The following is a 111,845-nucleotide window of genomic DNA, read 5'->3' on the forward strand; positions in this document are numbered from 1 at the left end:
GAAAACAAACTATTTAGTTAAACATTCAAGCACTCTAGTGTGATAAATAGTACAGAAAGTTTTCATATTTTATTTAATATTGCCAAAATTATCTTCAAATAATAATTTTTTCCTTCTTTAAAAAAAAATAAATAAAATAAAAATAGGTTAATAAGCTCAGGTCAGTGTGGCCTACGATCAGTAATTTCCAAATAGAAATACAAAACCTGTGCTAATTAAACAAAAGCAAGTTGACAAAAAGATCTAATCCAATATTTGGTAATAATATAGCAAAATGAGGGGGGGGGGGGGGGGGGGAAACAAAATGTTATACCATGTGTTTTAGTCCAATTGGATAACATTAACTAGCATTTTCAGGCTAAAGAAAATCCTCTTTGGGTAAAAATGACCGGGAGACAAAATGAGGGTTAATGGAATGTTATGCAGAAAATATTTCTTCTACCTGAAAGATATCACTGCAATAAGTGTCTTGAGATATCTCACCGGTCTCCATGACGGAACTAGACTGTAATTAGCAAACAAATATGTGACTTTAATGCGCTTTCTGCCTGTCAATCATCATTGTGTATTAGTTGTAGCGGTTCATTTAGTTTAACGCCATATTCAGATTCATAACACTCGTCAGTTGAGGGCGCCATTTTTCTACTTCTGTGTTTGAAAACCCAAAGAAGATGCACCGCTGGTCTCAACCAGATACACAGATCAGCCACAACATTAACCACCTTCTTAATATCGGGTCGGTCCCCCTCGTGCCGCCAAATAAGCTCTGACCCGTCGAGGCATGGACTCCACAAGACCTCTGAAGGTGTCCAGTGGAATCTGGCACCAAGACATTAGTAGCAGATCCTTCAAGTCCTGTAAATTGCAAGGTGGGGCCTCCATGGATTGGACTTGTTGGTCCAGCACATCTCATGGTGCTCAATTGAGATCTGGGGAATGTGGAGGCCAAGTCAACACTCATTGTTATGTTTCTCAAACCATTCCTGAATTTTTTTTTCCAGGTAAACAACGTACATGCAACTGGCTGTCCACACGATCTAAAAGAAAATGTGATTCATTAGACTAGGCCACCTTTTCCATTGATCCATGGCCCAGTTCTGATGCTCACATGCTCATTGTAGGCGCTTTCGGTGGTGGACAGAGGTCAGCATGGGCACTCTGACCGGTCTGTGGCTACGCAGCCCCATACGCAGCAGGGTGTGATGTACAGTGTTGTAACACATACATGTAACATCATTTAAAATTTAAAAAACACACACTGGCTTCAAAATTCACATTTGAGGTATGAAAGTGTGTAATTTATGTTGTAGAACAAAACATTCACATATCAAGTAATAAGTGAAAAAAAAAAAAAAAAAAAAAGCATTCTAAAAACCCAGAAAATCGCGAGGGAACCCATGGCGAATTAGCTTTCCGTGTTTGCATACAAATTGACGGGGGGCCCTACATTATTCATGTGTGTACATGCTGGACGGAGCCAAGCCACGATTGCATTATCTAGGTCTGTTCAATTTCGCAAAAACCTCCTAATGCCCTTACATAAATCAAGAGTTCATGGCAAATTTGCCACAAATTCGCCACTTTTACATGTAAATGAGCTTTGCGGCAAATTGTCCATTGTTCCCAAAGGTTTGCCGGAAGTTTACCTCTACCGGCAAAGAGCTGTAAACTGCTGGCGAACGTTTGTGTGAATCAAAGCTAATTTGCATGTGAAAATAATGAGCGGCAAATTAGGTTTAGGTTTTTTGTAAGAGTGGTGCGATTTCAGTATGACTAATGCATTTTCATGACATTTTATAAAGACAAATTATTGCTTTATATGACTGAAATAAAACTTTTAATGTGCATTTAAACGCACTCAGTGAGGTGCTTACAACGTAAGTGAATTGTGGGCCATTTTGTAAATGTTAAAATACTTATTGTTTTAAAAGTAATGCAACAAGACGTGAACAATATGTGTGTTGACATGTTTTACATTTACATTTATGCATTTGGCAGACGCTTTTATCCAAAGCGACTTACAGTGCACAATTACAGGGAGCAACCTGGAGTTAAGTGCCTTGCTCAAGGACACAATGGTGGTGGCCGTGGGGATCGAACCAGAAACCTTCTGATTAACAGTTATGTGCTTTATCCCACTACTCCTCCACTCCAGTTTTAGTGTGATAAAATCGCTTAACAACTGTTTTGTTTAAAGTTATATCCAGTTTTATAACTTTGTTGCCATGACAATGTAACTCTGTAAACCCCTATGATTTAAAGGAATATTCCAGGTTTAATACACGTTAAGCTCAACTGACAGCATGTGGAACAATGTTGATTACCACAAAAAGTCATTTCAACTTCGAGAGCAAAAACCTGGGTTACATTGAGGCACTTACAATGGAAGTGAATGGGGCCAATCCATAAACATTCAAATACTTGCTGTTTTAAAAATTGCCACAAAATATAAACAATATGTTTTTTAACATGATTTTAGTGCTCGCTAATCTTCTCTGTACTTCTTTGCCGCGTCAACATAATACTAAAATGACCATAAAAACAATTTAAACAACTTTACATCTTAAATAATACACACGTATTAACAGGAGAATTGATGTAAGTTCTTTCATAAAATAATCATCACATTTATGTGTAAACTCTCCAAAAATAGGCCCCATACACTTCCATTGTAAATGCCTCACTGTAACCTTGATTTTTGCTTCTTTTTTTAAATGAAAAGGAGAAACAAGTCGCAATTTTTTTGGCTATCAACATTATACCACATATGCTGTCGATTGACTTGTATTGAACCCAGAATTTTCCTTTAAACAACTTTACATCTCAAATAATACATGAGTTGTAACAGAAGAACAGGGCTAGGGTATAGATTGCAATATATCATTGCATCTGTATAAAACCATTACGTCTTTGAGATGTCCTTACTAATATAGTGAAACCAATATGTCTGTGTGTTCACAGAAGAGCTGATTCATCCAGGCCTTGGAGAATGATCTCATGCATCCTCTCACTGTGTCCTCCCCTCTGTCTAGCTCTCTTAAAGAAACAACTGCCGCTTTTCAAATCAAAACAAGGGCCTCCCTTTGGCTGCTGTTGGAATAATCACACTGCAGTAGTCTGGGCTGGCTGACTGAAGTTAAACAAGAGTAGTAACAAAAGAAAAAAAAGATTCAATTCCATTTATGTTCTTTACTGGTGAAAACCAGTATATGCAGCTCAGAATACAAGATGAGAAAATCTGAAGAAAATCTTCCCACTACACATAATTAGTGTCTTTTATGTATGCTGTTATATTTAGAGAAAAGTGGGAGTGATTTAAATCAGCAGTTGGCCAGTTTGCTGTTGAATGGCTGAAATATGCAAAGCAAAAGTGAGCCTTAAAATAGGACAACACTTGGAGGGAGAAGTTGGACACTTGGGTGTTCCTCATAAGTGATCAAATCTCATACCTGGTCTACCCTGCATGTTTAGTGGGTAAGTATTAACAAAACTTACATTACATTAAGAAGATCCCGATTTCAGGCTTTAATCCTAGTAGACACTTTTATTTTGCCTTTTAATTCATAGCCTGTGTGTATCTTTGACCTAAGTTTGCTAATTTGAGTTTCTGAAGACAGGCTTTCAGTTGTCCTGCAATCATTGAACTGATTGTTAAAAGGAGAGGAATGAATGCTGATTAACATCATGATGATGTTTTCTTGTCTGTCTTTTGTCTGCCTTTTCGGAATGGTCCTTTTCATTTGCTGATGACCAAGAGACCGTTGGCAGAGGACAGCGAGTTTGACTGACTAAAAAGTTTGGAGCATCGTGGATAGCCAAATTAATTATATTTGGCGGGCTTGGTTAAAATTAAAGCATTTAGGAACGTGGATCAAAGAATGCCTTAAATGCCTTTCTCCTTGAGTTGATTTATAAACCTTAAAGTTCGACACCATAGTTTAAATGAGGAGAGCAAGAGAAGGTATGTTGTACTTGTCTTTAAGACACTTGCTTTACCCATTTTGAAGTAAACAACAATTAAAATCAAGCTACACGTCTCCAGTCTGCCAACCATTGTAACACCTTCAAAATTGTAAAACCTTCATAACACACATAGTGGTAAAGTTAATTATTACAGGAAATCAAATCTGCACTTAATTACATCACTAGTTAATTGCCCTTCGCTTGCGTTCACATGCACTCTTAATTAAGTGCATGGACTAATCCGAACAGACAGTGCGTGTAGATATTACATTAACAAATTTGTCCTTATTGACCCTGATTTACTCTTTACAAGCATTAATGTTTACTGTTTCCGTCAAGGCACATGCAAATTCCAGATCAATGATAAGCAAAGTAAAGAAATAGTTCACACAAAAATGAAAATTCTCATCATTTCCTCACCCTCATGCCATCCCAGATGTGTATGAATTAATTTTTTCCGCAAAACACAAAGATTTTTTGAAAACATACTCTGCTCTTTAGGTCCATACAATGCAAGAGAAAGGTATCCAGAACTTTTAAGCTCCAAAAAGCACATAAACACAGCATAAAAGTAATTAATATGATTCCAGTGGTTAAATCCACATCTTTTGAAACGATCTTATCAGTTTTGGGTGAGAACAGACCAAACTCCTTTTTCACTGTAGGGGAGAGCAGGCCACAAACTACCATGAGGCTAGTTGTCACACACATGGTTTAAATGCATCCACACACACACTGGAAAGACAAAACTTAATTTGTTTAATTTTTGCCGTATCAACACTTTAAAATTATGTCAAAATTAAAATTTGGAATTTTCAGTAGCAAAAGTACAAATTCACACAGAAGTTAATTTTCATCTCTGTTGTTACTGTTTATTCAAAACTATACTGCCTGGACAAAAAATATAAAACGTTGCCATTTGGATTTAAATAAGTAGATACTTAGCTTATGACTGAATCATTATTGCAGTGATTAATAACCCTAACTGATGCAGTGTGTCTCATTTCTTAAATCACCATGTCAGAAGATGTATACCGTAGTCGTGGAAAAGATGTAGGCATACTATGTTTTAGAAGAGGAACATTATTAACTGACTGTTAGCAAAACAGTAACTGGATTTGAATAAAAATTATCGTTATTATCAACTGAATGTCAGATGCAAATATAAACGTTTTGGCCGTTGGCATAGCTAGCTCAAGCGATTTAAATAAAAAAGATGGTCAGGGATAAAGTTGCCTTTGATCCTGTAATGAGATGTAAGTTAGTGTATAAGCTACTGCAACTCCACGTGTTGGGCAGGAGGCGGCGCCGAGTACAATAATTTCCACTGAATGAAGATTAATATTACAGTGCCCCAGTAGACCGGGCCCGACTCGGCCATTTGGCCTCTCTCAGCTCCGATAACCTGCTAACGAATGAAGAAACGAGGCTTTGTTGAACGTTGTTAGCCACTGTGGATGCTCCTCAGATTCGCGAGAGCCCTTCCTGTGGGAAAATAATGTGCTCGAGCTGAATCTATTGATTATTGTCAAGTTTCTGTCTGCTCTTCCATAGGATAATGAGTAATCGCTATGCGGTCATTGAAGGAGGCGGGTATCTCACAGACATCCGGAATCCGTCGCGGAATCCAACAGCTGTATCGCGAATCATTGCGCGGCGCTGAGAGTCAAAGCGGCCCGCTGTAGGACCTCGCACCTACCGCATATCGTTGTGTGATGGCCGGGCGGACACGGATATTTCGCCACCCGCAGCACTGTTTATGGAGGATTACTGTATGAGACAATCGTACATCATTTACGTGCCTTGATTGAGACTAATATTTCCCATAATATGGCTGATCAGAGCAACATTCAGTCCGCCGCCCTCAAAAGCATCCGGCCGTTTAAATCCAGTGAGGAATACCTGTACGCCATGAAGGAGGATCTGGCTGAATGGCTGAAAACGCTGTACGAATTGGACATCACGGCGGACACTTTTATGGAGTGTCTGGAGACCGGCTGCGCGCTCTGCCGGCATGCCAATAACGTTAACCGCGCCGCCCACGAATTTAAGGCAAATTATCCAGATGCGGCGCAGTCGCTACGGATACCCAGCAAGGATGTGGTCTTCCAGTCGAGGAACGTCATACCTGGATCTTTTTTGGCCAGGGACAACGTGTCAAACTTCATCGGCTGGTGCAGACAGGAGCTCTGGATCAAAGATGTGCTCATGTTCGAGACCAACGACCTGGTGGAGAGATGTAACGAGAAGAACTTCGTGCTGTGCCTGCTGGAGGTGGCTCGCCGGGGGGCCAAATTCGGCATGCTCGCACCCATGTTGATTCAACTCGAGGAGGAGATCGAGGAAGAGATACGGGATCAGGAAAACCTGACGGAGGCTCTTGGGGAGTCGAGCCCGCCGAACAGGACGTTTGGCCGAAAAGAGAGCATTGGCGAGCCCGACCCAGAACTGTTGGCCCGCTGGCAACAACAGCAGAAGAGAGTCCTTTTGGATATGCGCAACCTGGACGAACTGGTGAGTTTACATTTGACACCTGTCAGCACAATCTGGCTGATCTTGTGTTAGGACAGTGTATGCTATCAATTAATGTATGATATATTAAATCTGGGCGGCCAAGCAAAAGATTAGTCTCATTAGAACCTTTTGCAATTTAATACTTAAACACATCTTGCATATTCAAAACACTAGACATGGGTGTGATGTGTTTTGATGATTTCTGGTGTCAGTGGTTTAATTAGTTGTGTTGCTGTTTAGAAATCTAGATCAGAATTACTCATAGGGTACAAAGCGCCTAAAGGCCCCTGAGGTAAAAGTCATTCTTGATTTTATTTTCTCCCAAAACACTAAACAGCAACAAAAAGTAACTGCATTTTCTTTAACACCTGTTTGTCACTATACACTGCTATATATATATATATATATATATATATATATATATATATATATATATATATATATATATATATATAATTTTGAGGTAAGTTGATCTAATATTTTATAATTTTTTAAATGTTGCAAATTTGTGTAGCTAATGAGAATCCCTGAAATCATCACATTTATTTTTAAACAAAATACATATAATTTTCAGATTTTTTATAAGACGTTATATATTCATATATACACGGATGAGCCAAAAGCAGTGTGGCAGAAGCAGTGTTGGGTGTAATGCATTTCTAAGTAATTAATTACTGTAATTCAATTATTTTTTCATTGAAAAAGTAAAGGGATTACTCTTCATTTTTCAGAAATTTCATTAGTTACTTCTGATTAATTGCATTAAATACTGTATAGACTATAGAACAATTCTATTTAAAACAATAGTGAATTTAAAATCGAAATATAACATCTAATTTTCTAATTTATGCTTCCCCCTTAAATTCTTTGACCAGTTCATGAGTAATATATTTGATTTTATATGATTTATTTGAAAGAATTAAAAGAACAGTTTCAAGTCTATCCTTGTATTTTTCATCTGGTCAAGGTTGATAACGGTTTTAGAAAGTAATTAAAGCTTTAAATAAGTAATGCAATTACTTTTTAGACAGAATAATTAGTACAGCAATCTAATTACACCATAGAAGATGTAATTTGTAGTTAGTAATTAATGACTTTTTTAGAGTAACTTACCATATACTGGGCACAAGTCTCAGAAAATGTAAATGATGGTTATGGGACGTATGCATCACAACATACAGTGCATCGCAAACGTAGCCACAGAACGGTCAGAGTGCCCATGATGAACACTGTTCGCCATCGAAAGCGCCTAATGGGCATGCAAGAGTCGGAACTGGACCTTGGAGTAGTGGAAGAAGGTTGTCTGGTACGATGAGTCCCATTTTCTTTTACATCACGTGGATGGCCGTGTATGTGTGCGCCATTTACCTAGGTAAATGATGGTACCAGGATGTACTTTGGGAAGACGACAAGCCAGTGAGGGGAGTGTGATGTTCTGGGCAATGTTCTGCTGGGAAACCCTGGGACTGGCCATTCATGTGGAAGTCAATTTGACATGTGCCACCCTAAACATCATTGCAGGCCAGGTACACCACTTCATGGAAATGGTATTCCCTGATGGCAGTGGCATTTTTTAGCAGGATAATGTACCCTGCCACACTGCAGACCTTGTTCGGGAATGGCTTGAGGAACATGAGTTCAAGGTGTTGCCCTGTCCTCCAAATTACCCAGATCTCAATACGATTGAGCATCTGTGGGATGTGCTGGACCAACAAATCCGATCCACGGCAGCTCCACCATGCAACTTACAGGACTTGAAGGATCTGCTGCTAAAGTCTTGGTTCCAGATACCACAGGACACCTTCAGGGGTCTTGTTGAGTTCATGCCTTGATGGGTCAGCGCTGTTTTGGCAGCAGGCAGAGGACCAACAGCATATTAGGCAGGTGGTCATAATTTTTTGGCTCATCACTATGTGTATGTTTTATATATATATATATATATATATATATATATATATATATATATATATATATATATATATATATATATAAACTATATATGTACACTTATGTTCAATATGTCCCCCACACTGTCTTTCTTAAGTGGGGAGAATAGATTTGTTATTTACTAAATGAATGTAATGAAAAGTTGCATCAATAGCATTTTGTTTTTATTATTACTTAATTTTAAGGTGGGCAAAATCAAAGGTCATTATGGGCCATTACTGGCCCTAGTTTGGGCATCTATGATCTAAGCATATATAAGCATATATCTTGCTCTCTCAAAATAACTTGCCTAAGTTGACATTTAACCATTGTCCCTATATTTACAAGGTATCACTTTAACCAGCCTTGGGGCATTTTATCACAAATGTGCGGGCCTTTTACTCCAATTTTGGTGTAAAAGGCTCCCTTGCCATGTTTAAAAACAAAAAAACGAAACAATTGTAATCAAAACAACCTTCCATTTTTATTTGTTTTCACACAAAGTATGTTGCTCCATCAATATTCAATCATTTTGTTTTTTGTTTTTCAAAATTGTGACCAGAAAAAAAACATTTTCCTTAAGACGTGCCTTAAGCCCCATTATACCCTGCAGTATACTCAAACTCAATTTGCCCTTCTATTGTTTCCAGTTGTAGCAGATATAAGTTGATTTTCTGTGAAATTCTGACTTGCACTGAATGAGATTTTTACCTAGGTTGCTCTATAAAACGTGATTCGAAGCAGAACTGCCTAGTGTGGGGAAAGAGCTCTCCCAAGGGAATTTCTTATTGACATTTGGTCGTGTGTGTGTGTGTGTGTTCAGGATGAAAGGTCAGAAAGTGCGTGATAGGTAGCATATGATTCAACATATTTTCCATCATGGACCATCAGCATGTAGAATGCCGATAGTCATTGATGTATCTCACTTATGTGTTTTCCTGAGGGTGAAAAGTTGTTCCTTTTGGATCAGAGCTATTGAATTTTGGTCTGGTCTGTGCGAATGAGCTCAAACGGTTTACTACACACAAATACAAAGTCCACTCAGTTATGCTGTTCTCATTAAGAATAACGCAAGGCCACCACCAGGAGAGCTATGTGCTATCCATTTACATTTATGCATTTGGTAGATGCTTTTATCCAAAGCGACTTACAGTGCATTCAAGGTATACATTTGATCAGATTGTGTATTCCCTGGGAATCCTTAACATTTAAATCAGATCCTAATTTGTAACCGGTTTAGTCCCCTTTTTACTTACGTAACTTTCAGATATTTATGGGTTTAAAAGATTGATGCCAATGCAGAGATTTGACTGATGACCTCAGGCTTGTTATTGCATTTCTCTGCTGTGCTGCAGCAAGAGGAGAAAATATTGTTGTGTGTTAGAAAGATGCTCCATCAGTTGCATTGTGCTTCTGTCAGTTCTGATAATCTGCTCTCATCAAATGATCTAGTCATCAAAATACTTTGGGGGAACAACAGGGGAAAGTTCGCAATCTCCCGTAAGCATTGCGCACTGGGATGTTATTTGACTGATCATTTTACTGTGTCCCAGTCCCAGTTACTGTGTGCCAAACGACAGTGTGTTTATTGCCTGACTAGAATTTCCCTCAAAGTCCCTCTCTTCAATCCATTATGGCTCTTATCAACAATAGCAATTTCATCACTTAAAACCGTCTAATCGGCTACAGATATATCAAACTTTACTGTACGTGCTTTCATATATGAGCATGTAAACACCTTTTCCCTAAGCTAGAACTCAAGCATCAGCATGAGTTCAGGGAGGGTGAAGTAAACAGTAGACTTAAGGTGCTGTTACATTAGGAATTTGTTCCGTTTGTAATTTTACAATACAAGTTGTTGGCATTTTTACTGAAAGCATTGCATTCCTACTGTATACAGTCTGTACAGCCTTTTTCGGGTGACCTTGTCGAGATCCTTGCACACAGCTGCTAGTCATCATATCTCACGAGCCATGTGGCCGAATAGAGAAACTGGTTTTGCCCTGCTGTGACAGGGCGGATTCAAAAACGGGCAGCAAGTCCAAACATTGCATCACCCTGAACCTTCAGGACACACTGGAGCACTCAGCAGAATTCAGCTGTCCAATCCAATTCTTTCTTTCTTGTCTTCTTTGATATAATGCATTGTGAGATTACTAGCCCTATTACAAGATTTCTCACAGCCTTTGGTCTATGAAATGCGAGTGTGTACAAAACCTTTTGCTTTTATTTGCGTACAGGTGACCTTGTTGCCACAGTCGAGAAATCTGACATGCAACCACTTGGATGAATAAATATATGTAAACACCTCTACTTATACATTCAGACTTCCTCATATATATTAAGTTGCTTGTTGTTTAATAGTTTCAAGCAATTTGAGAATGTGGAAGTTCTTTTTTTACAGTTTTTTTCCCTTTTCATCACGACACTTGCTTTATCATTTTTGAATGAAACCGTTGTAAACACTTTGATTCAGTGTTACGTCGCAATGCTGGAAAACGACTCGGTTACTAACGTAACCTCGGTTCCCTGAGAGGAGGGAATGAGTATTGCGTAAGTACGCTATGGGAAAACTCAGTTTCTCGAGAAATATTGAAGTCTTTATGTCAAACGCATTGAAGCTGCACAGCAGACAGTAATGAGCGAGGCAGCTCGGTCATTGGCTGTGCTGCGGCAACTGCTCGAACCAATGACGGGGCGACTCTGAACGCGCGAAATTAGCATAGCCAGGCTATATAATGGGCACCCCGTCATGCGAGTTCCTTTAGGTTCAATCGACTGAAGCGAACTGACCAAGCACAAGCACGGCAGCTTACGCAATACTCGTTCCCTCCTCTCAGGGAACCGAGGTTATGTTAGTAACCGAGTCGTTCCCTATCGAGAGGTCTCTCCTATTGCGTAAGTAGCTTACGCTATGGGAACACCCTGCAAAATGCCGTGCGTGCTGACTTCGCTCTATAAAGCCAGAGGCAGATGCCTGAGCCTTAAAGCAAAGTGATTATTCCACGAGCCAGCCAACGGCGAGCTATATAACGGGATAACACAGAGCGCCTTTGCCCCAAGGTGGGGCGCTCATTGTACAAACACAAGCACATATCTTATGTACTGAGTTTTCTATGTACTGATATGCATAAAAAATCCTTTAAGTCGGTCAGAGACGGACCTTGTAAGGGAGGAGATAATGCTCAGCATATACATACTCCAGTCCATTCTACAGTCAGGCTGATTGAATGTTGGAATGCAATGGGACCTGTAGGTTATAAAACCTGATAAATGTCGAAGGCGAGGCCCAGCCCGCCGCCACACAAATATCTTCAATGGGTATCCCACTCGACCAAGCCCACGAGGAGGCCATGCTCCTCGTAGAGTGAGCTCTGACGCCTAAGGGGCATTGAAGGCCCTTGGCTTCATAAGCTAGCGCTATAGCATCCACTATCCAGCGCGATATTCTTTGCTTTGAGACTGCGAGACCTTTAGTGTGGCCGCCAAAGCATACGAATAATTGTTCCGTCTGTCTGAACAGGGCAGAACGTTCCAAATATACTCTGAGCGCCCTGACCGGGCAGAGTAAATTAGCGTCGCTTTCGTCTGCTGGGGACGATAGCGCTGCCAGAGATATCACCTGTGCTCTGAAGGGTGTGGAGAGCACTTTAGGAATATACCCGTGCTTTGGCCTAAGGACAACTCTGCAGTCGTTAGGTCCAAATTCCAGGCAAGCAGCGCTTGATGACAGCGCGTGCAGGTCCTCGCTCTCCTCAGTGGACGGCGCAAGAGAAAGAGGCTACGAGGGAACTCTGCCCCTCGAGGAGGCTGTGGCCAACCATCTGTGCCCACCCTCCACCGCCGGATGGAAAGCCAAAGCTTCTCATCCCTCGAAGCCCTGCAGATCCACCTCAGCTCTCGCCGGTCGCGCATACGCCGCTGCCGGCTAAGCTGCGTCAGCGCTTCATTCAATGGCGGTTTTACAAGTTTACCAGGCCAAACTTCTCCACACCATGGACGAGTCTGGACCTGAACCCGAAGCTTTCAAGGGCCGGCGTGACGTCACCGAAGTCTACGTGCTCTGGCAGCCTCTGTGAGCGGCGCTTTTTCTTGCGCGGCTCGAACGGAGGGGGCGGCAGCACGGTGGAAGCAGGCTCGATTGCGGCGAAAGCGGTAAAGCGAGCGCGCAGCTCGGCGAGGCCCAGGGAGTCACATTCGGGGCATCCACCCTGAATGAGAGCAGCTTCTGCGTGGTCCGGTCCCAGGCAGCGAGTGCAAATGATGTGACGATCCCCATCAGGAAGAGGGCCTCTGCACGAGGCGCAGGCTGAAGGCATTTGCAACAACGCCTTGAAAAAATTGCTCTTTTACTAATCAAAAGCGTTGCAGGGGCGAGCGCTTGCAGTAAAGGATATAGCGTTGCGCGCCGGATGGTGTAGCAGAAGGCTTCGAAGGCGTCTGAAGATGCCGGCGTCCTCTTAGCGGTCCTGCTGTAGGCTTTTCGACGGCGGGCGAAAGACTCCAACAATCCGGAGAATCCAGCGAAGAGAAGGTCTTTGCTGAAGGAGATTAAATCTAAAGGAACTCGCATGACGGGGTGCCCATTATATAGCCTGGCTATGCTAATTTCGGCGGGCTCTGAGCGCGCGAACGCGAGGCGCGCGTTCAGAGTCGCCCCGTCATTGGTTCGAGCAGTTGCCGCAGCACAGCCAATGACCGAGCTGCCTCGCTCATTACTGTCTGCTGTGCAGCTGCAATGCGTTTTACATAAAGACTTCAATATTTCTCGAGAAACGGAGTTTTCCCATAGCGTAAGCTACCGCAATAGGAGAGACCTCTCGATAGGGAACTGGCAGTACTAGCCCACACTGTGGTCCTTATATTTGAATTTGGCAAACATTTATAGTGTTATTACTTCAATTGTCGTCTCCTCTATTCTGACAGAAATTGGCACTTGAACATTTGCCAGATCCCTGTTATTTTTTTCCATAGTCGTGGTGTTCACCATGTGAAAGATGAATGTATGTTGTAATCTAGGGAGCAAGACTGATCTCTGGACATCAATTTTGTTGTATCGGATTTAGTTTGTAGATTTTAGCTTAGTCGTGAATGATTAATAGATTTTTACACTGATACATACAAATATCAAAGTGACAGTTGAAATTAAATATTCATAAGTATAAAGTAAAATTATGACCGTGATATATTTTCTCTCTTTGATCATATATTTCTTAGAGATTTCCATGGAAACCGGGGAAGGATTTTGTGGATGTTGCTGGATTTAGTGTTGTGAATTCTGTTCATCCATGACAAATATAGAAGGTAGTTTTCTTGACCCTTCTCATCTTTCATTAGTGCCTCACACACACACACACACACACACACACACACACACACACACACACACACACACACACACACACACACACACACACACACACAGACAGACATTGTACTTCCCCAGATGGTTTAATAATCTGAAACCTCATTCATGCTGTATCATGAAAAGCAGAAGCATCTCAGGTATTAGTGTATTTTTATTACACAGCTATAGTTCCTCTCTTGATTTTCTTAGTTAGAGAAAAACTGACATAAATACACTCCTCTGTATTTCTCTCTTTAATACCTACTCATCATAAATGGGTTTGGATGCGATTTTCCAGTTGGACAGCGTAGGGGGAGACAGTGAGACTGCTACCCCCCAGCAATATTATTTAGTACAACCTATTACTGCTCTCAATAAAAATGTGTGGTTGCAAAAATGCAAGAGCAGCTTTGCACAATTACGTACTGTAAATCATACAGTCAGACAAACACTCATATGTTCCTTCTTAACCTCTCCTAACAAGCTATGTAATCCAAGTCAAGGGAGTGACTGTTTTTTGCGTTGTCTGCTTACTGAGTCCTGTTGCCATTTGTTTGTGTAGCTTCTGTAGGTGACATGCTCATCGTGTTCATCGTGTCACTCATCATATAGCTGTATTACACACACTCTACACAAACATGAAATCCAAATAGACCCTATTTACTTTCTTGATGCATGTCCTGGTCTTATTGTGCTTGATTCATCGGTGCATGTTATTCCAAAGAAAAAAAGGTTTGTCTTCATAATCTTTCATCAAAATATAATAACTTGTAATAACTTTTCAACCACTCTCCTCCAAACACCTGTCATATAAAGACTACACATTAACCCATTCCTAATGGATAAAGTACTTCTCTAAAAAACATTTATTTGTTCCAAGACCTGTTCATTAGGAAATCCATCACATCATGGAAGTCAAATGGTTTGCGAACATCATTTAATGATTGATATAAATATAAATCCCCTATTACGTTAAAAACAACAGGGTTGCCAAGCTTGTCTTTGTCATGTTTTTGTTTAGTTGTCAGGTAATTGTCACTGGATTTCGAATTAAGTGAAAAGTCACATCATGCGTGATCACTATCGATCATCGTTTTCGTGATCGATCGTTGCTGCCACATCCGAGAACCCAAGTCCTCGAGTACTCGTGCCCATCCCTAATAGACAGCCTCATCAACGTCTGCTGGTATGATTGCTAAACACATTTTCCTGGAATGAATGAATCAACAACCGATAAATTGATCAAATTATTAACAACAATTAATCATTAAAATCCCTAGATTTGACATACTGTATATTATCTTATACACATAGACAAACAGACCAAATTTTTTGAGAAATGCACAACGAAATGACTTCTAAGCACATGACCAGAAGAATGCCCTGACCTTTTCTAAGACATCAGTACATTTCCATCCAACAGACTCTCTTTTCTCTCTCGCTCTATACACCCTGAGGCCTTGACATTCTGCTTCACTGTTTTGTCAATAATGCGCAACCCCAATTCTCTCTGTCTCTCCTTTTCCTTCACACACACAGCCTCTCTCCTAACTACCACCATGCCACACACAAAAAAGACACATTTACATGTTCAAATACACACACTCTCTGCCCTGAGCTAAGAAGAAAAGAACATGCTGTTTTGTTAGCAGCCAGGGCGGATGCACAGTACACACTGTGTATCCACTCAGAATATCATAGCAACTGCATAGCAATGCCTTGACAACCACGCAGAGCAGCATTTTGGTGTTGAGTTGAACACCCTGTGTACACTGTACTGGTCAGTTAAGGCAACGTTCCGCATTTTTGGTGTCGAGTTTTGCATAATTGCACAATATTTTCAATGGAAATGAATTTTTATAAAATATATTTGTTACTTAATTATTGATATAATTCTATTATTGCAATATCTAAATAAAGATAAAGTTAGATGATTTAAATTAGTAGATCAGAGATCAAAAACATCACAAGCTGGCTTTGATGAGATGGTCAGAAGTTAGGCCTGTTTAAATATATAATGAACAAGCTTTCATGGCAAAAGAAATACGAGGCATCCATCCACTGTGACGCGGCGGACGCATCCAGTGTAGACGGCGTCACTGATTATAATGGTAGAAATTTGCTTTTATCTCATTGTGCCGCTTGTGTCCGGTGTGGACAGTTTGCAAGACAGTACTTTCATTCTATTTTCCTTCAGGAAATATGAAATTCTAGTTGTTGTCTTTTATCTCGCTGGATATTATAACAGTGTTTTGACCACACGTGTGCAGTTCCACATTGCATATTTTGTTCAAGGGCCAAGAAAGAGACATTTATGGAGGCAACTGTGATCTCCAAAAGTTTGAAAGGGCTATTGAGAGGACAGAAAGAGAGGGAGGAAGGGACAACTATATTGCCTTAAGGTAGAGGTGAATCGAAGGACAACGATAGTAGGAGAGAGGCTGAAATCAGAGAGAGGTTGGATAACAACAAAATGCTTTGCAGGAAGAGATAAGAAAAAAAAGAAAAATGCAAAGTTCCTTGAAGAGAGAAGCAATCAGAGATGTGTGGGCGAGAGGAAAAGGAAAGAAGGAATAAGAACAGACAGAGAAAAGGGGTAAAATATTGAGGGGAACAGAGGACAGAGTAACAAAATCAAGATGGAGAATGTAGGGAGCAACAGAAAAAGTGAGGGCAGCTGGGGTGATGTGTTGCTCAGTGAACCTCATAGTTCAGTGCATGTAAGAGCAGGAGACAGTATGCCAGAGTTGCCTGTACTGTACGCGCTAGACCTGCCTCTAATGGATTTTACACCAGAGAGAGAGACGAAGAGAGAGAGACAGGAAAAGTAGGTCATTGCAGTTAGTGCTGGGTCAGGCTCATACAAGCTTGCTGCAGGAGAATATCTCAGTTTCTCTCTCTATATGTGTGTATGAATATTTCCCATGTGAGCTCAGCTTTACTCATTCTTTTCTCTTTTTATGGTCATGCTGATTTATGCCTTTGATTATGTTGCCATAGGACATATATTTTTATCTTTGGGGGCTACAGTGTTCATTTGTTAACTGAACTAGTAGAGAGGGCTGTATGTGTCATTTCAAATAGCACCTGTTTATGCTCATTCTTTTGTTTGTGTGCACGCATGTGTATACATGAATGTGTAACTGAGCGTGTGTAGATGAAAACTTGTGCATGCGGGTCTGTATCTGCTCAGCATGGAAGCTAACTGATATCTGTATCTCTGTGGCTAATTGAATCACAGCATGAATGTGATTAGTATGTGTCTGAATGGCATGCAAACATAGTAACATTAGCACATTGTACCACTGTGTTTTGTGGACATGGTACAAAAGTAATACCATGGTATACTTTGAGGCACCTTAGAGTACCACCTAAATACTGTGGTAAATTGGTAGTCTTTCAGTACCTTGGTATTACCCTCTGATACCATCACTGTTCCATGGTTCCACCACAAGGTGTTTTGGACATGAACTGTGCTAGCACCATGGTATTCTTCAAGGTATACTGTACATTGTAGTAGGATGTAAATGGAATATAAATATGGTAATAATTTTGTACTAAGATATTTATAAGTACTGTGGTATTACACCATTTGTGACATGTTTCCATGATAGTACCATGGTGTTCTTTGAAGTACCTTGGAGTACCATGTATATACCATGATGTATGTGTATAATAATCATTCAATACTATGTTATATATCAAAGTGAGATGGTATTACCATCTGATACCATCACTGGACAGTGTCAATAAGTCCCTGTCAAGGCAAGTCAGTCTACTCGGCGGCCATCTTGGGGATGCTCCTGGGCAGCTATTTTCTATCAATACAAGTGGCTTACAAATTGCACTCTTATGTACTTGAATGGGGCCCCAATAAGGCTAATCAGCAGAGGAGTGGGATAAGGCCGAGCCGGAAGTGGCAGTTAGAAAGAGAAAGCCACACGCAGCTGCCGTGTGTGTTTATGTTTATGTCTTTTTAAGTTTTCATTAAACATTATTTTGACTGTTCAGCCGGTTCCCGCCTCCTCCTTGCCCATTTTAAACCCCTGTTTCAATAGTGTTGATGAAATATGTCAATGTTTACTTTTATTTGTTTATATTGTGATACATTGTAGATTAATTTAGTAGTGCACATTTTATTTTATTTTCCTTATCTGTTTGATTGCTCAAGAAAGCTGATTTAACATTTAAACATTTGTTTAAATTTATTTATTTTTGGCAATTTTTTCAGTGGTGCTAGTGTAGCAGAAATGACGTAGCCGAAGTTTTAAATGACAGATAATGTCTAAATCTGAAAGGTGATTTGGCTCTTTACATGGAAGGCTGGACTTCCTTTTTTACACCCTCTCTATTGGGTGTTTCAATCTCTCCCATTCATTTTAATAGAAGTGGTTCATTTCAGGCTATATAGTCTCAGACCATGGTTCCACCACAGTGCTTTTTTTTTTTAAGGGACCTAAATGAAAATGTTCTGTATAATAATATCCTTAATAATAATAATAATAATAATAATAATAATAATATGCTGCCTGTCCTCCAAAATGTGAACCAAGGCTGTGAACTCTAACTTATACATAGGAATACTTATACATGCAGCGTTATAATATAAAGAATAAATGCAGATTTTGGCTTGGTGTAGTATTTCCTTGACCATATTTTACACAGGCTAAAATATGAAAGTGTGCCAAATATGCATTGGACTATGGAAAAACAAATGGAAAACAATAACTCCAAAAATTCAAGTTCATATAGTTGGAATTATACCATATTGTTACCAAGGGGTTACTTGGTATTAACATAAGTGCATAGCTCAGTGTATCTCCCTGTAGCTGTTTTCCCATGTCTTAGCTTTGGTGTCATCATAATAAGGCCAGGCGTGTGACAGTCTTGTGATGTTGAGGAGAGCTTTTGTTCTTTGATAGAACACACATTTTGCTCTACCCTTAAGCACAAACCACAACTAGCCTTTATAGTGTGTTTACTGGAGTGTAACTTTTCAGATTCGACAGTCACTGACAGTTCACAAAATGGCTATAAGGAAATTATTCTGTCATGTTAGTTGAGTTGCAATTGAGCTGTCATTTACAGATTTAAAGATAACATTCATCTTAAATGTATCCTAAGCCCTATTTCCTAATTACCTGGTTTGTCTGGTTAGTTCTCTGTGTTTATGTGCATGTGTCTAAGTAATGGAAATTTCAGTGGTGTTGTTGTGAAGGATGACAAATTAGATAAGAGTCTTTAGAGATCCATGAGAGTGTGTTGTCTGTATCCAGTGTACTAAGTAATGGAAAACTATGTTGACTCTCTGTAAAACTATGTTGACTTTTGTGCTTACACAATACATCTGTGCACAAAGTGAGGTCCATAAAATATTGGTCTGAGTCTGATGTGGAAGAACATGACTGATCTGCACAAGAACCCTTCTGAACACCTTTGGGATGAATTGGAATTCTGACTGCAAGTCAAGCCCCAATTGCCCAATATCACCACCTGACCTTACTGATTCACTTGTGTCTGAATAGGAGCAAATCTGCACAGCCATCTCATTGAAAGACTTCTCAGAAGAGTGGAAGCTATTATGCAGCAAAGGGATGGTTTAATGCCAAAGGTTTTGAAATTAAATGTTCAACAAGCACATATGAGTGCCATGTTTCAGGTGTGCACATACTTTTGGCAAAGTAGTGTATATATTTTATTGTTTGTTGTGCGTATAATGTTGATCTTAGGTGGGTTTCAGCTGGTGCAGCTCACTTCACCCCCTTCTGGAGGTGTAAAATAGTTTCTAAAGTACCAGACAGCACCTGTGGCCCAGAGAACACTGTCTCAGATTCAGGCCATGATTATGTTTAGGTTTGAATCCACCCAGTCGTGGATATCTCCTAGTGATATCAGATATAAACCTCTCACCTCTCAGATTTCTCATTCTTGCACAACTGAAACAACAAATGTTGTTCTGTGGGATAGAAGTTTTCAGACTTTGCTCAAACAGTATCATACTGTTTATATATTGTTATAAGTGCTCTCACATATTGTTTGTGTTGTAAAGAACACAGAGGAGCCAGCTTTGAGATGCCCCTGAGCACTATGGTAACAATAGTTACCTCTATAATTGCATAGTTATTAGGATTATTAGTTATTTTATTGCTAAGGCAAGCAACACTATTACTATTACTTACAGTTCGGGATTTAACCAAACTCCTAACCTTAAGAATATATATAAATGAATGTATAACTTGTCCGGCATAATTTGTAAAACAGACATACAGTAAATAATAACTCAAATCATGCAACTTGTTGAAGAGAGTTGTGCTATTACTTTTTTAAAGGAATGTTCTGGGTTCAATACAAGTTAAACTCAATCGACAGCATTTGTGGCATAATGTTGACTACCACAAAAAATTATTTAGACTTGTCTGTCCTTTTCTTAAAAAAAGCAAAATTCGAGGATACAGTGAGGCACTTAAAATAGAAGTGAATGAGGCCAAAGTTTGGAGGGATTAAATGCAGTAATGTGAGGAATATAATTATGTAAAAGCACTTAGATTAATTCTTCTGTTTAAACTTGTGCATTATTTGAGCTGTAAAGTTGTTTACGTCATCATTTTACAGTCATTTTAGAGTTTGTTGACATTACATTGTCATGGCAATGAAGTTGTAAAATTGGATATAACTTTAAACAGAAAAGGTTTGTTAGTGATTTCATCACAGTAAAATCATGTTAACACACATATTGTTTATGTCTTATGGTATACTTTTGAAACTGTGAGTATTTTAATGTTTACGGATTGGCCTCATTCACTTCCATTTTAAGTTCCTCACTGGAACCCAAATGTGTTCTTTTGTTTAAAGAAAAAGATGGACGAAATAATTATTTGTGATAATCAATTTTATGCCACAAATACTGTCAATTGAGTTTAACCTGGAATATTCCTTTAAGTGATCAGACTTAAATTTGGCTGATGAGATGGATGATAAAATGGGTGAAATATCCTGTAGACTTGCATTGAAGAAAGCATTTTCTCTAACAAAAAAAGCCTAGATCTATTTGTTAGTACAGTATAATCAGTAAAAACAATGAAAACTTTTTACACTGCTTGAATGAGATCCAGTAATCATGTATTATGGTTTTTCAGTAGCAGTTTGGATAAAACTATAGTTAAACATGATACAGATTTTAAAGGTGTAGACATGTATACTGCAGTACAACTCAAAATCCTTGTCCCAGTATGCATTACCTCATGCTTCATAAAGAATCAAACAGTTTTCTTATAGACTTTTTTAAGTTTGCATATTGGTCTACAAATATTTTTCACTTGAAATTTACTCAAGTGTGTCCTTTTACACTCTCTCGAGATTCTCAAGCAATTACGGTATCTGAGATAGGATTCAGCTATTCCAAAACAATCCACCCTTACACCCTTTTATCTAACCCGGAAGGGTCCTTCTCTCTTCATCGTGGCTGGCCTTCTGCATGAGGTCACATCAGTCAAACATTAAAGGTATCGATTTGAGTTTGTGTATAACAGGTAGCCCAAAGTTATCAGAGACCCAGATACAGCTCACTATCTCTCAGATGCTCCATTTCCTTGTCCAAGTCTCCAGGCCGACCGCACCCGGTGCTATATCTTTGATGCCCGCTCTTAGAGCTGCTGTGTAATGGTGGAGGAAACGGGTTGATAAACAGAGAGTGTTCCCTCTAGACATACACTCAGTCAAAGCAGAACAGATAACAGCACTTGGGATGGTGTGCTGGTAGTGTAAGCTGTGTGGTAACGAAAAACAAAACAAAGATGCAGCGAGTTAAAGTCTACAAACATATGCATTTATTTAAAGAACACCTTTTCATTCAGTTCTATGTTCAATCAGAACAAATTATTCAAGTTCATGGCGAACCTGGAAATATCAGGGAATTTTAAAATTGCATTTTCCAAGTCTGGAAAAGTAATCTAAATGTCTATAATGAATATACTCTCTGCTCTAAAATATTAAAAAAATTGCTCGCAAACCATAGTGATGAGCCATATTGATGTTTGATTTGTGTGCAAATAATTGTTTTGAATCTGTGCTTTCCAATTAATCAGTTGAGCCGGTTCACAAATCGGTATGAATTAGAATTAATCATTAGCAAATCTGTCTAAATTTGAATTGTTTTAAAAATGCTTATCAAGTAGGGGGCCTGGGTAGCTCAGCAGTAGTATTAACGCTGACTACCACCCCTGGAGTCGTGAGTTTGAGTCCAGGGCGTGCTGAGTGACTCCAGCCAGGTCTCCTAAACAACCAAATTGGCCCGGTAGGAACGGTAGAGTCACATGGGGTAACCTCCTCATGCTCGCTATAATGTGGTTCTCGCTCTCAGTGGGGCACGTGGTGAGTTGTGGGTGGATGCCGCAGAGAATAATGTGAAGAATTTTCTTATTTGTTATCGCTTCAGAAGATATGGTTTTAAACACTGGTGTCTTATTGATTAATTTTATTCTGCCTTTTATATTTTTTTGAAGATTCAAAGTTCTGGTCACCATTCACTTGCATTTTGAGGACCTACAGAGCTGAGATATTGTTCCAAAAAATCTTTGTTTGGGTTCTGCAGAAGAAAGAAAGTTATACACATCTGAAATGCAATCATCTCCTGTCCTGCCCTCTCACCCCCTCCCCTTCATTGGGGGTCCGCCTCTCTCTGTCTGCCAGTATGTTTTCCCCATGAGATGCGTGCATCCGTAACACAGTCTGCAGATATCTTATTACTGTCCCCAGAGCAGTGCAGAGGCAGCATTTTCCCATTCTGTCCCTATCACTGACAAATCATATTGTTTCTGCTCTGTTTGTGTATGTGGTGCTGACTGTGGCCCAGCTGAATGCATCATGCTGGTGAGACATGCATTTAAATAAAGTCTCCACAGTTTTTGGAAAGGGTGGTGCCTCAAATCAACAAATAAATGCTATGAGAATATTACAGGGAGTCTGTCTGTTCAGCTCTGTGTAAACCCCGTTTTCATTCAGTCAAATGGTAGGAGACTGCAAATAGAGCTTAACGGAATAGTTCACCCAAAAATAAAATTCTGTCATCAGGTATTCACCCTCCTTTCATTCCAAACAAAATGAGTTTGGGGAAAAAAGGTGATAGAATTTTCATTTTCTTTCCGTGAAGCACTTTTTTAAAGAACTTACTTTTCATTTTATTAATTTATTGTCATCGAGTGCCACAAACGGATCCAAATGCAAAAGGTAACTCAATTCAAAGTCTTTAATGAAAAAACCAAGGAAGTCTGTAGTGGATAACACAGGACAGGAACTTAACAGATGCTCTCCATGTAGACAGCCCCACAGAGGATACTTTGTCTGGAGAGGTAACGTGGAACAGAAAGCTCACTTGAACGGAAAGTCCTGATCCAAAACAGTAAGTGGTTCAGAGCGGAGATGCCCGGTAGAAACTCCCCGCAGCAGGTAACAGGTAACACAGAGAAGAGCACAGCTATACAAGACAAGGCGCGGTGAGTAACTGCTGGCAGATGAGAGAGCATTACACAGAGCATAACACACACAATAATCCAACACAGAACAGAGAGAGCAAACGCCAGAAGTAGACAGAGTAATCAGACAAGACTAGAAACAGGTGTCACTGCAAATCAGCGCGAGCGCTGATTGAAATGATGAACAGGTGAAGACAGTGTGTAAACATGTAAGTGTGTGTGTGCTGGTGTGACAGAGAGGAGTGTGTGAACGAGTGTGTGTAGTGAGAGAGAAACAACCCAGATCCTGACAGTACCCCTCCCTCAACGAGCGCCACCCGGCGCTCCCGAGGGAGAGGCCTGGCGAGCCCGGTAGAAATCCTCGATGAGCGAGCGGTCCAGGACGTCCCGGGCCGGGATCCACCGCCTCTCCTCGGGACCGTAGCCCTCCCAGTCCACCAAGAACTGGTGGCCACGCCCTCGAGGGCGAACATCGAGCAGCCTGCGAACTCTGAAAATGGAAGCGTCTTCGTCAAGGGGTGGCAGAGGAAGGGTAGGGCGGGTGGGAGCGCGAATAACCGGCTTAATACGAGACACATGAAATACGGGGTGTACCCGGCGTAATCGATGAGATAATCTTAGCTTGACCGCCGCTGGACTAAGGACCTTCACAATAGCAAAGGGACCGACAAAACGGGGCATGAGCTTACGTGAGCCCTCGTGTATAGGTAGATCCTGAGTGGAAAGCCACACCTTCTGCCCACATACGTATCTAGGGGCCTTAACCCGACGACGATTCGCAGCTTTACAAGTACGTGCTCTAGTGCGGCATAAGGCCGATCTCACCCTCCTCCAAGTACGCTTGCACCTTTGAATATGGGCCTGTACGGAAGGCACGGAAGACTCAGAGTCTTGTGAAGTAAAAAGCGGCGGTTGGTAACCGAGACAGCTCTCAAATGGGGACAACCCAGTAGCGGACGACGGCAGAGAATTATGGGCGTATTCAGCCCAGGACAACTGATCGCACCAAGAGGCAGGGCTCTGTGAAGTCAAGCTGCGCAACATGCGTCCGAGAATCTGATTAGTTCGTTCGGCCTGCCCATTAGTCTGAGGATGGAATCCTGACGACAAACTGGGGATGCCCCAATCAGTCGGCAGAATTCCCTCCAGAACTGAGAGGTGAATTGGGGCCCTCTGTCAGAAACAATGTCCGAAGGAAGACCATGAATCTTAAATACGTGATCAACCATTACTTGGGCGGTCTCACGAGCGGACGGTAGTTTAGGAAGAGGAATGAAATGAGCTGCTTTAGAAAAACGGTCGACCACAGTGAGAATAACCGTGTTGCCGGCGGATGGCGGGAGACCGGTAACGAAATCTAAAGCAATGTGCGACCAAGGGCGTGACGGAATGGGAAGTGGTCTGAGAAGGCCAGCCGGCGGAGAATTGCCTGATTTAGTCTGGGCGCAGACAGGACACGACGCTACTGAACCGACGAATGTCACGTTCTCTAGTGGGCCACCAAAATCTCCGGCGAATAGCGGCCAAGGTACCCCTAACACCGGGATGCGCGACTAATCTAGAGGCATGACCCCACTGGAGAACGGCTGAACGAGCGGTCTCGGGAACAAATAACGTACCCTCTGGGGCACGGGGCGGTCTGACAACGCGTGAAAGGGCCCTCCTTACGGCCTGTTCGACTCCCCAGACGACAGCTCCGACCACGCAGTGTTGGGGAACAATAACCTCCTTGGTCGAAGCGTCCACTGAAGAACCGAACTGCCGCGAGAGTGCATCGGGTTTAAGGTTCTTGGAACCTGGTCTAAACGAGATCGAGAAATCAAAACGACCAAAAAATAACGCCCAACGGGCCTGACGACGTTAAGTCTCCTGGCGGAACGGATGTACTCGAGGTTACGGTGGTCAGTCCAAACAATAAATGGAACACTGGCTCCCTCCAACCAGTGCCGCCATTCCCCTAGAGCTAACCGAATCGCCAAAAGCTCCCGATTACCTACGTCATAATTGCGCTCAGCCGGCGAAAGACGGTGGGAAAAGAAGGCGCACGGATGGACCTTGTTATCACGAGAAGATCGTTGTGACAAAATAGCCCCCACCCCAACATCGGAGGCATCGACCTCGACTATAAATTGTCTCTCAGGATCCGGAGTGACTAAAATGGGCGCGGAGGTGAACAACCTCTTGAGTCGATCGAATGCATCTTGCGTCACCTCAGACCAAACGAATCGAGACCTGGTCGAGGTGAGAGCAGACAGAGGGGCCGCGACTTGACTAAAATTACGAATAAATCGTCGGTAAAAGTTAGCGAATCCCAAAAACCGCTGGAGAGCAACACGAGAATCTGGATTAGGCCAGTCGAGAACTGCTCGCACCTTCTCGGGATCCATGCTGATACCCTCAGCAGAGACCACCGAACCCAGGAACGTGACCGATCGAGAATGAAATTCACATTTCTCCGACTTGACAAAAGGCGGTTCTCGAGTAGTCGTTGTAAGACACGGCGAACGTGTTGGACGTGTACTTCGAGAGAGGGTGAGAAAATTAGGATGTCGTCTAGATACACGAACACAAAGATATTTAACATGTCTCGCAAGACGTCGTTGACTAACGCCTGGAATACAGCGGGGGCGTTGACCAATCCGAACGGAAGAACGCGGTACTCAAAGTGGCCAATAGGGGTGTTAAAAGCGGTCTTCCACTCGTCTCCCTGCTTAATACGAACGAGATGGTATGCGTTACGTAGATCCAGCTTCGTGAAGACTTTTGCGCCCTGCAAGATTTCGAAAGCTGACGACATAAGGGGCAAGGGGTAACGATTCTTGACCGTTATGTCGTTCAGTCCCCGATAATCAATGCAGGGACGCAACGAGCCATCCTTCTTCTTCACGAAGAAGAACCCAGCACCGGCAGGAGAGGAGGACGGGACAATAATCCCAGCGTCAAGCGACTCGGAGAGGTATCTCTCTAGAGCCTCCCGTTCGGGCGCGGAGAGAGAATATAGTTTACCGCGGGGTGGCGTGGTACCAGGATGAAGATCGATGCTGCAATCGTAAGGACGGTGAGGTGGTAAGGAAACGGCCCGGGAGCGGCTAAAAACCGCTCGCAAATCGTGGTACTCCTCCGGGACTCCAGACAGATCTCCAGGCTCCTCCTGAAACACAGCGACAGAAGAAACCACAGGAATAGCAGAAACTAAACAATTAACATGACATGAAAGGCTCCAAGACAACATGGTATTCTTGACCCAGTCAATATGAGGGTTATGTTGGACTAACCAGGGATGTCCTAAAACAATGGGGGTATAGGGAGACTGAAAAATGAGAAAAGAAATAGTCTCTTGGTGGTTTCCAGAGATAACTAGACTCACCGGACGGGAGACACGGTGAATCTCAGACAAAATACTACCATCTAGGGCGAAGACGGTGGTAATGCTGTTCAAGTCCACCAGAGGGATGTTATGTTCCCGAGCCCATCTCTCATCCATAAAATTACCCTCAGCCCCTGAATCGATCAGGGCAGAACATGAAACAGTAGAACCAGCCCAACGAAGAACCGCGGGCAGGATGGTGCGGGACTTGGATGGGGAGGACGTCACAGTAGCGCTCGCCAGTACTCCTCGGTCTACCGGCGAGCGCTGGCTTTTAACGGACATGAAGCGGCAAAGTGGCCAGCCGCGCCGCAGTAGAGACACAGTCTGTTGGAGATGCGACGCTGTTTCTCTTCAGCCCGGAGACGCATGCTACCCAACTGCATGGGCTCAGGATCAGGACGGGAAGCAGCAGAAGTAGATGGCTCACCAGGTGTAGCGGAGATTGCTCGAACACGTCGTCGTTGCTCGAAGCACTTGTCGAGACGAATCGCCAGCTCTATCAGTTGGTCGAGCTGGTCCGGTGAACCGCGAGCATAAATCTCCTCCCTCAAATTAACATTAAGGCCCTCCAGGAAACGAGCGACCAAGGCAGGCTCATTCCACTCGCATGTGGTGGACAGGGTGCGAAACTCAATGGCGAAATCGGCTGCAGTTCGGTTCCCCTGATGAATGGTGGTCAGAAGACGTGAAGCCTCTCGACCAAAAACAGACTGGTCGAAGACCTTAATCATCTCCTCCTTAAAGAGATCAAAACGACTGCAGTAGGATGTCCCTGCCTCCCAAGCGGAGGTTCCCCACTCACGTGCACGCCCAGTCAGTAACGAAATCACAAAGGCGATACGGGCGCAATCACTAGCGTAAGTCTGTGGTTGCAGGGAAAACACCACCTCACACTGAATCAAAAAGGCTCGACACTCAGTCGACTCACCGGCATAACATGGGGATTGTTCACACGAGGCTCTGGGGAAGAAGGACGACCCTGAACAGCTGGTGACTCCTGGTGCACCTGAAGAAGGCGAGCAGATAAATCATTCACCTGTGCAACCAAATTCTCCACCGCAAGTCTGGCAGCAGATAATTCCTCCTCGTGCCGGCCCAGCATAGCTCCTTGAATCCTTACCGCTGAAAAAAACGATTCCTCCTCTGCTGGATCCATAGTGGTTGGATTATTCTGTCATCGAGTGCCACAAACGGATCCAAATGCAAAAGGTAACTCAATTCAAAGTCTTTAATGAAAAAACCAAGGAAGTCTGTAGTGGATAACACAGGACAGGAACTTAACATTTATAATGTTTTTCTTAAAGGTGCTATATGTAACATTGACTAAAAGAGTTTGAAATTGGTACTGCAGTCCAAATTCAAAATATTGGAGAGTTGTCTGCCTCGCCACCAGACTCGATGCTCATGTGGGAATGTTGACATGCAAATTAGCCAATTCAGCATAATTTTAAAGGATTTCTGGGCTTTAAGCTGTCTCCATCTTCCAAAGGCATCTCCGATATTTATCGTTGTTTTACTACGCCTCTGGTCATGGTGGTTTTTAGACAGATGTTCTGTTATGTGTTATCTCTGATTCAGTTTGTTGCTGGCTTCCATGGCTGCAGCATGCAGTGTTTTTGTTCAAATCTGGCAACCCGGTAGTGTCAAAATACTATTGCGGATTGGGCAGTTGGCAGGATCAAAAACATAAACCAAAATTCTGGCCCGGAATGGAAAATTCAAAGTAGACATACTGGCTGTAGCATTGTCTATTGTAGAAGCCAGTATTTCAACTTAGCATGTTTCCTAATTCTCTAATGACATATTATGGTCATTTTATGATTTGGTACAGTAAAGATATTACATGTAGCATCTTTAAAATATTAATTCCAAGTCATTTGAAGCCACACAATATCTTTTTTAAAACAGGCCAAAACATATGTAGTTTTCATTTGATTTATTTGAAGTCTGCTTACAATGCAAGTCAAGGATTCTAGCACCAACAGTAGTCATAAGTTATTTTTATATGACCATTTTCTTACCTTCTCCGACCCTTATTATCATATTAACATTTTAACAGATGACTGTATTCACACTGAATGTATAAGCAGCATGGCTCTGCAAAACAGAAGAGTAGTAGAAGCGCCACTGCAAGTATTTGATGTTTTGTTGTTGAGATTATTTTTGAACACCAGAAAATGAGGTGAAAATGCACTGTAAACCAATTGATTTGGAATAAAAGCTTTTGTGAAGCTTTATCTAATTAAGACTGAGTCTATTTACACCAACCTTGTTTGCAAAGTGTTTTTCACGAACTCCACTCACTACAGATCAGACAAATTACCATTAGTTCAAACAGCATATTACTTCTATTTACATTTTGAGTAAATATCATCTCACACTATTTGGACTTTGTGTAAACAAGATGCTATTTACACATGGTGCAAATGGTATCTATATTTACACAGAATGAAAAGAGCTACTATCCTATGTTGCACTTAATAGCATCATGTAAATAGCATCTTCCATTCTTTTACACTCAGTGTAAATAGCTGCTGCGATTAAAATAATGGAGTGAACTAATCACAAGTTGTTTAAAAAAAGATGTTTGCTGGTTGATGCAAGTTACACACGTAGTGACAGGCACACAAACATCACTTTCTGTTCACTAAGTCTGACTGAGGTTGTAAGCAGATTATAGCCTGCACTTTGGGGTTTAGGTTTAGTGTAAATTAATTAGCATTTAGATGCAAAAGTGATTCCCCCTCATGTAAATTAGATTTCACACAGTCAAGTTTGTAATAGTTCTCAGTGGCCTGCTCTCAAAAATAATTTTATAGTTCCTGGCCATTATGAATGAAATACTCAAAACTGTTAACTGGTAACCCTGGTATAGTTCCACTGTTCTGTTACACATCATACATTCAGACAGTGTGAAAGCTCAATGTGTGTCTGTTACTACAGAAAACTTCACTGCTAGTCACTGGTTAATGGGTTTCCAGAACAGATGTCTAGACAGAGAGAAAGTGGCTGAGAGAGAGAGGGGGGTCTGATTTTTTGGGGCAGAGAACCAGAGTGTAAGGGGAAAGAGCGTGTCAGAGTCTGTATTACGGTTCATTTGGGTTTTGTGGTAACTGTCATACATGTGCCGCCTAAATGGACATTGACCAAGTTGGTCTAATTATAGAATATTCCAGCTTTAACCTTCTAATCATCCAAACAGGCCAATAATGTGTAAGATTCAAATCACAGACCATTATAGAGTCAATGAACTCTCAGTGACTGTGAGGCAATATATTTTTTCCATCATGCCACCAGCAATCTGTAAATCTCATCTTTGGAAACTTGGCCAAATTGGATATAAGGATGTGTTTCCCATAGGTTTTTTATAAAGCAGTGTCTAACATAAGAGAAGCCAGTCAAGAAAATACAATTTTGTACAATTCACACATGCAGATATCCTCTTTGGAATTTGATTTTTAATATTTGCCTCTTTTGCTGACTTAGTGTCTTTGTCTTATTCATCCTCTTTGTTTGAAAGTGGTGGAGGTGTGTGTTTGTGTGTGTGTGTGTGTGTGTGTGTGTGCGTGTATTTATCACTTTGTGGGGACCAAATGTCCCAATAAGGATAGTAAAACCCAAAATTTTTGACCTTGTGGGGACATTTTGTCTGTCCCCATGAGGAAAACAGCTTATAAATCATACTAAATTATGTTTTTTGAAAATGTAAAAATGCAGAATGTTTTCTGTGAGGGTTAGGTTTAGGGGTAGGGTTAGGTTTAGGGGATAGAATATAAAGTTTGTACAGTATAAAAACCATTATGTCTATGGAAAGTCCCCATAAAACATGGAAACACTACGTGTGTGTGTGTGTGTGTGTGTGTGTGTGTGTGTGTGCGTGTGTGTGTGTGTGTGTGTGTGTGTGTGTGTGTGTGTGTGTGTGTGTGTGTGTTTTAAGAGAAAGAGAGTTTTGGTTTTACAAATTAATTTGTGAGTTTCAAGCCTGTCCTATACAATACTGTTCTCTTTTCTGAGCTTGATTGATTTTTGCCTGTTTTAGCCTGTCTGTGGCCTTGGGGCCACGTTCATTTAAGAGAGTCTTTTCAAAGCAAACAGAAAGGAAAAACATCAGAGTGGACTTTAGAGAATGGGAGCTCAAGTCCATGCTCACCCCACCCAGTACAGCACTTTCTAACCAGCCTGACCGCTCGGCTTCTGCTGGTCTAAATCAAAATACACACACGCTGCCATGCTGTTACGTCACTCTTTTTCACATCCATAATTACATCTCATGCGGTGTCTGTGCCTTTGAGTTAATCATTGGGAAAGTCCCAAATCTGATCAGTACATGACGCAACTTAGAAATGGCTCTTTGTTTCTGTATTTGTGTATGAGTGGGAGAGACCTTTTGTTTTCCCCTAGAGAGTGATTCAATTAAGGTGTGACAGGAATAGGAAAGGTAGGGCTCTTTGAGTGAGTTAATCACCTCAGGACGGTAGAAGTCAGAAAGCAAAAGACCAACAAAAAAGTAACATTTGATCCGGTAACACTCACATGGACACACACTCCCTGCTTCCTTCATTCTATCATGCAGCGAGTTAAAGGGAGGTAAGGGATATGACTCAGTGTTTCTTACAGGAAACTGCTTCTGTTCAGGTGCTGCTGAACACTCAGTGGAACATGTGCGTCTCTGAGTGTGACTAAATGTCATTTGTAATAAATGTATTAAATGGAGCCGAGAGTACTGCATTCTTATTGGTAGCTGAAAGCATCATGAAATTAGCTGAAATATTTAATAAACAAACATGTGTGGGCCTGAGTAGCTCAGTGAGTATTGACGCCGGCTACCACCCCTGAAGTCACGAGTTCGAATTTAGGGTGTGCTTAGTGACTCCACCCAGGTCTCCTAAGCAACCAAATTGGCTGGTTGCTAGGGAGGGTTGAGTTACATGGGGTAACATCATCGTGGTCATGATTAGTGGTTCTCACTCTCAATGGGGCACATGGTTATTTGTGTGTGGATCGCGGAGAATAGCATGAGCCTCCACATGCTGTGAGTCTCTGTGTTGTCATGCACAACAAGCCACGTGGTAAAATGCGTGGATTGACAGTCTCAGAAGTGGAGGCAACTAAGCCTCCCGGATTGAGGTGAGTAACTGCGCCACCACGAGGACCTAGTAAGCAATGGGAATTGGGCATGGCAAAAAGGGGATAAAATAAAAAATACACAAACATGCAAGAGGTTGGGAATGCATAGAACTTTAATGAATGACAAATGTTGCAATTCAGCGGAAATCTGCCGAGTCAAATGGAAAAAAATGGAAACGGATTGTTATATATTTCTTGCTGAAACTACAAGAAATGTATATAAATAAATGAGCATACAAAATTTGTAGTGGACTCTTAGAAGTTCCTGCTTTTACCAGTATCCTATAAAAAGAAATGTGGTGGTGCAAAGATGGTTTTATATTAGGGCTGCACTATATGGGGAAAAATGCTAAATGCGATACGAAGTTGGAAAATGCGATATTCGATATGCAATGCTATAAGCCTATGATGACGTCATTTGAGTGCACAGAACATTGGAACCACCACCTCCCAAATATACTGAAGTTTATTGGGAGGAAAAAATTACTAACACTCTAGAGATCACAGTCATAGTTGTCTTTTGTTCCTATATATATATATATATATATATATTTATTTATTTTTCTTTTTTCTAGAGCAAATCGTTTTCTAAAAATTTATGTCCAGCGGGACTACGTTGTGAAATCTTTAATAATACAAAGCTATAGAAATTACAAAGTCGATGTTTTTCATCAAATTGTTTGTTTCCAGTAGTGTTGGTTATTCATGTTTTTGAGACGTTACCAACAAATTAGCATATTATTCTGATTCAAAGTATTGGCCAGCATCATCCAATCGCTGCCAACCATGTGGAAATAAAAATGATACATTATAAATTCTGAATCTATTTTATGATTATCATTATCATTATCCCATGTCTGCCAAATATTTTGAGTGGTCCAAACATTATCTGCAGCCTGAAACTGAACTTTAATTTGGAAGTATGGATTGAATGCACTTATCAGTGAAGAGAACTATATGATGTAAAAGTCAAAGTCTAAATTAAAGTCTAGGGGTGATTGGGCATTCGCCGTAGCAGCTCCCAAACTTTGGAACAGCCTACCAATTCAGATTAGAACTGCCCTCACACTACCTATTTTTATATCTAAGCTAAAAACATTTTTATTTGATTTGGCCTACAATTTGTGACGTGACGCATTACTCTATTTGCTCTGTTTATGTGTGACGTTGTGCTGATTGTATCTGATGGGAATTTATGTTTTATTGTACAGCACATTGGTCAACGCCAGTTGTTTTTAGTAGTACTCTATAAATAATAAATTGATTGATTGATTGATTGATTGATGCTCCCTATTTAGTGAATGACTTTATCACAATAAAGTATCACCACGGAAGTGGTGAAAATAATTGAATGGTGAATAGGGAGAAGGCTCAAATGGACTAACTTGTTACCTAATATATTTTTGATGGAAATTGTCATCATTCACCACCATGTTGTTCCAAGCCCATATGACATCTTTCTTCCATGCATCAAATTAAAGGAATAGTTCACCTAATGCAAACACCCTTATGCCATCTCAGATGTGTATGACTTTCTTTCTTCTGTAGAACACAAATGAAGATTTTTAGAAGAATATTTCAGTTCTGTTGGTCCATATAATGCAAGTGAATGGTGATCAGAACCTTTAAGCTCCAAAAAGTACATAGAGGCAGCATTACATTATTTTCATAAGCAATATAATAGGTGTGGGTGAGAAACAGATAAATATCTAACTTTATGATATACAGTGCATCCGGAAGGTATTCACAGCGCTTCACTTTTTTCATATTTTGAACGTGAAAGACGTTTGTTTGAAATCTTTGCGAATTTATTAAAAAAATAAAATTAAAATAAAATCACATAGTGACAGCATTTTCAGTGTCTAAAGAATTTAGAATTTAGATCTATAAACTAAGAGTAAATTGTACCTTATCTCTGTGTTTGGAAGCTTGTATTCCATCAGACAAAGCCGCCCACATCTGTCAAACGCTGTGCACACGGCAACCTTACACATGCAGAAATGTTCACAATTGCGATAGGTAAGGCAAAACATTTGCACTTAATGCAGATGTTTACAAGGATTTATGCAGTAGGCACTGATATGTTGCAGCACTGATTTGAAAATGTAAACTTAGAAACTGAGGTGATAAGAGCCCATAGTTACAGATTCATGCTGAAAATGAATGAGTATCACCATGACACAGACAAGCCCACATTATCACAATCTCTAAAACTTACCACACCATGTTTTCTTAAGTTGGAGCTGCAATTTTAATCTCGAAATACTGTATATCCTTGTCTTAGTGTAAAATGAAGGCATTGTGTGGTGTGAAGAAATGTTTTGCACGCTTGCTGCTGTAGTGTTGAATGCGACTCGAGTGACAGCATGCAGCTGTTAAGTTCTGCAGTCGTAAGAGTCTCATTCAAAAACCTCAATAAATTACACGTTTTTTAACACTTTTATTAAATTAAATTAAAACCAGTAATGTAACGACAGGAATGCCACCCATCATAACCAAGTAAAAGTTTTTTTTTTTTCCATCAGAAAATTACTTGAGTAAGAGTGAAATGTACCCACCATAAAACATACCCATAAAAGTACATTTGTTTCCAAAAAGAGTAAATGTAGTGCGTTACTTACTACCCATTTCTGATATTGTGATATGTAAATTTGTGATATTTTGTTAAATGTGATATATCATGCAGCCCTATATCAGATGGTAATACCATGACACTTTGTTCTATTGTATCAAATGATTACTAATGCACTATGGTGTTTAGAAGATATCACAAGGTACTTGTGATACAGAATACCATGGTAATGTGGAAAATATCCAAAACAATGTGTGGCCTTCTTATGATAGTGTAATCAACTCGACTAAGACATGGAAAGTGTAAAATTCCTTGACATAAATTTTTTTTTTAATACAATAGGTATGATTCATACATAGGTATCAAATTATGAAATTTTATTCTTTTTAGATTCTTTTATATCATGACTTCAGTTATATTCCCTTAGCGCTCAATTGGCCCGGGTGCTAGGGTGGGTAGAGTCACGTTGGGTTAACCTCCTTGTGGTCGCCATAATGTGGTTCTCACTCTGGCACGTGGTGAGTTGTGCGTGGATGCCGCGGAGAATAGCGTGAAGTCTCCACATGCGCTAGGTTTCCACGGTAACGTGCTCAACAAGCCACGGATTGAATGCACAGATTGATGAACTGAGATTCATCCTCCGCCATCCAGATTGAGGCAAGTCACTACGTCACCTTAGAGCACTTAGAGCACATTGGGAATTCCATAAGGGGAGAAAATCCAAGAGAAAAAAAAGAGATTATTTTAGAACATTTTTATAGGGGCTATACACATTTATACAGCTCTCAAAAATAATAAAACATTTGTTTGTATCAGTATTGTTGAGTTCTAATGAAGATTGTCTACACATGTATGTTATGTATTTCCATATTGTGTTTTGTAGGTGAGGGAGATTCTGGGCCAGTGCTCCTGTCCATCACAGTTCCCCATGACCAAAGTATCAGAAGGGAAGTACAAAGTGGGCGACTCCAGCGCATTGATCTTCATTAGGGTATGCCCTACTTAATTTTAGATGAATCTTAACTCTTTCACCAATAGCTATTCATTGATGTGTCTATTCTGTCTAATCATGGAGATGCTATCTTTTCTTTCCTGTTTGCTTAAACCCACATATATATTTCTTTAGCTTTCTTTTATTGAATTGTCTTAGTACAAAGACAAGTGGCACCATACATACATCAATTCTCCTATTTACTGTTTGATTCTTTGCTTCTGTGTATTAGTATCTTAGCATGCCCAGAATGGAGGCCAGACTATACTAATTATAGCTTCTTAATAAGTCATCTTGAGGTTTGAATGGTGTTTACATAGTTTTCCATGCTGACCTATTCAATACTTGGTCTGTTGTCAAAATGCATTTTAAACCACCCACACCCATTCATAATGCACACAAAAATAGACACTTATGTCATTTCCTGTCCTCTACCCAGCTCTCTGGACTAGTATGTGATTATGGGTGGGTGAATGTGTTACATGCACTTTATACATGTTGTTGAGTCTATAGATTTTCCCCTTCAGCTGGAGGATTTTTTTTAAAGGAATTTTATCTTCCCCCGGTTCAGCAGGTTTGAATCAATTTAACTAAATTTAATCTGATTCTTCTCAGCAAGGATAATATAACTGTAACCTTATATTCCCTTCTCCCTCCCTGTCTCCATCTGTCTTGATTAGCTCTCAGTTGTTTCTTGTCCCTAATGTTTTCTTCCCCTTGGTATGTGTATGTGTGCACTTTTGTGGTCTAGTGTGTATCACTTAGCTTGTGCTGTTAGATTGAGCCCTTTTATTTACTGTGCCAGTGATTATATAGACCCATCATGCCATCATCCTTCACCAGCACAATTAACAAAAGCAGCTCTCCATGGGGTGAAGCAGGGGCCATTCACATGCCAATTTCAGCTGTGTTAAAGCAGGGACGAAGATGGAGAGTGAAAAGGAAAGAGAAAAAAATATGACCTTGAGATCTTCTTGGTGGGCACCTCATTCAGAGGTTCAAAACACTTGTGCCATCATTTTGATGTTGGCAGACTACAACAACACACTTATACCCCTGGAGTTAGAGACCTTGGCATGAGAGACATTAGCTTTGTTTACTGTTTTCTATGATTATGGTTTTAGCATGTTTCGTGCCTGTTGCCATGGTGACTCAAGGGCTGAATTTCAAGTGCTTTTTAAGGGGCAAATGAGTTGAGCTGTTAAGGAGTGTAACACTCCCACTGGCTGAAGAAAATTAAACCCTGCTGAAAAAACAACTTATACCAGCTAAACATGTTTTTTCATCAAATGTAGATGCAACATGATGAATAGAACAGAAAATGTGTGTTTTATTAGATGCGTTTTAAAAGTTGATGTTCTTTGTAACCTGAGATGGCATCTAAAAACACTTGGTGCTCCTGCACAAGACACTAAAAACAACAAGGTGCTTTGGTACAACATTCAAATACATTCGTCTAGTGCATGGTTACATGGAAAAACAAATAAAAAACAGCACAGATGGAGGCAAAAACGTGTTTTCAGGTGAAAGGCCAGTGAGGGTTTTGGGCACTTTTCAGCTGGGCATGCTGAAGGACCATCTTGACCAGCTTAACAGTAGCCTGGCCAGGCTGGGAGACCAGCTCAAACCAGATAACACCTCCTTTGGCAGGTTTAAGCTGTTTTTTTTCTTCCAGCAGGGACTATAAAAGTCGATTGTTACCAACAAAGCTAGCGTAGATCTACCTGAAGTTACATTTTCACAATTATTTTATCATCACATCACAAAAATAATACATACGGTTCAGTCTAAGGTTTGTCATGTATGTTCAATTTTGTGTTTCAGTCTTTCTAAAAATGAAATCTTGTGTAAGTTTGTGGAGGTGGGCTTTGTGCCAGCTGACAGATGTGCTTTATTTTCATGGCACCGGCACACACTCACTCACGATTTTTTCTTAGCATGTGCTCAGCAGATGTAGTTTAGCAATGCTAAGACTGTAAATGGCTCAACTTCATCAGGTTCGGAGTACACAATCAACAACAGAGAGATAGAGATTGGGAAAGAGTGTTTTCCTGACTCAGGTTTGATCAATGAATCAATGGTAACCTCTTATCCTGCCTTTATCTCTGTTCAACAGTGAAGAAACAAAGAAACATGGCTCAAAGGAGGGGTGGTTCTATGCTAATTATCATCCATTCTGCTCTCTCTGAATGCCGGGGGGGATGTGCATGTTGTCGTTTTGTGCTCTCTCCAGCTCTGTCATAGTGTGTTGTCATGATAATGAAGGGAGTGGAGGCAGCAGTGAGATGGATAGAGGAATTATTGGTGGGCAGCTCTGTTAAATAGCACTATTGGACACAGGAGTTTGATATCATAATAAACAGCAGCCTAGCATGATGTTCCAACTGTATTATTGACATGTTAATCTTTTTTCATGGCTGTTATGTGTTGTGTTATATTTAAAAAGAGACAGAAAATATAAACTAATCTGATCAGTTTAAACATACATACACATGAAACACATCAAAAACATGACAAGTGTAAAAATAATCAAATAAATACATGTAGGGCAGAACTAATTGGGAATTGATTGGATTTTGAAAAGTGGGCATTCCATACCTAATTGACGTCTGCAGAAAAGGAAAGTAGTTGCAGAGGAAGAGCAAGTTCATTACAATGAATGGAATGTGCACTAATGCATCGTAAGACCAGGATCATGCATTAACAAAGTAAATAGTATCCAGTTTGATTTCATGTTGAGTGTTGCTATTCCTCCTACTTTGAGTGCTCAGAAGTTTTAGATCCTCTAAAAGTCTCAAATTTTACTGACTAACAAATGCTGCATTTAAAGTTGTACTATGTAATCTTTGTATATCAGAGCCCTAGAACTGAAAAATATTTACAGACTAATCTTTTTCAACATTAAACTTTATTTTGTACTTTTCCGTTTCTCCAGTGGAAAAGTACAAAGCCTAGACTCTTTAACCAGCTGTTTACATTTCTAATACCATAACCATGAAACTCAAATAAAGAGTTTTTGAATTCCTTCCTCAACTGTGAACTCAAAGCTAAATAAATGTTGATCAGAATAGAATTTTACTGTGGGTGTGTGAATGTGTGTTCATCTCTCTCTCTCTCTGTAGGTGTTACGGACTCATGTGATGGTGCGTGTGGGTGGAGGTTGGGACACACTTGAGCATTACCTCGACAAACATGATCCCTGTCGCTGTGCCGCGTTTGGTGAGCTCACCACTTAAGTGTCTCATTTCCTGTCTCTGAGCTTTAGACTACTTGGAATTAGCAAACAATGTGATGTGTGCATCTAATTTGGTTTAGTTTGCTTACTAACAGTATTGTACATTCGAGTTATACTAGTTTTTGTTTCTATTGTTGTTTGGTTAATAAGGGTTAATTTCAGGACTCAACACTATTTGTTTAATTCATGGCCCTTTTGTTGTCATTTATAATAGGTTATTAATAGCTGCCTCAGAAGGCCGTATAATGCCATTCATTGAAACTCAAAAATAATGCTCATGTATCAGAACAGATAAGACATCATAATTATATATTAACAGACACATAACTGTCTCCTTAGGTTAAAAATTATTTCATTTCATATAATTTCATATGAATATTTTCATCATTTTTTTTGACCTTTTGACTAAATGTCAATGTTAAAAAAGCTGTCTGATGCCTTTTATTTGACCTCAACAGCTCACCGGTATCAGCAGTGTAAAGCGAGTGGTCAGGGTCCTCACAGCAAGAGCTCCAGCACTCACTCCTCCCGCTCTACAAGCCCTGGACCTCACTGGCGCAATGAGGGCATAGCCCCCTACAAAACCCCAGACAGGCGCTCTTTAGATCCTGCATTGGGGTCCACTGCCCATTCCTCACCCTCACGGCTTGGCAGGTCACACCATGCAGCTGTGCCTGTGGAGATGGAGATTAACACTGGGCGACCCACAACACTCCTGCCACAACCCCCACGAGACAGATCAGAGCCACGGCACTTTAATCCCCTCAGGTCAGTGTAGGTGTGTTTGGGTGTGTGGCAGGTTATTGGAGGGAGTGTGTATGTTAGCCCTTTTCCACCAAATGTTGATGGTTCTCTTGCAGAGCCCGCTTAGATCCGGGAACTCTAGAGCCTCGCAAACGGGCCGCACTTTTTCACTGATCTGAGATCTGCTTGAGAACCGAACAGTGGCGTAACAGGTTACTGGCTACATGGTAGTTTTACGTGACTACCTTACCTGCCCAAAACTATCATGGTGCATTGTATTGTTTGTGTACAACTTACTACTGTTTTTAGGGACTTATGTTAATATACAGAGAAATGCAATCAAACATTTTTACACTGCATAACAAGATTGCCAGAGACAACATCTATGCTCACGATAGGTAGCATTATTACATTACTTTGTTGCTTAATTTACTAAGTACTGTCAAATGTAACAGTGGAATTTTTATTAACATTGGTGTAGCAGATGGCTATATTTGGGGCTTTGCCATAGCATATAAGATGTTTACGTCTTGATTGAGAATACCACCGGCTTACCTTAATAGATAGCCGCAATCACACTAAATAAGTGGGTAGTCCCCTTACTGAACAAAACAATGCACAAAATAAGATGAGAAGTATGAAAGGAAAGCTAACAAAGTGGGCAATTGTAATTAGATCAGCTATATAGGACTGATGAAATCTTCTGATTAAAGTCCATGTGCATCATTTCTTGCCATATCTCCTCGTAGACTCTTTTTTTTTCCTTTGCGATTTCTCTTATCTTGTATCTCATTTTAAAACCATATCGCTAGAAGAGTGCTCGTTTCATCCTCGTCTGCCATATTTGTGTGGAGTTTTTGTTGTTATAAAGTGAAAAAGTTCTCCTTGCTGCAGACGGTAGCTTCTGTTGTTGTTTGGGAAATAATTTCCTTGTGACGAAACATTATACCGTCCTCTGCATCCTGACATAATCGGTTCCTGCGTCTGAGACCAGCAAGCTTTTGCGGTTGGTGCGGAACCACCTTCCGCACCAGAACTGCCTTTTCTGTGGTGGAAACGCGTGGACTAATTCGAGAATTCGCACTGGCCCAGGAACCAGCCCTGAACCATGTCGGTGGAAAAGGGCTATGTGAGTGTTAGTTACAAGCTTTTCTTTACAGCTGTTAGAAAGTACCTACAATAGAAAAGTACCCAAAAGTCACACTGGAATCAAAGGTGCCTTGTTGGAAACTGAATGTGAAACTGACCATTCAAGATTATTTTAAAGGAAGTTTGAAATTATTTTCTTTAGATGTAATATGGGTAAACATGAAAAATCTTGTAAGCAATACATCAAACAATTCAGACATTTTGTAAATATTCATTTTAATAATAGAGTTTAATAATCTTGAGAAAAAGGGGACATATTTTAGTATAAGTCTCAATGAGGGTTTTGCCTCTGCAGGTTAATAATAATAATACATTTTGAAGTTGCCTGGAACTATAAGCCAATACAACATGCCTTCACAAAGACAGAAATATGAATTATAGGTTATTCAAACAAATATTAAATGTAAAACATTCACAGAATTCTTTTTTACATTACAACACCCTATGCATGTATGGATATGGGTAGTGTATGGTCTTTGTAGCATGAAGCGTTTGTCTGTGACATGTAGGAATACATGATTGTACAGTTGTTTTTGTCTGTATAGATCCCTCAGGGTGTCTGCCATTTGCTCACACTGACCCAGATAACTCAACACAAATTATAGCGCTCTGGTAGTCCACTGTACCTTCACACTGATCTGGATTTTAAAGCAACTGTGCACATGCACACAAACACACACAGAGAAGACATGGATTACTGCAAGCAGATTTAAACTAATCCCAGGTGACATTGTCCTGACACCCATCCTCTGCTTATTTGTGACTCCCCCTTGTGTTTGAAATAAGAAATAATAATTTTACAAGCAAAGAGCATATTTTTTCTTAATTATGAACATAGTAAAGTGGGCTTGGATATTTGAAGATTTTTCTGTTGTTCTAAATTTTCATGGAAAAGAGAGAATTATATATTTTTTTCCTTTTTTACCCTGTTCTGACTGTTAAAACAGTGGAACCTCCACATGTACGTTATTGAACACTTAAAGTAAAGAACAAACAACTCTGAAAATGTCTTTAAATTAAATTAAATGGTGATTCATTATTCCCATCAGATAGCAGGGCACACTATATGCCAATATTTGCTATATGGACACCATTGTATAACCATGAACAGCTTGCTGGTGTACCTTGGCAGAGTGCCTCAGTTTCCTTAGGATGACTAATGATGCAGGCCAAGTGTCAGAGCAGAACACTTTAACACTTGCACTTCCAGAGATGTAGGTGAGACATACTGGATTACTAAAGATTAGAATAATCTCACTCCTCAGGTCTGTCACTGAGGAAGCAGGTTAGCAGAAGGTTAACTTTTTCTCTCAATAATTTCCTGGTTGTGTATTGGAATAAAATACCAAAGGGTAGAACTTAAACCATTACAAAGTTCAGTTCAAGTGTATTTTGGGATCTGGAATTTCTTGCAGTGACATTTAGTTGTGTATAATGTTTGTGTACAGGTTTTTTTCATAATTTTTTTTTTATTATTATTTTTTACCTCAGTGTCTGCAAGTTAGTCTTAAGATTGAACACAAATAGTTATGATGTTAAAGAATTTCAATAGTAGTTATAGACTGTTTATAAAGTGCGTGTGTGTGTGTGTGTGTGTGTGTGTGTGTGTGTGTGTGTGCGTGTGTGTGTGTTTGTGTCTGTGTACATGTTTATCCTACATTGTGGGGACCAAATATCCCCACAAGGATAGTAAAACCTGAGATCACCTACATTGTGGGGCCTAGCCAGTGGTCCCCATGAGGAAAATGGTTAATAAATATATATATATTTTTTTTATAATGTAAAAATTAAAAAAGGTTTCTGTGAGGGTTAAGTTTAGGGGTAGGCTTAGGGGATAGAAATTAGCGTTAGATCTTTATAAAATCCATAAAATGCATGGAAGTCTGTGGAGAATCCCCACAATGATATAAAAACAAGTTTGTGTGTGTGTGTGTGTGTGTGTAGGTGTTTATACTTCATTGAGGGGGCCACATTTCCCCACAAGGATAGTAAAATCTGAGATCACCTGCCTTGTGAGGCCCAGCCAGCAGTCCCCACGAGGGAAATGGCTTATTAAACATACTAAACTATGTTTTTTTTTTAATGTAAAAATGCAAAATATTGTATACAACGCTTTCTTTATGATATCGTATTTATGGTAGAAAGAAATACATAACTGGTAGTGTTAATACAGCTCCTTTAGAAGAGTTTAAAACCAAGCAGTGCAATGTTAAGAGCGCCGAAATACAGTCTTCTCCCCAGAGAGGCCCAGTAGTATCCAACTGCAGAACAGAGCAGCTAGTCTAAAATAACTGAAGATCAATGGCAAAAGGCAAGTAGATTGTTACAGCTTGTTGAATAAGCCCGGTGCTACATCAAACATGTTGTTTTATTTATGCCGACATTACCATGCGAACTGTTGGAAATCACACAAAATTTGAGGCCTCATTGCTGTATTTAACAACCTCTCCCAGATTGACACCGAGCAAGATTACTTGCACGGCAATCAAAAACTAGCTCATTAAAAAAACCGACAATGTAAGAAACCTTAATTTGCAGGAGACTTATTATTCTCTGCTTTTGACGTTGAAATGTAAACAGTTATGAGCATAACACAAGCGCACATGTGATAAGCAGGTAAGAATGCCAGTAAAGGTTTTTATAACAACATGGATTCGGGGAAAAAGGGCAAAAAAGTATGTCTCCTGATAATTTTTTGCTGAAACCACTAAATAATATTGGCATATTTACAAATATCTTAAAGCCAGAGGTCAGGTTCCTCTCAAGTTTTTTTTTTCCTCCACTAACATTGGAGTTTTATCCCTTGCCACATTCACCTTTAGCTTGCTCACTGAGGGCTTTAAGACATAAGGCATGATTTTCTACAAGTTGCTTTGAAACAATGTGCATTGTGAAAAGTGCTATTTAAATAAAAATTATTTGATTGTAGACAAACAAATTTTTCACCAAAAAAAAATGTAAATATAAAAACATGAAAAAAAAAATTCTTGTAACAATCTTCTGATTAATGCAGTGCTGTTGTTTAAGTTACTTTATTATGGAGCTCTGCTTTTTGTTGCCAATGTCAGACACTGTTGTGTCACTTAAGATTTAAAATACACTGGGGGGGTCGGGTTGCTCAGCGAGTATTGATGCTGACTACCACCCCTGGAGTTGTGAGTTCAAATCCAGGGTATGATGAGTGACTTCAGCCAGGACTCCTAGGGAGTTAGGGAGGGTTGAGTCACATGGGGTTACCTCCTCGTGGTCACAATTAGTGGTTCTCACTCTCAATGGGGCGCATGGTAAATTGTGTGTGAATCGTGGAGAGTAGCATGACCCTTCACATGCTGGGAGTCTCTGCGGTGTCATGCACAGTGAGCCACTTGATAAAATGGGTGGATTGACGGTCTCAGAAGCGGAGGAAACTGAGACTTGTCCCCCATTACCTGGATTGAGGTGAGTAACCATGCCACCATGAGGACCTACTAATTAGTGGGAATTGGGCATTCCAAATTGGGGAGAAAAGGAGATTAAAATAAAGATTTTAAATACATTTGTGTCAAATCCTTTTGTGGGCACTTTTTTTTTAATAATAGTATCGTATTGTATCATGAGGCTACTGCATTGTGTCGTATCGTGAAATTTGTGTATCACTATATGTCTAGTGACTACATATAATAAATAAAGTCCTTGACATTATGTGGATTAAGAAATATCACCATCAATTATCCACAAATTAACATTTAATTACATTACATTTAAGCTCAATGAGAGACACAAAATATGATTTAAAGAACCAGCCAGTCCCAGGTCTGAGAAATTTGTGAAGTTTTTGTCTTCATTCCTCCCAAGATCTATCTCAAACTCCCTTTTCTCTTATTCGCAGGAGTAAGGAATCTCTTTTTCCAAGAACTCGCAGGCTTTCAGGGGATAGTGACTCCTCTACAGCTTCCTCTAAAGGTGGAGGAGGCAGCACAGGAGGAGGTCGCTTCTCTTCGGGTACACGGCATAGTCATGGAGAGGAGGTCGTGCTGGTGGTGAACCGTAAGGAGGGGAAGCATATTATTGAGCGTCCTGGAGCAGAGACACAGATTTCAGCACTGAGAACTCTTAAGACCCGCGCTCGCAGTGTATCTAGAGAGCGCCATGGGCCGCAGTCCACCTCTGTCCTGAAACCTAGCCCACCCCAAAGATCAGCAGAGGTAAAATGCATCTCTCACACAGAGAGGGGCAGATCCATGGGACCTGAAGGTCCTCGGAGGCTACAGGCCCCACGCTCCCTCAGCCAGGGCAAGACATTTAGAGGCCGACTGGGTGAGGTCAGTCCTGGGTCTTCACCTCGCCACAGAGACCCCCTGCCTCTTTCCATGGATCGGAAAGAGGAACTGAGGCTCAAGCATGTCCCCCCAGCATCCTCAAGAATATGCGGAAACTTTCCAAGAAGACAGACGTCTGGCTCTGCCTCTAACTCGCCCGTAAAAGGCACCACCATTGGAAGTCCTGGGAAGAAGGGGATGATAACGCCACGACCCCCTGCTCCATGTTCACCTTCCTCTGTGAGTCAAAGGTTGCTTCCATCTGTCACTCAGGCAGGGCGGCGCTCTCCACATGCTTCTCCACGATCAAGTCATCACCATCCACCATATTCCCCTCGAACTACACACAATCCACAATCTCCAGGAAGAGACCAAAGAGGGTGGGTAAATCCCAACCACCAGCTGAAGGAGAGCCAGGATGATAACAGTATTTTTAGTTTACACCTGCTGCCAATTCTGGACCCCCAAAGGGAGCAAGACCTGTATCGAAGCTTTGAGAATGAGTTCCTGGCCAACACACAACAAGCCAGGGCTGGAGAGGGTAAAGAATCCACTGGAAGGGAAATAGGGTCCCTACAGCTTCCTGTCCCCCAACCAGGTTTTGGGATACTCCCAACCTCTACAGGTGACCCTAATGTTACAGACTCTGCTTACTCTTCCTCTAACTCTTCAACATCTTCTCTCAATGTTGGAGGCAAGGTGGGAGTGCTTCCTGATTTGCGAGAGTCTAAACGGACTAACCCTCGTGGCTGTGCTCTCGAGGACCCTCCCACCCTTCTCCATAGCCAGATTCACGGAGGCCTCCCCAATGTGGGACTGCTGGAGGGAGAAAGATGGGGTGGTAGAGGTGGAGGTCTCTGTAAGCTCCCAGCCATCTCCAGCTCCACAGAGGAAGGTGAGCTCCCACAGGCCTCAAATCAAGGCCTACTCAGGACCCAGATGTCTCAGTCTGTGTGCCTCCACAAAGTTCTCAATGGAAGCCATGGGAGTCTCACTCTGGCAGAGGTGCCAATGGAGAGCCAGCATGACCTGGTGGACTGGGCTGGGGATGAGGGTGATGTCCCACAAACTGAAGATCACCCTGACCTACCATATGATCCAAATGCTGACCTGCCACTTCCAGAGTCATTTCCCTCCCCGCCACCACCTCCAGATGACTGTTCCTACCAGGACTCCTCCAGTGAGAGTTCCTCCATGTGCTTCAGTCTGAGTGAACCTCCATCTGAGGGCTCATGCTCTTCTCCTCCACCACTGGCCAATGGGGATGCTGATGGTGCAGTGATCCTCCTGGCCAAAAGGGGTCAAAAGAAGGCAGAAGAGGTACCCTCCATATACAAGATTAATCTGCAGTCGCGGATCAGACCTCGCACTGACAACAGACCTGACAACAGCCCGTCCCGCATCCCTACTCCAGTAAGATACAGAAATCATTGTCCGCATTCTCCTGCCAACTCATCCCCCCTGCAGACCCCACCACAATCCCCCTGTTCAAACCGTCATCAACCCTCGCAGAAAGCTCTGCACCAGGCCTTTGCAGACCTCATCCAAACCCAGCAGCGATCCCCGGCAATGGGCTCTAGAGAGCATGCCTTCTCTTCAGAGTCCAGCTTGGACACAGAAGCCTGGATGTAATAAAACATGGTGGTATGGAGGATTATGATGATGTCTGTGAACCTTCTCTCAGAATTTACAGCTTTACATTCAAATTAGAGAGAAGAGTGGTTGAAAAAAGCACACTTATAATGACTAAGAGACAATGCACATCTGAATATTATGTCTAACATGTAGCAGGATACTGTCATTTCACTGGTGACATAAAATTGCCCCAAAGTGGTTAAGAACATTACCAACTCCATTCTTGAGATCTTTGACCAACATAGCCTATTCATAGCACCATCTTGGCTATGTCTAATTCCTTCAGGTCATAATTCTTTCCTTTGGGTTTTCTATTTGAGAAAGAAAATGTCTGCATTTCCCTTCAAAATGAGAGAACTTACAGGTTTTACCAAAAACGCTGTGCCCTTCATGGCCTTAGGGTTAATTTTTTAATTTTTCTCCATGAGAACTTTTTTTTTAGTTCGGTTTTCTTTTTTACAACAAAGTATGAAATGTTACTTTCTACGTTAATCAGGGAATTGTAATATACAGAGTGCACTGTATAATTGGGGATGGTGTTTTAAATAGAGATTAAGAGCTTTAGAATCTCTAGAGCATATAAGATGGAGTGGTGATGTCTTGTTGGTGTAATTTTATGTGCATCTTCTAACAAGATGGATGCCATTATGAAGTTTCACCAGACTTCCATTTGGTATCAGAATGGCAAAAACAGTTAAATAACTGTACTCTGATTTAGATAATTTTGCTAAATAGCATATCATATAAACTGACATATCAACTCTGTTTTGGGGATCTCTCAAAAGCATTTGAGAGGCCAAAAATCCATAAGTTATCTGCTTGCTTTACTTCACCTTGAAAAAAGATGTAGGCAAGTATGTTGTATTTGTGTATTATTTTCTGGACAAACTACAAAGGTTAATGTATAGGTTTATATGTAATATATGCTAATTTGCTTAAACGTGTGTTTGTGTTATGTACATATACTTATTATGAATTGAATTTAAGATTAATGTATAAAATGTATGCTGTTTATTTCAGTATGCTAATTCTGCCTTAGCTATGCAATATTGATATTGAAAGTTGCCTTGACTAATCTTCTTGCCTTAAAGGATGAGAAGTTTGTTTGTGTGTGCACGCATGTGTGTGTGTTCAGGTATCTGGGTGGTCTGAGTATGTGAGATAGCATAAGTGTCACTATATGGACCCTCTGCTTTCACACTACTGTTAACTCTGTGAGACAGCCAAACATATATGTAATATAATAGTAACAACACCACGCTTTCTTAGCACTCCTCTGCTTAGCAAGCCCCATATTAAGATTAAAGGTTTTCTCCACATGTGAGAAATGATGGACCCTTATTTTAATGGATGCACAAGATGGTGCCATATTAAGCATCAATAAGATGTTTTCAAGAAGATGGAAATCACTTTAAACTTTTTATAGAAAGTTAAACAATTCCATACTGAGTCCAACATTGTTTATAGTTTACCATGACTTAGTGATACTTTCCACTGTCATCATCATCTTCAAAAGCTCAGTTTCTAGAGCTTTATGGCCCCACCAAGTGGTTGAATGAGTAATCTACATTAAGCAAGGGAAAACTTTATCAGTTCTTTGACTTGTTAACTTGAATGTTACAGGTGATGTTTTAAGTGACTTGGAAGTACAGTATGCATGCAGACAGAAGTGAGTTATTATGATTTGTTTGTGTTATATTCAAACACTTCTATTCTGACAGGTACTGTACCATTGCATAAAATGGGGAAAACATTGACTCTTAAAAGTAATTACACTACATACATATTGGTTTGGTATTGGATTGTGTTTATTTATGTGAAAGGAATAAGTCTTTAGACCTTGGTAAATGGCTGTGGGTGAATTGTTTTATCATAAAGGGATGATGTTTTATGTTTCTGAATGAATGGTTTAATTGTTTTACTTTTGGCAAGTTCTCATTTACAGCTGTGTATTTATGGGCTCAAGTGTTTTATAAAGAGATATTCTAATGTTTATTCTGATGATCAAAAGTAGTCTTGGGGCAAATATTTGAAAGGGTTGGATTTCAGTGTTCTTTCTAGCCTAAAGGCCTGCAACAATAGGATTATTACTGTTAGCATGACCATTGACACTCCATATCACCTCTTCTATAAAAACTGCAATGCATCAATGCACATTGCTTCTATGTCCAGTGTCATCTGTGGCACTTTAGGGCATTATTAAATGTCAAACCTAGGTATAAATAAGGACTATAAAACTTTATACAGTCTTTCAGATTATATTTAAGGTTGCTGTGCCTATTTCTCATTTTATTCAGACATACTCATACTCTCCCAACAACAATTAAACTGCATTCAGTTATCTTTCCAGTATCTAATCATTACCTGCCATGTGTTTGTACAGTTAACTCACTATGAGCTGCAATTGTATTTTCAGTTTTTCTTTTCTGTAAAAATCTTACAGAAACAAAATATGTGTTTTTTTCATCTGCAATGACATTCATTATTAATTCCTAGAAATATTGAGATAAAAAAACTGCCTGGCCAAAAAACAAAAAGAGTTGCATAGGCTACTCTAATATTTAGCTTTGATTATGGCGTGCATTCGTCGTGGCATTGTTTTGACAAACTTATGCAATGTCACAACATTTATTTCCATTCAGAGTTGCATTCATTTTTGACAGAGATCTTGTATTGACGTCGAGAGAGCTGAACCACTCCGTAAAGTCTTCTCCAGCACATCACAAAGACTTTCAATGAGGTTAATTTCAGGACTCTGTGGTGGCCAATCCATGTGTGAAAATGATTCCTCATGCTCCCTGAACCACTCACAATTTGAGCCCGATGAATCTTGGCATTGTTGTCTTGGAATATGTCTAATATAGACGTCAGGGAATTAAAAATCCATTGATGGGATAACCTGGTCATTCAGTACATTCAGGTAGTCAGCTGACTTCATTTTATTGCTGCATAAAGTTGCTGAGCCTAGACCTGACCAACTGAAGCAACCCCAGATCATAACACTGCCTCCAGAGGCTTGTAAGTGGGCACTATGCATGACAGGTACATCACTTCATGCACTTCCCTTCTTACCCTGACATGCCCATCACTTTGGAATAGGGTAAATCTGGACTCATAGAGACCACATGACCTTTCTCCATTGCTCCACAGTCCAATCTTTATGCTCCCTAGCAAATTTAAGTTGTTTTTTCCGATTAGTCTCACAAGTGGCTTTCTTGTGGCCACACAGATGTTTAGTCCCAATCCTGTAAGTTTTCGTCTTATTGTGCAAATGAAAATGCTCTTACTTTCACTATTAAACATAGCCGTGAGTTCTACATTGGTTTTTTTATGATGTGACTGTACCAAGTGTTTTAGTGATCTCTGATCATGATCATTCAAGATTTTTTCCGACCACATTTCTTCTACGAAGCTGGCGGTTCACCACTATCCTTACAGGTTTTAATAATTGGTAGGACAGTTCTTAACACAATTCCAGTGATTTCAACAATCTCCTTAGTTGTTTTCTTTACTTGATGCAAGCCAATAATTTGCCCCTTCTAAAAAAATAACATATTTTCCATGACCACAGGATACATCTTCCAACATGATTGTTTAAGAAATGAGACAGACTATATCAGTTAGGGTTAAAATAATTGTTGCCAGCTTAAACATGTTAATCCCTGCAATAATGATCCAGTTAAAGGCTCTTATCTGCATATTTAAACTTTTTTTTTTTTTTTTGGCCAGGCAATATAGCCTACACTACATTGCATGGATGGGTTTTTTTCTTTATTCATTATTTGACATCAAAACTAGAGGTGTTCACATGCTTTAAATTGAGAAAACCAGTCTGATCTGAATTGTTCAAATGTTATGTTCAGATCTGAGCAACAAAAACGCATGTCAAATCTTTGTCATTCTCTGGTTTCAGTAAATGAAAAAGCTGTTGGTTAATTTCAATTCTGAATGCCTTTGGATTTACTTTCATTTCTACAATTTGCATTTTGTTGTGATTATTTATTTTTTGTCTCTAATTTGTTTAATGTTGACAATGAAATGTAAGGTCTTGACATTGTGATGTCTGTATGTGTTGAATAGCAATATTGCAAGACCAACATTCCACTGTTCCTTCGAAAGCCAATTGCTGTTCATTTAATTCTTGTAATAAAACTGGTTTGGATTAAATGCTTTGCTTGGTGCTTGTGTTGCTTTGTATGCAATGGGGAATGAGATGTAATGAAAATGAAGTGTAATAAAACACTTCGTTTGAGATCATCTCTTTACTGAGATAATTTAAAGAACATAACAAATTTAGAAGCAGAGGGCAGAATCTCTATTGATGTATACAGTAAGCTACTATTCTTGTAAGATGCTTTTGTAAGGATTAATTTTCTTATAATAACATGTATTAGTAAAGTATTCTATATTATCTAAAGTATAGGTTAAGTTTCATGTAATGCCAAAGAAATGTAGCGTGATGTGCTTTAACAGAATCGCAGGAAGGCAACGCTCTTATTTTTAGGCTGTATTTACATATTGATATTAGAACATAACAAATTAGTAGTTCTGAAATAAACAGTTAATGACTGTTAATGACAACGTGCATTCAACAGAACCCACTAAAACATTTATCAGGAGAAAACTCTTCTTTATAAAGGCGGAAGACGGAAGTGTGAATCATTTGATGACAAAAAATGTAAGGTGGGAGGGAAGGAAGAAGGCCGACTTGTACACACTCACACTTGACTTCGGTAGAGGCAGTTTCCTGGTTTAACTGAGGTACGGTCTTTGTTTTTACGTATCTATTGCTTTCTGCTATGAGTGGTTGGACAGTAATACAGTCCGCTAGATTAAAGGCTTAACTGTGCGCTCACATAAGCTGTGGTTAAGAAGGTCATGAAGCTTTAGCTCGCAGCCGTTAGCGTTTAGCTAGCTCAAGCACCGACTCTACATCTCTGTGAGCAGGTTCATTCATTCGACAGAAATGGAGTGGGCAAGTCAGCTATGTGTGAGTGACGGTCTATTTCGTACGTTGAGTTAGGAGGAAGGCCTGCGAATACTTGTGGGGTCGAAATTAGTGTGAAAATTGTGGGTGTAAGTGGGATTGGCTAGTTAGCTCCATGAAGCAGTGGATGCTAGTGTGACTGTCACCTGCTGCAGTTACCTCAGCGCCACGTACTACCTTCTGAGGTGTTACAGTATTTGTTGGTAACAATCATATGAGATCTAGCGTTCATCACGAGCCCAGAAGAATTTAAAATTTAACGATCGTTTACTGGTGTCAACGACTTGTCGGTTGACAGCTGTTGTTATCTTATATTTGCAGCTTGGCCCACAAGCTGACGAGATAAATGCTCACTTTTAATTTGAACCAGTTGGAATAAAAGTAGTTTGTGTTGTGGGTCATGTACTACTGTGTTATATTCATGATTACCCAGAAAGTACCCCCTTTTGTTAATGTCGTACAAATTGACTCACTTCCATTGTAAACGCATCTCCGTAACATATCTTTGCTTGTTTCTTTGTCGTAACTGTCAGAATGAACATTTCATAAACATTGTGAGAGTCATGGGGAAGAAAGGCTGTAATTGCAACAGTTTCATGGCGCCTGGCTGTTTTTTGTCCTTTTATCCTCATCTTCGATTCGACTGAATTTGAGTCAATTCTGACAGTGAAAAGTTTTAAAAACGGCTCATGGTTTAGTTAGCGAAGTCTCTATGGACGTGTCATTTAGTCAGTAAAGCCAAATGAAAAAGTGGTGTAACCTTATTTTTCTCCTCTTGGAAGATCTTTCAGGTTTTTACAGATAGTCTAATGCTCAATAACAGGAAATGGGAAATTCTTCACAGCAGATTTAGTGACAGATAGAGGACAATCACTTCAAGCAGAGGATATATAGGCATAATTTGCTGACTGGAACAGAACAAGAGGCTTTCACAATTGTTTTTGCCCAACTTCTTTTCCCTTTCACAATCTCTAAGAAACATCAGTGAAGGTTCCAGCAGGACAGGGACTGGACTTCCTCTTTTTCTCCTGTGCTTGCACTTTTTCAGTACCCTGCCTCCACACTGGACAGTTCAGCACCATTTATTCTCTTCCTCTCTTTTCTTATGGGCTATGTGTAAATCATTCTTTCTCTTTTTCTGCAGGAGAACAGAGGCTTGGGATCCAAGATGACAGACTCCAAATATTTCACCACTACCAAGAAAGGTTTGGTGTCTGCTGATTTCTATTTTGCTTTGAAGATACGGCTGTTTAAGGATTTTATCACTTTGTGAGATGTTTTCGTGAACCGTGTTCTATCAGAATCCGATAAACATCACCATTCAGGATATCTTTTTAATTGCACTGTCACATTACAGACTTAAGCTGTGTTAAATAATTTTACTATGTTTGTAAACACTGGACTCTAATGGAGACTAATATTGCGTAGAGATAGATGGATAGAAATGGCTGAGGAAGCCAAATTCTACATTAGATTTGGTGCCTTATGCCAGAGTTGTTCTGACTCATTATTTTGCCTGAAAATAGTATTTTTAACTGCAAACAAATGAGCCAAGAAAAGCTGTGTACACAAAATTCATGATCGAATTTATGAGCGTCTTTCATTGTCTTCTCTTATACAAGTCAATAAGTCAATCTGCTATCAATAATTAATACATTGATTAAAATTAATAAACTGTTTTGTTTGTGACCCTTTAGGGGAGATATTTGAACTGAAGGCAGAGCTGAACAGTGATAAGAAAGAGAAGAAGAAGGAGGCAGTAAAGAAGGTCATTGCCTCTATGACAGTGGGAAAAGATGTCAGGTAAGCCAGGCTATTGTTAAGCACTTGAGCCATTGTTGGTACAGTTTAACACAGACTTTTCTGTTTTTAATCTTTTATGCAGCTAAATGCAGTGTTCCCCCTAGAATTGTTTTATGAAGCCGCACTATTGTGCGGTGGAGGTATAGCTTAAAAACAGCTTGTGCGTGTGCTTGCGCGCGTGTGTGTGTTTACACTTGAACGACTCTGGAATCACAGATAGCTGTAGTAATAGCTGTAGTTTATATTATCTATTTGTATTTATTTAATAGAACATACACATAACAATTAAAACGCTTCTAAATTGCTACACTAGTGGTTCTCAAATTCAACTTCGGTTCTAACAGTATAAAGCATAAACGGTGTTTAATGTAGCCAGGGTGGCATTTTTAGTTTTTTTATATTGCATGGTTTTCAAGTATAAGGGCGTAATCAAGTGCCATTATTTTTATTTTTGATGTCATCAACAAATGATACAATACATTTTCTGTCCCCCCTTTTAAAAGTTGATGAGCCTATTTATTTTTATGAGCCTATTATATTTATTATCCAGTTTATTTCCTAATATCAAACAGCATTCAAACAGAACATAAATTACACAGGAGGAAAGATTTGTCCATAGTTTGTACATTAGTCTTGGAGGTCCAAAATGTAAAGGTCTTTATAAACTTGCCCTTATATTTAAAGTGCAATATCATTTAAGCACAGGTAAGAACATGGATGGCTCCTCATTACTGTGGTTAGGTCATTGTAGCTAGTCTTTATAACTAATAATAAATTATATTATTTATGAATATAATAGTAGCCAAAACACATTAGGAACTTTAATGACAATGTTAGAATATTATGTAGAATCTATTAGACCTCATTTTTATTATATTTGATGTGAAACTATTAAATTTGTCAAAATATCACAGTTTCTACTGTAAAATCGTGATGCTTTTTACTGAGGAGGATGATGTTTAATTTGAAAAACCCACTATTTTTGCACATAGCATAGTGTTGCTCTATTCCTCCTCAGGCTGAATGTACAAACACAACATGTTTGTACATTCTTCACTCTTTTACTAAATGCTTTTTATATGGTTCTCTGAATTTCCACCATCATGTTCTCTTCCTATGTAGTGGAGATTGAGTTGTTGAATATTTTGTCCACAGTGCCCTGTTTCCTGATGTTGTAAACTGCATGCAGACGGATAATTTGGAACTGAAGAAACTGGTCTATCTGTACTTAATGAATTATGCCAAGAGCCAGCCAGACATGGCCATTATGGCAGTCAACACCTTTGTTAAGGTAGGATTTGGACATCATTGTTTGAGAAGTTAAAGGTCATTTTAATAATGTTTGCATGGGCAAATACGCCAAGACAACTAATGTGTACAAGTACTTCCAGATATCCATTTACTGTGCCAGGGAGTCATATGTCAAAAACAAAACTCAGTAGAAGAGCTTGATGTATATTAAACGATTTTTCACTGTTGCGGAATGAAGCCCAAAGTCTAGAAAAATTTAAGAACGATTGTTGATGTTGCTCATTGATTCACAAATCAACTGTTATTAAAATTGTGTTGTTGAATGAGGGAAGCACAATGTTTATAAAGTTGGCTCCAAAGCAGCAGCAGTATATTGTGGATGACTGTTGTGGCAAAACCATGGCAAATAAGTCCCTCAGTATTAGTAGTATCAATGTCACATACTCTATACCTGTATGTATTTATATACACTTAAATACAGTACACACAAAAAATGTCAGGATGATATCATAAATGTGCATATGTTAGACCTAATGAGTGTTTGGCAATATTTTCCTCTCTCTCTCTCTCCTGCAGGACTGTGAGGATCCAAACCCTCTGATCCGTGCCCTGGCTGTGCGCACCATGGGCTGCATCCGAGTGGACAAGATCACTGAGTATCTGTGTGAACCTCTGAGGAAGTGTTTGAAAGATGAAGACCCCTATGTGAGGAAGACAGCTGCCGTTTGTGTAGCCAAGCTCCATGATATCAATGCCCAGCTGGTAGAAGACCAGGGCTTTTTGGACACCTTAAAAGACCTGATCTCTGACTCTAACCCCATGGTGAGGCTCTGCCTTTTGACTAACCCCTCTAGCCAGATAAGATACACCTGATACATCATTTATCATCGAAATGTGATCGTAAAGTCGAAATGGGTTGTTGATGCTCCGTGTGTTCATGGACTTGGTTCGTGGTCTCTTAATTATTATGAGGACATATAAGCTGCAGGCATCTCTCAGCTCATGCTATACACATGCACATGCACATGCACTTATGTTTGTGTTAAGGACATCCATGGGCTTGCCAGTGCCATTTAGCACTCTCTGAGTCTTCCTGGTGTGTAATTGCATGCTGTTGTTGTGTGAAACCCTGGACAAGGCACACACACAGCACTGTATCAAGTTTAATGTCTGTGTATTTCCATTCCCTCCGTTAGGTGGTAGCAAATGCAGTGGCAGCTCTGTCTGAGATAGCGGAGTCTCATCCTAACAGCAACCTTCTGGACCTGAACCCTCAAACCATTAACAAGCTCCTGACAGCCCTTAATGAATGCACAGAGTGGGGCCAGATCTTCATCCTCGACTGCCTGGCCAACTACACGCCCCGTGATGACCGCGAATCACAGAGGTCAGAAGGCAACATTATGTCATCACTCCTGTGTGGGGGAGACTTAAAATGGGTTTCTCTAATAAAGTCTATGTAATACATGGGCAACAAAGTTGATCTAAACTAGGGCTGAGTATACAGTTGAAGTCAGATGTTTACATCGTTTACTTAGATCGAAGTCATTAAAACTAATTTAACCACTCCACAGATTTCATATTAGCAAACTATAGTTTGGCAAGATGTTTAGGACATCTGCTTTATGCATGACACAAGTACTTTTTCCAACAATTGTTTACAGACAGATTGTTTCAATTTTAATTGACTATATCACAATTCCAGTGGGTCAGACGTTTACACACACAGTTAACTGCCTATAAGCAGCTTGAAATATTCCAGGAAATTATGTCAAGCCTAATTTAGCTTCTTATAGGCTAATTGGAGTCAATTGGAGGTGTACCTGTGGATGTATTTTAATGCCTACTTTAATGTGCCTCTTTGCTTGACATCATGGGAATATCAAAACAAATCAGCCCAGACCTCATAAAAACAATTGTAGACTTCCACAAGTCTAGTTCATCCTTGGGAGCAATTTCCAAATACCTGAAGGAACCACATTCATCTATATCCACAGTAAAACAAGTCCTATATTGACATAACCCAGGGCTTAAAGTATTCTGGCACCCTGCCGGATCTCCGGCGTGCAGCCGTGAGGGAAAAAAATAAAATAATATTTGGGAACTTGCGCATGCGGTTTAATATTTTCTAGTCAATTTATTTCACCTACCAATCATATGAGAGGAACGCAGCTCTAACTAACGTTACAAGCCTATCAGAAGCAGAGAAGGGCGGGTCCTGGCAACACAGTATGATTGACACCCATACGTCAATCTCACGTTAGCGTTGTCGGTGAAATGGAGCGTAAGTTTATGAAGCCTGGGGATGATGTCCTAGCAATAGATAAAGGACTCAAAAATAAATGGCGCTGGGCGTGGATTGAAGAAAGTAGAGATGGCGAGCCTTTTGGCAGTTGGTGCCAGAAACTGAGAGAGCCCGATTTGCTCGAGGAAGCTACTGTATGCCAGCAGCGGTAAGAAAGTGCTTGCTCGTCATGATTTAGACTCCTGTCATAGAGCCGCTGCCCGTGCACTCAAACTTACCACGACGTTGCCGGAGCAACTGTTACAGCTGACACACCGTTGTCTATGACGGACCGTGTCTGCGATTTGAAAATACGTGCAGAACATGATTTGTCATTCAGAATTTCGCAGCCACTGGTCACCCTGTGTAGAAAACTAGCAGAAGACAAAAAAGCGTTAACTAGCCTGTCGGTTTCAAATCAACATGCGAGTTACATGAACACTCCATCTTCTGGTCCAAATGTCTTAAAAAGAACGAGTTTGCAGTACTTTGCTTACTACCCGGAAAAAAAGAAAAAATAAGTGATAATGGCCTTGATTTTCACTTCAAATCTTCAGTTTAGCAGTTCAGTTCTTTAGCACTTTGAGAACTTGTTATTTAAGCACTTGTTATTGTTCAGAAGAAAACACTTTATTTGACATATATAAAGTGTCAAATAAACAATTTATTTGCCCCCCCCAAAACCACCATAAAATATGCAGACTACAGTTTGCAAGTGCACACGAGGACAAAGATCTTACTTTTTGGAGAAATGTCCTCTGGTCTAATTAATCAAAAATTGAACCGTTTGGCCATAATGGCCATCGTTATGTTTAAAGAAAAAAGGGTGAGGCTTGCAAGCTGAAGAACACCATCTCAACTGTGAATCATGGGGGTGGCTGAATCATGTTGTGGGGGTGCTTTGCTGCAGGAGGGACTGTTGCACTTCACAAAATGGATGGCATCATGATGAAGGAAAATTATATACATGTATATTGAAGCAACATCTCATGACATCAGCCAGGAAGTTAAAACTTGGTCGCAAATGGGTCTTCCAAATGAACAATGACCGCAAGCATACCTCCAAATGTGTGGCAAACTGTTTTAAGGACAACAAAGTCATGGTATTGGAGTGGCCATCACAAAGCCCTGACCTCAGTCCGATTGAAAATTTGTGGGCAGAACAGAAAAAGCATGTGCGAGCAAGGAGCCCTACAAACCTGACTCGGTTACCCCACTTCTGTCTGGAGGAATGGAGCAAAGTTCCAGCAACTTAAATGTTTGACCCAAGTTAAACAAGCCTTAAAAAAGGCAATTTTACCAAATACTAACAAAGTGTTTAAAAAAAGCTTCTTACCCACTGGGAACGTGATGAAAGAAATAAAAGCTGAAAGAAATCATTCTCTCTACTATTATTCTGACTTCACATTCATAAAATGAAAGAGTGAAAAAGGAATTTAGGAATTGTGGAAAAAATTTAGTTTAAATGTATTTGGCTAAGGTGTATGTAAACTTCTGACATCAACTGTATGCATTTGTTTCCCAATTCAGTTCAATTGATTCAATAAGGAATATTTCAGTTACAATGTCAATTTTGTTTAGAAATATATACAGTAAATATCCAAGTATACAGAGTAAGCTATACTAGCAAAATGTTGGTGCAGGTTGACATCTGCAGGAGGTATGCTACAAATAAAGTTTAGAGAAATTTTTACTTAAAGTTACAGATTAAATGGATAGTTCGCCCGAAAAATGAAAATTCTCTCATCATTTACTCCCCCTCATGCCATCCCAGATGTGTATGACTTTCTTTCTTCTGCTGAACACAAATGAAGATTTTTAGACTAATATTTCAGCTATGTAGGTCCATACAATGGAAGTGTATGGTGGCCAGAATTTTGAAGGTCAAAAATGCACATAAAGGCAGCATAAAAATATTCCACATGACTCCAGTGGTTAAATCCATTATTTCAGAAGCTATGTGATGGGTGTGGATGAGAAAAAGCTCAATATTTAAGGACTTTTTTACTATAAATTCTCATACCTGCCCAGTAGGTGGTGATGTGTACAAATAATGCAAATCACCAAAAACAAAAAACGACGGTATAAGTGGAGATTTATAGAAAATAGAAGACTTAAATATTGATCTGTTTCTCACCCAAACCTATCAAATCACTTCTGAAGAAATTGATTTAATCACTGGGGTCGTATGGTTTACTTTTCTGCTGCCTTTTATATGCTTTTTGAACCTTCACATTTCTGGCCACTATTCACTTGCATTTGCATTATGGACCTGAGATATTTTTCTAAACAATCTTCGTGTTCTGCAGAAGAAAGTTAGTCCTTTTCATCAGGGATGGCATGAAAGTGAGTAAATGATGAGAAAACTTTAATTTTTGGGTGAACTATCATATAGTTTTTAATTTCATAACATGTCTTTGCCTTTTAAAGACTTCTAGAGAATGTAGTGTTTAGTCTGATCATTTTTATGAACTATGCCTTTTTGAAAAATGTTAATCTCTCTCCCTCCTACAACAGTATCTGCGAGCGTGTAACTCCAAGGCTGTCTCACGCCAACTCTGCTGTGGTTCTGTCTGCCGTGAAGGTTCTGATGAAGTTTATGGAGATGCTACCTAAAGATCTGGACTATTACGGCACTCTGCTAAAGAAACTGGCTCCTCCCCTTGTCACACTGCTCTCAGCGGAGCCTGAACTGCAGTACGTCGCCCTCAGGAACATTAACCTCATCGTACAGAAACGGTCGGTGCAGCACAAACAATTTTTAATGACAGTTACCCCAAGATGAGACTCAATTTTATATTTAAAAGTTTCCATTTCATCAATGTGTTTCCTTTTTCATTACTCCTGTTTTACAGCGCTGAAATCCTGAAGCATGAGATGAAAGTTTTCTTTGTGAAATATAATGACCCGATTTATGTCAAACTGGAGAAGCTGGACATAATGATTCGTCTGGCATCTCAGGCCAACATTGCTCAGGTGACTGAAATGTCACTCAAACTCCCAGACCTCTCTCAAAGCACTAGTGTGGAGAAGTTCAGAGTCTAATACCTGACTAATGTGGAACATTATCTCTGCCTATCAATACCTAATTATTTATGTTTGTATCTACTTTATTACACTGTAGTGTATACATTGTAACATCAACATTTCACATTTGTGCTCCTGAGAGTCTGTGCTGAATCTGTGTGTGGATTTTGGTTGAGTAGGTGCTGGCTGAGCTGAAGGAATATGCCACTGAGGTGGACGTAGATTTTGTGCGTAAAGCTGTACGAGCCATCGGCCGCTGTGCAATAAAGGTTGAGGTGAGCTGGCCTGACACTAATTAGGGGGACATAATTATTAACTTAATTAACAATGGCAATCTATTGAGCACTATTTTTAATCACAATTCACCCCTTTTATTTAAGTCATCACCCCAATTTATCCCTGATTTGAACCAAATACCAATTGCTTCATCTTTTAACTGATTTCTGAGTGGTTGCATTTTTTGCAGTCTAATGAAGGAGATGGTTGATTGCTCTTTCTCCCATTTCTGTTGTATGTCCTTGTCACAGCAATCAGCAGAACGTTGTGTCAGCACGCTGCTTGACCTTATTCAGACCAAGGTCAATTATGTGGTGCAGGAAGCAATTGTGGTCATCAAGGACATCTTCCGCAAGTACCCCAATAAGTATGTTTCTTAGATAACGTCACATGTCCATGACCATTTGTCAACAAAATCTTATAGCACTGGTGTCTCTTATTCTGTCTCTACTTGATCATCTTTTCTGTTGAGCTGATTAACATCACATTTTGTTGGCTGACTATAGGGGTGTTCAGACACTGACAGCGATTTAGTGTATTTACTGGAGACCGTGGAGTATCTGTGTTGTAGGTTGACAGATCGGTGGCTGCACTCCCATTTGTAGTCGCCGCAATGTGTTGCTGCTAATTTGCATAAAGTTGAGCTCTAACTTTGCAATGCTAGGAGTAAAAGGCAGAAATGTCTTTAAAGAAATTAAATCTAACTTGCGTTAAGTCGCTGTTGCTCATTTCACTGGAAATCACCAGCTCTGGCTGAAACTGTCTTTTTTCCCTGCAATCCCTGTCACTGTGAATACCCCTCAGAAAGCAGAAGAGGTTTATCTTGACACAGCGTCTGTTCTGCCCTGTCTCCCATGATGGAATGTGTTTGAAAATTATGTGCTTAAGAAAACTACATTTTCTTTTTATCAAGATTCACTAAACCCATCCCTTTTTGCTCTTCATGCTGCTTAGTTGCTTCACATTTTTCTGCAATGTGTTTCTTAGGTATGAGAGTGTGATTGCCACCCTGTGTGAGAACCTTGACTCTCTGGATGAGCCCGAGGCACGGGCAGCCATGATCTGGATTGTGGGAGAGTACGCTGAGAGGATTGACAATGCTGATGAGCTGCTGGAGAGCTTCCTGGAAGGCTTCCATGATGAGAGCACACAGGTGAAGTGCACTAAAGCTTACAAAAGTCACTGTAAATTAAACCATTCCATTAGAAAAAAGGCACTGGAAGGCGATAACCAAAAAGATTGACTAAAAAGGTTTCCTGTTTAGTTTGCATTCAGCTGCTTTTGATTCAGATCAAGTCTAGTCTTGGACTTAAAAGGTTCATGGAAAATGGCCTGTGACTTGCAGTTAAAAGGTTCATATCAAACACTTTAAAAAAATAAATAAAAATGATATATGTATTTATGCTAGTCAGGGTTTTTTGCACCAAAACAAGTCATAATTTAGTTGTTCATTACTATTTTCCACATGTCTGACCATTATAATTAAACAGGTCCTTTTTGATGCTCTGTCTTTTAGACTTGATACTGTATAAACATCCTCTTCGCATGTAAAATGAGTATTGACACTTTGCTGGACTTTACCAGAGCAGAATAGGCTTTAAAGGGATAGTTCACCCAAAAATGAATTCTCTCCTCATTTACTCCATTTATGCCATCCCAGTTTTGTTCTTCAGCAGAACTCAAAGATTTTTAGAAGACTATCTCAACTTAGTAGGTCTTTATAATGCAAGTGAATGGTGATCAGACCTTTTTTGTATAGCTCCAAAAATCACATCAAAGTAATCATTATGATTACAGTGGTTAAATCCATGTCTCCAAAAGCTATATGATAGGTGGGTTAAGAAACAGATGAAAATGTAAGTACTTTTTTACTCTAAATCTCCACCTTCACTTTCAGATATGAAAGTGAAACTAAACCTGCACCAGGCATTCAGATGTAAAATTGAAAGCAAAAGTGGAGATTTAGAGTAAAAAAAAAGGACTTTAATTTGTTTCTCATCATATTGCTTTTGAATATATAGATTTAACCAAAGAAGTCATATGGGCTACTTTTATGTTTCCTTTTATATGATTTTTGGAGGTTTAAATGTCTGATTACCATTCACTTGCAATGTATGGACCTGCAGTGCTGAAATATTCTTCTAAAAATCTTTGTGTTCAGCAGAAGAAAGAAAGTCATGCACAAGGGTGAGAAAATAAGATAATTTAAATTTTTGGGTGAACTATTCCTTTTAGGTTGTGTTATGTAAGCAGTCTATTGTTTTTGTGAAAATGCTGATGGTAAAGTTTCTTGCATAAGAAAAGACTATACGAAGAGTGGGTCTGTTAAGGGTAGACTTTACAGCTGTTTCAACAGATTTCAAACTAGTTTTGACAGATTATATTTAGTGCATGGCCTTTTTATATTTTCCTTTAACTGTTCACATGCTGTTGAGCAGCCAGTCATGGTTAAGCTTACTAATTCACTCTGGCAGTATCTTTTAATTTCTTCTTACTCCATCTCTATCATTGATTGGGAGGAAGGAGTCTCTGACAGATCTGCATTATCCTTGTTTGGTGTGTTTTGGTAGAGAGTGCATTTAATTGAGGGGGAAGTGTTTAAGTTGCATGTGGGCAATATAGGTACTTTAGTACAAAGGGTGTCAAAAATATTATTTTGTAAAAAACAAAAAAAGTATTTTGGTACCAAGTTGATACTAATATAAATACAAAAATAATTATACTACTGTTTCTACAGACTTAAGCACAGTAACCTGTGCAAGCACAGTAGAGCCAGCCAATGAAAATGGATAATTACTGCCTATTATGATAATTACTGTAATAACTGGGAAGACCAGAGAGATGGCACTGATTTATATTTTTGCATTTAGTTGGCCAGCAAGTCTTGAAGGCTAATAAGTTGTCATTTTCTGCCTTTTGCCATGCACATTATTTATTAGCAATATGGAACCATTAGAGTTTGAAAAAATGACATTTGCCCAAATGTCATGGGCAAAATCTAAAAGAATCTAGATTAATTTGTATTATACATTTGATTACTTTTGTATATTTTTCAGTGATGAATACTTGGAGAAAAAGCAATGTTTACTTAATTAAGAAATACTTGACAACCCTAAATAATAATCTGGACCTTTTCTCTCGGGAGAATGGGTTTCATGTTTTGTCTGTGTGTGTGCTAATGTTTTTTTTTATGGTTGTCTTTCAGGTACAGCTCCAGCTGCTTACAGCCATAGTGAAGCTGTTCCTGAAGAAGCCCACTGAGACCCAGGAACTGGTGCAACAAGTGCTCAGTCTCGCCACACAGGTTAGATACACACACAGAGAGTTGATAACAGAAAATAACACCACAGCTATAATTGCTCATACCTAAGGGCACTGTCTGAAACCGTTTCTATCCTCAGAAACTTAAGATTTCAAAGGTCTTGTTTCCACCTGTATTAAGATGGTTTTACTATGTTTTAAATGCATTTCCTGTGACCACTTTTGTTCGGAATTTAATTGGAGGATCTTTGATTTCATGATGACTTACATTAATCACTTTGTCAGTGTGTGACTGCAAAAAAAAAATCATAAAAGGCAAATGCATGGGGGGAGAGCTCTGCACTGTTTCATAAAATTTCAACTGCATTACATTTTAACTGCGTCTGGCATCTATTCACACTTGTCTTTTCTGACTTTTTCGCGGTTTATTATCATGTAGTAACACAAAGAAATAGTGACTGACGTATGCCGTAATGAAATCATGAGACCCACCCCTCGAATTTCAAACACAAGTGGTCACAGGAGATGCATTTGAGATGGATGTTGTGTCACAACTGACCACATGTCATTGGATCACCCGAGATGTATCATTTACCAGTTGTAAACAGGGTCAAAGAAAAGCAAGGCTGATTGGCTGGCTGGCTGGCTGGCTGACTCACTCCACAGAAGAGTTTGTGTTTAGCTGTGTACAAGATATTTAGAGAAGTTGGTAGATTGGTAGTTATTTAACAAAATGCTGTAATTGCTTTTCGTAGCCACAGGCAGACAATAAGAGGATAAACTAGAAAACAAAAGCCTTTGGTTTTAAATGGTGAACATGTCTCAAATGATAGTGAAGTGCACAGGAAACTTTTATATTTAAATAATGGGTAATTCATGTTTTATATATATATATATATATTATACACACACATATTAGGGCTGTCGCGTTAATTCAGTGCGATTTTAATTTGACAAAAATACCACCTGTTTACTCCAGAAGGGCAGTAAGTGAAATTTCAGCTGTATGAGCAACGCGCAGTTTATACTGTGAAGAAAACACTTCAGTAGGCAGAACAACACATGCGTTACGTTCTTGCATTCAAAACACTTGAAGGAGCACAAATGCGAACTAAGCGATCTCAAGATGTGTTTAAAGATTGAGTATTTAACTTGAGACAGTGAACTAAACATTTTCTAGTTATGATGCAATGCACCTGAGACGCTTCACAAGCATGTCTGATGCAGGTGTACATTGATGGGTCCTTAAACAAGACCTCATAATAAATCTCGAACCGATTGACAGATTCACTTGTGAAATGAATTGCTGTGAACTGTGTGCCAATGATTGAATTATGATGAATAATATGGTAGTAAACAATACATTGTATTCTAAAGCCGCTTTTTGAATGGTATTCTCAATGATTAACTCTTCTGCTACAAGAATGTAATGCATTTTAATTATCTGAATATATTTTTTATTTTATATATATATATATATTTTAAAGATAACTATGTATAATTATTTCATAATTATATATTGAATTATTGTTATATGAGGGGCTTTCTCAGCAAATATTTGTATATGCCATTAATTAATTGGGACACCATGTAATTAATTAGATTAAAAATGAATCGATTGACAGCCCTAATAAATATATATATTATGGATACATGCCTGGTGCCCTGCTTCTTTTTTTTTTTTTAATCGTCGTATTCTTAACTGGACAAGTTGGAGTCACTTGCTCTTGTAAATGTATGTTTGTCCCTGTTGTTTGATGTCCTGTCCTCCCACTTCGAACAGATGTGAAATTCATTAACCTACTAGCACACCATCAACTGAAATTCAGAATCCAGATATTACTTTTTTAAAGAAGTTATTCTATAATACCTGATTGATTTACAAAGATGCATCGTAAGGAAACGTGTCTAATTGGTGTCTGTTAAACATGAACCTTAACCAGTCTAATTATACAGGCCTTCATAAGACCAACTTGTCGTTCAGACAACCCATAATCCAGCAAATTGAGAATGCATCCCTAATGTACACTACCAGTCAAAACTCCTTCAATACTGTTTAAAAAGCATCCCAGGGTGATGCCTCAAAAGTTGGTTGAGAAAATGTCAAGAGTACATGTCTGCAAAGGTTGACTACTTTGAAGATGCTAAAATATAACACCGTTTTGATTTCTTTTGGATTTTGTTTAGTCACAACATAATTCCCATAGTTCCATTTTTGTTATTCCATAGTTTTGATGAATTTACTATTATTCTAAAATGTGAAGAAAAAAAAATTATTATAAAGAATGAGTAAGTGTTTCAAAACTTTTGACTGGTAGTGTACATCTGAGGGATGTAGCTTAGTAGTTCAATGTGTGTATAAGATTAAGGAAGCATGTTTATGATCTTGTTATTATTCAGAGAAGCTGTGAGCCTGTGCTGTCAGACTGCGATCTGAGATTGAATCTTGTCATTATTAACTTTGAGTTTCAGTGCCAAAGGCTGTGCTCGCAGCCAGGGTCTGTCAGAATAAGAAATGTCCTCCTCTATCAAATTCTCTCACCATGGTTTTGCTGTTGCATCACTTGATATTATCAGGCAGATGAATTAGTCCTCAGGCAGAGTTCTACATTATTTACTCAAGACACTGTCCATTTAAGGTTTTGTGGAAAGAACAATTAAAACCGAGTCACCCATACTCCCTTAATTTCTCTTCCTTCAAGACAATTTACTCCAACATAGGGCTGCACTATTAATCTATATAAAAAAAATGATCAAGGTCATGATTACGGCTGGTGCATTTAACTCGTTGTGAAAAGTTTTCATTACAGCGTTCCATTTCAGGCCTACTCTCATTGTGTCAAAATGTTCTATTTGCAACATGTTTTATGCAGTGGGTGAGCATTATAGCCAAAACGTTGCATGTCTGCTGTGTGCATGAATACAGTGGGTTTTTTTTTTTATGCAGCTGAGAGGATCAGTGTGAAGTCTTGACTTACTGATATATAAAATAGCTGTAAGTGGTTTTGGATGTGGAGCCTGCATAAAGAATTTGGTATGCAGTTGCTAAACACAAAATAACTTGTGTAAATTCTGTTAATCAAGATTTATTAATAAACACAATTAAAATATTTAGGAAATGTAGTATACAAATAATCGACAATTCAAATTTTTGTCATAATTATGCAGCTGTGCTGTCACATAATATGAAGTGGAAAGTGATTACACACAGTTCTCTATTGATCAATTTCACTTTCCCTGTGTTTTGGTCTCTCTCTAAATTTCCAGGATTCTGATAACCCTGACCTGCGTGATCGCGGCTACATCTACTGGCGTCTGCTCTCCACTGACCCTGTGGCAGCTAAAGAGGTAGTGCTGGCCGAAAAGCCGCTGATCTCTGAGGAGACGGACCTGATTGAGCCCACACTTCTGGAGGAGCTCATATGCCACATCGGTACTCTGGCCTCTGTCTATCACAAACCCCCCAGTGCCTTTGTGGAAGGCAGCCGTGGTGTTCAGCACAAGAGACTCACTGCACGTGCTGGCTCGTGAGTCTCTGATTTGTTTATATGCTTGCCTTTTGTGTAGGGACTTCCAGATACCTTTTTGTTTTTTTTAGAATTTTTTTGTTTTTTTAGAACAAGTACCGATACTTCCTTTTTGGTACTCAACGATACGGAGTCCGATACTTTTTTTTTTTTGTCTTTTTTTTTTTTTTGTCTTTTTTTCTAAATTCCATATCAATAGTTTATTTAAATGTTATCATCAAAATGGTGTATAAATAATTTCATTAAAATGAAAATATATATTTTTTTCCACATCCACAAGCGCTCACATTTGAAGCGCGCTGCTCATGCAAAATATATGCTTTATTTATCTAATTAAATCGCAGCTTTTGTAGCTAAATAATCTCGCTAGGGCATAGCGTGATTTTAATTTGTGTGCTGAATGTTTATGGAATGACATTCTTATGTCGTGTGGTATCGGTTTTTGATATCAGAGCATTTTTACAAGTACATGAGTGCGGTATCGGTCCCGATTTCAAAACCAGTATCGGACATTCCTACTTTTGTGTATCCCAAGTGGAAATTTTTTTTAATATATTTACTCATTTAACCTGTGGAGGATTTTTGAATATTAGTTAATCTGTCTTCTTGTTTTGCGCCCTCTCTTTCAGTGGTGAGAGTGCCGAAAGCCCTGATGTTGTCCAGTCTGGACCTTCTGAAGCTCCACCTGCTGTCATTCCATCACAGGGTGATCTTCTAGGTGACCTGTTGAACCTGGACCTGGCCCCACCCACTGCCACTGTCCCTTCAGTTCAGCCGTCTATGCAGATGGGAGCCATGGACCTATTGGGAGGAGGTCTGGATAGTCTGGTATGTTACTTGATCCACCTTCTCTTGCTTGCTCCAAATCGAATCACACCTTTTGTGATGAAATAATATGAAGTGAATGTGTAATTAATAAAATGAATATACCCATCTGTTCCTGTTACAGCATTGTTTGTATAAAGAATCAGGCCTGTTTAGGTGATGTTTGTTTGTAAATGGCACGCACTGTACATTTAGCTAGCACACGGCTTGTGGAATGGATCCAGGCCTACTTTACTAAATCAAGATCATCAAAGAGTGGATTCTGATCCCAAATCGAAAAGGCACACACCGAAAATCCCTTTAACCAGTGTTATTGTGTCTTTTGAGAATCACAGATGGTCTTGCATAATTAGAGTAAACTTTCCATGCCAGAATTTCCGCTCTGGTCCTCTTTCTCTTTTGTTTGTTTTTTTTACTTGTTTCTCTTCTTCTTTTTTTATCCTTGCGCTACACTTGCAGATGGGCGACGCATCAGATACGGTAATTAAACTAAGTGAAAGAGAAATCCGACAATCGCTCTTTCATATCATGCAATTTAATTCAATCAATTTAATTTAACCTCTAAAATGGGTAATGGTGCTGCTTTTCACACCAGCAGAGGGCTGTTTCATTGATGACAGTTTACCTCTGAATTTGTAGCCCGATATTGTGCTATTAAACACTGCATTACATTTTTGTTGTAACATTTAATGAATATCTGCATTAAGCATCTTTTAAGATGGTGTTGAATTGTTTATATTATCATAACACATATGAAAATTCTTAGAGTTGAGTTTTAGAAATATTGGTCAGCATTAGTAAAAGCACTAATAAACAGTTCATCCCCAACATAATTTCCCTTATTACTTCTCTTTTGATTTATTTGAAACCATTTGATCTATTTCACATTCCTCTATCAGCCGAGTGTTTCCCACAGGACAGAAGTACAGTCTCCTCAGCCATCTTCTGATTATAGTGAGAGAGAGATTTGTGTGGGTGTTCTCAACTTTTGATTCGTCCTTGAGTTATTCCTCTGTACTGATCTTAGACCAGTCCCCTTAAAGATGAATATAGACCATCATGAGAAAACATGAGAAACTGGTCTCACATCAGTATGCAATGTCTCTAAGACAGGGGTGTCCAAACTTTTTTATTGGGGGCCAAATGCAGAAGAAAAATAAGGTGTTGTGGCCACGTCTTTTTACTATTTCAGTTTCACTGCAAAGCACATATAGAGCTCATACTGAGCAGTATTGAGTGTGACCCATTACAATAATCAGAATCAGATAACATTTTCCTGTTATGAAGTAACTTTTCTCTGATGCAAATTTACATGATACCAGTCCTTTAACAAAAAATGCATCATTCTTATTGCATGTCGCTTGATCAATGGAAATCTGGAAGTCTGCCAGTGGATGAAGCTGGTGGCGACTGGAAAGAGAACACACTAGTGGACATGATGCGCTGTTAAATGTGGCTGTACATGATGGTGACATCCAGTATTCAGAAAATGAATTTCATATATTTTCTCAACAGTGGGACAAATTATGTTATATTCCTATAAAAAGGTGGACACCCCTGCTCTAAGAGCAGCTTAACTCCTTTGTGTTGTCTTGATACATTTGTAGTGATAGTTCTAGTTACACACACACAGGTGTGTCTCAAAATGTTTTGTATATTGAAAATAGTAGTCACAAGTTCTGTGTGCTTTTACACAATTTCAAATAAAATTTTAATTTAAGACACGCTCAACATTTTAAAGTTGGATGGTCTTATCTCGAACATTTTGTACCTACTTTGACAATTGATTCCCTCCAAAATGATGAGTATATCCATTAAAAAAAATTGACGGCAAAGCAGGCTCGCCTTGATAACCCCAGCCTGAAGCAAGATAACATGGAAGCTGCCAGTAATATTATCAACCGTGTCGACACATCTCTGACACCAGAGGACAATGCACTTTTTCAGCTGGTGAAAGCTGAGTTGGCATCCTCTTGAAATCAGATGACAGATACCAATAATCAGAGATGGCGAGTTTTCACACAGAAATAGAACTGCTCATCGAAACCTTACAGAAAGATACCAAGACCAGAAGTAATACTCTACAATAAAACTCTGGAGAATTCCACTCCATACAGGTTAAGCAGGCTACAATGTCTATCACCATGACAGATATGGAAACATTGCTCAGTTCTCAGCACAACTCTGAGGAGGCAGTGGAATGTACAATTTCTAGTCAGAAAGATCTATCAAAAGCTACAAGAGCAAAAAAAAAAAAAGGGACTGCTGAATACGTTTTGTCACCAAAATATAAGGATAATTGGTATACCCGAGGGTGCAGAAAATGGCAGGCCTTCCAACTTTAAGTCTAGTTTTTACTGAGGTGCAAGGTCATGATTTGCCAGATCTTCAATCAGTAATGCTGGATCGTGCTCACCGCGATCCAGTTCCAAAACCCCACACTGGTGACAGGCCTGAGCAATGATCGCCTGCAATACTTTTCTGACAAGGCCAGGATTCTCCAAGCCTCCAGGAAATGCAGCGAGCTTACATAAAATAGTGCGTGAGTTCCAGACATGAGCGCCGAGTTAAGTCGTTGAAGAGCTGCCTTCAACGTTGTGAAATCCAAGCTCAAGCAGGCTGGGATTTCCTATGGCCTACATAACCCGGCAAAACTGCGCTTCACTTTTGACAATACTAATCATTAATTTAAATCACCATTGGATGCAAAAGCCGACAATGGATGTACACACTGGTTAAAGGTTAGGTTGTTTCACAAAGCATGATGTGGAGTTAACCTAAGCTTACTATACTGTTGCCTTCAGTTAACTGAAAATTGTATATTGTTTTATTTTAGCCCTATCATTCATTGCAAAACTTACTTTTTATTTTAATACTTTATGGAATTTGTAGTATTCATCTAAACACAAATTACATTCAATAATTACCACATTTTGATGGCAACAATTACTTTGTTTACCTAACTAAGGAGGTAAAATACCTGTTTTATTAGTTATTGCTCGCAAGAATGTGTGGTTGTCATCATATATTCTTAACTTTGAGCGCTAAGAAGTTCAATGCATTTGGAAACACTGAGTGTTAGTTACATGTGGGATGTTTTCTTCTCATTTGTGGAGTTGCAAAGTTGCAAAAAATTCTGTTTCGATCTGGCTGCAACTTTGTTAATATTTTGGATGGCAGAGAGGCTCTGTCTTGTTTTGTTTTTGGGGGGTCTGTGAATGTAAGTGTAGTATTGTAGTATGTTGTTTATTTGTTTTACAAAATAAATAAAATAAAATAATGTAGAGAGAGTAAAGCACTTAGACGTGGCCCTCAGTACTCTCAGAAGTTGCCGTAATAGCACACCGCTTCCTTATCAGCTCACCTGCTGTTTTCTGTCATCCACCTCCCACTGAGCTTGTTCCCCCTTCATCACCCTCTTCATAATAATCCTTAATAGCAGCATCTTTCCTTACTGTTGATCCTGACTCAATTTTTGTCCTTTTTATTTTTTCCAGCTGGGAGACATCAGTGGAAGTCCTTCGGTAAGTTAAAAAAGGATGTAAAGCAAAGTTCACACACAATTTGATTTATGTGCCTCATTCACTTAGAACTGAGAATTAGCATCAACAGAGGGGTTTGCCTTCATTAATTATTGAAGCTGATGAACGGCGGTTAATTTCTACCTCCATGTATTTTTAGTTAATTTCTCTTCATGCTGCTTTTCTGGTGGTCTCGTAACAGTTTAGAAGGGTTGTAATTGATTGTAATACTCCTCTACTCAGATGAGTTCCAGTCTGGGGACGGCCCCAGTAGCCATGCCTGCTGCTCTCGTAGGCGCTCCTGCTGTTGGAGGTGGATTGGGAGACCTCTTTGACCTTGGTGGGGGTGTTTGCATGCCAACAGGATCCTACGTTGCACCTAAAATTGTAAGTCTTGAATTGATCAATACTCTCAATCAATAACTCAGCTTATGACCTCAGCAGTCTTTTATAAGCAGTTTCCCTTCTTTTAGTCAATTTGTAATGCCATCGTGTTTTCTTGACTCTTAGGAGGCATACATACAGGATGTGCTCTTGTATTTTTAAATGAAATCGAATTCAGAGCGCAGGGGTCTCAAAAGGTCCACCCCTCCCCAGCTTCTGATTAACCCATCATTTTAAAGCTCGCTGATGAGCTACATAACAAAAGTTGAACTAGTTTTTATCTTAAAACACTTGCATGTCTTGATGAGCCACTGTCACAATGATCATGGAGTGAGATGCTAAAATGGCCAAAAATATCTATTTTCATTTGAGTATATCGACCAACAGTTTTACAGACCAATACAATAATGAGACCAACAAAAACGGTGCAGACAGAACATGTCCTGTGTGTGCGAAACCCCTTACTTTCTTTCTGTCCCAAACACACTCAATTTATTGTATTCAGATGTGGTTACCAGCCATGAAGGCTAAAGGGCTGGAGATTTCTGGGACGTTTGCCCGACGTGGTGGGGTCATACAGATGGATCTGTCTCTCACCAACAAAGCTATGAGCGTTATGACTGACTTTGCCATTCAGTTCAACAGGAACAGGTGGGATGGATATTGTTTCTTAGTTTCCTTCTACAAATCTGTCTGGAGGCCTTCCTGAAAAACCTTGCTTTTATTTATATGGTTTAGACAGGAGGATAATATAGGGGGATGCTAGGCATGCATACATTTGATAATATTAAAGATTTACTTTGATCTAGACCTTTGTATAAATACAAATTATAGGGCAACAGAATGTTGTACTTTTATTTATATAACTTGATTTGTACATTTTTTGAAGCATGTATATATAAGTGGTACGTTGCTGTGCAGTTGCTAAGGTGTTCTGGGTGGTTCCATAAAAAGCATTTTGACTGACCCAAGTCAAACCCCCAAGTATTTATGATATTCTCTGAATGTAATTATTCCCAACAAAGTCACATTTAAAATGATAATTTTTGCTTGCTTGTTTAGGGATTTCAACAAACCTCTAACTAGTGATACACTGAAATGAAAATTCTTGGCAGAAAATAATTCTTCGGTTTCAGCTATTCATTTTCAGTTTGATGCATCACTAGTTAGAGGTTTGTTGAAATCCCTTGTCCGAAGCAGTAGTAATTATGGTGCTTTCCTTAGCAAGCACCAATCTATGGATCAAGGCTATATTTTTGAAGCATTATACTGAAATATGAAGCATACCCCAAGTTAAAAACTGAGCTAACTGTTCTGTCTTTCTGTAGTTTTGGTCTATCCCCTGCTGGTCCTCTGCAGGTTCTCACTCCTCTCAGCCCCAATCAGACTATTGATGTCAGCCTGCCTCTCAGCACAAGCGGCCCCGTCATGAAAATGGAACCTCTTACCAATCTTCAGGTAACATTCTTACTGCATTAATGTAGCATCGTACTGTACGCATGGTATGAAATGCTGCATGAGTGTTGTGCTTGTATACGTACCCCAACACATGAAGCAACAAAGCAAGCTCCCAGTTAACATTGCCAGAGGATACAGCTGACAAAGCAACTCCAGGCACTGTAAGAACACAAGGTGTGGGCGGCTACTGGGTAAAAATATAATTAGTGTTATGGCTTCTCTCTTTATCCATGTCAACTTCTGTCCCCTATCGATCAGGGTTTTAGGTCTGCAGCAGTACAGCAATAGGGGCTGCGGTCTGAATAAACTGGGCCTGATTATCTCTCTCAGTGAAGTCATTCAATACTCTCCACTGGGGAACAGACCACAGAGACTGCGAGAGGAAGGCAGAGGATGAGGATGCTGATTAAAATGGTCTCTTATGGTGCAGAGTAATCACTGAGTAATTGAGGGAGGATATTGTGTGGAGCTTGTAACACATTAACAGTAGGATGAAGTAAGTGCCCAACATAGGAAGGAGGGTTCTGTTTCTCAGTTTTCAATATCTAAGTATTGCAGCATACATTTTCCTTGTTATGCTCAGCTAGAAAATGTTTATTTGGCTAGATGTTGCTCTTAGTTCAATCTCTGTATTTCCACTTTTAAAGGAGATTTAAAGTAGATAGTGTTTTAATGTTAAGAATTAATCTTAATGGTTTATAGTTTCCCATTATAATTAATACCATTTTCAGATTATATGCATACATTAAGCTTCCTTGGAGAGAGATCAGTGAATGTCATGTTCAGAAGAGTGCAGATGTTAGATTGGCCTTTAATAGTTAATCAAAAATCTACCTCTTTCACTTTCTGTTCAGTCTGTATCACTGAAGTCATTAGCTGGGCTTTAGTGACCGAGAGAGCTGTTTGATAATGATTGTGGGATTTTCATTGTGAGTCGCAGGAGGTAACATTTATTTTATACCTCTGCACTTTTGCTGGACTGATGGAACGCATGCAATAATGCTAGCATATATTAAATATACAGTTTCTGCATGTGCATTTTATCTGGACTTACTTTAGCTTACTGGCTTCCAATCATTTGCAGCTCTGGATTAGAAAGGCTGATATTTTCAGAGAGGTTGTGATTATTAATTTCATATGACTGCTGATAATATATCCATGATATCACAGGAAGTGAATTTCTGTAAGCTTGATTCAATGTCAGAATTCCCAAGGCAAATAATAATGAATATGGCCAAGAGAGCAACACATCTATATGATGGTGTTATGTTCAGTTATCAACAAATTAAACCTGATGGAAGGGTTGCTAATCATAACTAATGTTCGACCAATATGGTTTTTGTAATGGCCTAGAGCATAGCAAAAATTCCATTTATTAAAGCTGTTGGTAGATTTTTGAAATGACCCTGGGTGGAATGACCTCTTTGTTAATCAGCCAATCATCAGTTATCGGACAATAATCTCAAAATTGCCAAATAACGGCTGATTAATTGGCCTGGACAATATATCGGTCTATCACTAATCATAACAAAGGTCATTCATTTGTGGAAGTCTCAATAGAAGATGCAATAGCAAAATTGTCTGTGTAATTTTACGGGTTAAAGAAAGGGTGGGAAATGGTAATGAAAAATGTATTTACGACTTTTTGGTGCAAGAAACATTGACAAACATTACAAGTGGACTTCAGAGGGAAAAATAACAGTGCTACAAAAGTGTTGAATATTGCTGCTTTGATGATGGATCAGAGTTCAAATATCCATGACTGGATATTTACTGGCACAGGTGCTTTTGATTCTGATTACCCAAGACAGACACACTCACTTTGTTTTTCTCAAACTGTCAGTGGGCATCTTGCATCCTCTTAGTGAGGCACTGCCTCAAAGGCATTTGAGCATGTTTGAAGTTCACACACTGGCATACAGATACATGTACACACAAAGGAGATGAACTCAACCTTTGGAAGCCCACAGAGGGACTTAAACAAAGAATCGAGGTAAAAGGATATGATCAAAGGACCGGCATTCCCTAATATTGTGTGTGCGCACATGTGAGTGTGCACATACAAGCACTGTACCTCCTTTGAAAGCAATGGAGAAAGGGAAGCTTATTCATTTCGGAAGAAATTGTGAATTGAATCCATTTTGCTCTTAAATGTGCTTTAAATGGTTTTTTAAACAACATGCAGAAAACTTCCTTATTTCCTTATAGATATCATTGAAATAGTTGGCATTAAATATCACACCTGTCTCTGTAACAGCCCTAGGCCTGTTAAATAGTGGTGAAAAAGATGTCCCCAGACTGCGGTCAGATAATATGTTAAGCCAATCATTCATAGTGCACGTTTGCAGGGAGCCCATATAGGCTCATAAAAGTGCTGGTATTCTGTCCTGGGGAAACACTCAAAAGTGCAAGGTTTCATAATGTGGGCACGTGACCAATCAACGGCTAAGTCTGGTGAAACTTCCAGAATGGCTAAAATCATTTACAGCACCTTTATTGTGGTTTAAATGCTTTTTAACATCCAAAGTGTGTCTCTTATCTCAGTAGTAAAGTGATGTTTTCTCTTTCTGTGTTTGTCTGTTTTGCAGGTAGCTGTGAAGAATAACATTGATGTGTTCTACTTCAGTTGCCAGTATCCCATCAGTCTGCTCTTTGTAGAGGATGGAAAGATGGGTGAGTGAGTGAGTCTGTGCACACCCTTAATCACTGCCTGCGTCCTCTCAGATGTAAACAGGAGTGCTTCGGATGATTGTGACATCAGTGCTTTCATGAAATAATTGTATTTATTTTTTTCTCACAAACAATTTTGACTTTGAGCACATGTGATTGACCTCTGAGTTTTGTGTCCAAATGAGTGTTTAAGAATTATGTGTAAGTGTGTGAGATTGCTGTCCTTCTCACAAGAATTTTTATATTTTTTTTTTTTGTCATTCGAATCTTCAGACCGTCAGATTTTCCTGGCCACGTGGAAAGACATTCCAAACGAGAATGAAACACAGTTCCAAATCAAAGACATCCACCTCAACTCAGGTAATGGGCCTAAATAATTGACATGCATTGGTGTATGGAAGCAGATGAGTGGAGATAATGTGAGATAGAGATGGAAATGAAAACAAATGAGCAAAGAAATGGTGGAGGGCAGAGCTCTACAGTTATCAAAGCTTTTTTTATAACGTCCACACTATCTTTTTAATAATCACACAAACTCTCTATCCGCATCTGTCTCTAAAGAGCAATGGGAATCTGTTTGCATGTCTGGGTGTAATTAACTTCAGGCAGATTTTTGGGGAATGATCCTCTTCCGCATGGTTGTTTGCATGAAATAATTGTGAAGCACACCGTCGTGAACATACACACTAACAGTGATATTACTAATGAATGCACAGTGGGTGTCTATCTCTTTTTCTCGCTCACTGTATTAATATAAACTGGTACCAGTGTTTCTTGCAATGCTATTCAGCAGCAGCAGTTTAAGCCTCAGCCCCATGGCCAAATCATTTTAAAGTTATCCGAAATTTGAGCTTGTGGTCTGAATTGAATATGACGAAAGAGAAAGATTGGGTTCTGTGCAACAATATACTGTATAAACTATAATCAGACAACACCGTTTTTCATTGTCCTTGTTTGTTGCTTGCCAGAACGAATGTACTGCACAGCGTTGACAACTAGTCTATCCAATATGCAAAGGAATTGAATCTTTTCTTTTTAATGAATCTGTCAAACCAAATCGTGAATCAGTCTGAATCAAACTCTGTTAATGGTTTGGATATATCAAAGTGGTTACCTGAGAACCGTTACTGTGTTAATTATACTTTTTGAAAGCAATGTGTAAATGCAAATTTGTAAGGTTTGTGAGACTTAAATCAGTGTAATTCGTGGCTGGTGGAGCACATTGAAACATGTAGATAAAGATAAACATTCGCAAAGTTGTTGCCATAGAGACTCCCTCAGGTTCAATTAATCTTCTGAATGCCTGTGATATTTGAGTGTGTGTTTTATTAATGAGTATTAAATCTCTTTTTTATTCTCACAGACACGGCAAGTAACAAGCTGCAGGGCAGTAATATCTTCACCATCGCCAAGAGAACAGTGGATGGACAGGACATGCTGTACCAGTCTATCAAACTCACCAACGGCATATGGGTGCTGGCTGAAATGCGTATGCAGACTGGGAACCCCAACTACTCAGTAAGTGTAAATGGAGAGCGACATGTAGGATGTTGTAGTAGCTTTGAAGAGACTAGCAAGTGCCGCTCAAACACACACACACGCTCACACAGATCAATAAAGCCAATTTTACATGGGACGCATTCACCACCCTTTCCCGATTCATTTTCAGAGAGAGAGAGAGACAGACACAGACATCGGGTGATAAAACGGAGGCAACAATCGGCACCACTTTCCAAGCTCGTTCACGAGAAACCTGCCATTATGATGGCCAAAAATGCTGTTAATGTAGGCAGCTTGCTAGGTTTCCAGAATGAGCCAATGCTTTTGGTCAGAGAGAGAATTTTAGGACTCCTAGGTGGATGAAGATAAGGAATGAAGATTGTAAAGAAAAGATGACAATCCTCCTGTCAGTTCTTTCTTTCATCCCTTTGGTTGGTAGAATTTGTCTTAATCAACATGGGTGGCGCTAGGTGTGGGCTACCGGGCTTAAGCCCTGGATATTTTCAGGAAAGCCCTGTTTTTGTCATGTAGTGATGTCAAAAGTACCAGATCTTCAGTATATAGTCTACACTAAATACAAATATATTTTTAATATTTAGTTAAATATATATACATTAATGATACCAGTCTTTCCACTCATTATCGATAATTCAAAATACAGACTCAATTCAATACACATGCGCTGTGTTGTCAGTGGATGCTTACCAGCACTCATGTGTGCACATTCACATGAAGAGCACTCACAAAAGTGGCACTCACAACAAGATGCAAGTGTTGGTCCATCCAGATGCAGCAAGTACCAAATATCAAGATATACAGTATAACCCTAAAATCTATAGGGTGTAATATTTACAAATGTGCTCCAAGAATTTGCTAAACTTTAAGCTGCAAAATTCTTTTTATGAACGCATGATGCCAGGCAGGCACTGTCTGCGTGTTGAGAAACTCTGGGCCACGCGCAGACTGTGTTGATGATTAAATTTGATCAATAACAACAGAAGTTTACTCAGGCCTTTTAGTTTCAGTAATATTTAAAGATTTACTATATAAATGACATCTCACATATGTAAACACTTTTTTTTTTTTTTAATAAACTATTATATTTTGATATTTCAAAGGATGGCCCCGTACGCATCCCAAATTTCTGGGCTAATCCCAGATTATCCACTGACACTAGAACAGCCCTTGGTCATCACTTTGCCCAATGTAGAGCCTATGGTTCTTCTCTCAATTTCTCACAAATCCCACATGAATCAAGTTTCAGGCACAATTGTTGGAAACCAATTAATGTCACAGATCTCAAGTGTACCTAGAATAGTGCACACCATCATGCTTCATTCCCAATAGCAGAATTTTTATGTACTTGAGCCCTTGGAGAAAGAGATTGAATTAAAATGTGCATGCATGTATGTTTACACACAGAATAAGTCAGACGTTTACATACACTTAGGTTGAAGTCATTAAAACACATTTTTTAAGGACTCCACAGATTTAATATTAGCTATTATTGTTCTGGCGTGTCGTTTAGGACAACTAAGTAGTCATTTTTCCAACAATTGTTTACAGACAGATTGATTCACTTTTAATTGACTAAATCACAATTCCAGTGTTTAAATGCACTAAGTTAAAAACATTTTTTTGGACCTCATCATGTCTGGTTCATCCTTGGGAGCAATTTCCAAACCCCTGAAGGTACCACGTTGATCTGTACAAACAATAGTACATAAGTATAAACACCATAAGACCATGCAGCCATCATACCGCTCAGGAAGGAGACCTATTCTGTGTCCTAGAGAGTAACATAGTTTGGTGCAAAAAGTGCGAATCAACAGCAAAGGACCTTGTGAAGATCCTGGAGGAAACCGGTAGACACGTATCTATATCCACAGTAAAACGAATCATAACTTGAAAGGCTGTTCAGCAAGGAAGAAGCCACTGCTCCAAAACCGCCTCAAAATGTCAGACTACAGTTTGCAAGTGCACATGGGGAAAAAGATCTTACTTTCTGGAGAAATGTCTTCTGGTCTAATGAAACAAAACTGTACTGTTTGGCCATAATGGCCATCGTTATGTTTGGAGTAAAAAGGGTGAGGCTTGCAAGCTGAAGAACACCATCCCAACCGTGAAACATGTGGCAGCATCATGTTGTGGGGGTGCTTTGCTGCAGGAGGGACTGGTGCACTTCACAAAATAGATGGCATCAAACTAAGGAAAATTATGTGGATATATTGAAGCAAAATCTCAAGGCATCAGCTAGGAAGTTAAAACTTGGTCGCAAATGGGTTTTCCAAATGGACAATGACCCCAAGCATTCCTCCCAAAGTTGTGGCAAAATGGCTTAAGGCCATCACAAAGCCCTGACCTCAATCCAATTGAAAATTTGTGGACCGGACTGAAAAAGTATGTGTGAGCAAGGAGGCCTACAAACATGACTCAGTGACACCACTTCTGTCTGGAGGAATGGGCCAAAATTCCAGCAAATTATTGTGAGTAGCTTGTGGAAGGCTACCCAAAACTTTGACCCAAGTTGAACAATTTAAAAGCAATGCTACCAAATACTAACAAAGTGTTTGTAACCTTCTGACCACTGGGAACATGATGGGAAAAAAATAAAAGCTGAAATAAATCATTCTCTCTAAAATTCTAACGTTTCACATTCTTAAAATAAAGTAGTGATCCTAACTGACCTAAGACAGGGAATGTTTTCTTAATGTCAGGAATTGTGAAAAACTGAGTTTAAATGAATTTGGCTAAGGTAAACTTCTGACTTCAACTGTAAAAGAGTAATGTTACATGTATAAAAGCCTCCACGGTAATGCGCTCAACAAGCCACGCGATAAGATGCTTGACAGTTTCAGATGCAGAGGCAACTGAGAATTGACCACACAGACCGTAGGGTGAGCACCCCCTGCTGGCCTCTCTAATACCACTTCCAGCAGCAACCTTGGTTTTCCCCTGGAGGTCTCCCATCCAGGTACTGGCCAGGCTCAACCCTGCTTAGCTTTAGTGGGCAACCAGGAAAGAGATGCAGGGTGAAATGGCTGCCTCTTCTTCCACAGCACTCAGTGTAGCGCCCCACTGCTTCTACTCTACCCCTCTTCCCACCATGTCATCTTTTTAAATGTTTTGATTATTTTTTTGATTACGTTCTTCTCCAACATTGCAACCTGCTCATATGTCTCCAAGTCACACCATCCACACTTTCTTCATTCTGTGGTTCATGCCTACCACCCACCTGTGCTGTATCTCTCTTTCCCTTTTTCTCACTCCATCTCTTGAGGCAAATGATCAAACAATGCAACTGTTAATAAAAACACCTCCGCATGCAAGAAGCTGATGCCACAAAACAAGTCAGTGGTGGTGTCATCGCTGTTGGTTTGTGTGCACGCCCACTACATGCTGCATGGAGCTATACCTAATCTGCCAAATGTGACGGAGCTTAAAATTTGAAGCAGTGAATACAGGAATTTGATTAATAAGGACTGCCTGCTGCTGCTTAGATATTTTCAGCATATTCATTCAGCTAATGTATCAGTCGGTTTGTATGAATTGTAATGTGTTGAAAGTATTTTAATGAGCACTGTACACCGTGTTCTAACCAGGCATGATGTGATAAAGGGCCAAACAATAAAGTCTGTATCCTTGTTGATCTGAGATTTTGCTCTAACCAGCCATGAAATATTGCTTGTTTTATTGGTTTCTATTTCATAACTGCAGAAAGAATGCTGCCTTCAAGTGCATCCGAGTCGGACCTTCATTTTTACGACATGTCACAAATATAATTAGAAAATAAAATATGGAAGAATCCAAAATAAAGCTAATGCACAACAAACTTTTCTGTTGTACCACTGGATAAGTATAAGCAAATACACCTGCAGCCCTATTTGGTTTATTTAATGTATGATATCTAACAAATTATTAATTAATTTGCATGAAACAAACTATGAAGGGTGAGTCATTGGTTTTAAATTAGTTGACCATTAGATCTGTCATGTATAACAAATTAGTAATATTGAAATAAAGCACTGAAATTTCAATCATTTTGCAAAAATCATCTTTCATGTCAACACACCCTTTCCGATGTCACAATTCATCAATTCGGGTATCAAGTAGAATTCTGAGTTTCCTAATGGTAAATATGACATGGCTTGGTCATTAATATGCTTGGAACTCGTAATTACAATATTTCCAACACCACTTGAAGGCTGCAAAACATCTTGTGTTTTAATTACCTGTGATTTGTGTTGAGTTGTGCAGCATTTTCACTTTCAATGTGGACTATTTTTAACATAGTATTTCATGCTGTAGGGTGATCTCATAGAAGTAGGGAGAACTCTGAAATTGGGAGAGAAAGAATGTGCAATTGATCTCTCTCTTCACCCTCTATCACTCTCTTTTTCTTACTTATGATATTATATTGCACTAGAAGGAAGAGTATATACCCACAGGCTTTCAGATTATCCTCCTTTTGATTGTTCTGTGAGAAGCCTAAACTCAAGTCTGCTGCAGTGCTCACTTGACAAAAGAGGAATCAAGTGTTGCAGTAGATTTCCTCTCAAGCTCACCTCTCCAAACAAAGTTGCTCCTCTGACATTAGTCTACATTTGTTTGTCCATTACTGTTAGTGCCACTTTAGATCCTTGAGGAATGAAATGAAATGAAAAATGAAAAGTGCATTTTTATTTGGCTCTTACCTGATTAAAAAATAAACACGGCATGCTTATGAACATGTTACATTTGTTATGTTTAAACTGTGGTGCTGAAGGGGAATAAGGAAAGAAACATACTCTTTGCATGTACTGAAATGCAGAGGCGAATGCTTGGACAACACGTAGCTAGTTCACAGTCCCATTATAACAAACCCCAGTACTTAAAGTTGCAGAGAAGGGCTTCGAAGAACGCAGTTATGTGTTTTGATGTAGTTTGAAATATACATGAGGGTATATTGACTGCTGACTGCGAATTCACAAAAATATCAAGGCAGTACTTTTAAGCTTGAATTTATTAAATGTTAGGAAATACCTTACTATGAAATTTATGTACGGTCAGGGCAGGGGGCATGCTTAATTGCATTATATTTTGAACATGTTATTTTTCACATAATTAATCAAACTAAATTAACATGTTAAATCAACAGCCCTTGTTTCAACATGTTTCGTAATGAAACTTCACATGAAATAAAGCTTATGTAGCTAGATGTGTTTGCATCATGTGCTGGTGTAGAGTATTATTCAGGCCTGATAAAAGGAGCAGTTGCGTACTCTTTGCAGACTGGAAACGAATGCCTTAAGTTCACCTTTTGTTCAAAATGTAATAAGACAAAGATTGGAAATGTTAGTCGTAAAGCTGAAGCTTGTTTAAGTCTTTAACACTGCTGTTGAATTTGATTTATAATGGTGTTTTGGCAGGGTTTCAGTATTACTGTTGTTTTTATAACTGACACCTTCTGTTGCCTCACTTTGAAACATCTTTCAAAACTTTTTTAGCATGCACTCAAATCTCCATATATTAACAAATTAACTTATTTTGATACATCAGGGACCAGCCTTGGCAATGTTTTTTTTATGTTACAGAGATATTAGCTCATGTGTCTCTCAGTTATAATAACACCTCTGTTTCCATTTCTTTCCTCAGCTGTCCATAAAGTGCAGAGCGTCAGAGGTCTTGCAGTTTGTGTACCAATCCTATGAGTTGGTGCTGAAGAACTGAAACTGAAAACCAAGATGAGACCGCAACTACAGGGCATTGTTTGGGTGACTGAAACCGAATGAGTGGCACCTAAATTTGATTGGATCAGCCAGAAAAATAACCCCTGCTGTCTTGCATTTCCCTCAGACTGTGCTTTCAGCATTGACTGAATCCTTAAAAATCATTCTTAATTATTTTGACCATTCCCAACACCTCTCTTTATCCCTCCTGTTTCCATCCTCCAGTTAGCTCAAGTTCTAAATAAATTACTGTCTCTCTCCAAAAATATGACATCCTTCAAAATGTAAAGATATCATTTTTATTCCAAATATTTACAGGTGACGTTATCAGCTAAATCCATTGCCTGCATTACTTTATTCCTTCCCTGTGTCATGTTTACTTTAGTTGGTGTGGCTCTTGAGAGAAACCTTTCTCAACTAATGAATCCTTCATAATCAGAGCATGGGTCTCTTGGTTTCAGCATAAAGTTGTGTAAGCACACAAACAGTTGTCAGTGCTTTAAGTTAAAATCTTGGTTTATTTATTTTCTTTGTAGTTATGTGCAAACAAGCTCACCCCTCTTTCTTTTCTTGGTAATTTGGGTCTCCATATCTTTTAAGTGAATTCTGTATTTATCCAGCCAGAAGCACTACACAGTTGCTGAGTAAACTCCCTTTTCTCTTTTTAAAAATATCTCTGTTTGTTGAATATTAAGATTGCGGTAATTTTGTGTTATTAAGCTAGGGGTTTATTTGCTGCTGTCTTTGTGTGTGCTATATATCAGTTTTTTGTGTGCATTTGTTTTTGATAGTGGAGATGCAACAATCTGCATGTTCTGTTCCCTCTTCTGGTGGCAATCCTCCATTTACCATTTGAGTTTGTCTTTGTGCATGTTTTGTGCAGGTGCAGATGGAAGGGAGGCTGTCTATTCTTGTGTGCTTTTCTTACAAGTAAAACAAACTTTTGCACCAATACATTATATACCAATGAGTCTCCTCAAATCACCCTGATGAAAAGCACTGATTTATTTTGGTATGGATATCATTCACAGATCACACTGAAAAGATGCATATAAAGACTACAAAAGAACGTTACTGAACATATTACTTCTGTTTTTCTTTGTGACCAAGAGGAGTGATTTAAAAGTCCATGTAATGTTTTTGTATTGGCAAGCTAAGCAAGAACTTAATATAAGATTAACTTTTTTTTTTTTGGTGAATTGTCCGATTCAATTTAAAAGAAGCCAGAAAAAAAACACTGCTGATCTGATACACGATATAGTGCTCTGTGTGTTTGTGTTCACACTTAGAAGTTTCCAAATAATGTTGATTTACTGATTTTTCTTTTAAACATGGTTTGTTTATTGATCATTTATGTGTGTGTATTGTATTCTGTGGATTTAATCTTAGTGATGACTACAAGGAAATGGAGAAATCTGATTTACTTTGTTGTATTCTATCATGAATACATCATCTGATATGGAAATTAAAAAAGTATATTGTCCTTTTTGTTAAAGTGTGGTTATTGCACCCTTGTTTTAAATAAAAGTACAGTACAACTAACTGATGGTGACTTCAGCGTAGTAGCAAATGGTATGGTGTCCTAATAGAGAGGATGAGTTCCTTATCATTGTTCCTTAAAACGTCTCTGTCACTGCTGCACCCTCGAGTATTAATACATAGTCTTATAGTACAACTTTTCATTAGTTCATAGTAATGTGATTCAAAACATACACACACTTGCTTAAAGTATAGGTGGTAAAAACCCACCAGCTCTTCTTTTACCTCAAACAAGTTCAAAAACTAGGTATTTTATAGGCTTGGTAATAAAATGTCATAAAGCTAAATAAAGAGCAAAGTTTTGCTACATGTTGACAAGGCTGTTTGGCATTGCTAGGTTTAACCTATATCTCATCTAATGACGTTTTCACAAGTGAAACTAATGGGCTATCTTGCCAAAGGAAATGCCATTTATTAAAGGTTGCAGGCATGTGTCATCCAGTCCCATGCTAAAACAACACCCTAGTAGGTAATTAATTACTTAAAAAGTAGCTGTAGCAATATGTTTTGTATAAGCAGCTATGGTGCATACTTTAACTCTGCAGGTTAGAAACAAAGAGCAAATCCCTTTTTAGTCAATAGTCATGTAGTGACCATAAAGGAACTGGGGGCCTTGTGGGTATCCAACCATGTAATTCACTAAGTGCACTGATGTGAAATCAAATGCCAGGCCTGAAGCTCAATTTAAAGCGGATGGCAAGCAATCTAAGAGAGGAAGACATGAGGCTGGGATTGTGATCTATTGCTCATACTAATGAACTCTGCTTGGCCACCAGCATGGCAACTACTTGCATCATTTAGATGTTACAGCCTTCTTCGTTGATGTTAAATGTTTTTTGTTGAAGTGTTGTGTGTGCATGATATTTTAAAATGTGTCTCCTGACAACCCTGCTGAAAAAAATCAACCAACTTCTAGATCAGCTAGCCTCGCAGGCAGCTGAATAGCATCTTCACCAGGCTGGCCAAGCTAGGTGACCATTGTGAACCAACTAAGACCAGCAAATCTCAGGCTGGTTTTAGCTGTTTTTTGTTTTTCAGCAGGGACTTTCCACAAATTTACCTTTTACAGTGCCTATAGAGAATCATCATACCGCTTTGAAATAGTCACATTTTTTTGTCTTACAGCCTGAAATCAAAAGCCATTTAAAAATAAAAAATGTCCAGCTTTATTTACAAAATTTGCCTTATAACATTCAAGTAATGAGAAATGCAATAGTTCAAAAAATTTATAAAAGAAGAAAAACTAGAATAACAGGGTTTGAAAAGTGATCATACCCCTGGATTTTATACTTTGGAGAGCTACTTTCATGACAGTCTTCAGTCTGTTTGTATATGTCTGTACTAGCTTCACACTCCTGGATTGGGGATTATTTGCAAATTCTTCCTTGCAGAATTGTTAGAGTTTTAGTCAAATTGCAGGGTGAATAGTGTACTGCTCTCTTCAAGTTCATGCACATGTTTTCTATTGGATTTAGGTCAGGCTCTGACTTGGCCACTCAAAGACTTTGACCTTCCTATTCTTAAGCCACTGCGTTGTTTTTTGTTTTTTGTTTTTTTTTTGGCTATGTGTTTAGGGTCAAACAACAATTCCCCAGTCCAACTGCCAAAAGGTTTTAAGTTGTAGGGATGTTTCTCCTCAGCAGGGACTGAGCAATTGGTTCAAGATTGAAGGAAAAATGGATGCTGCCATGTACACCCACATTTGAGGAAAATCAGTGGCCCTCTGCTCTAAAACTGAAGATGGGCATGCGGTTCACCTTTTAGCAGGACAATAACCCTTAACATACCACAAAAAACTATGCAGAGCCTTGAGGATAGGAAGGTCGAAGTCCTTGAGCGGCCAAGTCAGAGCCCTGACCTTAAACCAAAGAAGAATGGGTAAATATTCCCCAATCAAGTTGCATGAAACTAGTAGATACATATACAAACAGACTGATGGCTGTCATTATTCAAAAGGTAGCTCTATGAAGTATTAAATCCAGGGGTGTGATCACTTTTCAAATCATGCTATTCTAGTTTTTCATCATTTATACATTTTTAGAACTGTTCCTAGATAGATAGCAAACGCACAGCTCCAAGATATCTGTTTTAGATCTTTTAATCTGGAAAGCGTCACAATCTAATGAACATCTGCTAAACATCTGAAAAAGATCAGATTTACAGACATTCTAAATAATAAACGTCTCAAAGACATCTGCTGAATGTCTTATTGACATCCGAGACATACTATTTGACACACGTATTTCAGATGTGCAAACAACGTAATAAATACGTCTTCCAGATGTAAACACATAGACGCCTGGTCAGGATTGCCTTTTTGTTACTTAAATGTTGTAAGGCAAAAATTGTAAATAAAGCTGGATTGTTTTTTTGTTTTTTAATGGGTTTCAGAAAGTGACTATTCCAAAAGGGTATGAGGATTTTCTATAAGCACTGTACATTATGTGAGACCCAGAGTTGTACACATTAATCTTTCTCGCGCAAATCATATTGCACTATTGGATGAATGTATTCCAGTTAATAATCCAGAGCTCATCGTCAGGATGAAGAGAAGCAGAAGAGCAGAAAGTGAAGCAAATACCCAACGGTCTGCCGTTCAGCCAGCACTCAGTCCTGGTTGCGCGAGATAGTTGGAGGCTACCTCACATTCCGAAACACCTTGTAATCCTCCCACAGTGCAAGGACAATTTGGATATGGCATATGAGTTAAATACCGTAGCATATCATTTTAGAGCTGCTTGTAGCCAGAAACCATAAGCGCAAGCCTAATAAAACAGGCATGAATGTGCGCGCGCGTGCGTCAGGCTGAAGCACATGAGTGCGCGCGGAGGAACAGCGCTGAGTATAAAACTGGACCCTTTCTTTGAGCATCGGGGTTCAACGATCTATGCGAATACATTCCATATAAAATCTTACTGAGCTTAACGATGGTCGTTTGCGCTTACTGTAGCCTATTGGGCTTGTGGTGAGGTGCACGGTCAAGCGTCCATGCAGCCCGCACTGCTGAGATGTTTTGGAAAGCTAAGAGAGGTTACGGGGAGAAAGGGTCAATTGTAGCGATGAAAACGAAGTGCTCACGCAATCCTGAGAGCTGCCAGAAGGACAGTGTTGGGAAATGACGGGTTTGAGCACCAAAGCTTTACGTAGAAACACTGTTGAAGATTGAGGACTGTTCCCCAATGGAATGCAGAAAAGACTGCGGAACTGCCGCAGTGAATGGAGTTGGTTTGGTTCGTTTGTTAACGGATGATACAAACATTGTATTTCTCCAGAAGAGATAACAAAACCAGTGAGCCAATTCCTGACGGAAGTGTTGTTTGTTTGGAAATGACAGAAGTGTTTTCCCTCAGCCGAAGGTGATGTAATCACAACCAAGGCACGCGCTCACAATAGGCTATAGTGTTATGATTTTGTTGAACAATTATCTAGCGTCGTAATCGCTGTCCATGGTCCTGATCCGCGCGGGATGGTCGAGACGCTGAGCATCGCCGTCATCGGTGCGCCTGGAGTCGGGAAAACTTCTATCATCCGTCAGTTTATTTACAATGACTTCCCTGAGACTTACACCCCCACCCAAACGCGGTACGTGTACAGACCCTCGGTCTTTCTCAACGGTGTTATGTACGACCTGAAGATTTTGGATGTCCCGCCAATTTCCACCTTTCCTTCAAGCCCGAGTCAGGTACGAAATCTCTACAAAGCGTTCCTTTGTGAAATTAGGTTGGGAAAAAATGCAGAAAGTATACCAATAATTAGTAAGCCTTCATCACACGTCCAACATTTGTGTTTTGTGGGTAGGCTTGTTCAATTATGTCTTGTGCTTTGAGCGCGCGAGCGATTGATCTCGCGCTAAATTCTCGTGTAAAAACACCTTCACAGGTGCTCAATCAGCAAACGTTTGCTTATTCGGGACTAAATCAGTATAAGCTGAGTTTTAAGTCTCTAGAAGTGAGAAATACACATAAACAGTGAGCTATTTAGTTTTCTTTAAAAAATACGGTACTTTCTCACTCTAGTGATAGCTACTGTGTAAAGCTAATTTGTGTCCACACTTTAAAGGATCAGGAACCGTACTGTTTTACGTGGATACTTCGCTTCTTAGTCCACCAGTTTGACCTTGCGCAAACAAACAAGCGTTGTGCTGAAATCTGACTCCAAGCTACCTGATTGGTCCCTATCCCTAAAGCCCACCTCTAACCCTAACCATAGTAGGCAATCATTGGTTCTTATCCCTAGAGGCCACACCTAAAACCACGCCCCAGTCATAACCATATTAGGGTGTCAAAAATCGGCACGTCAGTTTGTCATGATATAATTCAATTTCACACTATATGAATATACTTCCCAGTATAATTCCATCGTCCTACTGTTGTTGTTGCAAACTAGTCATAGGTCTCTAATGCTAAATCAAACTGAATCTGTTTCCTCATTTAAAGTAGAGATTCTCAGTGCACTGTTTCAGGAGTGAGGGGCTTTCCTCCAGAAAAACAAAAAAATCTAATTTGGAGTAGTTGCTATGGAGACATGGCTTGAACTGTGCATCTGTAAGCTTATTTTCTCTTTCTCTCTCTCTCTCTCTCTCTCTCTCTCTCTCTCTCTCTCTCTCTCTCTCTCTCTCTCACACACACACACACACACACACACACACACACACACACACACACACACACACACACACACACACACACACACACACCTAACCCTTTCTCTCCTAAACCTAACCCTCACAGAAACCTTTTTGCATTTTTACATAAAAGAAAAAACAAAACATTGTTTAGTATGTTTAATAAGCCATTTCCCTCGTTGGGACCACTGGCTGGTTCCCACAATGTAGGTGATCTCAGATTTATTATCCTTGCGGGGACATTTGGTCTCCACAACGTAGTATAAACATGTATACTCTTCCCCTCATTTTGTTGAACTGCTTTGGCATTGAAAACAATCCTCAAATCTCATCAGAACCAGACCCATAAACAATAAGTCTTTTTTAAGAACATAACAAGACACATCATACTGTATTTGCTGTTCTTGCATCCCACTGATTTTCTTTTGAAACCACCAACATATTCTGTCAGTCACCTGCAGTATGCGATACTTAAAGTCAGGACCGCCCTGACTTCTAGTATATTCAATCCTGAATATGTGGTTACATCCTTTCTTGAAGTGTATTGTCAAATGCAGGGCCACTTCTAGCTATTAGCGATATAAGCTTAGGGCCTCTAGGCAGCTTTTTTTTTTATCCTTATTAAATATTTTCCATAGTTATTTATTGTTATTTAAAGTCATTTATTGTTAATTTGTGTATTTTTTATTTAGTAATTTATTTGTAATTATAATTTAATTTAATTTATAAAATAATATTTTTTTGTAAATTTATTGTAATTTTTTGTGTGTGTATTTTGTGTATTTAATAAATTAAAATGTTGAGGTAATATATTCAAACTTGTTGAAGATTGTATTGTAGTGTCATTTTCGGTTGTTTCCAAGTCTTCACCGAATTATTGTTAGATATGATAGATCTGTTATTAAAGTGAATAAATACAATAAAATAATTAAATTTTTCCTATATAAAATGAAATACATGTTTAAAATAAAATATACGGCCCACGTAAGATGCCATTTAGTCCAAACACGACCAAGCAGTGTGTGCATGCATGCAGGAAGGAGAGATTTTGGATATTAATTGATTTTAGATGGCCATCTATATTTTTGAAATCTTTTTAATATTTATTGAAAATACATTATATTATAAAGGCTACTGTATACTATGCTTGTTGTGATTTCTACATTGCTAATTCCTCCAAATGGAAAAATATTTTTATTGCGTATGAAATTCCCTTATTTTGTGTGTTTTTCCAGACCAGTTTACTCTTTTTCTTGTGAGATCTGGTAACACTGCAACTGGTTCATCACCCAACCTTAGCACAAATGACTGTCATTAAAAAAATAACTTTATTAACCGTTCTTTGATTTAGTTCTAACCGGTTACCAATTGTAAAGGACTCGGAACAAAGAAATACAGTTTCTGCTACGAACCAAAATAAAAAACATTTTGTTTTTAGTCCCTGCTCTCAAAACCTTTACAAGTGAGAGATATGGCCTGACAGGTCTGACATAATGTGGTCTCTCCAGTGCAAACAGCCTTAAACCCACAATACTGCTGTTGGATGAAAAGGATATAAAATTGCCTTTAAGTTTGCCATCATGATCTACAATTTGAGAAGTTTGCAGAATGGCAAATGCCACTTGTCCTATGAAAAGATCTTGGTTTTGAAACTAAATTGTGAGCCATTTCACCTTATTCACCATATTACCCCGACAGTATTTCAGAATAAATTCTCTGCGTCGTGACCACTTCACACAGCCTGAAGACCCACTCCAAATAGAGACCACCAAGCTCTCCTGGCAACAAGTGATCCTGCTGATTGTTTACAGGTTCTTTATTACTGGCTAAGAAGTAGAAGAGTCTTGACACCAGCAAAAACATAATTAGAAAAAAATATTTATACAATAGAAAAGAGCTGAAATGTGTTTAATGGAGGAATAACAAAAGACTGCTCCTGACGATGGTGTCATGATTCCCCCCAGAGGGAATCAGAAAGGTGTTAGTGGCTCTGATGGCGTGTCAGCATAATGGAATGAAAAGAAATCATGAACGTGTATGTAATGTTGCGAGGGGCGGAGGGGGCATTGCTTTCAGTTCTCATAGCAGATTAAGATACTGCAATCTAATTGAGCCAGAGCCTGTTGCAGATAAATACTATATACAGATAAATTAGCTCCCTTTAGAGCACAGCAGGCAATAGCACATAGAGCAAGTGTGTTTGTGTATGTGTGCGTGCACATACCTTTCAATTAAAATGTAGCTGGCTGTAAGAGATTGTTATGTTAGTTTTCTTATGACAGATTCTGGTATTAGATTATTGTACTTTCATAGTTTTAAAAATGTGTTATGAAAGAAATGTAACCCATATTAATAAACGTGATTTTTAAAGAAAAGCTTTCAGAAAGGTGTTAAAGAAGAGGGTTTTGATTCTTCTAACCCCCAGCAAATCCATAGATATGTAGAGCAACTGTAATAAATGCAAAAGCTACTAAAAGAGACAGAAAGAGGATTTACCATCACCCCACCTGTCTCTCTACAAAATGTCATACATATGATAATAGCATATACATGAAATGCTTCATCGGTCTTAAGCGGCGCACTATGAAGCTCATCTCAGTTATACAGTATATAACTCTTGCCTCTGATCTAGGAGCAGTTTTCATATCTAGATCACCAGAAAAAGATAATCTGATCAGCTGTGTAAGTCATCTGAGATGTGTTGTGAAGGAGCAGTGGATTTGGGTCTCAAATAAAGCCTTAGAGACAATGCTTGTTTTGATCTTTGATGATTGAGGTGTCCTTTAAATTCCAGCTCAATTTAAACAGCAAACTGGCCTCAGATCATGGTAGTTTAGTCAAAGTCAGGGGCCTGGTTAATAGTATTCTTTCACCAGTGACAACTTTTCTTGAAAGGCTCTTTACAGTGTGAAATAGACATTCCCTGTCTGCTGCCTTTGATGTCTCAGCTCATGCACTAGCCAGCAGGATAGTTGCTAACACGGGGTCATGGGAGTCAACATCCTAAATACTTATGTTTTTTCCCTGTCTTTTGCAAGGAGATCTAGTATAAAAATGGTGATAAAAGGTCATGATGGAAATATTGTATTTATCTGTTGAAAGCACAGCTACCAGTCATAATTACATGCTTATTGTGACTCTATAAAGTATCGGCACTATGGAGCCACAATTTTATTATGCTAAAAAGCACATTATTTGCTAAAACACACTGATGAGAGTGAAAACACTGGATATTGGAAAACAAAAACAGCCTACCGTTCCACATTCAGGAAAAAGGGGGATAGTTTGGGATTTATTGCTCAGGCGAATGTCTTTAGGTTTCATACTTAAAGGGATAGTTCACCCAAAAATAAAAATTCTCTCATCATTTACTCACCCTAATACCATCCCAGATGTGCATGACTAAAGAACACAAATAAAGATTTTTAGAGGGAATATCTCACTCTGTTGGTCCATACAATACAAGTGAATGGTGGCCAGAACTTTGAAGGTCCAAAAAGCATATAAAGGCAGCATAAAAGTAATCCATATGACTCTAGTGATTAAATCCATATCTTCAGTAGTGATATGATAAGTGTGGGTGAGATCAATTGTTAAGTCCATGACACGTGACTCCATGGCATGCGAGAGCCAATGGTATTTGACAACACTCACATCAAAGCGATCGTAACGCAGTACAATGCATCTATATGAACTTCCGCAGTTAATCTAGGAAGTTCATAGACATTAGTCATTAATCATATTGTTCATACAAAATCTATGTTTAAACACTGACACTTAACACTTACTTAGTTTACTAATTTCAAACCATGACTTGCACTACACATAAATATCTACTAAGGGCATTGTATTCATGCTGTTTAGCCAACATCTTATGGAGTTTTGTGTTCCTTGCCACAGTCGCGCTCGGCTTCCTCACTGGGGTTCTAAATACAATTATTATTTAATTATTTATTTTAAAACACAATTCACAATCATATTTAATCAATCTACACAATGATGACTAAGATATTATAGATATTACAGTTTTGTTTTCTGTTAATGCATGATTTTTTTGTAAGCTGCTTTGAAACGATGTGTGGCTACAATTTTGAAGGTTTAAATGAGCACAGAACGACATCTGACTCTTACAGATGGGAATGCTGATTGCTGCTGAAAGACTTGGATGTTGGATCGGTTCAAGCGATCACACAGCATCTGAAGATCCGGCGTTTAGTGCACAAATAGCATGGATTATTGTCTATTTGTATGGTCCTTTTCTAATTTTTTCTTTCTCAAACATTATGAAACCCCCTTTGTGTCTGACAGCAAAAAAACAAAAACAATGAGCAAATAAGCAATAAATAAATAAAGCAATGAGTAAATGATGACAGAATCTTCAAATCATTTAATATAAAAAATATGCATTGGGTAAAGCAATGGAATGCTCCAAACTGAGTTGAATAAGGTATCAGTGACATTAAATATATGGATCAAGGGCGACATTTTAGTGGTGCAGGGAAAAAGTTCCTAAAGCGATGTTTGTTTATGAGTGTGTTGGCCTAGATAATGTTTCCCATTATACATTCAACACAGATACTTACATCTTCAACACTAAAAGCCTCAAATAGTGGCTTTGTTGCACTGAATACAGATTGTTGTGTGATAAATCTGCACAGCTCCCCTTAATACCTTTTGGCTCAGAGAAATATGTCCTGCAAATCTCTGTACTATACTACAATATGCGATAGATCCATTGATATTCTTCATATAGACAACTGTAAATAATAATCTGAGGCTGCACACATGATGCCATGGCAGATGGAGTAGATCAAAAGCCAGCATGATTCAGGATTTTCTTGTACTGCCAAACACTCTCCCTCTCTTTCTCACTCTCTTTCCATTATTATAACAGAGAGCTCAGTGAGACATTCCCCTGTGTCTACAGCAGTTGCTTAATTCTATCAAGACTCATAGACATAGAATTTAAGATGACATTTGTTTGATGAATATCAAACAGAAATGTAATGTCTCTCTTCTGCGTTATCCCCGTCTAGAGCTCCGAAGAAATTGTGCTCGGAACCATCATATCCTGCCGGAGATAGGAGACAGGGTCGAGGAGCCTACCCCATGCAGGATGGGACTCAACTTGTGGTGGTGGGGTGGTGGGGTGGTGGAGGTTCCGTGTTAGCACACTAAAACACCAATGTTATAGATTGTGAGCAGACTTATAAAGCAATGGCTTACATGTGATTGGCTAGGAGTTACCTAGCTAATGGTGCAACAATGTACAGCTGCTAGTCTTCCCACTAGAACTACGCTGCGCTTACATTTAAATTGCTGGTCCTCAGAATATGATACAATTCACTTTGCCCAGAGCCATGTACTTTCTCCTGGATTAATGTTGCGGCACATACTGCTAGTTGGGGTGAATGTCCTTGAGATTTGGTTTTTCCTTTGGTCAAGCTGGAGAATATTGACTGTGTGTTTTGTTTTTCCTGGTCTGTGCTCTCTGTGTCAGCAAGTTTCTGCGTCTCAGACACAACTGCCTCTCAGTTGCTGTAGGGTCTGTTTTTATTCAGCTCTGTGTTGAGTCTCAGTGGCTGTGCTATTGTCACACACTGTCAACTCTCATTTTGGAAGAATTTATGACATTGACTCTTCATTACCTTCTCTTCCTCTCTCATTCTCGCCTTTAGCTTGTTTCCACTTTTTTATTCTCTTTCAATCTCCTGAATGAAGGTGATTTATTATGTAAACTATTATGTAAACAGCAGGATAATTTATTTCCTAAATTTCCTAATCTCCAGATCAGATCATCGATCTCATCATAAACAGCAAATGTAAATATAGTGTAACCTGTTGAGATTTACACACACACACACACACACACACACACACACACACACACACACACACACACACACACACACACACACACACACACACACACACACACACACACACAAAGCAGCTTTTTCAAGCATAAATATCTTTCGAACGTAAATATGTAAAGCACAACGTGATATTTAAGCAATATCACACAGGCAAAAAGGTTATTGGACTGAATATCTGCTGTAATTTGTCCATAAGCACAAATGTGATATTGCTTTAAAACAAAAGTTCTATAAACAAGAAGCTAATATTGAGTTTGGGGCAATCGAGGAGTCAGGAGACAACGAAGCAGTTTTAGGCAAGTCTTTTTATTTTCTGCCTTCAGCGTCTTGTACTGTTTGGCTGCTTTACCAAAACACTCAATTTACGTAGCTTCTTTGCCACACTCAGTAACTTTAATACACTCAGTACATGCCGTCATTGTGCTCTCGTTTCATCTCATGTCGCTCTCTCTCTCCCAAACTGATGTGCCTTTTCAGTTACAGGGAGATTAACGGTTGAGTGTTAAAACAGTGAGTATTCCAGAGCGGTTATTCTAAATATAAAGAATGCTGCTTGTCCAATCAGGGACCAGAACAAACTGAATGTTAGATTGAGGGTTTAATAAGTGAAATGTACCTCCCTAACCTACAACTTTAATGTTAACACAACCAAAAAAGTGTCCTAAAAAAGATACCTTAAAACACCACCTAAACCTAACCGATAGTCTCTTAAAAGCAAATGTGACATGGAAAGCAAATTTTCTGAAGCAAGCACATCATTTCAAGCTGCTTTTCTGACACTTACAGCTCACGTGCCAGCTATTTCTGCTTGTCTGGGCTCGAGCCTTGGTCTTCCAAATCCAAAGTCCAACAATCTATCAGGTGATCTACCACAGAAACAAATCGCTTTGTTAAAGTGTTTTACTGTAGGTGGGTCTGTAATACGTTAAAAGCTTTAAAATATCTTGTTTTTCAAATGATGATGTGTTAGAGTAAAAGTTTTTCGATATCATGACATAGCAGTGAATGAGTAATAGAGTGAAAAATAAGTGTTGCCAAAGTTGCCTCAGGCTTGCTCACTGTGGGTCTAAATACAAATATTATTTACTTATTTCTTACCTGTTTTCTTTTTTCTAAGGAAAATCTACAATCAAGTTTTAATCAAAATGCTCATTGATGACTAGTGGTTGGCAGTATCAGACTCTGTCGCATTTCAGCATACTGTCAATAATGCCACAGCAGCACCCCTGTCGCGTTTTGATACTGCCGCAGTAGTGCACAGCCATGATAAACGTAATAAAGTTATATTCTTAACTAACATTTTGCTTTCCTTAAAGCTGCATATAAACGCAAGTGACATGTTTTCCATAACTAAACTTTTGCTTCCCCTACAGACGTGTACAAAGGTAATACATTTACGTATTCCTTACTAACCATAGTTCCCCCTACAGGTTAGTACAAACTAACCTTTGCTTCCTGTGCAGGTGTTGATAAATAAAGTCATTTGTGCCCTATTTGGGGGTCAGGACCCCCTATCTGAGGGTTGTCCCCCTAAAATATCATTAAAATATGTGTATTGTAAATAATATAATGATATATTCTTAAAATAATTGTTTAAGAAATAAAATAATACAAATGCAAACGGGGCAACAATAAAAAACCCCTTGGTGTCCCCTTCAAAAATTGCTCTTGAGAATTGTTATGTTTATTGTCCCCCCCAACATCTTGATGAAATTTTTGCCCCTGGGCATGTACAAACATAATTGTCATGCTTATCTTAACTAACCTTTGGTTTCCCTTGCAGTTGTGTATAAATATAATGGCTAGGTTTTCCTAACTAATTTTTCACTTCCCTCACAGGTGTGTACACAGAGTTATTTTTATTTTCTCCACAGACACTTTCAATTCCAAAGTTCCATAAATGTATTGACGTGCATCTACAGCAATGAAAACACAGCAGCGCTCCCACAGGAGCCCCTTTACCATGCCCCAAATACTCAGTCCACTGTGGCAAAAACTCCGGTCCTGCAGGAGGCCCACTTACTCTACAGCCGCAGCAACGTTTTACCATGTTTCCACTGAAACCCTTTGTCTTCGCTTCTCAGCAGCTGCAACAAGCATTACTGGAGATGGCAGTCACCACCTCCTCCTGTTCTTTTCAAGCACCGTATTTCCCCATCTCTGGGTAGACTATTGAGTGAGGCTGCATCCTCAAGCCAGCCGATCTGACAGTATACCTATGGTTCAACTCCCTACAGCCGTACACAGGTCCTTCATTCTAAACCTTCCATCCAGAGCAGGCCCTCGCGTGAGGCTGCCTCCAAAAGCCGGCAGTTCCAATGCAGTTCAACATAATCTAGCACTTTTGTCAGCCTTCGATTTTGCGTTTCTGTCACCCAATTTGGGGGGTTATATATATTGTGCTTAATACTGGTTCTACTACAGCATATTATCAATTTCACCATTCATTTAATTCCTAATCCAATTAAAATAAGTTTAACCAGATACTTCCAAAGGCTACATGAGCGCCGTTCTTTTTTCCATAAAACAATGTTCTGAAAGTTTTCCCCAGCAATCAATAACTCCCAAATTTCTCTGCTCTTTAAACGCTCGGGCACCAGGATGCCTCTAACCATCGATATCTTAACAAAATGTCTAACCACCCTCCGTCTTGTTTACCATTCAGTAAACACAGCTTGCACGCTCGACGCTATGTTTATCCTAGCCATTTTTTGGCTTTCTGCATTACTCAGAAATTATTGTCAATGCACAATTCAATCCCAACAATCATCCCACCTTCTCAGACATGCAAATTATAGACAAATGAAATGATCAGACTCTTCATTAAACTAAACAAACAGATCAAGTTAAAAGGGGCATTCGACTTATATTTTCAACTTGTCCACCCCATTCAACCTTACCAATCTCTCACGTCATTTCTCGCTTATAGGTATTCCCAAATTAAGTCCCCTCTTGATCCGCTATTCACAGATGATAATGACCATGGATCTTAAACATTCTGGTTCCAAAAGCACCTCAAATCAGTCCTCCTCCAATCTGGCATCCCAGCAAAACAACAGATTTAATCTCTTGGTCACTGGTTCTCAGACACATATCACAGCTACATCAGATCCAATTGTTTTATATATATATATATATATATATATATATTTTAACTAGAGTCCTCCTGTTCAAATCGCAGTAAGAGCCCTCCCGTTCGAATGCTGCGTGACCCCACCCATGTTCACACATATAGTGGCCTCTCCCTTTCAAAGTGCTGAGTGGGCTTTTCTGTTCGGATGTAGAGTGCATTCAGATGCATGCTGGGCTCACCCGTTCAAATGCCACGAGCCAAACAACTCTCTCTAGAACAGTCTCCCGTTCGAATTGCTGCACAAGCCCTCCTGTTTGAACGCAGCATGAGCCAACTCCCGTTCTCACTTTGCCCGTTTGAATGCCTTGAGCCCATCCACTTCTATGCTTAGTGGAGGTCTCCTGTTCGAATCGCATTGTAGCCCCTTTTGATCAAATGCTGCGCAAGCTCATCCATGCCTTCTTATCATGGACTCGGGCTTTTCCGTTTCGGACGCAGAGTGGACCCCCGTTTGAATGCATGCTGGGCTTACCCATTCGAATGCCGTGATCTATACCACTCTCTCTTTAGAACAGTCTCCCATTGGAATCACAGCATGAGCCCTCCCTTTTGAACACAGTCCCTGCCAACTCTCTTTCTCACCTTCCCTGTTCGAATGCCATGAGCCCATCCACTTCTATGCTGAGTGGAGGTCTCCCGTTTGAATCGCAGTGTAGCCCCTCTCGACCAGCCATCGTACAAGAACGCACCCTCCAAGAAATGCGTAAAGTGCTCCCTCTATATAGATTTTTGTGGGGGAAAGAACACATTTACAGAAGTTTACCATATATAATTGTTGCTGGCTTGCTGTCCTATTGGTAATGCTACCATTGTCATGGTACTGATCTTTCATCTTAATGCCTTTTTGGGGGTAATCAGAACTTGAGTCGAGTCTTGAGCTCTGAGCCCTCCAGTATACGGATAGTAAGCCAAATATGTTTACCTCTTCTGTACAAGATTACATTAAAATACAAACTACTGAACTGAGTTTCTGGATTAGCCACACCCCCTTTTTCCAAAACCTTGCACTACAAAGATACTAAATGAGCTTTATTGAGATGGACACTGAGCAGAAGCGTTTCTCAAAAACAATAGCAGAAGTATAGTGCCCCCATATGAGAACTGTAATAACCAACATAGCATAAAAGTGGCATTAAGCCTCAATAATTCGCTGCAACCACAATACTATGAGAAAGCACAAAATGATTGACATGCAGAAAGCGTTGGAGGCCTCGGCCCATGACACTTATTTGATTAATATGTTTCAGAGATTGGAAATTGTTTTGCAAAACTTTCCATGAAAAAAATTGCTTACAACACCATTAATTTCACCAGGAAAGTGATGCGAAACATAAAACGTGGCACGTAATACTTAGTTTGCAAATTTTTGTTATAGTACCATTCATTTTATGAGACTAGATTGCATTTAATTTATCTACTTTTAAAACAAATACATTTCGGCACTGTTTCAAGGACACTGCTTGAACACTTATCTCTAATTAATGATGCATAATCATAAATTACGGTGTCAGTGAGTGGTAAAAAAACAATACCTATAATCAGTCTAATTGTACCCATTTGGATAAAATCAAGAGATATAATTCTGTAATTATACCATCAATCACCAGGTACTGAGACAGAAATAAAGATGCATTATAAAGAAACAGTTTAGTTCCCTACCATCCAATGATTTAACTGAGACATATAGTATTTGTCACAGTGCTGCTTTTCTCGATCTTTGCCTCTCTATCCACATTTGGCACATATTTAACCCACCACTGATAATTATCTAACCTGATTGCTTTGTAGATTAATGAATGTTATGCTATTATGCTATAAGTATGGTTCCATGCCTCTAGTCATCATGAATAAACTGTTGGCTAAGAGTAAATTCAAAAGTATCAGATGAAAAAAAGACAAATGAGGTGTTTTATTAGAAAACAAATATAAACATGATTTTGGATACTCATTGATTATAGTTAGTATTACTATAGCTTATACTTCATCATAATAACTGTTTATCATCGTTATTTATTAATGTTGCCCATACTTAAGATTAGGGTCTGAAGCAAACCCCTATCCCTAAGTATTAAACATTGGCACGTAACTGTCCTGCATCATTTGTGCTCAAATCGTGTAGCTTGTTCAGGAGAGGTGCGCTATTTTTTTTTCTAAGCAATGAAAGTTCAGATTTTTGCCTGACAGACAGACAAAAAAAACAATACATTTAATAATTTTGAATAAAAGACCTTGGACTTTTTTTTATCATAGCAAAGAAAAAAGATTTTGCATGCATCTGCAACTTACTTGTAGTACTGTAGGTCATTTTATTTTCAACGTTTTAACTCCAGATTATTGTTTTCAAATTTATAGTTATGAGCCCTAAAATGTTGTTTTTTTGTTCTTCAACATCCTTCAAATCCTTTAAGGAAATCACGTCAAATAATTATCAGATTGACGTAGTTATGGGGCTGCATTTGGTGCTGAATTAACTTCCCTTTCCACCAGTGGCTAGCCTTGCATTAAAAGTCTAGGCCTTCTGTGTGATTCGTGCCATTAAGAAAATACAGTTTCACAATGAATAAGACACCCTATGCCTTTGGGCATCATACATTATGTCGCAGCTAACTAATAATTCCAAATGACATTTTAAAAAGACATCCACACACAAAAGCCAGAACTTGAAATTACACTTAATGCTCAAGCAAGCCTAATTTAACTGCAGCATGACTGTTTTGTGAAATTAATGTCTACCGAACAGACATTTAAAAATAAATATTTTTCATATGAATCTAACAAGGATGTCTATAATACCTGGAAAAATCTATCAAATAATATTTGTGATTTAAATGTTGCTTACAATACATTTTGTTTCGTCAAGGTACACAGTTATGCTGCGTTCCATTCAAGTTGGATGTTGGATATTCCTACTTTACATCTCCGAACATAATTGCATTCCATTCCCCGATTTTCAGAACAGCAATATTCCCGTTAGCTTAGCAGGGTTTGACTCTCATTAGAGATGTCTCCTAGCAACCCAACTGATAAACAATGCTGCAGCGCTAGCATTTGTGCTTCAGGTGTACGATTATCAAAAGAGATTCTAATGTTTTATACACCTGTTTCTACAGGCATTTGTTAAACAAGCTTTAATATCATGTAATGTGAAAACAAACTCATTTATCGATATTACTTAATAAAGTGAATGTTTATCACTTACTTATTACTAAATCTCCCTGAGTGTGGACATGTTTGTGTGACATCATGCCCCTGCATCTCGGTGAAATCGGAGTGGAGAGAATTTCTGCATGAGCCTAAGTTGTAATTCTGATTTCAAGATGCATTCCATTGCACATTTCATTGTAGGAAGTTGTCAGATCCAACTTTTCCATTGAATGGAACACAGCACTACTTTTCAAAACTTGATCTGACACTGAATGCTCAAGCAGCCTAATTTACAGTTAGAAAACTCCTGATGTTGCTATAACAATGCAAAAAGCACTAAACAATTTACTTGAAGTGAAAATCAGTCCTCCATTCCTGTTTAATTAATTAAGCAACCACACGGTCATGCAGAACATCTCAGGTTTTGAAAATCCATAAGGATCTCTTTCTCAATGGTGACACCGGCAGTAATGACAGCCGACTCGTCAGCAAGATCTCACGCTTTTTGCTTTCAAATTATATCACTTAAAGCATGATTGTATCAGGTCAGCTCGTAGGCCTCAACCGGAAAATATCCTAAAGATCACACCCACCAAGAATAAATAAGTGAATCTGATGGCTGATGAATCTGACAATCTGACTTTAGTTGCCCATTCATTTGCACTGTTGAGGGATTCTGTGGAAATTCTGAAGGCTTGAGGAGTCGAGCTCAAACTCACATGCTGCTTCAGGCATGTGATTTGTGAAACAGTTGTCATACTTTGCTTGTAAGCATCAAGGCATACATTTTGACTGGATAAACTTTTTGTTTTTCTGTTTTTGTTTGTAGATTAATTAAGAGTGGAAAGCTATTAAAAATACATTGATTGAGAATGAAAGTATGAAAAATATTTATTCATTTGGCATGTTAGGCCCTGAGAATTCTCCACTGCTTTCCACTCATATTTTAGCCTATTACAGTAGTAACATGCTCTGTCTGTCCAAGCTGTCCATCCAGGACAAAATCAAACTCACTCACACACACACAGATCAGATCAGATCAGATTTATTTGTGAAATCAGTTGGAAGCTCTCAGCCATACAGTTTTCTATTCAGTGATTTCTGCTGGACGTCCTCCAACGTTCGACAGACCATTTGTTTTATGTGGATTTTTTTAAGTTCCATGCTTGGAAAAGAATACTGAATTATGATGAAAGTGAATTTGAATGTGTCCTCTCATGACTTCACTCACTGGGAAGAATAGCACTGGGTTGACAAGGAGAGAGAGAGAGAGAAGGATCTATTTTTAGCTTTCACAGGGATGGCGGTGCATATGAAACTGCCATCCCACAGTTTCAGATGCACTGCCAGATTCACATTGAGGGCACGTTTATGTAAGAACAGTAATCTGTAGACGATATTGAAAGCTTTGAGGCTCATGTTTAAATTTTGTGAATGTGTCTTGCACTCTTGGGCCCAAGTTAATGCCCAAAACCGTGGTAGATAATTGCTTCAATCTACCAATGATCAGTGGGCTAGAATGCCATAAAATCTCATAGAATGTTGAGTTTGAATCATCATATTTCCATGTGGAGACAGAAGGGAAGGCATCTGCTTTTGAAGTGCAGGAAAATTGAAAAGGAAGGAAAAAAATCAAAAGAGATATGTGTAAAAGGGGATAAAGGCTTCTTATTCAGTAGCTGAGGTTCGGTTTAAACTCAGGCACACATACACACTTTCTCCCCCTTCTTTTTTTTTTGGTTTCATAGATTATCAGTCATGAGCTGAATGAAAATGCAGTAGAAATAGTGGTGGTGGTGGTGTAGTGGCTAAAGCACAGGGCTGTTAATCAGAAGGTCACAGGTTCTAACCCCATGGCCACCATCATTGTGTCCTTGAGCAAGACACTTAACTCCAGGTTGTTCTGGGGGGATTGTCCCTGTAATAATTGCACTGTAAGTCGCTTTGGATAAAAGCGTCTGCCAAATGCATAAATGTAAATGTAAATGTAAATACCTCAAATCAGCTCAAATATACAGTGGGGTTCAGATAAGTCCATATTGAAAATCTTTACTGACTGTTAAACCTGCAAATTAACAGAGAATTTTTATGCATATTTGAATATGATGAATAACAAATAATTTTAAGATTCCACACTAAATCAAGTCACTAATAAAATTTGCAACAATGACTATGTTGACTCAAAACAGATGAATCCACAGCTTACACACAGCCAGGGGTGAAAATTTCATCAAAATGTTGGGGGGGACAATAAACATAACAATTCTCAAGAGCAATTTTTGAAGTTTTTTTTTGTTGTTGCCCCATTTGCATTTGTAGTCTTTTATTTCTTAAACAATAATTTTAAGAATATATCATTATATTATTTACAATACACATATTTTAATGATATTTTAGGGAGGGCCTCAGATGGGGGGGTCCTGACCCCCCCGCGATTTCCGCCTATGCACACAGCTTACACAAGATGCACTTTGGAACATTTAAAAATAATGCTGAAATAACATCGATCATTAGGTTTTGCACAAACTTGTGGTGTCCAAACCAATTCGAGGGTATGCTGCCACTAAAGCAAAATATAACAATGACTACAAAATTCTGAAATTCTTGTTCATTTTCAGTTCAACTTTTTACTCAATTTGTTATGTTGATGATACATTCTGTAATGATAAAAACAATCCAGTGTGTTTACATGCGTGTCTGATTGCTTTCATTATTACTCTGTTTGTAGAATGGGTGAATCTCAGTACAACTCGTCTGAGTGGACATTACTAAGTGTGAAATATTAACAGGACACAGCTTTTCTAGTACCACTAGAGGACGAAAGCAATTATTTCCCTGTCAAGATGAATGTACAACCACTGTCTTTGCTACACTTGACATCGATTTTCTTTACAAGAAAGATCAGCTTGTGACGAATGACTTTAATTTGACTTCCCCCTCTTTCGCCCTCTTTCTCTTCAGCACAACCCATACACAAACACCACAATCAATATGACAGTTAAATAGGATCTTCTGGAATCTCAAGGGACAGAATCTCACAAACACCACATATACAGTAAACCCAATCCGGTCAGTGCCACCAATGGCTATGAATGTAGTTCAAAAGAATGGTTATCATTTATAAAATAAGATTATATTGTATCTGTATCTCACAGTATGATGTGAATGACTGTGATTTCACCAAGTTGAACATTAACATCTTGTTCGTCCTGGAACAACATTCCAATAAACCAGGTTTTTGAGTAAGTTTAGGTAAGGTAAGGGTAAGGCTTGGCTTGAACAACATTAATTTCAACCTACAGTATAATTACCCTCTGATTTTAGGGGTAGTTAATGGTAAGGGTTGGGCTTAGGGACAGGGTTAGAACTTGTTCTGTTCATTTTGTTGGAATTTAGTTTCACTTAAATTATTTGGAATTTTTTGAAAGAAGATTCAGGACCACATACAGTGCTACTTGGTGAAATCACAGTCACCCAGTACAATATGATATACCAAATTTGATATAAAATGGATATTGGAATTGATATTCAGTTTATGAAAAATCTGCTGAAGAGTGAGGAGGGGAAGAGAAGGAGGGAGAGAGGAGATGAGGTCAGCATGTCATGGCTGAAGCAATTTGCTCCCTGCCTCATTCGGCTGTCCCCCATTCAGCTGTGTCATGTAATTACTGTAGGTAGATCATTACTATTCATTGGCTGCTACGTTATACTCTTCCCACTCTATCGAGCTAACAAGAGTCACTATAATGTACCAGAATACAAATTATAATGGACACACACACACACACACACACACACACACACACACACACACACACACACACACACACACACACACACACACACACCTGAGATACACACCTTGTTCCTTGCATGTTGCGCTCTCATTACTTTGGTTGGAGTAGAGTGCTAGCATTAGAAACAAACTGGAACAGATTTGACATTTATAAAAAAAAATTGAGCTATTATCTTGGCTGTTACTTATTTCTGTCTGTAATCAAAATCACATTCAGTTATGAGCCTTTTTCTTGACTACCAGCAGACAATTAGTGGGCCATTAATCTAAGTTAAAAAACTTTATGCAGTTTCGTCTGATTTTGTTTTTGTCATAAAATTATTCTGTGATTTTCTTTTGAGGATACTAGGAATGTTCCAGGTTCAATACAAGTGAAGCTCAATTAACAGCATTTGTGGCATAATGTTTGTTACCACAAAAAGTAATTTTGACTCCTCCCTTGTTTATATAACCATTCCTTATAATGCATTCCTCAGGTTTTTAGAGACCCGGGACCACATTTCACCCCCTGTACCCCATCCACTTTTTGGAGTTGTGCCCACACATATTTAGTATTCCCCAGTCTTTCTCTTATAAATAGTGTAACACCAAAAAAAAAAAAAAAAAAAAAAATTACAAAATTGTTATAATAGTTTATGTACCATTAGATAAGAGCCTGGGACAATAATTATGTGTAGCTTATGTGTAGCTCAGTATGTGTTTGACAGTTTGAATTTCATTGTGTAAGTAATGAATCCTGTTCTAGATTTGTCCTGATTTGTTGCATTATCTCTATGATATATATATATATATATATATATATATATAAACATCAACATATATCAGAATATATTTTATTTGAAAATAATTTGAAAATTTTACACTATCTGGGCATTTTGTAGATCCCTTTTTATAGATATATGTGCCGTGTCTCTAAAGACCTGAATATGTAAGAGTGTTTGTGAAAATCCCAAGCATTTCACCCTCAAATTGATGGGAATTTTACTAAATACTCTTACATATTCAGGTCTTTAGAGACCCAGCACTTATATCTATCATCATAAAATTGTGAAAATGATATTACAAATTATTGTGTTGCAATTTTGCAGTTTTTTTGTGTTGCACTATTTATAAGAGATAGATAAAGGAATACTAAAGAGGTGTGGGCACATCACCACAAAATGGATGAGGCACAGGGGGTAGAATGAGTTCCCAGGTCACTAAAGACCTGAGATATGTGTTTAAGGGTGAATGGGGCCAATTCATAAATGCTAAAATACATATATTTTCAAAAGTTTAGCTACTAAATTTAAACATTATATGTGATTTTAGTGTGACGAAATCGCAAACTAACCTTATCTGTATACATTTACAGGATATTTAATACCAGGATTACAGGGTTTCATTGTCATGGCAGTGAAATTTTAAGATCGAATGTAATTTTACACAGATAATGTGATTTTATCACACTAAAATTTTCAAAATGTAGAATGTTTACATCTTGTAGATACGCTTTTGAAGCATTGTGTATTTTGGTGTTTATGGACTGGCCCCATTCACTTCCATTGTATGTGCCACTCTGTAACCACAGTCTTTGCTTTTTTTATTTTAAATAAACTAGGGACGATTCGAAATATTTTTTGTGGTAATCAACATATGCCACAAATGAGCTTGACTTGCATTAAACTTGAAATATTGCTTCAATGAATATCTATAGGTTTTTTTCACAACATTTCCTCAAATTTTATTTTGGTTATATAAAATTAAGACTAAATTATTTATTTCTCAAAGTCCCAGACTCATCTGATTTTTTTTTCTCTCCAGACATATAAATTGCACATCATGAATTGGTTACATGACATGTGTTATCTTAGGTTTTAAGATGTTGTACTTCAACAACCAAAATTGAATGCTATAAAATGTCTTGTGCTTGCTAGGATGTTATTTGCATAAATATATTCAATATTCATATGCAAGTAACAAATTGATCTCCTATCAAAAATGGACTGCTTATCAGTAGCATTCTTCTGTTTGAAAAAAGTTTTTTTTTTTTTTTTTATCTGTCTGTTTGTTTCTATCAGGAGTGGCTGGATGCACGGTGTAGAGGAGTCCGCAGTGCAAACGCCTACATTCTGGTCTATGACATCTGCTGTGTGGAGAGCTTTGAGTATGTCAAGATGATCCGACAGCAAATCGTGGAAAATAGGTGTGGTATATCTCATTCAGAACCTGAAATGAGCCACCTCAGAGAACAGTAGAGAACAATCATCCTGTTATGTTATGTTCTTCTAGTATTGCTCAGATTGGGATCATTGAAACAAATTAAAACACACATTCATGTTGATTAATGTGATTGTATCTACTTGGTTTTGATGTTCTGACTAACAATCAACCCTTGATTGCCTGGCTGATGCTGAAATAATGAGATGACATTTGATAATATGGATGAGTGACTGCTACAGAGCAGAAATACAGTCATCGTTGAGTTGATAAGAAATAATAGATGCCAGTGAGAAATCTTTTCACATATGCTGGTCTTGTCATCTTAGATGTAGTGTGGCTTCATGAATTTGCACAAAGGTCTGATGTTCACTGACTGAATGACAGCAAAGGCCTGCAGTCTCCAACCTTAACCCTTTACCCCAGCCATACATGCCTCTGTTTTATAAATGCTGTTCACGTTCTTACCGCATGTGCTTTGAAAATATTTCAGCCTTAGTGCCTTTACTTAGGGCGGTTCTTTGAACAAAAACAGTCCTTATAAATACTTTTAAAGGGTCGGTTGACCCCAAAATAAAAAAGAATATTGTAGGCAGAATGTTATTGACTGTAGCCTCAGCCACCATTTACTTTCATTGTATGCAAAAAAGATGCAATGAAAGTGAATGGTGACTGAGGCTAGCATCCTGTCTAACATCTCCTTTTGCGTTCCATGGAAGGAAGAAAGTCATATGGTTTTTGAACAACATGAGGGTGAGTAAATAGTGGCAGAATTTTAATTCATGAATGAACAATCCATTTAAGATATATGAATATGTGCCGAGAAAATCTTGAAGATTGTGCCAGGAAATATTTCAAATAAAGTATTGGGACAAAATATGGACTTGAAAGGTTTGAGAGATAGCGTGCGTGAGTCATATTGAAAAAGCCTATAAACTGTATGAAGGGGGATAAATCTGTGTAAAACATAACACAGGCACCCAGACACAGGCATGAGGGATCGGTGTAGGCTAATGGAGCACATTGCTATGAGTCTGTTTGAACGAGTATTCACTTCTACAAGATTCTGCTTTTGTGCTGATAACACACAGACATACATCACCATACACATCCCTTTCTATCCCCAAACATACACGCACACATATGTACACAATGGTTTAAATCCTCAAGACTTAAAATGAGCAGAATTTTAAAGTAATAGAAAAAAGCATTATTTTTACTATTAATACTTGCCCAAATGTAATGTATTAAATATTTATAATACATAATTTGAGAGTAATACTGAGAACATGTGAGTGTACACATGGAGCTCAGTGTAATTTGCTATTATGGAAGCATACTTAAAGCCTTTTATTAATTGACCAATTATTTATATCCAATGGAATTTAAATGAACACTGTAATTACTGACTTTTTCTTTCTTTCTTTTTTACAAAAGTGAAAGCTTGCAATATAATTTTACCTCCAGTGGAAAAGCAATTCAATTAATTGCATTTTTTCCCCCTTCAGCAATGCACGCACGTGCACACACACATGGCTGTAAAGCCCCCTAGACACTGAAATGCCTTCATTCTTCATTATATGTATTTGACCTTCAAGCACAGTCAAGCACTGAAAGGACAACAGAACAGCTGTAACGAATGGCTGCTGTGGGCATAGGCAATGACGATGAAGCGAGAACCCAAGTGCAATTTATTAAATAAACATGAAATCCAAAACCCTTACTATAAAACTGAACTAAACTAGACATAAACATGACTTGACTAAAACATGACTTAACATATACGTGGCTTAACACAAACAGCTACACTCACATACAATACTTGACAATGGCAACCATGAGGCTTAAATACATGACATGGGGGAACAAGACTAACAAGTTAACCCATGAAAAGACAGAACTGATCACAAAATAATTAAACAATAAACCAATGAACACAAGACACAGGAACATGGAGGGAAACAGGAATCACATGACTTGGGAACACATGACATGAACAGGAACTAAACTTTTCAAAATAAAAGATATGAACACACACACATTAAAAATTACAACAGCACATCATGCATGCTCCAGCACATGTTGTGAGCTCATTGCCTATTTAGAGGCAGACAAGGAGCTGAGCATTGGCATAGAAGGGGGTGGCCTCCGTCCTTGTTTATATTGACCCGTTTCACGTGACATCATTGTATGACTGTGCCATGTTTGTGACCATAATTCCATATTTCTTCATTATACTACAAAGTGGGATGTGGCTAAATTTGTGTTTCTATTTATAAATCATGAAATGGTGATGCTGGTGTTTAAAAATGATTATATATATTTTAAGTGATATCATTTTAAGGGTGTTTTTCCATTTAATGGTTTTCTCCCACTGATGGTCACAAATATGGCGGCTGCAGTGAAAAAGTAAAGTCACTGAAACAGGTCAATATTTTATGTTTACATTTAGTCATTTGGAAGATGCTTTTATCCAAAGCGACTTACAAATGAGGAACATAACAAGTAATTGGTCATACAAATATAAAAAAAATATCTTCAGTAAATGTTTTGAGTATGAGATACCAGCAAGGGATGCTTGAAATGTTTTTAAATCAATCACAGGGAAGCGTGCCATGTCCAGCAAACGTTATGTAAGTAATGGATTGATTCCCTTGCAGTTGGTTTGTTTTACTTGCTAATAGCCTCTTAAACCACTTTTTCTATTGCTCTCCTCACCTATAGTTTCTTTAATTTCAACCATCTGCTCCCTGTCCATCTCTCTCTCTCTCTCTCTCTCTCTCTCTGAATGTCAGTTTTAGTGTTTTTTTTTATGTTGTTGTTTTTTTGTTGTTGTTTTTACAAACACTGCACATTTATATTGCCAATGCATTTTGAGCATACCTGTTACTATGTGGTATTAACAAAGGTGAAAAGTTAAATAAAGTTAAATAACATTAGTGGAAAGTAATATTAACAAATACAATGACAAATAAAATGTTAAAACAAATTAAAATACAGTAAAAATGCAGAGTAAAATAAGAAAGTAGCAATTCAGAAATTTAAACAAAAGGGAATAAAAATGTGGTAAAACTTTAAAAATAAGGTTCTATTCATTAAATTTAGTAAATGCAATAGGTACCATGAACAATTATTTTTACAGCCTTTATTAATCTTAGTTAATGTTAATTTAAAAAATATATACAATTGTTTTTAGTTCATAATGTATTAACTAATGTTAATATATACAACTTTTAATTTTGTATATGTTGAAATGAACATAACCCAATATTAATAACAGCTGAAAATAGATTGTTCGTTGCTACTTCATATTAACTGATGGGATGAAGTGAACTAATGCTAACAAATACAACCTTATTGTAAAATGTTATTGTAGATGCAATAATATAAATTGAACAAATAATTAATGAAGATGAACTAAGCTTAGATAGAATAAACAAAATAATAAGCCTAAACCTCTCTCTCTCTATCTCCCCATTAGAGTAGGCAGCAGCAGTGAGGTGCCCATCCTGGTGGTGGGCAGTAAGAGGGACCTGCAGCGGCAACGGTTCACCCAGCGGAGGGCTGTGTCTGTACTGGTGAAGAAGACCTGGAAGTGTGGTTATGTTGAGTGCTCCGCCAAATATAACTGGCACGTGCTTCTTCTCTTTAAAGAGCTCCTGGGAATTGCCGTGACACGAGGACTCCGTCCAAACCACACCTCTATTCGTCTACAGGGGGCACTGCACAGGAACCGCTGTAATGTCATGTGACTGATAGATACAGTATGTTTCCTTGGCTAAGAAACCATTTGCCCCTCGAGGTGGGAGTTGACTGTTTATGATTATTTAGAACCAGCTCGTCTGATAATTTTCTGAACTATTTGGTTTAAAATGGCAAAATTGGACTTAGATCAGGATTTAAAATCAACTTACTACCAGGATGAAGCTTTGGTGAGTAAGGACAAACTGTCAATCAAAATGGCTGGAATACAAACACCTAGGGGCCTCTGTAACTGATGCATAAAACTAATGGATTAGTACTACTGATTTCACTTTTCCCAGCTTACTCCAACCAATAGAAAACTGAAATACCCAAACTGGAACCAGATAAGGAATCTTTCATCTTACCAAAGTCTGTCAGGGTGAAAGTCGTCATGGTTACTAATGTAACCTCCATTCATTGTGTCAATGTAGTGACACTAGTGGTCGTTCCTGGGAGCCCCAGACATCTCTGATCTTTGAGAAAAGGCCAAAGAAAATTGGCGAGTGTAATTTGCATGCCACTCCCCCAGACATACGGGTATAAAATGAGCTGGAATGCAACCACTCATTCAGGTTTCGCCCTGAGGAGCCGAGACAAGGTCCCTGCAATTTCAGCAGATAGTTCGGTATTGTGGCATGAGGGACACAACGTCTCGTTCTCTCCATCAGGGAACGGAGGTTATGTTAGTAACCATAATGTTCCCTTTCTGTCACTCACTCGATGTTGTGTCGATGTTGTGACACTAGGAGTCCCTGTGGAAAACACCACAACTACTGAATTGTGTTATGTGGACTGGCGGTGCAAGATGAGCTCTGTGTCCCTCGTAGCCAGCGCACCAGGCTGTCACGTAACTAACCCCAATGCACTTGTGGGAGTCAAACGGTCCCCTGCACCTTGGGGACTCCCCAAAAATAAGGACCGGCTGACACAGCAGTCAGAAAATATGCCATAGCGATGGAGTCAATGA

General features: G+C 39.0%; 3 protein-coding genes across 5 annotated transcripts; all 3 read left to right on the top strand.

The window, feature by feature from the left end:
* Positions 1-4,841: 4,841 nt before the first annotated feature.
* LOC127627595 (GAS2-like protein 2) lies at positions 4,842-50,492 on the top strand. Its single transcript, XM_052104036.1, has 5 exons — positions 4,842-6,477; positions 35,173-35,280; positions 38,403-38,499; positions 38,974-39,283; positions 44,277-50,492. Exons 1-5 carry the CDS (start codon positions 5,794-5,796, stop codon positions 46,336-46,338), a joined length of 3,261 nt encoding a protein of 1,086 aa, XP_051959996.1. The 5' UTR covers positions 4,842-5,793; the 3' UTR covers positions 46,339-50,492.
* A 506-nt stretch (positions 50,493-50,998) lies between these two features.
* On the top strand, positions 50,999-84,306 carry LOC127627603 (AP-1 complex subunit beta-1). 3 transcript variants are annotated; one of them, XM_052104067.1, is made up of 23 exons: positions 50,999-51,102; positions 52,473-52,533; positions 53,026-53,131; positions 54,287-54,422; positions 54,959-55,204; positions 55,579-55,769; positions 59,184-59,405; positions 59,522-59,642; positions 59,873-59,968; positions 60,221-60,336; positions 60,957-61,122; positions 63,175-63,273; positions 66,498-66,757; positions 67,387-67,585; positions 68,042-68,062; positions 71,080-71,106; positions 71,347-71,490; positions 71,993-72,138; positions 72,816-72,945; positions 75,534-75,618; positions 75,889-75,975; positions 76,979-77,133; positions 82,750-84,306. In XM_052104067.1, exons 2-23 carry the CDS (start codon positions 52,497-52,499, stop codon positions 82,822-82,824), a joined length of 2,865 nt encoding a protein of 954 aa, XP_051960027.1. In that variant the 5' UTR covers positions 50,999-51,102; positions 52,473-52,496; the 3' UTR covers positions 82,825-84,306. The 3 variants fall into 3 exon arrangements, with proteins under 3 accessions (XP_051960027.1, XP_051960009.1, XP_051960018.1); XM_052104049.1 differs by lacking the exon at positions 50,999-51,102 and adding an exon at positions 51,231-51,331; XM_052104058.1 differs by lacking the exons at positions 50,999-51,102; positions 68,042-68,062 and adding an exon at positions 51,231-51,331.
* A 2,911-nt stretch (positions 84,307-87,217) lies between these two features.
* On the top strand, positions 87,218-110,901 carry rasl10a (RAS-like, family 10, member A). Its single transcript, XM_052104212.1, has 3 exons — positions 87,218-88,044; positions 106,996-107,120; positions 110,616-110,901. Exons 1-3 carry the CDS (start codon positions 87,829-87,831, stop codon positions 110,884-110,886), a joined length of 612 nt encoding a protein of 203 aa, XP_051960172.1. The 5' UTR covers positions 87,218-87,828; the 3' UTR covers positions 110,887-110,901.
* The last annotated feature ends 944 nt before the right edge of the window (positions 110,902-111,845 follow it).

This window comes from Xyrauchen texanus, chromosome 3 (genome assembly GCF_025860055.1).
Source record: "Xyrauchen texanus isolate HMW12.3.18 chromosome 3, RBS_HiC_50CHRs, whole genome shotgun sequence".
Lineage (NCBI taxonomy): Eukaryota > Metazoa > Chordata > Actinopteri > Cypriniformes > Catostomidae > Xyrauchen > Xyrauchen texanus.

Excerpts from the sequence above, each read along its gene's own strand:
- rasl10a (XM_052104212.1), top strand. The coding sequence starts at position 87,829 with ATGGTCGAGACGCTGAGCATCGCCGTCATCGGTGCGCCTGGAGTCGGG. Across the intron at positions 88,045-106,995 it reads TTCCTTCAAGCCCGAGTCAG|GAGTGGCTGGATGCACGGTG; the intron begins GTACGAAATCTC and ends TGTTTCTATCAG. Across the intron at positions 107,121-110,615 it reads CAGCAAATCGTGGAAAATAG|AGTAGGCAGCAGCAGTGAGG; the intron begins GTGTGGTATATC and ends TCTCCCCATTAG.
- LOC127627603 (XM_052104049.1), top strand. The coding sequence starts at position 51,308 with ATGGAGTGGGCAAGTCAGCTATGT. Across the intron at positions 55,205-55,578 it reads TCTCTGACTCTAACCCCATG|GTGGTAGCAAATGCAGTGGC; the intron begins GTGAGGCTCTGC and ends TCCCTCCGTTAG. Across the intron at positions 59,643-59,872 it reads CTCAGGCCAACATTGCTCAG|GTGCTGGCTGAGCTGAAGGA; the intron begins GTGACTGAAATG and ends TTGGTTGAGTAG.
- LOC127627595 (XM_052104036.1), top strand. The coding sequence starts at position 5,794 with ATGGCTGATCAGAGCAACATTCAGTCCGCCGCCCTCAAAAGCATCCGG. Across the intron at positions 35,281-38,402 it reads GCGCATTGATCTTCATTAGG|GTGTTACGGACTCATGTGAT; the intron begins GTATGCCCTACT and ends CTCTCTCTGTAG. Across the intron at positions 39,284-44,276 it reads CGGCACTTTAATCCCCTCAG|GAGTAAGGAATCTCTTTTTC; the intron begins GTCAGTGTAGGT and ends TCTTATTCGCAG.